This window comes from Nelumbo lutea, chromosome 8 (genome assembly GCF_056320005.1).
Source record: "Nelumbo lutea isolate HS-2025 chromosome 8, American lotus-T2T, whole genome shotgun sequence".
Taxonomy (NCBI): domain Eukaryota; kingdom Viridiplantae; phylum Streptophyta; class Magnoliopsida; order Proteales; family Nelumbonaceae; genus Nelumbo; species Nelumbo lutea.
In genome coordinates, this window is record NC_142691.1 from 46,684,807 (window position 1) to 46,827,730 (window position 142,924).

The window sequence follows — 142,924 nt, forward strand, 5'->3', positions numbered from 1 at the left end:
GGCAAAAATAGTACTTACCATTATACTGTAACATGTTAATATATATATTTCAGATTACATGGATTTTATATGAATGACATATCAGATAGAAAATTAGAAAACATAAAATAAAAAAAAATTGATAATTAAAGTTAGTATTTTTTTTTTAAGTGTTAATGAGATTCATAATGGTTTCATAAAAGCATATATGCATATTTTAATTTTTCCATGGAGTTTCTGGTTTGTATTTTACATAAGCTATTAAAATATTACTTTTATGTGTTTATACCTTATTTATTATATATTATTAAGAACCAGGCTTTTTGACAATGTCATTCTACCATTCTCATTTTTATTAATGGTCATATCATACATATATTTGCATGCACATAAACACATGGCAAACTTCTTCTGCTAGTTTTTAACATGAATCGAGGTATTTGAGAGGGGTAATATCGAAATTTAAAAATCAGGATTTTTGACAAATGGCATTCTACCAATCTCATTTTTATTAATGGGTGTCATAGACAGATTTGAAACTTAAGCTGTGTTTGGTTGCAGTGCAAATTCATTTGCACTGATGCAAAATTATGGTAGTCCAAATGATTTGATTGCAAATTTTGATTTATTTTTGTTTCAAATTTTACCTTGCTTTATTTGGTTGCATTAAAAACGAAGTAAGATAAGACTTAAACATAATAACCTAAATTTCAAAACAAAATTAAAGCGAAATTTACATCTTTTTCATTTGCACTCCCATACATTTGTACTAGTGCAAACAAAATTGCAGCGCAACTTAGGTGCAATATAATATTTGTATGGATTTAATGGAAATTTCCCTGGTGTCTATTCATGCTTATCCTAATCAAGGGGTGCAACTTGGATTGGCCCAAGTTAGCATTTTATACTATTTCAGGACTTGGGGCCCACTCAAATTTTGACCAAGTAACATCTCCCTCACATAGAATGTATCCCTAAAATGTTCCACAGCAAACCCTAACCGTGTACTGGGAACATCTCCCAATGACGAGATGTTCTCAATACCCATTGAGATGTACATGCTAAACACTCTTGGGGTGTACTCTGTGGGGGCAGATGTGAACAAGCTTCACTTATCCTATCAATGCTCTTAATATGCAAAATTTGTGTTTTTTTGAGTGAAACTTTTGTTATGTTTTATTTATTTATTTATTTATTTTTTTAGGGGGGGTGGGGTGGGGCGAGGTTGTTAGTTTGACAAACAAAACCTATTACATTGCATATCAAAGCTTTAGAAAATTGAACTCCTACTACATTACATATCAAAGCTTTAGAAAATTGAAATAATGTGATTCTTTCTTAACTAATGTATCAACCACCCTGAATACAGTTACGTATAGGTTGAACATTGATTATTGAAATCGAAGTTGACTATTGATTGTAAGCCAAGGTCCAAGGAGCAAGTTGTCCAAATCAGTTATTTTAATTCGTCATTGACATGAGTAGGACCAGTGATTTTTTCACAAATTTGGTTTTGGTCAACCTCTAACCCATCTTATTAAAAAATCATTAATTTTTTAACTAGTGTATCAGTGACCCTGAAAACCGTTATGTATGGTTGACATGCAGTTATAAGTTGCATTATTTTGAAGCTTGATTATAAGCCATGGTTGGCAACAATTTGTCAAAAATCAGCATCTATTTTTCTTCTTTGCTATTTGAATCTTTAAGTACAAGTATTTTGTTTTCTATTTTTCCCTTTTCATCTTCAGTTCTTCTTGAGTTCCTGGTATTTTTGTTAGCCATCGAATCTGGACTGCGAAAAATTTTTAGCCACCGGATTCTTTAATTTTTAAGTTCTTTGTTTAAAATTTGTACCTAAATTTTATATGCATTTGCACAAATGCATAGGAAAGATCGAGAGTAGCAAGCGAATTCGATTTTAACCGAATCAACCGAAGTAACCGAAAAAAAAAAAATTCGGTTCGGTTTGTTCGGTTTTTGCAAACTTCGGTTTCGGTTCGGTTTTTCAAATAGGTATATCGGTTTTTGAAAAATCGATTTATTCGGTTTGGTTTTTAACCGAACAAATCGAATGTTCACCCCTACTTGACTTGATTAAAAATACATTTTTAAAAGTAAAAAATAAAAGGGTAAATTTTTTAAACTACGTTTAGTTAATTGATGTACCCTTAGTCAATCTGAATCTCAGTATAGTGATAATCAACGGTCTCAACTTGATCAAGCTTACAAGAAAAATACATACAAATAAGAAAGAGACGGAGAGAGAGAGAGAATATGATGATACTTGGTAGTTCTTCAAGATCCCAGTTTTAGATCCACTTGTAGACCTCGATTTCTGTGATTACATTGAGCTGGATTCGGCGTCGACACATTTTCATCTTTAGATAATAGAGGATCAGTTCCTCATCGGTGGGGTGGAATCGGAACCTAGGACGCCAAGCCTTTGCATCTCCAAAATCATCAGAAGACAGCAGTGTGGAATCAGAACCCAGGAGGCCAAGCCTAATATTTTGCTCTATTGTCGATAGAAGAATGAATCAACAGAAAAATCAGGAAAAAAAACACTCAAAAAATTAAGTCAAAACTGTACGAAAGCCCTCTTTCTATTTTGCATCGAGACTCTCCTGCAAAAAACTCTAGTTGCCTAACCTAATCCAATCCAACGAAAGTGATAATAGAGAAACATAAATAAACGTAGCTTCCTCCAACCAAAACCCGTTGCCTGATGCGGAACTAGTAGGATGGGTGTGCTTTAGAAGAAGCGCCTGAAGGGGTCTCCGATTGAGGAGATGGCTGAACGGGATGTGGTGTTTTAGAAGAGCGCTAGAGAAGAGTGGCGGTTGCAGTGGTTTCAAAGAGAATGAGAGGGATGCCAGCCTCTGCAGTTCCGTAGAAGAATGGCGATTCTGGAGAAGAACGCCTGAGAAGAGTGGCGATTTTGAGAGATCTACAGTTCTAGCCATAAGGAGTCTTGTCCGATCCAAGTTCCAGTGGTTTTGGTAGTTACGGCGAAGAGAATGAGAGGGAGAGGGAGAGATCAAAGTAATCTACCATGGAGGAGGGTAAAATAGTCTTTTTAATATCTATCTTGACAGACGTTAATGACAAAACAGTAAGGGTATTTAACCAAAATAAAAAGTTAAACCATTCGTATCATAAATTGTCCCTCTTCATTCTCTTTTGCGATTTGGCATTATGGATGTGTTGAACGGGTGAACTTTGTTCTCTTCTTTGTCGCCACCAAACAGAACCTTAAACTGAAAAGAAAGCATAAAATGCGTTCTGTCTATTCTTTTCTTTTCTTTCTTTTTTTTTTTTTTTTTGAAAAGCGTTCTGTCATTTATTAAAGAAATATAAGTAGCCATGGGACCATTGCAGTCTCGCTTTTCCTCCTCCAAAACCCATTAAAACCCTTACGGAGATATTAGAGGCTCTGTACACCAGCCTTTGTTTTTGTCGCGGTTGTTCATTCTCTGATATCTTTCGAGGTTTCTGTATTGCCCATGGAAGCACTTTCGAGCTCAGTTTTTTCTTCGAGGCTCATAGAGAGTTACCTGACTGTTCAATCGGCTCCCTTTTCGATCAAAGCCTCGACAAAGCCAAGTGGGTCTATCAGAATCTGCGAGAATTTGGAAACAAGACGGTTTTCTTGGAAGGATCGGGGTGCGGGTAAAGTATTACCATTTGGGCTTCGAGTTCGAGCGCTTACTCGGGAGATTTCAGACGAGGGAGGAGAAGAGGGGACATCGGGAAATGAGATTAGTTTGATTCCTGAAGAAGGTTCGTCTTCATCTTGGTTAGAGGTAATTTTGATGCAAAAATTCTACCTGCTATCTAGTACTTCCTTTGAATGTTTATTATTAGTTTCTTCGTGGAAGTTTGCAATTTTGATAAATGATTATTTGTTTAGATTAAGATGGAGAATGATTATGTCCATTTATTTGTTACTTTTGCATTGCCATTAGCTTTAGTACTCAATGGATTCGTGGTCTAGACTATAATTTGAAGCAAACATGCAGAAGAAAAGAAAAAACAGTATTTCAAGTCTTTATTTTCATGTTTGGTTTTAATATGTTTTTTTAATCGGTCTAAATTGAATAAACAGCTCCAACTTTTTAAATCTCTTTTGGCATCGGTTATAGCACCTTGATTCATAAAGTGGATTCATGGGTTGGAATGAACTGATGAATATAAATAATAAGATTGTGATTATTTTTTTTTTCTATTTTGGCTACTGAGATTATGATTATTTTAGTGCACGAATGATCCCTCCTTTCCTTCTATTCTTGTTGTAGTACGCAGATAGTAGAAATCATAAGATTCATGAATCTGATCTTAGGATTCAAACAGTAATCATAAGATATTTGCGGAAAAAGGATTCATACGTGAGATTTGAATTGGGTCACTTGGATTCATGATTTGGATCATTAATTGTATCATAGGTTGCAAGATTTTGACAACTATGCCCTAAGTCAGAAGACTAGCCATGGATAATGCTGATTTTGTATTCCCACTAGAGAACTAAAAACAAGGATAGAAGGAATGGAGGGAAATGAAGGGGCAAGTGAAGGTGATGAGATCCACTTCAGTGACAAGGAAAGAAGTACTGAAGTCTTGTGGAGCCATGAATCATATTTTCTTGATTTTGATGAGTAACAGAAACTTTGTTTATTATGGGCAACAAATATGTACTAGACTGGAGCTATGAATCATATTTGTGGTGGTATTTGTAGAAACGCCTTTGATTTCTTTCTCTATCACAGATTGAGGAGCTATCAAGTAAGAGCTTTGAACAAGTTTGCCTCCATTTAATGAGGATTCTAGTAAGCAGGAATGGGATTCTTAGGAACCACAATATTGTGAATTGAATAAAAAAACACTTATTTTAGGCCAGGACCACACCAATAAGCACTTATGTGCATTTGGGAAAAAAGCCAAATAAGTGCTTATGTCAGAAAATAAGCCTGTTTTGAAGAAGCCAAATTTTTTTGGCTTATCTTTAAGTACTTTTTTAGTAAGTGCATATTACGTTTCTGGCCTGTCCTGGCCCACCATGTAATTTTCAACATACTTATACTACCCCCATTTGAAAGAAGCACTTTTTTCACCAAGCACTTGTAAGCACTTATTTATCCAATAGGCACTCCTAAATTGGGGCTTACTAATCTTATTGCTTGTTTCGGTGATTTCAAACTGTTGTTGACCCGGGTGGTTGAACTATTCGAACTGTCACCTGGCGTGCGTGAATTCCGATCCAAGTTAATCCCAAACCCAGAACTTGTTCAAAAGCCATTAGCTTGGTAAAAAAACGCTGAAGGCTGGAAATATGGTAGGATTGAGGGATCAACTTTTCTTGATACTTGAAGGTCCTTGGTGTTTTTCATTGGGTTGCCCTGTTTTTTGGAGATGGGTTTGCAAATAAAACTTCCCCCCCTCATTCGAAAGTATGGGATTTGAAGGAATTGGGTCACTATAATTCCTGAGGTGTAATCAAAACCAATTCCATTTTATACTTTTAATTGACCTAAATTGCATAAACAGAAAAATGACAAACATTTAATTTTGATCATTAATAACATCAATAACAGAGGTCCTATTGTATAACTATTGTTATACACTTGTATACTCTTAAACCTTTTGATGAATATTATTTAATACATTGGTTTTGCAAAGAGAAAAAGATTGCCTTTGATGCTAATACACCTACATGGTCCTCCTATGCATCACTCCCATTTCAATTGATGGTCCATGTCATGGGTGGTCAATGAAAAGTTTACCAGTTTAACAAACATAGCTTTCAAATGTAATTGCTTCTTCAACAAAAAAAAGAAAAAACTTCATTTTTTTTTAATTTTTTGAGGCATCTCATCCTCTTTTTATCAATACAATACCGTACTAATAAAAAAAAAGGAATACCATAACTATTTTTAAACCTCTGTCCTATTTATTTTTAGCCAGCCAAAGTCTTCAATATGTTTAGCTAAAGTGGGAAACTGGGCTAAGCTATCAATTCAATCCTTGTTGGAATCTATTTTTGGGTTATTGTCATGTATGCTTTGGTACCAATATTCTTTGTGGCATGCTAGTTACTTATCCAGACAGAGAGGTCTTGGAATGGATTTTATTGCTTTATTTGGTTAGATAGATCGTTTTCTTTGGTACTTTAAAGAGGGGAAGCTTTCTGTTGATTCTTTATTCCCCCAAAACTTAATATTATTTCTTTCTTTTGATTCTTTATTTTTCTGAACACTTTGCTTATTTCATATTTTTTTGATGAGTAATAGAGAATTTTATTAAAGAAATATCAAACAGGACAAACAATACAAACATCATTTAGAGAGGCATGAGGTGCAACCTCTTTACATGACAATATACAAAGTGAATTTAAGTTACAACTGAGCCTAATACAGTTGATTGTTCCCTATTCATCCCTTGCTGGCTAAGGTATCATCCATCCCATTAGCCAACCTTCTAGTCCATTGATTCCTCAAAAACCTGTTTCTTGAACAAATATCACTTAGAGAGGCATGAGGTGCAACCTCTTATATGAAAATATACAAAGTGAATTCAAGTTACAATTGAGCCTAATACAGTTGATTGATCCCTATTCACCTCTTGCTTGGCTAAGGTATCAGCCATGAGCCGTCCCATTAGCCGACCTTCTAGCCCATTGTTTCCTCAAAGTCATGTTTTTTGTTAGCTACTTGAGCTTCTTAATTTCATCCCTGTCCAAATTACAGCCTCCGGTTCCTTTAACCACTCCATGACTAGCTTTGAATCCTCTTCAGAAATCAACTTCTCCAAGTTCATCTCTTTGCTATCTGTACACCTTGTATTACAGCGAGAAGTTCAGCCCTAATGGAGTCCCCTACTCCCACTGGTCCTGAGTACAAAGCAATGACATGCCCTTCTTTATCTCTAAAACCTCCCCTTGTTCCATAGGATCTGGATTGCCTAGGCTGCTCTTGTCAAAATTCAGCTTGATGTATGCAGGAGGCACCTAAACCAAGGTTGCCAACTTCTTAGTAGAAGAGCTTTTTGCCACCTCACTTCAGTTTATCCAAAATTACCCTGTTTTATCTCTAAAAGCTCCTTTGTTTATTTCTCTGTATTTCAATAAGCAATTTACACTATTTGGTATATGGGCAGTTGTACTGAATTAATGGGGCTTCACAATCTTTATCATTCTGCCAGATGGCTGACAGTGTTGTATCTTAGCTTCTAATATGTTTTTAGCACTGTACAGTTTATACCCATCTACCCTCCTCTTTTCTTATAATGTAGTCATTGCATCGATATAGAAAATGGCTACTTCATCATTGTTGTGATGGCATCTGTCATATTCTGAAGGGTAATTCAGTTCAAAATGGAAGTAGTGAAAAAGGTGAAGATGAAAATGCAAAGATAGTATTACCTTTTACAATTACAAGTGGAAGTGGAACAAGTGGAGGTTCAAGGGCTGGCCTTTTCAGAACACCAATTTCTGGTGGTGTTCAGAGTGCAACCTCTGCTCATGGTTTACCTCGACCAGCATTGGCAGTTCGCAATCTGATGGAGCAGGTAAGGGTTGTTATTATTGGTTTTATGTTAAAATTGTTGCTTACAACTGCTTTGCTCATGGTATGCATTAATTTCAGTTCCAACCAATAGAAAATAGTTAAATGATGGCTTTACATCATTAACTGCTCTGATTTCTTATCCTTTTTCTTGTTCTCTTTATGATTCAAGGCGAGATTTGCTCATCTCTGCACTGTAATGTCTCGGATGCACCACCGGCGAATGGGATACCCATTTGGTTCGCTAGTAGATTTTGCAGCAGACTCTATGGGCCGTAAGTCATTCAATTTCAAGATTTTGGTTTTGACATGCAGACCAACAATTTGATAGGTAGATAAATAGATTGTAAATGCCCTCATTAGTTAGAATTTTTCATGGTCTACCAAACATGCATTGGTACTAGGACCTATTTGATGAAGTTCCTTTTAGGAGATTTTTTACTAAGAAAACTCTCTCTCTCTCTCTCTCACTCACTCACACACACACACACACACACACACACACACACACACACACACCAGCTGAGATATTATAACTGGTGATCTGTGATATACTCTTTGCCACAAAAGTAACATTTATCCAGATGGAATTTCATAAAAATGGACTTTATAATCATCTAGTTCTATGGTTTTTTTTTTAATGCTTGTGGTATCCTACATCTGACCTGTTAAGCAGCTGGTCTCTCCTGTGTGCAGTTACCCTACATCAAAAGCATGCTTTTTTTCCTGATTTTCTATTTTCTTTAATATCATCAAACTTTGGACTTATTTACTTTAAATTTCTAATTTTTCCCTTGAAAGATCCAATATTTTCATTTTCACCACTGGCTATCCACACACGGAATCTGTTGGCAGATCCTAGATGTACGCTTGTTGTACAGGTTAGTGCTCTGAGTCTTGGCTCGGTCACTTAGTTCTATCTTCTTTGGGTCAATGGTCGTTCTCCTTCTATGATTTTGTTGACAGTTATATATTGTAGATACCTGGATGGAGTGGGCTATCAAATGCAAGGGTCACAATTTTTGGTGATGTTTTCCCACTTCCTGAACATCAGCAGGTACTTTTAAATTCATTATATTTAAGAATGGACTTGTCTGCAATTTAAATAACAGAATTCCTATGATCCCTCATCCCTTACCCCTATGTTATACGGATGGCAATGGAAATATGGAATGCAAAAAGATTTTGTAGACTCGTTACTGTCTTCTCAGTAGGGGCCTTTTTGGTCATATTCCTCTTTGATTAGCTCACATCTTAGGGGATGTTTGACAATGCAAATGGTTTTGTTTTCTAAAACAAAAACAATTGCCACAATACATTTTTGCTGATGTGGCAGTTTTTGTTTTTCAAAACAAAACCGTTCATATTGTTGAACACACCCTAATGTGATAATTGATATCACTTCTATTGATTGTTAGGAGCGGAATTCAAATTGAATTGATATTCACGTTATAAGATTTCGGGAATACATAAAGATTCCTGAGAATGTTGTAAAGAAAGAGAGACTAGATATTTTAATGCTGCAAGAAACAAAACTCTCAGAGATGGATAGAAGATGGATAAGAAGTATTTGGAGTGGTAAAGGATTGAGCTGGTCTTTTGCCCCCTTCTGGGGGATGCTTCAGGGGGAATTCTTACAGTGGATAAATGAGGTGGAGTGTCGGAGTTGGTTGGACAATTTTTAGTTTCAACAAAAAAAGTGAGTAATGGGAGAGAATGGGTCTTAACAAATGTTTATGGCCCTAACTCATATAGAGATAGGAACCTTTTGTGGGAGGAATTAGTTGCAATTAGGGGTTAGTGGGAGGGATAGGGGAGACTTCAATGGTATAAGATTTACAAGTGAAAATAATCTTTCTCGAGCATGGAATAAACAACACTTAAAAGAGATTATGGAGGAGAAGTTTGTTCCGACGAATCGGTGGAAGAATGGAATAAACAACACAAAAAAAGAGATAATGGAATAAATAACACTTCCTTGCTCTTTTGAAAAAAAATGGCTTGAGAGAAAGATGGATGAAGTGGATCAAAGGGTGCATTAGCTCAGTATATTTCTTGGTTCTAGTAATTGGAGCAGCTAGGGAATTCTTCCCTAGCAAAAAGTGGTTTAAGACAGGGAAACCATATTTCCTCATTTTTGTTTACCTTTGTTGTTGAAGTTCTAAGCAAATTGATTATCAAGGCTGATCTAGACAATTTGATTAGAAGTTAGAGGATTGGCAGGAATGAGGTTGTTGTACTTGTTTGCAATTTGGAAATGACATTTTTTTTTTGTGAGGACTGTGATGAATCTCACATGAGGAACTTAAAGCTTTAGTAGATGGGTTCCGAAGGATCTCAATGTTGAAAGTAAATTGGGGTAAGAGTTGTGTGACAGGAATTAACGTGGGAGAGCAAGATATTCAATTGGTAGTATGAGTACTAGGTTGTGAGGTTAAAATCTGGCCTCTAGTATATCTTGGTATGCCTTTGGGAGGTAATTCGAGATCAGAAAGCTTTTGGAATGTGGTGGTAGCAAGATTTGCAAAAAAATTAGCTGTGGAAAGGAAGCAACATATTTATGGGAGGAGGAGTGGCTTTGATCAAATCCACCTTAGCTAACTACCTAACCACCTTTAGAATACTGGGCAAAATAGCAAGGCAATTAGAAAAGTTTATGAGGGACTTCTTATGGGAACTGAATGAGGGGAAAAAAGACCACTTTGATAAAATGGGAGCAAGTGTGCAAACCAAAAGATCAGGGGGGACTTGGCATTGAGAATCTGATTACAACTTCTTATGGGAATGAATGGGGGGGGGGGGGAAGACCATTTTGATAAAATGGGAGCAAGTGTGCAAACCAAAAGAGCAGGGAGGACTTGACATTGAGAATCTGATTAAGAGAAATACAAATCCCCTAGGAAAATGACTTTGGAGATTTCCTCTAGAAGGAGATAGATTGTGGCATAGGGTCATTGGAAGCATTCATGGTGTGATGGAAAATGGCTGGGATGCAAAGCTGGCTGCTGGCATTGCATACTTCATCAAGATCCCCTTGGAAAGCAATAATAGAGGTATTGCCTACCTTTCTCAATTTAACTCGTTTTGATGTTGGATGTGGGGAGAGAGAGTCTTATTTTGGGAGGAACTTTGGGTTGGGGACCTGCCCCTTAAGATGCAATTTCGTACACTCTACTCTAGGTCCAACTACAAGGCTGAACCTATTTCCAAATTTGGTCACCCTTGGGAACATAGTTTGCACTGGGACTTTGGTTTTAGAAGTGGTCTAGGTTCCCTTGCCTGATGGCCTCTTCACTTGTGTTTATTTTTTTTATTAACCTTGTTCTATCTGAGCCTTTGGGGGTGAACTTCCCGGTAAGAGAAATATGGTGCAAACCTCCTATCCCTCCTAAAGTACAAGCTTTGTTTTGGGAAGTGTTTCTTGGAAAGATCAACACCTGTGACTTGCTACAACAAAGAAGGCCAAATAAGTGCCCATCTCCTCATGTGTGTTTCCTTTACAGGATAGCGGTGAGACCCTTCTCATTTATTAATCTCCTACTCATTTGTGTCTTGCATTTGGGAATTCTTTTGTTCTCTTTTTGGTTGCAGATGGGTTCTCTCGCAGGATGTGGTAGGTTTGTTCAACATTAGTTTCTTGAGGCAACAGAAAAAAGAGAGGAAGGATTATGTGGAGGGTAGTAAGAGCAGTGGTGGTGTGGACTATTTGGGAAGAAAGAAATCAAAGGATCTTTAGTGAGAAGAGTAAATCAGAGGAGGAATTGATTGAAGCCAATAACAATTAGGACATCACATTGGGTAAAGACTTTGGACTTCTTCTGTGAACTCTCAACCAATGATAAAATAAGACCTTGGATTGAAGTGGTACATACAGTTAGGCATGTAGAAAATGTAAGGATGGAATGGAAAACCCCCAGCTTTTAATAAACTGAAATTGAACTTTGGTGGCAGCTCATTGGGCAATCGAAGAAGAGTTGGCATAGGGGGAGTATTTAGAAACAACCAAGGAGAGGTAGTGTTCTTATTTTTGGGACTGATTGGCTTCTAGACTCAGTTCAGGCTGAAATATTGGCTCTATTACAAGGTTGGGACTTGCGGTACAACTTGGAATTAGGGAATTGGAAGTTGAAGGAGATTCACAACTAGTCATCACATGGACCAAGAAAATCAATCCAGCCCTTTGGAAATTGATAGCCTAGCAAAGAGGTTTAATTTTATTGTCATCTAGGTAAGGACTGCCAATGGGATAGCAGATGTGTTAGCAAAACAAGGAGTTGGCAGGCCTCTTTTGTTTTGGGCAAAGTTGTAATATGATGAGTAATTTGGAATAGTTAATTGCTTTAATAACCGTACTGAGATTTTGAATTATTAATGAATCCTTTTTGCTGATAAACAATACATAAAGATTCCTGATGTTGGATAACTTGAATTCTGATAGGCCTCAGAATATAAGGTTTTGTGGCTGCTTGTAGGTTAGAATTCGGACCTTCTAAAGGCCATCTTATAGAAATCTTGTGAGGATCTGTGGCTATGCAATCACAGCATGTTACTATATATCTGTAATAAAGAAGTCAATTAATGTACTTGTCTGGGTCCTTTTGTATTGAGTTTGTTCTATTAATAAATCTTATCTTACCTTCTTCTTCTTCTTCAAAATAAAAGAATTTTGTGTATCTCTGCACAAGGTAGGGTTATGTAATGTGTAGGTCCTGGTTAGAAGAATTGGAAGTTAAGGGGCCTGTGTCACCCAACCCAAGCCTTTTCCTATAAATCAAGTTCATATTTTATGCAAAAAAGGTTCCTCTAAAAAGACATCTTCCTTGATTTTTAGACTGTATTTAATAAATTCATGGAAGTAATTTTCAGATTTTTAGACTATATTTAATAAAATCCATTGGAAGAACATTTTGCTTGATTTTTCTTCCTTGATTTTAAAGATCTCTGGAAGATTTTGCATGCTGAAAATCTTCAAGATTTGGATTGAAATCACTAGTTTTGGGCCCAGATTGAATCTTACACCTGATCAAACATTATATTGAATCCATTCAAGATTTGGATTCTACTTTTCATACTTGAATCATACAATTCAATTGAAATTGTAAGTAGTTGTGACCAGTGTTTTAAAAGGCGTGGGAGGCGTACGCCTGGAGGCGCCTCCAGGCAAGGCACTCCCAAAACTCCCTGAGGCATATGCCAGAGGTGCTGACACCTCTGAGGCGTACGCCTCAGGTGCAAGAGGCGTACACCTCTTGTGCTTTTCTCATGAGGCGTGCTAGAGGTGTACGCCTCTTGCGCTTTTCTCATGAGGCGTGCTAGAGGCGTATGCCTCTTGTGCCTCATGCACATCTGATATGAAAATACAGAAAAAAAAAGAAAAAGAAAAAAAAGGAAAGGAAAGGAAAGGAAAAGAAAAGAAAGGGAAAGAAAAGGAAAGGAAAGAAATGAAAAGTAAGGGAAGGGAAGAAAAGATAAGGGGAAAGAAAATGGTTTGCCCCCTATTCCTTCGACAAGATACCCCCCTTTTGAACTACTGTTATGCATATAAAAGATTTTTATTAAAAATAAAGAAAAAATGAGATCCCCCCCTTCCTTTTCATCCTCCTCATAAACTCCCCCTCCTCTTAAGGAGGCTTACGCCTTCTTGTGTTCGGGAGGTTTACACCTCTTGCGTTCTGAATTACGCCTCACGCTTCTAGGTAGTGGAAAGCCTCATGTCACGTCTCCGCATTTTAAAACACTGGTTGTGACTTAAAAAAATGAAACAAAAGACTTGCATGTGAGTGTTTTGCTGGTGGTTTCAGACCCCTGCATTTATCCTCATATATGCTATATTCAGAAGAGATGGGAATTTGTATGAGAGAAACATGGATATTTGTGAATTTATTGTTTCTGTGGTTGACTGTGTTGACAGGAATGGGCTCATAAGCAGTATATTGCAAAACATCAACAAGGAGCTTCCCAGCAATGGGGAAATTTTTACTATTTCAGGATGCAAAACATAAGGTTCGTCATTTGTGTCTGAATTTATTCTGATTTGACAAGAACATCGTGAACACATTTCATACTCATACTGTTCAAAAACGTAATTTTAGTTTTTTTCCCTTTTTGTGTATTTTGTTTGATAATGAATGTAATATTACTCAGATAAGTAGGACTGCCAACCTGCTCTACTCAACCCAACGCAACAAGGCTTAACCCAACCATGTAGGATTGGCTTTACTCCTGTTTTGACAGTCTATCAAGAGAATGCCAATGTACAGAGAAGGAAAAAATAAATCAGAAATATGGAGAAGAAGAAACACAGTTTATGTGTTTTGTCTTGCAATCCTTCTTCTGAAGGAAAGAGCAAAACAATTTCACTATTTGTAGAGAAATAGAATATCATGCCCTTACTCTCAGTGATTCCCTTCTCACCCCTTGACACAGGTCTAAATTATAAGGAAAACAAGATCAATATACTATGAACAAGAGACACATGTCTAGTGATTTAAAAGGCACGCCTCAGGTGTGCCTAGGCACACAGGCGAGGCACATTTCAGGGTATGCGCCTCGCCTAGGTCCTAGGCGCAGTCCTTTCAAAAGTCCTAGGTCCGAGAACCCCCAACTTGGTAATGTTGTTCATTCATTCATCCTAATAAAATGTCTTATTAAAAAGCAAGTAAAACTATAAAATCATTATTTTTTGTGTGAAAACTAAGAATTTAAGACCTAACATGGACTTGTTTAGGCATGCCTTGATGGGCGTGGCACAAAGGCGGCTTGTAGAATCAGGAATGTGATATGTTTTACATTACATTAGCTACATGAAGGAATGCAATTGAGTGAAATAAGAGATTAGAGGTTTTAAATGCTTAAAAATGTTTTATATGTTTGATTTTATTTTTAAATTCTCATTTCATTATGCTTTACATAATTACATCTTATGTTTATGTATTTTAATTTTAGATAATAGTTTTTTTAAAACATTATTTTAAAATTTAAGTTTATATTTTTATTAATATTATGTTTAGTATTTTTTGATTTTTGACATTTTTTTTCAAAATTTCTGATATTTTTTTGATTATTTAGCATTTTTTTTATAATTTTGCGCCTTGCTTCAAAAAGGCGTGCGCCTAGCCTTACGCCTTGCACCTCATGCGCAAATTGACCCCTGCACCTTGCGCTTTTAAAACATTGATATGCCCAATTTGTAACAAATGGGTTGCCTCTTGAAAAATTGACTAGGTGTATTTAGTTTGTAAGAGAGGCATCTCCCTCAACTCAAAAGAATCCACAAAACGATTGAAGTTTATCAACTCCAAAGCACCATGGACCATCCCAGATTCCTCTAATAGTTGCTAATTCCCCCCACAACCCTTCCCTCTCTCTATAAGATGTAGGGCCATACACATTAGTTAAGAACCCAAACTAAGCCATCTTCCTTCCTTTTTAGTTTGACAAAGACTAAGAAGTTTCCAATTAGTTCCCCTATGCACTCAAAGCTTCTACAGTTACAATTTCCCCCCTGAAGACCCTAAAGGTTGTGAGAAGGCCCAACTTAAACCTCTAGCAGACTATATACTTCTTACCCACCTTCTATCCACTTCAGGAAGCTTTGACTCTTGACACAATACTATAGTTGGCTTTTCTTTCCTCAACATGTCCCTAATTCTTTTCCTTGAGCTATCCAAACCCCTTAAATTCGAACGTATTATTTTCATAAAAGCAAGTTCTAAGTAATCCTTTGAAAGTTTAACTTCCCTTACTATCTTCCCTTCCTAGAGGACCTAAACTCCCTTTATCATAATCCACTTCACACTTCAGTCTCTCCACCTTGCTTAATTTTTTCTTTCTTTTCCTACCTGACTTTCCTGCCTTCTTTGCCTGTTCATTGGGCTTTTGCTGGCCTACTCCATGTTATGCCCCTTCTTTTTCCTCTTTTTTAATCCTTCAATCTCCCCTTCCTCTGTTGGGAAAGGATGTGGAGTGTCACCTTCCTCGTCCTTTTCTTGCTCCACCCACCAACCCACACATACACGCGTGCGTTTATTGACATCAAATTGAAAGAATTTCATGTATTAGAAAAAAGTCGAAAGAATTTCTGGCCAAGATTAATGGCTAAGGACGGTGATTTAAAAGGCACACCTCACCAGTTCGTTGGCTTCACTTGCTCACTGAAGCCTCGAGAACCCCCTATTTGGTAATGATGTTCATTCATTGGTCCTAATAAAATATCTTCTTAAAAAGCAATTAAAATTATAAAATCATTATTTTTTGTGTTAGAATTAAGAATTTAAGACCCTAACATGGACTTGTTTGGGCTTGCTTTGAGGGGCATGGCACAAAGGCGGCTCATAGAATCAGTATGTTTTACATCACATTAGCTACTTGAAGTAATGCAATTGAGAGAAAAAGAGATTGTTGGTTTTACATGCTTGAAAATGTTTTATATGTTTGATTTTATTTTTAAATTCTCATTTGAGTATGCTTTACAAGTTATGTTTATGTATTTTAATTTTAGATAATAGGTTTTAAAACATTTATTTTAAAATTTAAGTTTATGTATTTTATTAATATTATGTTTAATACTTTCTTTTTTATTTTTTTTCCATTTTTGATTTTTTGGCATTTTTTATTTTGAGTTTTATTTTGATTTTTTAGCATTTTTTTTTAATTTTTGTGCCTTGCTTCAAAAAGGCGCACACCTCGCCTTACGCCTAAGGTGCAAATCGACCCCCGTGCCTGTTTTGCTTCTTGTGCTTTTAAAACACTGGCTAAGGAAATAATAAAATGCATTGGTCTAATTTTAGAAGCAGGCCAAATGTTTTAGAATAGTTGATACTATAGGTCTGAATATCTCCTTCTGCTACTAACCTTGATTTTAGACATTGACATCTACCTAGGTAATATAAACCACTATCTTTGTTTCTAGATCCTAATAAGTACAGAAGGATAAAAGTTGGGGAACAATTAATGGATTTGGTCTACTCACAAGACATTAGATCAAGAAGAAACTTGGGAATGCACAAAACAGGAGATAAAGACAAGAAGAATTAGGATGAAAAAATACTAATCTGGACAATTCAGATGTAGTTCCATCTGCCAATAGAGGTAGAAAATTAATTAAATAAACATACCTGAATGTTAGTTATGTGATGTAAAGGTCTTAAACCCATGACCCAAGAAGGCATTTTGAGAAAACTTGGGGAAACAAGACAAACAGTATCTGCTTTGGTAAGAATTACAATATTATTTAATTGGCAAAGCCTAGTGAAGTTTTATATATTCATCTTGAAAGATTTCAACTGCGTGAGTAACCTAACTAGATGTTGGGCCAAGATGATCATAATAAAAATGGGTAGTATGGCAGTGTTTTAAAACGCGGAGGCATGACGTGAGGCGTTTCACTACCTAGAGGCGTGAGGCGTAATTCAGAACACAAGAGGTGTAAGCCTCCTGAACACAAGGAGGCGTAAGCCTCCTGAACACAAGGAGGCGTAAGCCTCCTTAAGAGGAGGGGGGTTATGAGGAGGGTGAAAAGGAAGGGGGGATCTCATTTTTTCTTTATTTTTTAGTAAAAATCTTTTATATTAAGAAGAATAAAGATGCATAACAGTAGTTCAAAGGGGGGGTCTTGTCGAAGCAAAGGCGAGCGAGCGAAGCGAGGGGGCAAACCATTTTCTTTCCCCTTATCTTTTCTTCCCTTCCCTTACTTTTCTTTTATTTCCTTTTCTCTATTTTTCTTATCTTTCCTTTTCTTTCCTTTCCTTTTCTTTCCCTTCCCTTTCTTTCCCTTTCTTTTCTTTTCCTTTCCTTTTCTTTTTTTTTTTTCTGCATTTTCATATCAGATGTGCATGAGGCACAAGAGGCGTATGCCTCTAGCACACCTCATGAGAAAAGCGCAACAGGTGTACGCCTGAGGTGTCAACGCCTCTGGCATATGCCTCAGGGCGTTTTGGGAGCGCCTCGCCTGGAGGCGGGCATACGCCTTCCATGCCTTTTAAAACACTACTATGGCTATACAGGCCGCAATATGTGCACTTCTGAGGAGGTGCATGTCCTTTGTCATGACCTCTCCACCACCGCTACCACCACCTTGACCGCTATGACCAGCACACCACCAGGGACCACCTCTATCACTGTTAGTACCTCCTGACCAACCTGTAATTTCACTACCAATACCTCAATTGCCTTGGTCAATATTTCCTGAGGCTGCCAAGGATAATTAATCTATATAGACTAGGTTTGAAAGTGCTGAACTACATTCTACAAAGATGAGAAAACTTTGAGTCCTAACCAGCTTGTATTTAGTCTCAATCCAAATAAAAGATGAACTCTATGTGTGTGTGATTTGTAATAATTTATGCACTCAATATTTTGTAAATGTAGTGGCTGAATGGGATATCTCTGGCTAACCATTTTGAGTTTTCCTATGTTCTGAGAAGTCAAGACCTTGTGGCATCATAATCATTGACAGCATAAGCATGTGTTGTTTATTCTGCAAGGGAAGTCATTAGCATGAAATCTCTTTCTTAGCATTGTGGGCTTGATTTCTCCTTGTTTCATCCAGTGATATATATTTCATTGGAGGCTTTGGCACTGTTGCTTGGGTAGATGTTGAGGAATATGAGAGTCTTCAACCTGATAAGATTGCAGTTGATGGAGGGGAGCAGAATCTAAAGGTGAATCTCTTTAATGCTTAATTTGGCCAAACAAGCAGCATAATGTACTTTTGCTTATTCTGTTTGCCTAGTTTAGACTGTTTTTGGAAATGAACACTGTTTAAACTCCTAGTTATGCAGACTCCTGTCAATCTTCAAGTTCCTGAAATCAATTTCTTTACAGAATTAGATGTGAAAGGTGGAACCTAGAAACTTGCAGATTCCCCCCCCCCCCCCAAAAAAAAAAAAATAATAATAATAAAATAAAGAATCCATACTTAGTTCTGTTATATCCTGATCCGATACAGCCTTAGGCATGTTCAAGTGCCCCTTGATATTGATGTGAACCAATTTAAAGTATTCTTAAATATTTGATTGGTTTTGTAGGAACTGAACGCAATCTTCTCCAAACCACTTAGAGAGCTCTTGTCAACTGAGACAGAGATAGATGATGCTGCTCTCATATCAATTGACAGTAAAGGCACTGATATCCGTGTTCGTCAAGGTGCACAGGTATATATTGAATTCTGCTTCTTGCACATGCATCATCAGCAAATGCACACACATGCACACACAACTTGTATGAACAACTGTATTTTTGGATAATCTCTCAAACAGTTATTATTATCTGGTATATGATTGGATTGTTGCATTAAGCTTTTTGGTTTCGTTGTTACATTTTTTATTTAACATTGTGATGTCTCCTGCTTTTGTCATAATTGAAAGTCAATACGTATGGTGATTCTGACTCTCAATCTGTGAATTGTCATCATGAACTGCATTTTCCTTTTCTGTCCAAAAATAATGTCACGTATTGAATTTAAATGGTGAGGATTATCTAGTTGGATTATGGTTGACCTAAGAGGTCTCAATTCAGTATCCCATTAATTGGGTTTGCTGATGGATTATAGCACAAAGCATAGAGTAGTTTGTTACAATTTGCATTATGAATTTTGACGGGTATGATACTCAAGATATGTTTCAGATAATTGGAGCATTTCTTTGATCTGTTCTTTGTTTTTCAGTTCAACATTCAGAGGCTGTCTTTTGAAGAAGGACATGCAGTAGAAACATTAGAGGAAGCCAAGGCAGCCCTTCATAAACTAATAGGAAAAGGTTGCAGGTTAAGATTACATGATAAAAGTTGTTAAGTTGTTTAGTAGTATGTTATTCTTCATGACATGATAGCTCTGAAATCCTGCAAAGTGAGATGCATAATTTGGATTAGCGCCTCTATACTTGTCAAAACTAAAGTAGTATGTTTTTCTTGCTCTTTCTGAACTTCACTTGTAATTTTAAATGTGTGGGAGTCCATGTGTGCTTTCCCCTTCTAGTATTTCCTTTAGGAAGACAGAAATAAAAGGCTTGTTCTTTCCATTAAGTATATGAGTTCTCATAATGTAAGGTTCAAAACATTGTTATATATCATATCGAATGCTTGAGGCACATATGGATAGTGGAAAGATATGGATATACTTGGGTACATTGGAGAGTCTTACAAATCTCGTAAATATATTAATAACACTAATATGAATAAGAAATGTGCACTTTAATAGTTTATATTAAGAGAGACATTACAATCAACAACATTGGGAGTCTAGAACTTGTAGATATCATAAAATACATTAAACAATGTTTGAGCTTCCAATCTAAAAAATCCATTACAAGATGCATTAAATTGATGTTATATCAACGGGTTTGATACAATGTTTTAAAAATGGTCCCGGAGGCTGAATTGTTTTTGCCTCTAGGTCGTGGATCACGGTTTGACCATCTAGGTCGAATGGGTCAGATTGTGATATATCGGCATTTTTTATAACAAATATTTTATCAATAAAATGTATAATTATTTTTTAGATTTAATATATGTATATATAAATATTATTCTATGTTTAACTTACGTTGTTTAGTTTAATTTTTTATTTGTAAAAAAATGTTAAAAACTACTTTGGTTCCTTGGAATGCATAAATCTTACCAAGTTACCCAAAATAAAAAAAATAAAAAACCACCTCAATCAGATAATTGAATGCAAAGTCGAGAAAGGATTAACTGAATGCAATAACTGTTTATTGGGCTGTGGAACCAATGATAAAACTCCAGCCAGTGATCAAATACACCATGTATTTTTCACTGGTGTGGGGCATTATCGTTGATTCCACCAAGGTTCAAAGTATCGATATGTATCGGGTCGTATCAGCTAATACGTATCGTTCCGGGACCCCTTCGATACACCCCTATAGTGAGTGTATTTGTGGTCTGATCGGTTCAGGGGTAAAGGAGACCTAAATCGGCCTCCTTGAACCGGTTGCAAAAAAAAAGGCTTAAAAATGTGTATCGATTTGCTTGATACACCCCTTTTGGCGTATCGGGTATATCGATATTTTGAATCTTGGGTTCCACAGTCGGCTGAATAGCCATTGCGTAAGTTTGATCCAATGACTGAGTTAAACAAGTCAACAGTTCAAGGCTGAATGATGGTTTTTAACCAACTCAACATTTTTTGACCAAATTGAGAATTCGTCCTAAAATCAAGGCTGAATGATGGTTGAACAGTTTGACTGACTAGATAAATGGCGGGTTTAAAATGCTAGTTTGATAGATACATCCAATGCATGATAACGAGTGAAGGTGGGATGTTGGCAAGACCCATTATTTTTTGTGTAAACTTCTTAAACTACATTTACTGTTTAGCTAATTAATCAACTCTACCTTATTGTTTAACTATTATCTTAAACTACCTCTACTATATCTAACAATTGCTATTATTTTAAATTACCTCCCTCTCTTTCTCCATTAACACGATAATCTACTATTCACTGTCTTCTCCATTTGGATCCAGTGGTGGTACTGGTGAACACCGAACATCAGGGGCCATCACTCTTCCTCTCCAACACTGAACACCGAACCAACGATGGTGATTCTTCTCTCTTGCTCCTCACCACCACCGACCTCATTCTAATAACTGCCGTTGCAACTCAAACTAGTGGCGATAGTTGTTCTCCCATCCCATCTTTTCTTTTCTCTTCCATTCCTTTCCACCCAAATTTCTCTCATTTTCCTACCTTTTCCTCATCTCTTTTTGTATCCTAGGTTCCTCTTCACTCTTACCGTCCTCCCCTGTCTTGAATGTTCAATATTGAACTAGAGTTGTTCAATATTGAACTGGGGTAATTTAAGAACTTTGCCCTTTTTTTTTTTGATAGGTGCAGATAGTGATACACATCCCCCACAAACCACTCGAACAAATAAAATCTAAATCTAGGGGAGATTGCAAAGATTGAGGGAAACAAAACCATTAGCCAAAGAGAGCCTTATTAGCAAGCCAGTCTGCCACTGGTTAGCTTCCCGAAACACGCGCCTATAACTATGCTATCCAACTTATCCTTCAACTACAAGCAATCCAACACTATATTCCTTAGATTTCAGGGAGGGGTAATCTGACCTTTGAGGCAAAGAGATGACGGGATTCGGCCCCTTCTATTATGATTGAACAATCGTTGAAATTAGCTGCCAAGTTGTGACCTTCCCACGCCACCCATGCTTTTGCTGTGTTTATAGAAGAGGTGCCAAGGGAATAGCCTTTGTAATCTAGAATCTTGCCAAGGTGGTTTCTCGCAATAGCAATCACTGAACACAAGAAGCATCAAAATTAATCTTGATAGTGCAAGGATTCGGGGGTAGCCAATTTTTTTCCTCTCTAAGAATATTCAATTTCTGTATAAGCTCCCAAAATTCTGAGTAGGCCTTATTGAATGTTTTTAGATTCCTATTTTTCCATATATGCCATAGGATGTATACACACTTTTCTTTCAAGTGATTCTTCTCTACCAAATCTCAGCCTACCAATCCAATAAACTGGTATCAGTCCCATTTGCACTGGTAAGGTTCAGATTCACCATATTCCATATTTGGTTTGAAAAGACAATTCTTAACGACATGATTAAGGTCTTCCTCATCTCCACAAATACTGCAACTACCATTGGTATTCAAACATCTCTTCCTAAGGTTTTTCGAGGGAAGCTTATTATTCAAAAGGAGGTAGAGGAATACTTGTAGTTTTGGTGGGCATTTTATTGTAGTTTTGGTGGGCATTTTAGGTTCTAGACTAACAAATTCCAATTCATAGAATTCTCCCCATTGTAAGCTTGCCGCAATTTAACTTGTATGCCGACTTCATAGTGGAAGCACCACTCGAGTTCAAAATCCAAATTAGTTGATCTTCTCTTGGTTGCATAGGAATAAAAATTGACTTGATTTTATTCTAAAAATTTAAGGAACTAAATTTCAAATTTTGTTTTCTAGCCAAACTCCTCTCTCTAGTTTTATGAAATCACTAACAAGAGGATTTTCTTCTTCACATTGGGTTAGGGCTAAGCATTATGCTAAAGATTCTTCACCAAACCATCTTGAAAGAATGGTAAGATCCATCATATAGATGCCAAAAGGGTGCGGAGGGGGGGGGGGGCAAATCTCAAAAATTTCTTATCTTTCTTCCAACTAGGAATCATATTCCCTAAATTTAGAATACAACATTCAAGGATCTGACTTGCACCAAAACCGAACCAGATCTGAACCAAAAGAGAAGGGAAGGGATATACATGACCCGGAGAAACATAATCTCCAAATGTCGGTGTTCACGCCCAAAGAAACTCTCAAGAACCGCTCCCACTGAAGATGACACAGTGATAATGTAGCAGAACCAGTAGTGTTCGTCCCACGAATCAGGTCCTTCTGAAGAACTCGATGGAAGCAATGAGCACCACACACGATCAACCATTCAGCAAAGATTGATATCAAGAACCTTTCTTGATCTTTCCCTCACAGAAAAAATGAACTGGCAGTAGATGATGACGGCTGCTGGAGGAGAGGGCTAGAGCAAAAGGTGGCGAATAGCTTTCTTCTCTCTAGGGTTTTCTTTGAGATCCTATCTCAAGATGTAGTGTGTTCTGCAAATACCCTTAAGGTTCAAATTCTTGTAATTCGAAATTAGGGGTTTCTCGTCTTTTCTTAGTGATTAAGAAACCTCCTAATCTCATTAGGACTTATCCTAATCCAAATCTGTATTTGGATAAGGAGTCTTCTTAATCCTATCTACAGATTAGATTAGTCCACTCCTGATCTTATCAAGAGGTTACTAGATTCAAATCCTAATTTGAATTTGGTCTCCATGAGTGGATAGGGTTAAGACCCAATCCTTTTGGCTTGACCTAACCTCAGATCCGCCCCTTTAAGTGACTGATCAAATCAGCCTAGTTCGAAATGGGCTTTAGGCCTAATATGCATCAAGTGCTCAATAGGCTTCCAAACTGTTGCCCAATTGGACTTCTTTGTATGGCATGGACCCAAGCATTGATCTACACATCAGCCACATGGGTTTGGCCCATCCTCTGTTACAAGGCCTAGCCGAATTCATTGGAAAGCACAGTGAACCCCTTGAGCCCATCACATGGAATCTATGGACCCAACATTTACACTAAGTGGTCCTTGGGCCAAGCCATTTTATAAAAAATCCAAGGACTGTGGGCAGATGCAAGATTAGTCCATCAGGTATAACCCTAAATGGCCTTACACTTAACCTCTCAACCCATAATGATCCAAAACACTGCCCGACAAGAGAGGACCTCTCCCTCAACTGCAAGGCACAATGATGCACTCTCCTCTAGGATGGACCTCGGGGATTAAAACCTTTTTGCAAACGAGTTGAAACCGTACATATATATTATATCATTATAAATATATTTTGCAAAACAAAATTCCAATGGTTGAAATCGACTGCCAGTAGTTTTTGGTTTCCATCAGAGAGACTGCATCCCCGATCATTACCTTTGTCCGACAAAGAAGCTGATCCTGTCACTATGATCACCCACTCAGATGGGTTCATGAACCATCCCAACATACCCAGGTTTTGACCCCCTCTAAGAATCTACTGATTGGCATATCAAAGACAGCCCAATCCCCCACCTAGTGCAGTATCATAATCGAGTCTAGGGGTCAGGTGTAACTTTCCAGTTTTTCCCACTCATCACCAAGGTCCAGGGCAATATTGAAAATCTGGTCTAGTTCAAGGTTTCAAGTTGAACCCTCACTGCATGTACCTCGGGTCTCACCCTGGTGGCTGAGACAAGCCTCCCCAACCAACTTAGTGGCACATCAGTGTCAGCCTTATCAGGATAGTTCTCCCCAGATTGACCCACTGGCTGTGAACATTTTAAATTAACACGAGTCTCATTGAGTGTCCAGTTTAAGGGTCTTAAATAGAAACATACCACGCAACATGAATCGAACATGCACTTTATTCATTTACACTAAATGTCTAAAGTACATCAAAATTGATGGGAGCTAAGGGCATAGAAACTATCTAACAGCTCCCACTTGCACTTAGGTCTAATTTGGTACAAGCCGGAGTCCCATGCTTTCCACGTGTTTCTCAAACACTTTCTATGTGAGTGGCTTAGTCAATGGGTCTTCCACATTATCTGCTGATGCTACCTTCTGAATCAGGACGTCCCCTCTACCAACAATCTCCCGCAGTACAGGTACGTCCTCTCAATGTGCTTTGACTTTGAGTGGGGCTCGAGTCTCCTTAGCCTGGGCGATCGCTCCATTGTTGTCACACAACAACGAGATGGGTGATGTGATAGACGGAACCACTCCTAATTCGTGAATGAACTTTTTCATCCACACAACTTCTTTAGCAACTTCACTTGTAGCAATATACTTGGCTTCGATCGTGGAGTCTGTTGTGGACCCCTGTTTGCTACTTTTCCAACAAACAACACACGATCCTATCATGAAAACACACCCAAATGTAGACTTTCTATTATTTGGGACCGATTGGAAATCGGCATCAGTATACCCTTGGGTTTGTAATGAACTACCATCGAATACCAGACAAAACTTTTTTGTCCTTCAAAGGTATTTGAGTATGTTTTTCACAGCGGTCCAATGCTCCTGCCCTGGGTTGGCCTGGAACCTGCTTACCACACTCACCGCCTGAGCAATGTTAGGGCGAGTGCACAGCATAGCATACATGATGCTCCCTACAGTTGAAGCATAGGGAGCGTCTTTCATGCCCTCAATCTCCTCAGAAGTATTGGGAGATATCTTTTTGGAGAGAGTGACTTCGTGCCTGAAAGGAACGTTTCCTTTCTTGGAGTTCTCCATGTTGTACCTTTTGACAATTTTGTCAATGTAAGCAGCCTGGGATAATCCTATTATCCACTTCGATCTATCTCTATAGAGTCGAAGACCTAGTATATAGGAGGCTTCTCCAAGATCTTTCAAGGAGAATTACTACCAAAGCCACACCTTGACCGAAATCAACATTCCTACATCATTCCCAATGAGTAGGATATCGTCCACATACAACACCAAGAAGGTAACCTTATCCCCACTGGACTTCTTGTAAACACAGGGATCATCCGAATTCTACTCAAAGTCAAATGATTTGATGACATAGTCAAAACGGATGTTCCAACTCCTAGAAGCTTGTTTAAGTCCATAAATGGATCTATTAATTTTGCATACCATGTGTTCCTGACCAACAACAATGAAGCATTGCGACTGCGCATGTAGATATCTTCACCAAGATCTCCATCCAGGAACGCGGTTTTGACATCCATCTGCCAAATCTCCTAGTCATGGTATGCTGCTACAGCTAGCAGGATCCTAATGGATTTAAGCATGACCACAAGCGAAAAGGTTTCCTCATAGTCGATGCCCTCTTTTTGAGTACACCCTTTCGCCACCAAAGGAGCTTTGTGGGTCTCAATCTTGCCATCGGGGCCCTTCTTTCTCTTATAGATCCATTTGCAACCAATTGCTTTTACCCCGGAGGGTGGATCTACTAGAGTCTAGACTCCATTGGCCTCCATCGAGTCCATCTCGGCTCTCATGGCCTCCACCCTCTTCTGGGAATCTATGTCTAACATAGCTTCTGCATAAGTCATGAGATCCTCCTCACTAGTCAAGGCTTCCACCAGGTAACTATCCTGGTCAGAACCATAACGGACTGGTGGCCTGGATACCCGGGTGGATCTTCTAGGTTGGTCACTACCTAGAACTTGTGGGACACCTCCCACTACTCCTGAGCCCTCCTGATCAAGAACTATTTCCTAATGATGGGTGTCCAGGATGTAATCGATCTCTAAGAACTAGGCATTTCGATTGCAGAACACTTTCTGCTCACTTGGGTCATAGAATAGATAACCCACCGAATCCTTTGGGTAGCCTACAAATAGGCAACGATTGGTATATGATTCCAACTTGTTCGCACTCGTTCTTTTAACGTGCGCAGGACAACCCCAAATCTTCAAGTGTCTGACACTTGGTTTCTTTCCGGTCCAAAGTTGATATGGAGTTTTTTGGAACCGATTTGGTTGGAACCCGACACGTAGATAGCAGTCTCTAATGCATATCCCCAAAAGGATGTGGGTAATTCTGAGTGTGTGAGAAGTGACCGGACCATGTCTAACAATGTCCTATTCCTCCTCTCTGAAACACCACTATGTTGTGGTGTAGCAGGAGGAGCTAACTGTGATATTATCCCGTTGGCATTCAAGTAGTCCCTGAATTCATCAGAGAGATACTCGCCACCTCGATCTGATCGAAGGGCCTTAATTTCTCTCCCTAACTGTTTCTTGACTTCTTGTTCGAACTCCTTGAACTTTTCAAAGGATTTAGACTTCTATCTCATTAGGTACATGTAACCATACCGTGAGTAATCATCGATGAAGGTGATGAAATACACGTGTTGGTTACGAGTCCTAACACTCAGGGGACCACATACATCAGTATGTATAAAGTCAAGCGTGCCTGTACATCTTTCAGGCTTACATTAAATGATCGTTTTGTCATCTTACCAAGGAGGCAATGCTTACAAGTGAGAAGATCTTTTACGGTTAGAAAATCCAAAGGACCATCTTTTACTAGCCTTGTGATTCAGTCAATACCGATATGGCCAAGTCGGTAATTTTACAAGCACATGAGACTAACTATATCACGAGTTCTTTTCTTGGGGATTTCGATCGACGTAGTTTCGACTAAGTTAGTTTCTAGAGAAGGACATAGAACATAGAGACCGTTCTTCAATTCCCCACATGTGATGAATTTATTGTTCCTTTTAATAGTAATCATATTACTAAAATAGACAGTATATCCATCAGCACATAGTTTGGAAACAGAAATCAAATTTCTTCTTAAGTTTTGTACATAAAGACAATCCTTAAGTACAAGAATCCTTCTCTAAAGACTAATTCTACAGTTCCTATCGCCGTAGTTGCAACACTTGCAGAAATCCCCAAGTAAAGCGTCACTTCCCTTCACTCACCTTCTGCTTACTTTGAACCTCTGCAGTGAATTACACGCATGAGTTGAAGCCCCGAATTCAACACACTAGGACATAAAAGTAACTAATAGATTAGTCTCTATGACACAAATTTCGAGATTACCTCTCTTAGATTCCAGGTAGGTGGGACAGTTCCTCTTCCAGTGGCCGGCCTGCTTGTAGAAGTGACAGACATAGGATACCTTGTCTTTTCTTTTGTTTCTTAGATTTGGTGGCTTTTTTCTAGGGCTTTCTCTTTGCTCTCCTCTTCTTGCTAGATTTGCCAGCTTCAACAAGCATGGCTATTGGCTCATCCTTTCTAATCAGTTCTTTGGCTTGTTGCAATATATTGCTGAGCTCTTGCAAGCTGACATTCAGCTTGTTCATGTTAAAATTCATGATGAACGGATTGAAGGATGGAGGCATGGAGTTAAGAATGGCGTTTATCTGTGTGACTCGATCTAGCCTGAAGCCAAGGGCCTCCAGCTCGTTTATGTAACCCATCATCCGAAGACAATGGTCATGAACTTATTGCCCCTTGGTCATCTGCGCGGTGATGAACTGCTTTAGGACCTTTTGGCGAGTAGAACGATTCTGCTCTTCGTACATAGTCTTTAGACTATCCAATATGTCTTTGGCGAGTTCGATTTGATCGAACTGCCTCTGTATCAGATTATCTGAAGAGGCTATGATATAGCAATGGGTTAGGGAGTTTTTCTCCTCCCACTCTTGATAGTCCCTCCTGCGGGCTTCTGAAGCCCTATCTCCCGGATGTTCTGGTGTAGGATTCTTTGCCACCTTATCTAACTTTTCTGAAGTCAGGACCAACATAAGATTTCTAAACCAGTCGGCATAGTTTGGGCCCTTAAGCTTATTATCGTTGAGAAGCTTTGCAAATTGACCGTTTGCCATTTTCTGGTAAAACAACAAAACGTTAGTACACAACCGTAGTTTGATTCAAGTAACCTACATAGATATGACTTTTAATCTATGTTCCATTTTCATTTATTCATCTCTGAGATTTCCCTCCCATCTCAGTGACGGAGACGGCGAAATGTCTCTGGAAATGTGGAAAATCACATAAGATGCATGGAGCCAACTATTTCAACTGCATAACCCCACCACCTTTCTGTGAAGGATCACATCCACTCATCGTATGAGTTTTCCCTTTGACCTCTGTCAGACAAGGTCCATAGCCATTTTTGAGTAAACATTTATGTTTAGTGAGTGCTCACCCGTCATATTCGAGTTACGCCAAGGTACCGTGAGAGAGTTCCCATTTTCTGGTGAAGCCCCTCCCACATCGGTCTATGATGCCCCTATCATCTTATGAAACACTTTGACAGATCTAACAACAAATGGATAGCCCAATTTTATGGTGCATTTCCGCTAATGACGGAAGGCCTTTAGAGAGTTCATATGAATCCGGGTAGAACACCTTCTGCCCATTTGCGTAGGTTCAGATATGATTTTATTTGATTCAAGATTCGAACCAGTGGCTCTGATACCACTGAAAGAATGGTAAGATCCATCATATGGACGCCAAAAGGGTGCGAAGTGGGGGGGGGGAAATTTCAAAAATTTCTCATCTTTCTTCTAACTGGGAATCATATTCCCTAAATTTAGAATACAATATTCAAGGATCTGACTTGAACCAAAACCGAACCAGATCTAAAGCAAAAGAGAAGGGAAGGGATATACCTAATCCAAAGAAATAGTATCTCCCAATGTCGGTGTTCACGCCCAAAGAAACTCCCAAGAACCACTCTCACTGAAGATGACATAGTGATAATGTAGCAGAACCAGTAGTGTTCGTCCCACGAACCAGGTCCTTCTGAAGAACTCGATGGAAGCAATGAGCACCACACACGATCAACCTTTCAGCAAAGATTGATTTCAAGAACCTTTCTTGATCTTTCCCTCATAGGGAAAATGAACTGGCAGTAGATGACGACGACTGCTGGAGGAGAGGGCTAGAGTAGAAGGTGGCGAATAGCTTTCTTCTCTCTAGGGTTTTCTCTAAGATCCTATCTCAAGATGTAGTGTGTTCTGCGAATACCCTTAAGGTTCGAATTCTTGTAATTCAAAATTAGGGGTTTCTCGTCTTTTCTTAGTGATTAAGAAACCTCCTAATCTCATTAGGACTTATCCTAATCCAAATCTGTATTTGGATAAGGAGTCTTTTTAATCCTATCTGCAGATTAGATTAGCCAACTCCTGATCTTATCAGGAGGTTACTAGATTCAAATCCTAATTTGAATTTGGTCTCCATGAGTGGATAGGGTTAAGATCCAATCCTTTTGGCTTGACCTAACCTCAGATCTGCCCCTTTAAATGACTGATCAAAACAGCCTAGTTCGAAATGGGCTTTAGGCCCAATATGCATCAAGTGCTCAATAGGCTTCCAATCTGCTGTCCAGTTGGGCTTCTTTGTATGGCGTGGGACCCAAGCATTGATCTACACATCAGCTACATGGGTTCGGCTCAACATCTGTTACAAGGCCTAGCCGAATTCACTAGAAAGCCCAGTTGGACTTCCAAAAATCCTAATTTGAATTTGGTCTCCATGAGTGGATAGGGTTAAGACCCAATCCTTTTGGCTTGACCTAACCTCAGATCCGCCCCTTTAAGTGACTGATCAAATCAGCCTAGTTCGAAATGGGCTTTAGGCCTAATATGCATCAAGTGCTCAATAGGCTTCCAAACTGTTGCCCAATTGGACTTCTTTGTATGGCATGGACCCAAGCATTGATCTACACATCAGCCACATGGGTTTGGCCCATCCTCTGTTACAAGGCCTAGCCAAATTCACTAGAAAGCCCAGTGAACCCCTTGAACCCATCACATGGAATCTATGGACCCAACATTTACACTAAGTGATCCCTGGGCCAAGCCATCTTATAAAAAATCCAAGGACTGTGGGCAGATGCAAGATTAGCCCATCATGTATAACCCTAAATGGCCTTACACTTAACCTCTCAGTCCATAATGATCCAAAACACTACCCGAAAAGAGAGAACCTCTCCCTTGATTGCAAGGCACAATGTTGCACTCTCCTCTAGGATGGACCCCGGGGATTAAAACCTTTTTAAAAACGAGTTGAAACCTTACATTATATTATATCATTATAAATATATTTTGCAAAACAAAATTCCAACGGTTGAAATCAACTGTTGGCAGTTTTTGGTTTCCATCAGAGAGACTGCATCCCCGATCATTACCTTTGTCCGACAAAAGGGCTAACCCTGTCACTATGATCACCCACTCAGATGGGTTAATGAATCATCCCAACATACCCAAGTTTTGACCCCCTCTAAGGATCTCACTGATTGGCATATCAAAGACAGCCCAATCCACCACCTAGTGCAATATAATAATCGAGTCTAGGGGTCAGGTGTAACTTTATAGTTTTGCCCACTCATCACCAAGGTCCAAGGCAATACTAGAAATCTGGTCCGGTTCAAGGTTTCAAGTTGAACCCTCACTGCATGTACCTCGGGACTCACCTTGGCGACTGAGATAAGCCTCCCCAACCAACTTGGCGGCACATCAGTGTCAACCTTATCAGGATAGGTCTCCCCAGACTGACCCACTGGCTGTGAACATTTTAAACTAACATGAGTCTCATTAAGTGTCCAGTTTAAGGGTCTTACACAGAAACATACCATACAACATGAATCAAACATGCACTTTATTCATTTACACTAAATGTCTAAAGTACATCAAAGCTGATTGGAGCTAAGGGCATACAAACTGTCTAACACATCTATCTGCCCAAAACTCGATAGACTTCACGTTTTCTACTTCCCATTTTAAGCCCATTTTCAATAGTTATCTCGCACTTAAAATACCCCTCCAAGCATATGGAATTCCTTTCTTATTCTTTGCATCCCACAGGTTTTCCTTTCTCAATTACTTTTCCCTAACAACTTTGACCCGAAGATTTTTCTTTTCAAATGAGATCTTCCACCCTAACTTTGCAAGACTAGTTTCACTGACCCATTTAAGTTTCCTCAATCCAAGACCCCCCTAGATTTTGGGAATAAACTTTTTCCTAGCCAAGCAAATGAATGGACTTTTTTTCATTTGAGTAATTCCACAAGAAGTTTCTTTGGGCTCTATCTATATCCTCAATAATGTTATGAGGCATTTTAAGGGATCTCATTATGAACTGGGGCATCATATTGGTTACTGCATTCAATAGAGTTAATCTCTTAGTTAATGATTTTTTTTCTTTCCACTCAGCAACTTTCTTATAGACTCTTTCCTTAACATATTGATATGCATTTTTTTTTTGTAACCCTTGAATTAATAATTGGGGCTCTCAAATAAAAATTTGAGTCAGCTTGAATCGGAATCTTAAGGATTCAAGCCAAGATTTTCTACAATCTATTAGGAGTGTTTTGGAGAACTGGATGGTTGATTTATTAAAGTTTAGGTTTTGATCAGAAGCCCTTGCAAAATCCATTAGAATTTCTCTAATTCCCAAACAAGCAAATATTGTAGGATCAACAAAAATAATACAATCATATGCAAGCTGGAGGATTGGGATTTTTGGGGTTTCTTTTGCTACTATAGTCCCAATCAGGTTGCTAGGAATTAAGGACTCTTTCTCAAGCTTTTTAGTTAAAGATTCAATACATAGTACAAAAAAATAAGGAGAGAGTGGGTGTCCTTGTCTTATTCCTCTTGAGGGAGTGAATTCTTTGAACAAAGTACCATTAATTAAAATTTGAAAAGACACAATTTCATTCAATACATTCCATGACCCATCCAATCCATTTTCATGGAAGCCAAACTTCTTAAGAACCGTTGTGATGAACTCTCATTCCAGTTTACCGTAGGACTTTTCCATATCAATTTTATAGGCCATGATTCCTTTCTTTCCTTTCTTCTTTTTCATGGAGTGTATCATCTCATAGGCGACCAAAATATTATTGTTTATTTGTCTATTTGGAACAAATGCACTCTAAAAATGAGAAATTAAATTTTCTAGGAAAGGTTTGATTCTATTTACTAGAATTTTGGTAATCACCTTATATATAGCATTACATAAGCTGATGGGTCTGTAATTATTTACAGTTTTTGGATTCTTAGTTTTTGGAATTAATGCAATAAAGGTTTTGTTTAATGTAGGGCACAATTTCCCAGTATGAAAAAGTGTCTTAATAGTCCCATAAAAGTCTTTTTTAACAATATTCTAGAATTTATTGAAAAAAATGTTTTCAAACTCACATTGACCTAGATGGTTGAAGTGTTTGAACCATTTGAACTAGATAATTATACTCATTTTTGGTAAAAATGTTGATTTAGGGTTGTTCGTTCGCTTTAATGATTGACATCTAAAAGTGCAATAATTACATTAAGAGGTATATTGGTATCGATGAACTTTTCTTTCCTCTAAACTCTAAATACAAAGAGTGTTGTTCTTAATTCTGAATTCTGAACTTTGAAAATTGTCAAATGTCCATTTTAACCCCATATATGAGATCTTTTGCTTGTGTTTTGGGGGTATCATTAGAAACCAAAAATTTGTAAGATTCCTCTTTAAGAGATAAGAGGAAACGAACACCCATTTTTTTTCTTAAAGCTATAAGATTTCTCTTAAAAGATAAGAGTTAAGAGGAATCAAACACCCATTTTTTTCTCTTAAATTTATAAGATTTCTCTTTATAGATAAGAGTTAAAAGAAAACAAACATGTCCTTAGTGAAAGACCAATCAAAGGCCAATTGTGTTGAGTGGTTGAACCATTGACCCATTGTTCAGCCCTAATCTAAATGTTCAGGTTAGGTTCCAGAACCAACTCGAATCCATACCCAATCCGATTGCTAGGTCAATTTGCAATATCATTCCAGTGACTCGTTGCACTAATTAAATTGACCGTGGAGTGGGACTGGATCTAGCTAATAGGCACAACATAGTAAACATGTTCAATAAGCACTTAAAAAATATTCTGACATTAAAAGTTGTTTTAAATCTTTTTTCAAGGATAGAGTGGGGTTATTTTAAAGGACATTGGATACAAACCTATAGTGGTTAGCCAGGTTCTATTGACATTATTGACACTATAGTGGTGCTGCTACGGCACCCTTGGAAAGCACGCATCTGGTTGGTTTTTGAGAACAAAACCACTTCGCTAATCAAGTTATTCCTGTTGCCATGAGCCAACTTCATGAATTTCATTCCATAAGCGATGATTTCGGAGAGTATCTGTTACTTGGGTAATTGAAAGCTAAAATACACTCCCTCCCTCTAGCCTTTCCCTTTATCCAAGTATCATACTATCATGTATCCTGGAATCTATCTTATCTGCCATCTCAGAAACTCATACCGGAATAGGAGTGGTTTGTTGTACTGATAAGGTTTTCCACATGATATCCTCAGCCAAATGCATCCCACTTACCTCTCCAAAAAATGGGCTGGGAAGCTATTGCCATGCTTAAAGGATTTTTATTTACTAAGTCTATGCATGAATTGGAGCGCCATTGTTATTGGAGGAGGCTGGAACTAATCCACCTTGGTTCATTCTTCTTTTTGTGACCGATTGTAGGTAGGCTTTCATTTCATTATCTTCAGTCTTGTTACTCATGTCCACCGATCTGGTAATCAAGCCAAATAACTCTTCCTGTGACCAATTCTTATACTTGGTGGTGGAATCCCCTTGGATGTATTTCTGATGCTTTGTTTACAGGGATTACTCCCTCCTTTGAATGATTGTGACCGAGCTTTCACTACAAGAGAAACAGGTTAACGCGGCGGTTTAGAGCCGGTGCTCTTTACGACCGCCGCCTTAGAGAGTGCTAAACTAAATTAACACCTGGGCGGCGGTCTTTGGCACCTGGCACGACGTTTTATTTGTTTGAACCGGATTTGAGCCGGTCTAAAACCTAAAATGCCAAAACTTTGCATTCCCGCGTTTCATCTTCTTTTTATTTCCACACCTCACGTCCTCTATCTCGTTTCCCTCGTCTTTCTACTCTATTGCTGATTCTGATAATAGTCGACCTGTTACCACAGTGACAACCAATCGGCACCCAATGACGACGCCGGTGTTATGTAATCTCATTTCTTTATCTCTTTATTCCCTTTGTCTCTTTTGCTCTCTCAGTCTCAATCTCTGAAACTTTCCTGAATAGGGTTTCAATATTGGCTCGAACATTGAGTTCTCTCCCTACCCTCTCTCTCTCTTGCGCTCACTCTCTCTCTTTCAGACCTTTCACCACTGGATGGCATCCAACAACGACATCGGAGTCAATAGGTAATCTCCCTACTGTCCATAACCGGTTGAGTTTCTCTCATCTTTCCATCGAACAACACCAACCAGTTGAGTTTCTCTCTTCTACTGTTCTGTCAGCCTTTGTTTTTCCCCTTCTCTATTCTTTCCTTTTTTTTTTTAGTCCCTTTTCTATATTTTTGTGGGGTTTCAATGAAACAAGATTAACGTTTGTTTCAATCTTATGTTGCCTTTGATCAAGTTGTTCTTTTTTCCGGTGTTTTCGATCTCTCATCTTCTTTTGATTTTCATTAGAGAAGATTAGGTTTTAATGGTCATTCGCATCTTCTCCAGTGTTTTTTGGATCAAGTATACCTTCTATTGTGAGAAACATACCAATTTTGACAATATTTTGTATGGTTATTTCATGTGAGAGAGTTATTTTTTTTAGCTTCTTTCTCTCAAATTAACGAATTTAGTGATTTTTCCATTGAATTTTTTGAAAGCCATTTTTCCATTGAAATGAAAGTTTATATTTTTAAGATAAATTAATCTTCTGACCTTTTATCTAGGATTTGCCTCTTTTCTTTTTTCTTAATCTTAGGAATTCATTAGTTTTGTTTTACCCAATTGGAGTGGGACGTTGTTAATGTTTTATATAGATTTTAATTGGAATTTCTGGTTATGTTTAGGGCACCCATATTCCTGGTTGTGTGTTTTTAGTAATTGGAATTTCATATTGCATTAGGGACATTTATGTCCAATTTCTAGATTTTGTTCTGTCCTTCTGATGCTATTCTAGGCTTCTGTTCGATGTGTTGCAGTTTCTATGGTTTTGGTTGAGTATCACGGCTTTACTGTACTTTTTGGATATAAGAACTTTCCTTTTTTGCTAGGTATTTGAGGTCACCATTGTTGGGATATGTGGTGAATATGTTTCATGATTGGCAGAAAATGGATTAATGAAAGAAATTGTTTTTTTTTTCTGCGTTTGGTATTTGGGATGGTTGGAATATTGCTGATATCTTCTATTTGGTTGTCCAAATGTCCCTTGCATGGAATCTTACCAACTTGGCTACCCAGACTGGTGAAGCATATTACTTGAAAATTTTCTGATTCGGTGTACTTAAATCTCATGTCGTATTCATTGCTATCAAAGATTAAGCATTGTGTTAATTGTCGAAAAGGGGAGCTTGTAACTACTTTATATTCATTTATCAATAAAAAAGGGAAAGAAGTAAAAGAGAGAATATTGTTAAACAGAAAAGAAAGAATGAAGAAAAGAAAATTCATTTTGCATGACTTCGTTTGGATTTAATTAGATTATCTTGGTTTTGGGGATTTTGAAAAATTTTCCCCTTGTTTATGATCATTAAATATGTACATTTTTGAACCCATAACGTGCTTAAAGATAACTTTTGTAGAAGTTTTTTTTTTTCTTTTTTTTTTTTTTATAATTGATAACGTTTGTAGAAGTTGATGTTTAATGTCATCAAAAGTTTTATTTCCTTCTTGATGACTACACCATTTGATCATTCTTTTCATGGGGCTGGAAACTTCCATCTAAGCACTAAGCATGTTTTGTTTTGAGATGGAAGGGGCTCAATTTAAAAGTTCAGTTTCTTTCTTTTTGAGGTTTTTCATTTTGTTTACTTAACCTTCTTGCTTTTATTGGTGCCCAAGACTTTGAGTTGCTTTTTTCCTTTTTTTTTTTTTAATTTTAACCATGAAAACTAGTAGCATTACTACAATTGGCATGTTTTACATTGATTATGAAAGAAAAGATTTTTGTATGTGCTTTTGATCCTCAGCCCTCTCTTTGTGTATGTGCTTTTGATTATATTTATTTCTTTCTAATTGCCAGTTATATCTCATTTTTCTAGACTTTCCATTTTTCTTTATATTTATAGATTTGTTTTTATCACAGTTATCTCTCAGCTTATTGGAATTGAGAACCCCCCAAGGGCTAGAAAAGCTAAGGAAAAATAGGGAGCAAGTAATGAAAATTACCTCGTGATGCCTTGTATATATTCTGAGGACAGAGGACCGGCCCATAGATAGATTTGAGCCCCCATAATGTGCCACCTATCCCTTCTTTTGAGCAGAGGAACCAGCATCATATGTTTATTCTTTAAATTCTAACAGATCGTATTATTGGAAGGATAGATTTGGAAAAGGACTTATACTTAGCTAGGATTGGATGGTAACAGGAAGTAACTTCTTCATAATTCAATACTTGAGTTCTTAGAATTTTATATACCATATTGATCTTTCTAAGATAATTTCTCTTTGCAGGGTTTACATTTACATTTGGACAACATTCTTGTTGTTTTTTCTTTCCATATTCAATGCTTGCATTTCCATCACTAAATTTGGAAGGATTGCATGGGGCGTTTTGTCATGTTCATATTATAGTTCTTTTAATCCAAGAGGTCATCAAGGATTGTATTATATTTTGCATAGGTAAATATTTATTTTTATACATATTTTTATCAGTATCTCATTTACTTCACATTGGAAGATGTGCTACATTATTTGACAAATTGAATGCTTCTGAAGTCCTTGTATTTTTTTTTATATGTCAGTTGGATATTGTATTTGAACAATTTATTCTGGATATTATAGTAATTAATTTTGTAAAATAATAGATTTTGCTTTTAATTGCATTTTTTATTTAAGTTGTTTATAATATATCAATTGTCATGAGATTTGTATTAAACATGTATTAAAGTGATGAATGTTTTTAAAGTGTAGGTACAAAAAAATGATGCAATTAACCTAGTACAAAAATAATAAAAAAAAGAAATATCAAAGCCAACGGTCATCCAACCGCCGGTTTAGCCATAAATAAGACCTAAGGCGGCGGTCATATGAGATCTAAGCCAGTGGTTTAGACCGCCTCTTTAAAACCCAAGTGGCATTTGACAAAACCTAAGGCGGCGGTCACATGAGATCTAAGCTGGCAGTTTAGACCGTCACCAAAAGATGTAATTTATGTTTGACAAAACCTAAGGCGGCGGTCACATGAGATCTAAGCTGGCGGTTTAGACCGCCACCAAAAGATGTAATTTATGTTTGACAACCTAAGGCAGCGGTTCAAACCGTTGACTTTATTGATGCTGCGCTGACAATTCTCATTGAGCGCCGCATTAGCGCATTTCGAACTGCCTCAGACCTGCCATCAAAAGCGACAGTCTTTTTCATCTCAGTCGGCGGTCCTGATCTAAGGCGGCAGAGGCTTAGGGGGCGGATGTCTGACCGCTGCCTTAGATCAAAGGCGACGGTCTAAAGGCCTAAGCCAGCGGTCTTGAGACTGTCGACTTTGACCATTTTTCTTGTAATGTTTTATTATTGAATGAAATTGCCCTTAGGGTCTTATTAAAAAATGAATATTCTTAGAATACCCCTAGTGGTACAGGACTAGGCGTTTGGATATTGATATAATACCCCCTGTATCGGGTGCATCTTGTCAGTATTTTGAACCTTGTTTACACTGGGACATCATCCACACCCTCCACACAATGCCTATCCTTAATATAGATGTTAGTGTTAAATTTAACCCACTGCCTCTATCTTGTGATCATTCATCCTAATGAATAAATGAATCAATAATAAAGTGAAACATTGTAATGACAAGTATTTGTGAAGCGTAAACAAATGAAAAGTAAGTAGATCAACAAAATTTTTTCATGATCTTTCACTTATTCAGATCAAATTTTGTTTTGACTATCTAGCTGAGCAACAAGTAGGTGGCCAATCATGTGCAAGTGGATTACAAATTGGCATGGGTCAAATGAAACCTGACTGATGTAACCTTAGTTTGGGCTCAATTAGGTTGGGTTTTTTGGAACATCATCAGATACAACACTCGTACGAAGTGATCAATTACAAGATGGAAGGGGCTACACAAGCTGAGGACAGACCAAAAGGAACACAGGTTAATGATTGAAGAGTTCATAATTGATTAATATATGTCATTGGTAGAAGGAAAGGTGAAGCAGGACTCATGTGACTGACCCCATGTAGTGGGTGTTGGATTTTACTCTCGTTACATATTAAATTCACAGGGTACTTGTAGGGGTGTCAATCAGATGGTTTTGGATTGCATTCAATCTGATCCAAATCTTATCAAATCGTATTTGGATGGTTCGTTATAATTATTGGATTGGTCCAACCCAAAATAAATTGGTCCATATTCTTATTGGTCTGAATTGGACCTAAACCAAATTTCCAATAATCCGATCATGGGGCCAAATCCTTGTCCAATTTGAATCCAATCAGAACTGAACCCGGCATAAAATCAATTTTATGAAAGTATTTTTATAAAGCACTTTTATAAAAACACTTTTATAAAAGTAATTTTATGAAAAGTACTTTTATGAAAGCACTTTTACAAAAATACTTTTAAGAAAACATTTTCACAAAAGTGTTTTTATGAAAGCACTTTTACAAAAGTAGTTTTATAAAAACACTTTTACGAAAGCACTTTAATAAAAGCATTTTTACATACAAAAGCACTTTTATAAAAATACTTTTACATGAAAGCACTTATACAAAAGAACTTTTATAGAAGTACTTTTATAAAAGTACTTTTGTGAAAGCACTTTTATGAAAGTATTTTTATAAAAGCACGTTTACAAAATCACTTTTATGAAAGAACTTTTATGAAAGCACTTTTATGAAAGTACTTTTATAAAGGCACTTCTATAAAAGTATTTTTATAAAAGTACTTTTATGAAAGCATTTTTATGGAAGTACTTTTATATAAGCACTTTTGTGAAAGCACATTTATGAAAATATTTTTATAAAAGCACTTTTACAAAATCACTTTTATGAAAGAACTTTTATGAAATCACTTTTGTTAAAGTACTTTTACAAAAAAATTTTTACAAAAGCACTTCTATGAAAGCACTTTAAAAGCACTTCTACGAAAGTACTTCTATAAAAGTACTTTTACAAAAGTACTTACAAAAGCGCTTATATGGAAGTGCTTTTATAAAAGCACCTCTATGGAAGTACTTTTATAAAGTATTTTTACGAAATTACTTTCATTAAAGTGCTTTTACAAAAGCACTTTTATCAAAATACTTTTATGAAAAAAGTGCTTTCTCAATTCCAAAAGGGTATATTTTTGTAATTTTTTTATATAAGATTTGATATTTCATTCGGTTTGGATAGGATCCAATCTAGTCCATTTACATTTTAATGGATTGGATTGAATTTGGACTGGATTTGGTCCAGTCCGTTTGTAAGTTGACTCATATTGGACTGGATCGGGTTGGACCAAATCTAGTCCAATTGACACCTCTAGGTATTTGATTGATTAATTACATAATAAATCACTTCTGCACATGCACTTTGAAAATGGTTTTAAAGTTCCCACAAAAAAACTCTTTTTTTTTTCACTTGTTTTCTTTCTTTTAAGGCTTATCCCACATTGGAAAATTATTGAACTTGACTTGGGTTTTTAAATAAAATCTTGCTTACACTCCATAGAAGTATAAAGAGGAGATTATAGAGACTTGCTACCTTGCAATGTGTGGACACGCCACACGCATGAGCACATGTGTATGTAGTGAAATGAGGCACTTTAGAGGTGCACTTTGCTCACACTGCACAAAACCATAGACTACAATTTTCCAAAATTACAAAGTAAAAATTTATGCAAAAATCGTAGACCACAATTCCTAAGTCATTTGCGAAATATCAAAAATTGAAAGTTGTTATTCGCAAATAGCTAATAAAAAAATTGTGTTTGATCTCAATCGCACATAAGGGTGTGTTTGAGTCTTGTAAGACAAACCATGACCTTTGACGTTTTAAATTATTCCAATGGCTAATGTTAACAATCATTAATTGTTAACTAATTATGAATTGTAGTAGAGTTTGAATTTGTGACTGTAAAAAGAGCCTCTTTAGATGAATATACCCTTCTTCATGATGACTCCCTAGAACTTATAAAATGGTGTAAGTCAAGCGAATTTTAATCACAAGTTTTCACTCACTTCTCACTGCAAAGCACACTTGTCTCTCTTAATCTAATATGCTATTATCTCATAGAAGGTTTCTTCAAAGAATCTTCAACTTTGCTAGTTATAGTTTCTAACCCGAGGCTCTATTGTATCCCAGGAATGAACTTGTCATTAACCCAACAACAAACTTAGTAAAATTGAGTAGGGGCAAATAATGTTCTAAAGGAAGTGTCTTTAGATACACCATAGAGCTTCTCCTCCAAATTTATGTAATCCTATTTTTCCAATAGTGGAGACGAAGCTTAGATGATGATTAGATCATATCATCATGTATAAACTATTGTGTTCCTATTGATATTTTTTTGATCAATTATTATGTTACTATTAATATTTTAAGTATAAGTATAATTATTTATTTAATTTTAGCTTCAATGAATACAAAGACATCTCACAAAAAAAAAATATTGAAATGCATTTACCAAGCCAATTTGACCGGATTCAATCCAATTATGACAGTCAAATTAATCAAGTTGGGTTGGATCATGTATCCTAAGGTCGGGTCAGGTTAGGGTTGACATCAACCTAACTCGGCCCGAGTTGCATTCGTAATGTACAATGAATTCATTTTGGCCTACTGTCCATTTCTTTAGTTAAGGGTTTCTTGCTTAGACATTCATCATTGGATGCGTGATAGCATAAGCTTAGTACAATTAGATTAATGTGTAGGATATAACATTGACAACATAATATTTTTGCTCGATCCCTTTGCCCCACCTCTTTATACCCTCTTTTAAGATCCAAAGGCCAAAACTTGAAAACATAACCAGACCAACTTGAGAATTGTTGAAGCCCAAAGTTTCCTCTTTTGATGTAATCCACATAACAAATGAGAACATTGAGATCAACATAAAAAGTTTGATTAGAGATGATACCTAGACTTTGGAAACTGAAGCTTAGTTGTGCATTAAATTTTAATGGCCAAATCCTAAAGATCCACCATTCATCATATGGACCACCTCTTTAATGGTTCTGATTTATGTGATATTAAAACTTTGACTCTAGAAATCCAAATTCAACACATTCATTGCCTCAAGGACATTAAGATATGATCGATCCCCAAATCCTACTTCGAATCTACGACAATCAACCATAAAAATGCCAATATGCCATTTTAACAAACTTAGATGAAATTAGACAACCAAGATTAAACAATTCTCTCTTAGATCGGAACCATCCACCTGATTCCTCATCTTCATCCATGTCCACATGCCAAATTTTAACTCAAAATTCTCTTGTTTAGCTGTTCGATAAATAAAGGTTCCAATTTTATGTTAACGATTAAATTGCACAAGAAGACGTAGCCCAAGAAACCAAGCACCTCTCATTAAGTCCAAAAAACCCTCATGTCCAATCTCAACCTTAAAATCCTCCAATTCCTTCTAAAACGAACAAGATTCCAATTCAAGTCTTCTTATTAGTTGATAAATCATTATCTACACCAAATCCTTGCGTCCACATCTCTAATCACAAATTTATCTCTTTCATCAAATTTGGGGTGCTCAAAAATACTTATCCACCAAATTTAATCTTGGAATTCTCTTATTTAACCCACCATCAAGCTAAGATTTTGTATTAACAAATCTCATTGATTAGAGCATACCATTCGTAAATCTGCACACTATAAGAAAATGGTGCTATAGCTATTAAACTTTAGCTATAGATATAAAAACCGTAGCTAGAACATTGGATACAACTACAGATGATTTCATGTCCGTAGCTATAAACTGAACTTTAGCTATGGATAGTTTGTTTGTGGTTAAAAGCTCATGGTCCATGGCTAAAAGACACCTATAGCCACAATTTTTAGGTATCTGTGGCCATATGTTAGAAAACTAGAAGATAACCTAGGTCATTTTGTTGGTGTCTAAACATCTTTTTGCCTAGGTTTACATTATTTATAACTATAGCCATGAATTTTATTTATCTTATAACTATGAATTTAATGACTAAAAACTATTTATAATTATGGAACAATTTATATTGCCCAAAAGATATGATATTAAAAAGGCTTTAACCAATCACAAACCTCGAAGAATTTTGATAAAAGTTCACTTGATTTGTTATTACTTTTGTGATATGACAGTTGATCGGATTGTATTATTATTGTTTTTTTTTTGTATCAAGCATTTCCAACATCATATATATAGTCAAACCCTATAATTATAGCCACAGATTTTAGTTATTGGTAGCTATAAATTGATTTTAAAATATTATAAAATAATAAATATGATGAAATATTTACTAAAATGATTAGAAATTCATGTAATGCATGGAAATTAATAATTAAGAAATATGTATTATTTATTAATTATTATTAATAGAAAATTAATAATTAAGAATTTATTAAAATAAATAAATATGATTAATAATAAATAATTCATTCATTACTAAAGAATAACAATAAAAATTAATGATTAAATTATTAATAATTTCATATTACATGAATAAAAAGATAATAATCTCTAAAATATAAATAAATAAATATTAACTATTATTTAATTAATTAAAACTAGTCATAAAAAATTAATTTAATTATTTAAATAAATTTATAGTTAATAGCAAATATGGTCAGACCATCTTAGTTGCAAAACATTGGTGCCTGGTCGATTAACCCGTAGGAAAATTTTCACTCTCAATAGTCAAGAATCGATTGTTCGATCCTTGAAGATCTCTCGATCTCACTCGAACGAATGCCTAGTATTCGATTTTCTCCATCGTCCCCATCTCTCTTACTTTGTCAAGAATCGATTGATCGAGCCTGCAACATCTCACCCGCTCTCACTCAAACGAACTCTAGCTTTCTGGAACCACTACCTCTCTCTCTCTATCTTGCTATTTGGAATTGAGTGTGTTTTTGGGAAAACCCTAGTGGCATTACCGCATCATTGCCACCGGAAGAGTTGTGTCACTCTCAGTAGTCGAATGTTCTCCTTCCACTTCTTTCTCACTATTTCAAGAATCGATTGATCAAGCATGCAACATCTCCCCTGCAATAGGATTTATCAAGAATCGATTTATCGATCTTTAGAGGTTGAAAAGTGGATTTATCTATCTACGATATTCGGAAAGACAAGGTAATTTGATCCTATTAGTTTAATTGATTTTTTTGTATGATTTCATGCTTTAGCTTAATTGGTTTTAGATAGGATTTACTTATTACTGCTTTACTTCTCACCTCTATGAAGGATGCTTTAGCATTTGGTTGCTGTCATTATTGCCATTGGGAGCATGCATTAGTTTGCGGTTTAGCAGTCTGTTGAAGAAAACAAAAGAAAATTGCTAAGTATAGAAAATAATCCTCTTCCTTTAGAAAGAAAGTTTTCCTTGCTACCTTAGCATATGCATCTTGAATATAGTTGTCTTTCAAAGGCACACAAATTTAGAGAATCCTTTCAATGAATATCTGAAATAAGTTTGAAAATTGTATTTGCATTTTTATTTTAGAAATTAAAAGTACCATTTTAATGGTCTCTGTATAGTCGGTTTCTAACTTATACAGGAGGAAAGATTCTAACTTTGAATGCAATCATGAAGTGGTCAGTTTCTTCAAATTGGAAAGTTGGAGAAAATACATATTTATTGCTTTTATTCGGGTTGGAAAATTGAATCTTATGAATCCTTGAAATCTATTTTATTTCAGAATATTTGCTCTATTGAAATTATTCCCGTCTTTAGAATAATTGCAAGGCAGATTTTATCAAAATAATAATAATTATAATTATGAGGCAGATCATTGATGTTATCATGCTTTGCATGTAAGGCTGCATTTGGTAAGAGGGCAAATGATGAACTGAAGTGAATTTGCACTCCTATCCAGTTTTACAAGCATTTAGTATGAGTATGATTTTGTATTGAAAATGAAAGTAAATTTGGTTATAAGGATGTATAAGTGACTTTTCTAACTTTGTCTTAAACATGCTCTGACTTTCCAATATCTCCAAAGACTCTCCTATCGGACATTTTCTAAAACTTTTAGCAAGATTAGAATGACTATCTCTATTCGTCTCCATCCTTTAAGCCAAAATTCCATAAATAAGTTCATCCATTCACCGGGGTTTAAGTAGTTAGTTAATGGAACCAATGTTGGATTGTGAGATGAGTGAACATGAAATAGGGAATGAAACAGGGGAGAGAAATAAACTAATGGTATCTTGTCATATAAAAATTAGTCAATAGGGTAGACTGGATTATCAAGGTTAGAAGTGTTGAACAGGGAGCTCTCTAAAAGTATTTGGACACATTTTGGCTCATCTCTAATGTCATATATTCATCATATTAAGCAAAAACAAGTGTTATAAATGAGAATTATTTTTATATAACTTCCCAAAAGATCTTCTACAAAAAGATCCATAATTGTGCTTGAAGGGAAGAATTGAAGTAGAAGTTATTCATCCCATGATCCATCCAAACAAAATAAAATTTTTTATATTTGTTATAGTGGAGTTGTGGGTAGTAGAATCTGACCTTTGTGGATATCCCCCATAAAGAGAAGAGACCAAAGGGTCCTCAAATAAAACAATTTGAACTCCATCTTTGATTTTCCATATGAATTAAATTTTAAAAATTTTGCTATTTTAAAACCATTTGCCTCCACTAATGTGAGTGTCCAGGCTTTGGAGTTTGATTGAAAATGGATCCATGTCTTAGGTACTTTGCTTTTATTGCTTGAACCAATAATCTATTTGGTTCATTTAAGAGCCACCAAACCTATTTTGCAAATAGGGTTTAATTCATTTGAAATAATTTTCAAATTGTCTATATTTGATACTCTCTCTCTCTCTCTCTTTTTTTTTTTGATAAAATAAGGTAAACTTTTATAAGAAAAGATAATAGTACACCAAGACACCTAGCCAAGCTCCAAGCTAAGGAGCACTACAAAAAAACTGATTTTTAATATATTTTAATTCCTTCTTACATGTTACAATATAAGGTTACCTATTGTCTAAAATTTGGCATAAAAAGGATGTAACTGCAACTACTCACATTTTCTGTAAAAATTGTGTATTTTCTATTTTAGTATAATGTGGAAGCCATGTGATTTTTGAACCATATAGTGGTACAATATATTACTATTTGACTAATGATTTAGGGTTACATTCTCCCTACTAGTTTATTTGATTATGTATGGAAATCTAGTAAGTTAATGCCGGCCTTGAATTCTCAAGCTAAACATGGATTCATGAACCTTCTTGTAATAGTGTTAGTCTTTTTTGTAGAATCAAAAGGGAATTTTATTAAAACTGAAAAAGAAAGCAATACGTCTTAGAAGAATGGTTGTCTAGATGACAAACCAACTACTTGACAAAAAACGCTGAAAATGACTCGAGATTATAGAGTACCCTATCATATCTAACTTGTTCTCTTGGTCAAACTCTAGGAGATTGAGAACTCAGGCTACAGTCGAATTGCTCACCCCAACTAACAAATATTCAGCATTCCAATTTTGTTTCTTGAAGTATTACCGTCTCTGGTTTGATTCTTCTAATAAAATTTCTTACTAACTCCCTTCTTCTTCCTTCCCTCACTCCCCTCATGTTCCAGCTATGGGTCCTTAACTTCCCCCCTCCTTCCCTTGTCTACCCCTGACCCCTAAATTTCACTCAGTCTCGTCCAGCCCCTACTCCTCTCCCCCTAGGAACTAAATAGTATCCCTTGAATAGATTATGAACTCCCAACTTAGAATAACATTAGGCTTGAAGTCTAATGATCAACAAATCTTTAGTCTCTCTTTTGTTATAAAAAATCAAAGAGTTCCTTTCAGTCCAAAGGCAATTGGAGCTATATTTCAAATAGTAGGCCCTTCTTTAGATACTTATCCAAAGGTCACAAAGTTTATATAAAGAAATGGGGTAATAAAAATGTTTTAGCCATTTTAGCCTCCTAAAATTTACTCCTGAGCTTGCTTCCTACCTTTGATTAAGAGTAGTTTATAGAAAGATTTTAAGAAAAGTAAAGACATAAAGAACTAGAGAAAGTGTTCTTGGATTAAATTTACAAACTGCATATAATAAAAGAAGATATATGTTTGTGCCATCTCATTCTCAGCGTAATAAAGCTTGTAGATTGGCATATATCTTACACATGTTTAACTACGCTTTTGAGATCTTTGACTAACCAAATTAGCTTGGTGATGCATTATGATGATTTATTTGAATATTTTTATTGAGATGTGTTTAGTCTTTGAACGTCTTCTAGTTAGTGATTTCTTTAGTAATGTTTCAACTTTCAAGTACTCTTTGTTGGAAATAGAGGCAATTAAGCATGGCGGATAGGAATTGGATGTATATGCCAAGGTATAGTTACTATAAATTAGTACTCTCAAATATTTAAGTCAAGTATAAGAGTTGTAACACAATTCTTATTTTGTTTTTACATAATGTAGGGTTACAGATGAATTTATAAAAGAAGTAGTTGAATTTGTCAAACAGGCTATGGTTAATGCATCCCGAGATGGAAAAATTGCTTGTCCATGCAAACATTATCTCAATTTGATTTTTAGAACATAGGATGAGGTAGAAGCACATCTTATAGCTAAAGGCTTTGTGAAAGATTATGTGTTGGGAGTATCATGGTGAAGAACCATTGTCTAATGTGCATATCCAAGAGCCAAGAGTAGAAGAAGATAAGAGTTTACATGAAGGCATTCATGACATTTTATTTGATACATTTTCAATTAGAAATGGTAAATGATGAGGTGATCGAGGTAGCAATCGAAGGTAAAGGGAATGATAATATAAATTCTCAAACATTTCATAGATTGTTGAAGGGTGCAGAACAAGAATTGTATCTAAGATATAAAAAGCAATCAAAGTTATCGTTCATTGTCAAGTTATTCTAGATAAAATGTATGAGTGGTTGGATTGACAAATCATTTGACTTGTTGATTGAATTACTAAGGGATAGTTTTCTTGATAATGCTAAGTTACCAAAGATTTTTTATGAAGAAAAAAAATTATAAATTTGGGTTTTGTGTATAATGAAGGGATGGGAGATCTATCATATAGATGACTGAACCCTGCAGGAAGGTTGGGTGAAATTTCAAAAATTTCTCTCTCATCTGAGAATCGCATTCCCTAATTTATAAAACTGCATTTTCAATGATCGTTTTTGAATCAAAACCGGACTGGATTTGAAACCAAAAGGGAAGAGAGGGATATGCTTGATGCGAAGTAATAGTAACTCCCAATGTAGATATTCACGCCCAAGGAGAAGACCAAAACCCGCCTCCACTGAAGATGACATAGTGTATGGTGAAGTAGGATCAGCAGGATAGTTCTTCATCAAGAACCTGAATTCTTTAGTAAGAATCGAACAAGGGCTAGTGAACACGACTTCAGATTGTTTTTTCTAGCAAGAAACGATATCAAGAACCTTTTTGATCAATTCCACAGGTAAAAGTCGAACTAGGGGGAATTCTACAGGTTGCTGAGTGTGTTTAAACTAAGGAATTCACCCCCTATTTATAGCCTTCTTTGGATTAACCTCCTAATCCAATTAGGAGAGTGTTTCTTGATCGAAATCTGATATTTGGATCTAGACTCTTAAATGGATAAGACTTATTTTATCCTTCAGCTAATCCTAATCAAGTTATAAATTAGATTTTGCCCATTTTTAATTAACAAACTTAAATCCAATTCGAAATGGACTTTAGGCCCATTACATAGCTCACTTGCCCTTTAATCTACTGGCTAACTTGGTTCTCTTTGTATGGTGTGAGACCCTAACATCTATCTACATATTATTCACATGGGTTCAGCCCTGCCTCTGTATAAGGCTTGGCCGAATTCACTATAGGACACAGTGAACCCCTAAGTCCATCACCATGGATTCTTAATGGGCCCAACATTTACACTAAATGGTCATTGGGTTCAGCCACCTTATGAAAACCCAAGGCCTGTGGGCAGATGCAAGATTAGTCCATCAAGTATTACATTCAATGGTCTTACACTTAACCTCTCAACCCTTAATGATCAAACACTGACCGACAAGAGATGACATCTCCCTCGGCTGCAAGGTACAGTACTGCACTCTCTACTCACATGTATCTTGGGAATTAAAACCTTTTTGCAAACAATTTTAAACCATAATATATAAGTATATCTCTATATAAATATATTTTGCAAAACCAAATTTCAAACACAATTGAAATCCCCAAGTAAAGAACCACTTCTCCGTCACTCAGTCTTCTGCTTGTCTTGAACCCCTGCAATGTATTACATGCATGAGTAGAATCCTTGAAGTTAATACACCAAGAAGCAGAAGTGACCAATTGGTTAGTCTCTATGATGATGGAATTGAACATACCTTGTTTATTAGCCTCTAGGTATTAAGGACAATTTTTCTTTTGGTGGTCAGTCTGCTTGCAGAAGTGACAGGCATCCGATGCATTGTCTTTTTTCCGTTTTTGGTTTTGCTACCCTTCTTCTGGGCCTTCCTTTTAGCCTTCCACTTTTTCTTATTCAATTTGCCATTTCAACAAGCATGACTACCGGTTTATCATTCTTAATCATTTTTTTAGCCCTCTACAACATATTGTTGAGTTTCTGAAGGCTAACATTTAACTTATTCATGTTGTAATTCATGATAAACTAATTGAAGGACGGAGGCAAGGAATTGATAACAATATCAATTTTGGTGTCATGGTCTAGCCCTAACCCGAGAGCCTTCAGTTCATTGATATAGCCCATCATCTTTAGACAATGGTCATAAACCTGTCGGTTCTCGGTCATTTGTGCGGTCATAAATAAGTTTAAGACCTTCTATTGAGTAGAACGGTTCTGTTCTTCGTACATAGTCTTCAGACTATCTAATATATCATTGGACACTTCGATCTTATCGAATTGTCTCTGTATCGGATTGTCTAAAGAGGCTATAATATAACACCGGGCAAGAGAAATTTTCTCTTCCCATTCTTGATACTCTTTTCTTTGGGCCTTAGAAGCCTTATCACCCGGACGATCTAGAGTAGGGTTCTTAGCAATTTTGTCCAATTTCTTAGATGTCATAACCAACATAAAGTTTCAGAACCATTCAACATAATTAGGGCCATTGAGTTTGTTATTATCCAACAACTTGGCGAAGTTTCCGTTTGCCATTTCTGGTAAAGGCAAAGCAGATTTATAAGTCCACAACCTAATTGATTCATGTCATCATATAGAAAAGGCTTTTAATCTGTATTCCATTTTCATTTTGGGCATCTCTGAGATTTCCTCCAATCCCAGTGATGGAGACAATTATGCCTCTAGAAATGTGGAAAATCACATGGGGTGCATAGAGCTTTCCCTTTGGCCTCTGTTAGACATGGTTCATAGCCATTTTAAGTTAAACATTTATGTCCAGTAAGTGTTCACCCATCATGTTCGTGAACGCCAAGGTACTGTGAGAGAGTCTTCCATTTTAGGATAGGCCCCTCCCACATCGGTCTATGATGCCCCTATTATCTTATGAAGCAATCCAGCCAACTGCATTAGTAGATGGATAACCCAATTTTATGGTGCATCTCCACCCACCAATACATTCAACTTTCATACTAATGATGGAAGGCGTTTAGAGAATTCATCATATGAAATTCCCTATCACATGCACTTATATTTACTAGAGGTAACCCTTAGATCTGATTTAGGTCAAACCAAAGTGGCTCCCATTGACTTTCTTAAAGTTAGATTCAAAGTGGGCCTAAAACGACTAGGGTTCCGGGGTGTTCCTCTTGGGGAGAAATTGAAGTAGGCCCCATTGAGAAGGGAGATCATCCAATGATCTTTAAAGGCACCATGGCAATGATGTGCATTCAACCATGGTGTTTGAAAGAGCAAGTATCAAATTGACATGGGCCAAGTGCTTATGGCCCATGTACATAGCACATCGCATCACATACATCACATGTATGAACATCCACAATTGATCCAATCAATTTAATAATTGTAAAACCCATAATTAAAATTTAAAACCTTTTCATCCCATTTAAAGTCCATAATATTATCAAACAATATCATCTTAGGTATATGGGCCGAACTGGAAAGAGCAGTTCGACCCACATATCATTTATGCTGAATTGGGCTAAAGTAGTTTTAACAAATTAAAATTGGGTTTTACAGAGGTGAACCGAATTGTATTTTGCAATTAGCCATAAAACCCTCGGCGCCCATATGTGAAATTTCAAGGCTATGAATAGCCCATATTGAGCCATAGGTTTGGTCCAATCTAGGTCAAATGGGTTTAGGGTTTGGTATTTAATTCAAGATTCAATTCAAGAAAACGATCTGAAAATGAATCATGGTTGATGGCTGTAAATGACAATCAATAATCAACAAATAAGCATATCAGTGGGTTGTTCGTGTGGATCCAAACCTGCAAGAAAAAGGTTAGTTGCAACTTGCATATTTGATTTCTACAAATCACAGATTGTAGATTTCTCATCTACGCAAGTGTCTTCTTCTCCACGCGAACCAGCTTCTTTTTCCAATGAAATAAAAGCCTAATTTCTCTATTAATTTACATCATAATCAAATCTTATACATCCCATCTAAAAATAAAAAATAATTACTTATAGACCAAGAATGAATAAAATTTAGCAGTCGCACAGATTCATTGTGCCAATAAAAGATTTCAATTTGCACCATATGAACAACCCAAAATTCAAGAAATATAAATAGAACAATTCTAAATATATTGCAGAATAATAAAGATTTAATTTTCAGATCATTCGCCCAAAATTGGGAACCGATTTCCCAGTGAAAATCCCTAATTTGTGCAAACCAAGTAGAACTGATTCTACCTATTTGCGCAGGTTCAAATCAGGTCTGATTTTGGTTCAAGAATGTGAACCTGACTTTGATACCACTGAAGGTATGGGAGATCCATCATATGGATGGCCGAACCCTGTAGGAAGGTTGGGCAAAATTTAAAAAATTTCTTTCTCTCTCATCTGGGATTCGTATTCCCTAATTTAGAAAACTGCATTTTCAATGATCATTCTTGAATCAAAATTGGATCAGATCTGAAACCAAAATGGAAGAGGGATATATCTGATACGAAGTAATAGTAACTCCCAATGTAGGTGTTCACGCCCAAGGAGAAGACCAAAACACGCTTCCACTGAAGATGACATAGTGTATGGTGAAGTAGGATCAGTCGGATAATTCTTCAGCAAAAACCTGAATTCTTTAGTAAGAATCGAACAAGGGCTGGTGAGCACGATTTTAAATTGTTTTCTTCTAGCAAGAAACAATATCAAGAACTTTTTAGTTCAACAGGTGGAAATCGAACTAGGTAGGGGTGGCAAGAACTGGGGATAATTCTACAGGTTGCTGAGTGTGTTTAAACTAGCATTCTTTGGATCAACTTCCTAATCCAATTAGGAGAGAGTTTCTTGACCCAAATCTGATATTTGTATTTGGACTTTTAAATGGATAAGACTTATCTTATCATTCAGCTAATCCTAATCAGGTTATTTGCCCCCTTTTAATTAACGAACTTAAGCCCAGTTCGAAATGGGCTTTAGGCCCATTAATTCACATAGCACACTTACCCTTTAATCTGCTGGTTAAGTTGGCTCTCTTTGTATGGCGTGGGACCCTGACATCTATCTACACATCATCCACATGGGTTCATTCCAGCCTCTGTGACAAGGCCTGGCCGAATTCACTGTAGGACACAGTGAACCCCTGAGTCCATCACCATGGGCTCTTAATGGGCCCAACATTTACACTAAATGGTTTTTGATCCAGCCACCTTATGAAAATCCAAGGACTGTGGGCAAATGCAAGATTAGCCCATCAGGTATTACCTTTAATGGTCTTACACTTAACCTCTCAACCCTTAATGATCAAATACTGTTTGACAAGAGATGACCTTTCCCTTGGCTGTAAGGTACAGTGCTGCACTCTCTACTCACATGGATCCTGTGAATTAAAACTTTTTTGCAAACAATTTGAAATCATAATATATAAGTATATCTCTATATAAATATATTTTGCAAAACCAAATTTCAAACACATTTGGAATCCAATATCGGTAGTTTAGGTTTCCATTGGAGAGTGCATTCCCCAATCATTTAGTTTATCCGACAAAGGGGCTGATCCTATCACTATGATCACCCACTCAGATGAATTCTCGAACTGTCCCAACATACCCAAGTTTTAACCCCCTCTAAGGATCTCATTGATTGGTATATCAAAGACTGTCCAATCCGACACCTAGTGCAGTACCATAATTGAGTCTAGGGATTAGGTGTAACATTCTAGTTTTGCCCATCTATTTCCAATGTCCAAGGCAATACTGGAATTTGGTCCATTCAGGGTTTCAAGAAAACCCACATTGCATGTACCTCAGGTCTCACATTGGAAGTTGAGACAAGCCATCTCAACTAATTTGGCAGCACATCTGTGTCAACCTTGGTAGGATAATTCTCTCAAGATCTATCTAACGACTATGAAAGGGTCAAAAAATTGTTGAAGTTTTTCAACATTTTCCTTTAAAACCAAGATTGCAATGACTATTCATGTCTTCAAAGATGGCATCTGAAATGAGGTGGCACTATGAAAAGCAGGTTGAAGATGAAGTTTCACGACACCCTACTCATTCACCAACATTGAAAAATTTTGATGAATTACATGTTAACTTTGTTTCAGAACCTTTCAATGTTCGACTAGGGTTATGTAGTGATGGATTCAATCCATTTGAAAACATGAGTATTACTTATAGGATGTGGCCTATGCTATTGTTTTTATACAATTTGCCACTGGAAGCGTATGAAGAAGCCATTTATAATTATGTCACTACGTATTCCTGATCCATTTGGACTCGGAATGAATATGGTTGTATATATTTACAACCATTGATTAAGAATTAAAGGAATTATGGTTGAAAGGGATAGAAACTTTTCGAATGCGAGTGGCGTTATTATGGTTTATCAGTTATTTTCCAGCATATGCATACTAATCAAAATGGAGCACTAAAGGGGAGTTAGCATGTCCCACATACAATCAAGAAACTTGTTCCAAATGGTTAGATAGTGGAAAAAAAGTATTTGCTATGTGGGACATAAACGTTTCCTTAATCCAGATCATAGATTTCAATCCGATAAATATCATTTTTCCATATCATCTCTTTTCGGTATCATAGTTGAATCCTATAATAGATAAATTAGATAGATTATGTAAATTATTTTATAGGTTAGCTAAAAACCAAATCAGTACTTTTGGTTCTTAAAAATTCTGGACCTATCAGTTCAATTAATTGGTTTTTTGGTTCAATTTCTTTGGTTATGTTCGTATTTTTTTGGTTTTATTTTGCACCCCTGATAAGATATATATGATTAAATTGACTCCTCCCTCTTCCGGTTGGGTTGAGCTCAACGTGGAAAGAGCAACAAAGGGACAACCTGGCATTGCATCATGAGGAGGTTTGTTTTGAGATTATATTTTTATTAGCATAAAAGGACGTGCTATGCATGTATGCAAGTGAAGCATGATACAACTAATAACAATTAAAGTGGCTCAAGTTACAGAGTCATACATATGTCTAACTCTATTCTTTACATCTGTCAAACTCTATACTATCCTAACTTACTGTATACTTATCATATATATACCTATACACCAATATAATGAAGACCTTTGTACATGTAGAACTCTTAAGATTAACAATATAAAGACAAGTCTAAGCTCACTAATACTTCCAACGTGAGATTAGTAATTTTGGCATTCTATTTTATGGTATCAGAGCATAGGTCGGACTCTTCAACAAACTCAATCATGTCAATTGTATTTGAAAAATCAGGCGCTACTAAAGTCGGTGTTACAACCACCGTTAATCTGAATCTACTAGCAACAACAAGCCACTTAATCTCCATCAAACTAGATTGCATGGACTACTTACTATGGTGATCTTAGTTTGTGGCTACTCTCAAAGGTTTCAAAGCTATAGACTATGTGGATGGTACTATCCAATGCCCACATAAGACAATTGAGAAGGATGGTACTTCTACTATGAATCCTAATTTTTCTTTATGGGAACAATATGACCAATTGCTCCTTAGTTGGATCATTGCTTTTCTCCTAGGAGTTTTGGCCCAGGTTATTGGGTATACAACCTCAAAAGGCATGTGGGATGCCTTGTCAAGATTGTTTCCTTCAAAATCTAGAGCTCGTGTGATGCAACTCAAATTTGAATTAACCCATTTGGAAAAAATGAATCAATCAATGGTTGATTATCTAGAAAAGGCTCATATGATCTTTGACAACCTTATCTCTGTTGGTGAAATAATCGTGGACTCTAAACTGATTTAGTTTGTGCTGGAAAAAATTGGCCCAGACTATGAATCTCTTGTTACTATACTTTTTCTAAAGGGAGAAGATTTATCATTTGATGACATACATGACATTCTTCCCAATCATGAGATTCAAATGCAGCACACCAATATTTTGTTTGATTCCATGTCTCATAGGCTAATGTTGTAGTCCAGAAGCAGCCACAATCAGCCTCAATCATTCAAAATTGATGACTACAAGTCTAAGCCAATGCCACGTGAGCAAAAATGTAAGAAACCTAATCCTTATCAAGGGGTTAAGTGCTAGATATATCAAAAGTTAAATCATACAACTTACAACTTATAGCTTACAACTTACAATTGGTACCCAGATTCTGGTGCAAGCCACCACATTATTGTAGACTTGGCAAATCTCCATCTTCAATCTGAATATATCGGACCAGATCAAATAACTATTGGCAATGGAGAAGGTCTATCTATTTCCCATGGAGTAATGTATGAGGATCTTCTCCTGTGGATTCAATTAATGGATTTAGGTACTATATTGTTTTCGTTGATGGCTTTAGCAAATATCAGTGGATTTTTCCTCTTGTTCACAGATTAGATGCTCTTCCTACGTTCATCAAATTTAAACAACAAGTTGAAAATCTCTTCAATGCTAAAATTAATTGTCTTCAAACTGATGGTGGGGAGAATTCAAAAAGTTTCATTCTTACCTTGAGTTATGTGACATTTCTCATCGACTCTTATGTCCACATATGCAAGAGCAAAATGGGATGGCTAAAAGATGCCATTGCCAAATTGTTGAAACAAGATTGACATTATTAGCAAAGTTCTCAATGCCTCAGGATTACTAGTGGGAGGCCTTTCATGCAGTAACATTTTTCGCTAATAGACTTCCAACACCAATGCTCAACATGTATTCACCATTTGAATTGTTGTTCAAATGTAAGCCTGATTATGAGTTCTTAAAGGTTTTTGGGTGCTTATGCTTTTCATTTCTTTGTCCCTATGTTCGTAATAAACTTGACTTTCGTTGATTGGCTTGTGTGTTCTTGGGATACTATAATAACTATAAAAGATATCGATGCTTACATTTTCCCTCTCAACGTGTATTTACATCCTGGCATATCCTATTTGATGAAAATGTGTTTTCATTTGAAGCTTATGAGCCCAAACAACAATCTTCACCTCCACAGTTTTCTCTTGGACCGCCTCCTATGATTAGTTGTATCTCTTCAATGTCGTGTTCAACTGCTACTACTGCTACTCCTATTACACATTCTGTTGATCCACCAGCATCTTCATCACCCTCATCGGCATCACATGACTTGGTTCAACCATGCAAAACTCCTACAGATTTTATTTTACCTCCTTCAACTAAACAAGAAACCAACACTAGTGAGTTGTTTTCTCCCTCTACTAATGATGCTCAGGTGTTTCCCTCCTCTTCTCCTCTAAACTGTCATCCTATGGCAAGCAACTATGTAGTCTGAACTTGATGCCTTGCAACGCAACCAGACTTGGATGTTGGTACCACCTCCACCTAACATTAATTTGGTTGGATGGAATTGGGTTTCTTGCATTAAGCAAAACTTAGATGGCAGCATTAGTCGCTATAAAGTGAGGCTAGTTGCTTAGGGATTTCATCAATGTCTTGGCATCGACTATATAGAGACACTTAGCCCTGTTATCAAGCCTACGACCATATGCACTGTTCTAAGTATTGCTCCCTCGAGATGATGGATTCTTAAGTAGTTAGATGTACATAATACATTTCTCCATGGAGATCTTGAGGAGGATGCATATATGAAGCAACCTCTCAGTTTTGTGGACCCAATTCATCCTACCCATGTGTGTCATTTGTGCAAGTCACTATATGGCCTAAAACAAGCCCTTCAAGCTTTGTATCCTAAGCTAAGTACTTTTTTACTTAATGCTGATTTCAAGATGTCACTCTTTGATTCATCTCTCTTCATAAGGCATTCACTTGAAGGTACCGTCTTTATTTTGATATATGTTGACGACATCATTGTGACTGGATCATCTATTGAGGTTGTACAACTTATCATATTCATCGTATGAACAGTGCCTTTGTAGTTAAAGACTTCGGTCCACTACACTTTTTCCTTGGTGTTGATGTCACTCCTAACAAAACAGATTTGATATTATCACAACGTCAATACATCATTGACTTCCTACGTTGCACTTCACTAGACGGGGTGAAACCTATGTCCATACCAATGGCTTCCACCACCAAGCTATCCAAACATTCTGGAGAGTCTCTCTCTAATCCTGCCACTTTTCATAGTATTGTTGGTGCTTTATAGTATTTGACTTTAACTAGACATTTGCCTTCTCTATCAACAAAGTCTGGCAATTCCTTCATTGGACCACTTTGGATTGTGGTTGTCTCCTTCTACATCACTTGACCTCCATGCCTTTTCCAACACAAATTGGGCCAGATGTCCTGATGATAGATGATCCCATGGTGGTTTTTGTGTCTTTATGGGTTTCGATCTTATTTATTGGTCTTCTTGAAAGCATGCTATAGTCTTTCGCTCTAGCACTTAATTGGAATACAAAAGCCTTGCTTGCGTTACATCAGAACTGATTTGGATGCAAACACTTCTTCATGAATTGGGTTCTTTATCCACTCCCTCTCCCACCTTATGGTGTGATAATCTTAGTGTGACCTATCTTATAGAAAATCCAACTTTCCATGCTCGCACCAAACATATTGAAATTGATTATCATTTTGTGAGAGAGCGGGTTGCTAAAAAAGAGCTCAATGCTCATTTAATTTCCAGTCATGACCAGGTGGCTCGCATCTTTACTAAGCCCCTCTCTCTTGATCGATTCAGCATGCTATGTGACAAGTTGAATGTTGTTTCCACCCCCATCAACTTGAGGGGGGATGATTATCAGTTGAAGTGGTTCAAGTGACAGGGTCATAATTTTGTCCAATTCTATCCTATACATCTTTCAAACTCTATTTTGTCCTAACTTATTGTATACTTATCCTATACATACATGTACACCAATATAATGAAGACCGTTGTACACGTAGAACTCTTAAGATTCACAATATAAATACAAGTCTAAACTCACCAATATTATCAATGTGAGATTATTAATTTTGGTGTTCTATTTTAAATCAAAGGGTAAAAAGAGGAAAAAGACATTTACATTTTTCTTTTTTTTTTTCCTTTAAGGCTGCATTTGGAAACAATGCAAATAAGTGTGAATGCAAATATGTAGAGTGTAAAACAGTTCATATAAATTGCAAAATTGGGTTAGTTTTGCACTAACAAACTTACCTTCTTACTAAATAGGCTTTTATTTGTAATGGATGCAAACATGAATTCCAATAAAGCATATGCTTTTTTGTTTTTTGTTTTTTTATAAAAAACCCCACTTGAATGCAAATTTACTTATTTTTTATTGATGTACTTTTACATCTTATTATCAATGTAAATATGCATTGGTCTGTCATTTGTCAATACATAAATATAATGTTGACAAACACAGACAAAAGTGAACTAGAGTGCAAATTTACCCTAAACCGGGATTTACACTCCATTTGCATTGTTTCCAAATGCAGCCTAAATGCCTGTATGTTAAGATTGAAGAATTAAAATATTTGGATTACCATCGTTTACAAGCATTAACATAAGCATTAACAGGATAGTACTAAAATATTCTGGTTGAACTCATACGGTATACTCGTGAAGCAAAAGCAAGTATTTGATAAATATAAATATATTGATTCTAATTGATATTAGGTTACATTTAATTTGCAAGAATAAGGGTCTGAAATCAGAAGTGGAATGGCCCATTTAGCTACCAACTATTCAGTTGGTTGTAATCTGAATCTGATTCTCATTCCTGCTGGAATGGCATTTCATGATCCCCCATCTGAGGGAATTGTCATTCCCTACCCCTCTCTTGGGAATGAAAATCCATTTCAACTGATTATAATTCCAATTTCAATTCCCATCTGAACCAAATAAGTGGGAGAATAGACCATTCATATTCTAATTACCACTTGATTCCAACTACGAACCAAATGGACCCTGAATTAATCTTTTATAATTTTCAGGAAAAAATTATACTGCTGATAAATATGATACTAGAAGAGTTTTGACCCATCAAACTGCCCCATGAATTTTGATTAATCCCACCTGATTGCTAGCATTTTAATGATATTGGTTGATTGGTTACAATATCATATTCGCATCCTTATTTTTATTTATTGCTTATCAAACTTTCCACATTCTCATTAATATAACGATTTTAAGAACTTTCCTTTTCAGAAAGAAGCTACAATTAAAGAGAAATGGCAAAATGTATATTATTAGGTATGAAAAGATCAACACTGACAACTGTATACTCAATTTTGTTGGTACATATGAGGTGTTGAGAGTAAGAGGTTCAAGTGATAAATGCTCAATCAGATGAAGTTAGAATATGGATTAATATTTTTAAAAAATGACCTGAAAATGAAATTATTTTTTTCCCTCTGGGTGGATCAATAGTTCAACATTACCGATCAAATGGATCAATACGTGAGATGATAAATCAAATAAGAAAATGTAAAAGATTAGATAAAATGCAGAAAAAATTAGCACTGTGGTCTAGTTAGGCCAGGTGGTGGATCGACCAGTCCATCTGGTCAAGTCAACCCTAAGTTGAAAGCATTGTATGAATCTTTCCACATGGAAAAATCTACAATGCCGAAAGATATGATACCGGAAAGTTTTTGACCAATCACAATTCTCGTGAATTTTGATGAAAATCCAATTGATTAGTTATCACTTTTATGATGTTGAATAGTTAGTTGGAAATTTTTTTATCACATCTTTTCGACATCATAATCAAACTCTTTTTTGATATAGAAATCATTTATTGGTTTCTATATTAAGCACCAATCTCTTGCCCTTTGCATGCCCATCTTTTATTTATTTTTGGTTGGGTGGGGGTGGGGGTATTACATGAGGTCACCTTGCATCATATGTTTGAACATGGAGGATCAAGTGGCTGTTCGGCAAGTTTTTTAAGTAGATCATTTGACAGCTCAACAAACCAAAAGACTTACTGAGCTTTTGAGGTTATCTTTAAAGATCAAGACTGTTTGGCAAGTATATTGGTAGGCTATTAAAAACAAATGAAAAGAGATAAAAAAATATATATATATCATCCGTTTCAGCCTTCTTATCTTCTGGTCTACTTGTTTCTCTATTATCAAACGAAAAGAGATAAAAATTTGATATTCCCATCTTTCAAAATAGGGAAAATTCCCGACCAGTACTCTATACTCTCGCTTGAGTGACAATTTGGTAGCCGAACTTTAAAATGTGACAATCTAGTATCCAAACTTTCAAAATGTGACAATCAGTACCTGAACTTTCAAAATGTGACAATCTAGCACCTGTCGTTAACTAATTCGTTAATCAGCCGTTAAGTGACATTTGAAAAGTCAAAATTGCCCTTTGAATGTCATTTAATTCTCTTTATCAACCATCCAAACATTGACAAAAAACTGAACAATCCCAAATACTAGCCTCTTCTATTCAGAAAAGTTGGTGACTATTTAAAAGAATCTAGAATTTGGGACGACTCATTTTATTGTCAATGTTTGGATGGCTGATAAAGAGAATTCAATGGCATTCTTAGGGAATTTTTGACTTTTCAAGTGTCACTTAACAGTTGATTGACAAACTGGTTAACGACAGATATTGGATTGTCACATTTTGAAAGTTTGGGTACTGGATTGTCACATTTTGAAAATTCGAATACTAGATTGTTGCATTTTAAAGTTCGGGGACCAAATTGTCACTCAAAGCAAAGTATAGAATACTGATAAGGAATTTTCCCTTCAAAGTATCAAAAGACCACATGAAAAGACTTGCTAAACAGCACCTTTTAACCTTCATTATTACATCATATAATTTATTACTACTCCTTTTCTAGAACATAAAGTTGGGGGTAGTTTTTCTCTTTTGAAAAATTCTGAAGTGACTATTGTGGAGATCGGCTTCAGTCAGAGAAAAATCGGTTCGAACAGTTTTTATAGCCTTGCATCGGAAATATCTCCATACTTCTATACTTTATTTCATGGAGAGATATTCCCAATGCAAGTTTATGATGGCTGTTCGAATGGACTTTGCTTGACCGAATCCTGTTTAACTCTTGGGAGCATACTGAGCCAAGGGTGGCCATGGACATGATAACCTTTGTTTTGAATTCAAAATGTGAGGATCTATTTTTTATTTCATTGCTAACGTGTTTGTGTTTCATTAGAAGTTGGCTCGAGACCACCATGCCCACAACAGATGTGAGGTTCAAAAGATGGTTTGATACAGCCAGTCATGACGTTTTTCGTCGTCTTATTCCTCTCAAGACAACGTTGGTTGGTTACTTGTCCATAGGGCGAACTCAATTCGATTTGATTAGGAAATATGCAATTTCCAAATCTATCCGGATCCTATATTGCGTTTTTACACATTTTGAAAGCCCTAAAAGTCATTGATTTTAGTTGGAAGTTGGTTTATAAGTTGTAAGGTATTATTTTTTCCATTAGTATAAAAGAAGGAAAACAAAACCAAAATTTACATGAAAAGAAAATTTAAATTACAAAAAATACCTATAAGGGCATCATGATCCAAACCCAAACCCGACTTATGTTAAAGAATCAAAACTCTATCAAGGAAAAGAAAATTTGCATTGTTTGGAAGGTCAGAAATGACATCCGCGAACTAGACAAGCTAAGAATTGTGTCTGGATCTCTTTATCTGTCCTCATCATGCTCTTTCGTCTCCTGGCTTGTGATATCAGCCTCGCCTTGAAAAGTCATATTCGCTTTAGAACTTAAAGAGGAAATTATGGATTGTTATCTGCTAGATGAGAAAAGTAATACACAAAATATTTGGGAAGAGAGAGGAGAGAGATAACATTCATATAACTCGACTCATCTAGAATGTTTTCATTAGAATATGGTTAAGAGCTCTCTCATTGAGTGAACCATGAGAATCCCTAAGGCCCATTTTGTTTGTAGTGCAAATTTCATTAGGCAGAGTGTAAATTCTTGTTTATTTTTGCTTTAGATTTGACTTATTTGTTTGTGAGAAATAAAATAAGAAAAAAATAGATGTAATCCCACCTTATACCTTATATGAAAGAGAATGGAGGTAGAATGAGGATTATTTGTTTGGAAGGAGGTAGGAAATACAATAATGTGATCCTAATTTTACCTAAGAGAGAATTGAGGTAGTGGGAAGGCGGCACAAATTTTGTACCACCAACAATGCAAATAAGATAATATATAAACTTTGTATGAGATAAGAATGTAAACCATAATTACAAATAAATGGGTACAAAGTTTGTATTTGGTTCAAATTTGTACTACAAACAAATAGAGCCCACCTGTTCACCACTAATTGGTTATCTGAATTCTTGAGCCAATACCCAATAATTGATGAACAGATGGGAACTCAATGGTCTTACCCATGAGAGCGTGCCCATGAGCTCACCACGGTCCACGAGGAAGAGTGTTATCTCGAAAGAGGAATCGTCAAATTGACAACGTGAGCATGACCCCCACTCTCTCTCTCTCATTATCTCTTTTATTCGCTAATTCTCAGCAATCTGGATAAGGCTTAGAAGACGATGATGTCCGTCTAAGTGGTGATGGCGGTGGTGCTTAATTAGTAGTCCTGGAGATGGTGACGGTTTTTCAACTGAGCATTTTGTTTTATACTATCTAGGGATTGGCTGGATTAGGTCGGTTTAGGTTGGGCTCGAGTGATTTTGGTTGATCTAACTTATCTTATCTTTTTTTTTTTTTTTTGTTAAATGTATTTATTTCCCAGATTTTAAGGATTCATGTTAATTCAACTAGTATATGGGCACGTTACACGTGCTATTAAGCACATGTGCAAATAAAGGTAAAAATCAAATTTAACTTTTTATGACTCCACCAAAACTATAACAAATATCTACTTTAATTATATAGTATAAATATTAAGGCGGGTCTGTTTAGTTTGCAAGAATAGAAGTTTGGAATCTAAATTTCATTCTCATTTAAAATAAAATCTCATTCCAGTTGATTCCGATTCTTTTCTGAATGGGAATAGTCCATTTTAATTCCGATTCCGATTCTGATTCCAACTATGAATCAAAAGGACCCTAACATTAATATGCACAAAAGAACATAATTATCATGTTTTAGAAAATATGTCTTTAAATTAAATCTTTTGGCATACAATATTATGCATAGTTGCATATAGATAAATATAGATAAATAAGTACGCAGTATATCCATAAAAATATAAATATTTGGAACAAAAAATACATAAATACATAAATATATGCATTTATGATATATAGATGAATTGTTGTATATGCATACATGCATAAATAATTAAGTACTTAATTACATGTGCAAATACATATTTATATAATATATATTTATATATGCAAATATGAAGTTGAGTTGGATTTGGTTGGGTCAGCTGGTTGGTCAAGGTTCAACCCTAACCCAATCAAAAATCAAGTTGGATTCATGCTTTTTAACCCTAACCCCAACCCCAAATTCAACCCAACCCTAATTTTTCGAGCTGGGTTCAGATTGGATTTAGGCTAACCTGGCTCAAATTGCAACCTTGTTTATCAATGGCATCTAGTTATCCAGATCCAAATTTAAATTTTGATTTAGTTAGATGGGCTATGGTTTCGTTTGTAATCGGGTTAGATCTAGATTCACCTTATCCAATCCAATTGGCATCTGCATCCAATCGATAGGTATTAGTTTTTAGGGCCACCAAAATGGTAAATGCTGAGAGTCACGGTCGTATCAAGGTTGAAAATCTGGCTATAAGATTTTGGGTTTGATTATGATACCAGAAAGACATGATATCAAAAAAGTTTACATCCAATCAAAGTGACTGATCAGGTGGTATTAATCAAAATTCATGGTGGTGCTTTGATTGGTTAAAACTTTTCTAGTATCATGTGTTCTTCTGGTATCATAAACTTTCCCCTTTTCTGGATTGAAATGTTTTTAGAGTTCATTTACGATGCATTTACTAATATCAGTTGATTGTTGAATCCAAATCTCAACCAATCACATTAAAGTCTGTTTACATTTCGCTAGCACGTCTAATAATGCATACTTACCATTATATTCAAGCAATTATATCTTTTATTGCACAGTACAACGCATGCACCATAAATTTTGCCATGTTTTTATTATATTGATTTAAAGATAAAACTTCATTTTCCTTGTCATTTACATCAAAACAAATTAGAAGAGACAAAAAACAAAGCTTTCATTGTAAAAAGGCAAAATATTCTCTAGGCTGTGTTTGATTTCACAAAAACAAGAGAGACAGAAAATTGAAAGAAAGTTCTTCCTCAACCTCCCATTTCTCTCTTATTTTCTATCAAACCAAGCAGTCTAAAATAGGAGTTGAGATCTTCGAAAGCAAAAACTTTCAGAGCACGGCATCCAGCTGCACATTGGAAAAAGAATTCTTAAATTTTTGCTTCAAGAATAGGATTACTTCTTGGCACTGTGAATCTTCTATCCACAAACTCTTCCCACATCCCTACCCATTAAATACTACAAGCCCAACCGACAAGGCACAATCCCATGTAATGTATTGAGAACATTTCCCCATAATTAACAAATGGAGATAATCCCAATTTGTGCCTACAATGTCCTGTTAATGTGGTAGGGACGTGGGAAGTTTGGATAAAGATATTCTCAATCTTCTATCTACATAGGCTTGTTCATGGGATGGATAACCCAATAGACTGGCCCGGTCCATCTTAATCAGGTTTGGATAAAATTTTAGGCCCGTGGATTCAAGTTTAAGCTTTTCTAAATAAGCCTGGCCTGAACCCAAACCTAGCCCGATAATATTAAATATATAAAATAATACATGATTAATAATAAGTTATTATATATATATATTAAATATATAAAATATTATATAATATAATATATAATTTATATGTTATAAAATACCTATCAAAGTTAGGTTTGGACTCAAAATCTAATTCGACAGTTGGGTGAACGGTTATTGCGTTCAGCACTTCACCTAATCCTTACTCTCTTGTACGGTGTGTTGTTGCAAACCTGCCTAACACAAAGCGACATTTTATAGTGCCCGATCTTCCGGTAAAATAATACTCGATGCCCATTGTTGCTAACATTATATGGTGCCGCCATCTGTCCCCAACACAAGGAACATCTCCACATGTCTAAGAACTAATTGTACTGTTTTATTTATTTATTTTGGAGAAAATGATGTTGGGTGAGCTACTTCACCATGATACATCAATTTCATTCAGTCCCCTGATTTCCCTTTTGTCGAAAGAATATCGAGTGTAATTCACACACCCACAGTATAACGTGCCTTTCTCAGAAACGGTTTTTTTTTTTTTGGCAGTGGTTCGGAGAAAATGGTGTGTGGGTGATTGGCGGTTCGCCCACTCAAGTCTGTAGGTTGCTGGCCAAGGCAATAGTTTTTGGTATGGTTTTCGAACCGCCGTTGACTTGGATGGTCGGATTGTTTGGCCTGAGAATTATCCAGGAAATCGGTTATATTTTACTCCAAACCCAGTTTCTGGTAAAAACTATTGAATTAGTTAACAACCTATTGACCTGAGCAATCAAATTGTCGACCTGTTCAATGTTTTTTTACCATTTTTTATTTTTAATTATTTTTTTATTTTTAATTTTTTGTCAGAATGGGCCATCCATTCAAATCGAATAATAAAACCGTCAACCCAAAAACTGGTGGCCAGAACGATTCCATTTCCAGGTCGTTTTTTAAAACCATGGTTTTGGATGACAAAAAAGCCAGATTTAGTTTAAGTGAATGACATTAGATTTGTTGATGCAAAATGTTCAGAGAAGACAGATAATACAAGGAAATATTTCTTAACCACATACATCAATATCCTTAAATCTTCTTGCAGACTTTTCTTTTGGAATATATCTATTGGGGTTTCCTCTAGAAATCCCAAACTAAATAAATAGATAATAATTCGTTCTTTGTTTTTATAATGGAACAATATAGATTGATAGATGGGTAATGTTTCAGATTGTAAGCTTGTAATTTGTTAGTTAAATGGCATACTTAGGTCAGAAGAGAGAAATTGAATAATGTTTTAAGACGGTCAACATGAACGATGAGGCTCCTTTGTTTGTATTAGTACAAATCTATATTATTTAAAAAAGCACGAATAGTCTCAAGGATATTTCTGAAATTTTTACAGGACAAAATTTACTACTTCATATTTAAATTTATTGATAAAAAAATGAGAGTAAATAGGGTAATTGGTTATTGATATTAAATGAGTTGAAAATATGTAATTTTAAGATATTCGATGCATTCAATTCCCTCTCATTAAACCCAACATTTAAGGTATTAACTTGCATTCACCTTCATTAAATCATATGTTTAAGCCATTTTTGTTTCTTCTCATCATTAAATTTTATTAATTAAATCCATACATAATAAATTAATAATTCTAATAACAAGTTTTCATCTAGGTGATGCTAAAAAGTTAAACCATTTTAGGTCAAATGGATTAATTCATGTTGCCATAATCAAATAATAAAATGAAAAATAATATATATAGAAATTAAAAAATTGGGAACATTTTTAGCATCATATATTTGGCATATTAAATAATAATAAGTATGATAAATAAGAAATGTTATTATTAATGGTGGAAATGGAATGTAAAATTTAAAATCAATTGAAAATAAACTATTTTCCTATTATCTCTCATTAAATCTATTAATTAAATCCACAACATTAATTTTAATAGTATAAAAACAAATATTTTGAAAAATAATTTAAAAACAAAATCATTTTCTTCTCTCCCGGTGGTGGATAAGCAATTCAACCATTTGGAATCAAATGGTTTAATAAATAAATCCATAATTGAATAATAAAAAATTAAAATAAATAAAATATATAATACAAAAAATAAAAAGAATTGGGCATATCTCTAATACTGTATATTCGTTATACTAAGCAAAAATAAGTATGAAATATAAGAAGTTTTTTTATTAATGATGAAAATGGAATGCTAAATTTAAAATCAACCTAGAAATGAAATGATATCATAGTCAAATAATATTTTTTTAAAAATAGAAAAAAAATTAAAAATTAAAAAATAGAAAAAAATTTTGGCGCATATCTAATGTTATATATTTATAAAAAATAAAAATTGGATACATCTCTAATATTATACATTCATTATATTGACTAAAAATAAGTATTATACATAAGAAATAACTTTATCAATGATGAAAATGTAATACAAAATTTAATGTCAACCTAAAAATCAAATTGTTTTCCTTTTTAGGTGGTGGGTTAGTGGATTAATTGATGATATGATAATTAAATAATAAATCTTTAAAATATAAAAAAAAAGTACAAGTAATCAAAACAATATATAGAAAATTATATATTAATTATGTCAAACAAAACTTAAGTGATGATAAGTAAAAATCATTTATATAATATGGATGAACTATATAATTTAAAATTGATCCAAAAGCAAAACTATTTTCTTATATAAATGGTGGGTCAATCATCTAACTTTTCAAAGGTCATGATGTCATAATCGAATAATAAATATTTAAAAAAGATATAACATAAAACCAATGAAAAAAAATAGAGAATTTTGTCAAAAACATTGCAAACATTTCCAATGTTATATATTTATCACACTAAATAAAAATAATTGTTAAAATATATGACAAAAATGGAATACAAAATTTAATTGTTAAAAATAATAATTGTTGTTATTGTAATTTAAAGTTTCTCGAGCAATACACATGCACATTTACTACAAGCATTTAAGTTTATTTTTAATCATATTATTACTTTTACTAATTTTCAATTTCTATTTTAATTATAATATATCTAAAGTTCAAGTAATTAATATGAAAAAAAAAATCTCCCATGCTATTACTAATGCATGGAAGTGAAAATAAGAGTCTACATTTGTGGCCCACGTTTGCTTCGAATGTTACTTCACTTTGCTTTGGGTTCCTGATAATTTATGTGCATTTTAAAAAAATAGAACAAAGTGAAACCCAGAACCAAGGTAAACCAGAAGTTACAATCAATTTACTCATATCCTCGTACTTTTGAACCAGTGTAAATAAATTTGCAACTGGACTATGCCATATAACCTAAACCTAGTAGTTCCAACCAGAACAGCTCTGGGATTTAGGAGGTTACTGCACAACATTTACCAGACCAGACTTCACCATTTAAGGAGGTGTTTGGTACAGTGGTGTTGCATTGTTGTTATAGTTTGGGTTGATCAATATAAATTCGTAAGAAATATATGTTGAAACACATTTATGGTTGATTATAAAAATGCATGTGGTTGAATAATCATTACCATTTATGATTGAAACGCCAGATTTAACATTTTAGGTAAAAACAGCATTTTGTATTGATCAATTCAAAATGTTTCCAAAACATTTCAGATAGAAAAATCTCACACAAATTTGTATTGATCATTCCATAACACAACAGTAACACAACACCACTGTGCCCTAATTCATTCACTCGTCTTGAATCAAACTCGAGACCAGTTGCATTAAGAGTAGGAAACAAAAATGAAATTAAATACAAGACAGTTGGGCTTCTGCAAACCTCTTACACTCTTTTAGTGGATTGTCATAATTCCATTATTGTCGGATGCATTTGTCATATTAGCAGAAAACAAGAACCTGAGAATAGAGGTTGGACCCACCTCAAAAATTCTGACTGATGGGGAAGAAATACTTCAACATGAATGTAGATTAAGTAACAGAACTCTACTAATTCTGAATATTTCAATTCTCAAGTCCTGGAAGATTCGATATGCCATGAAGAGTACCAAGTGGACTGCGGGTACATCATTGAAGTGAGATCCTTTACAAAAGATTACACTATAGAAAGCCTTTAAAAAAGGCCAGTTCATCTACTGTACATAATCTAGGGTCAGACCCATCTCAGGCTCAACATGTTCATGGACAAAATCTAAATCATCAGGACTCTGATCTGAAAAATGATCCAGAAACGATGGCCTTAATCCTATCATCAACAACACAATAGATCTATTATTCACAGAAGACTTTGAAAACAGGGATAGCCTTTATGTTCAATTCATCTTCAGTAAATAACCTTCTAGAAATGAAGCACAATTTCCACAAGATAAAGCTCCCCATCAAATCTCAACCCAGACGCTTCAGCAGGCTGAAGCAACCCATCCACCATTCCACCAAACATAAATACATAGCGCCCAGAACGATCTGCACAGGCACGATGGAATGATCTGGAATTCAGTTGACGACCCTCAGCCTTCAACCTCTTCCACATTTTCCTTGATGATATCTTAGAGTTCAGTGTAAAGGAACACATTTCTATAGAAGGTATAGCACAAATGTCTAATACCCAAAAGTCGTCTTTCCTATGCCTATATGAATCTTCTCCTCCAAAAATAAGTACTTTACCCCCTAAGATGAGGGTAGCTGAATGACCCACCCGTGGAAGGGGCACACCTTGTGGTATGTTAAATGATTCATATATTAACTGAACCCACCTTGGATGCTCCTCTGCAATATCTAATAGCCAAATATCATTGAGAACCTCATAACCAGTACCCCTTCCTCCAAACAGAACCATGCGAGTCCCTCCAACACAGGTTAGCGTGTGCCCCGAGCGAGCTGGTGGTGACATATGGGCTATGACCTCATGCCATGTTGCAGATCTTGCCCCATCAGATATATCCAACAGCCACATATCACTCAATCTTAGACCATCTAGCCCAATACCTCCATGGATGACCATCTTCTTGTCATCAATACAGCATTCAGCATGTGCTCCACGAGGGGGAGGTGCGAGAGGACCTACATCAAGAAGTCTCCATGACAATTTGATTCCATCTATTTCATTGCACATGATTTGCCCCATCCATGTGTCATTCTGACGGATCCCATGATCATTGATCCCACCAAAGAGGACAAGATAATCGCCAACAACAGAACATGTCTGTCCAAAACGTCCACTTGGAGTGCCTGAATTGATCTTCTGCCACCTTGGGATCCTCCTGAAGTCACTGCCTATGTATGCCACCCATGTGTCATCAAGATGGCGTCCTACGTAACAAGATAGTACTAAGGTTAAAGAAATAAAAAGAAGGTGGAAAAGCAATCATCACAAACAGTTCACAAATAGGTTTAAGCAATAGACAAAAATAGAAATATCTTACTGCTCTGGAAATGTCTCAAATATACAATTCACCTAGTTCAAGTTCTTTGATTGTCTAGCACGGTTTTGTGTGTAGAGATGCAAAAGAAGTGAGCCTAGAACATTTGATCAAGCTGAATTTGTTCACAGCTTCGCCTTATTTGGAATTGTAGCAAGGCTTCCGCAATTACAATTCATCAACAAATCGGGACTTTGCAACTCAATTAATTTGTGCAAACAATTTGAAAATTTTTGAAAAGCTTGGAAGTGTTAGACAACCAAGGAACAAGAGAGAAAATCCAGAAATTGATTTTAGAAAGTTGAATCACTTCTCTAGCAGTATACAATCATGCAAGAAATGGTGAAAAGACTCCATATATATGGTAGTGGTTATTGTATCAAATTACAGAAGTACCAAAGTAAAACCTTTGAGTGGATTTGAAGACAGTTAATAAAAGACTTGATGTATTTCTATGTAATGATATAAACACTTGTTGAAATACCTTTAAATGGAATGAATCTGTGATATAATTTAGACAGCTTATATTTCAGTTTATAGAAAAATAGTGAGAATGGGGACTTATTTTGGAGGGGGCGGTGCTCTGATATGGAAAAACATTCAACAAATGCTCAACCTTGGAAAAAGTTTAAATTTCCCATGCTTCAACCACAAAACTAGCTACTTGAGCCAATTAACCTGACTACATCAAACCAATTGTTTAATGGTAAGAGTTCCCTGTGCTCAATTTGCTCAATAATGCCACAAAATTTTCCATCACAGGGTTGTTCTTGTTGATATTGGCTACATTTCGGCTGATTTAATTTCTAAAAGAATAAAGAATAACTAGGAAATTGGAAATCCTTCCCAAAAACTGTCAATAGAACCCAAGGAAATTTTACAATTCTGCACAGCCTGGCTCTGTCATACTAATATAATTGCTAGAAAGACTAACTAGGAAATTCAAAAGACTTCTCAACGCCTCCCATTATCACCCAAGGAACCTTAAAAATTCTATATGTTTTTTTTTTTTAATTCTACATGTACCCCAAAAGCTAGCTCCCAAAGCCTGCCATTGTTATACTTATATATGTTTTTACAGGGATTTCTGCAATTAAGTATGCCAATCTAAGATTCCATTTTTATGTAAAAATTCAATCTGCAGCAAGTGATGTAAATGGAAAAGGAGAAAAACTAATATAAATATGGACACAGGAACAAAAAAGAACATTGAGGAATATTTGCATGTTGCATCAATTTTCCCCCTTTTCTTTTCCCTCTTTTTTCAAGGACATTATCATCTGCATAATGCAAAAAAACAAAAAAAATTAATGGTTGGGGAGCTCTTTGCTAATATCTAGAACTATGACACTGGTGACTGAATCCACCAAAATACAACTTTCAAGTTTTCAAATCAGAGATAGGCCCATTCTCACATATAACCTCTTCCAAGAGTGTTATAGAGACATTAACCAAAATCTGATGTTGTCCAAAAGTTCATGAGTATACATGGAAATTGACAAAAGGAGAACCACTTACACTACAAAAAGCAAGGGCTAGGAACAATAACTGTAATAAACAATTTAGAATAATAGTTCAAGCAGCTGAAATAAACTACAAGAAATTAAAAACCACTAAAGGGCCAATGAATATGCAATCAGGTTACCATATATAATATAATAAATCACATAAAATCCAAGAGATGAACATTCAAAAAACAAGGATTCAAATCCAAAATGTCCAACTCTTAAGATGGGTATCCCAGAAATGGGGTTTAATTTGGTCCAAATATCTTGGATGGCTATCTACCATAACATAAGTATAGAAGTAGTTGCAATAATAGCTGGGAAAATATTAAGCAGATAACCAAACTCATAAGGAGGAGATATTCATAGAGATAGAGAAAAAACATTAAAAAACACAAAATAAATGTTGGCTCCCTAGAGATAATTAACTAAAAGGACCCACAGAAAAAACCCGAAGCAAAAAAAACCAGTGAAAACCCAAAAACCTAAAACCAGGAGTATTAAGAAGAAATATGACCTCCCTCACAACCTCCACCAAACAGAACCAAGCAATCTGAGACGAAATTGAGCGAGTGAGAAGCTCTTGGGCTTGGAAACATCCCATCATCTGAACCAGACAATCTACGACAAGAGATAGAACTCGATTGAGAGACCTGCTGATAGATCTTTCTCCATGGGAACTGCTTTATCTCTGCAGAAGCCAAGAGGGCATCAACATGGCTGTTGCCCCAGTCTCTCCTGCAGATGGACTCCCAGAGAGTGTCAGAGGAGGCCAGAGACTTGAATCTTTTGCAAGTCATGGCGAAGGAGAGGATCGAATCTATGGGGAGAAGAAGAAGAATTGAGATGAGATGGTCATGGGCTATGTGGGTTATGAAGGATTTGTTGTTATTGTTGCTGCTGCGGCTGGTGTTGTCGTTTTGGTTACTGTCCTTGCTGCAGTTATCTGCCATTGAAGAAGCTACCTCTGCTGATTGCAAATTTGCAATCATCTAAGACCAGGTTTCCCTATTATTTGTTTTTTCTTTTATGACGATGGTTGTGGTGTGGTGATAGTCTGATAGAACCAGTGATGATGGAGAAGAGAAGAAATGGAGAGAGAGAGAGGACGAGAGCAAGGGTGGGTTGTTTGGTCCTTGAGTTTGGATGTTCTCAGGGTGGCCAATTGGATGCGCAATGAAAATAGAATCTAGTAGCCGAAAGGGCCCATGGTTGTACTGCTGGAATGCGTCTATCTATTCATGGGCAAACAATATGCCCTTCTCTTCTGCGAATTTCATAAAAAGTCCTAGACATTGCCAACTGAGCCAGATCATTTTGAGTCCAGCATATAAATTATTGTTGAATTATATACATAGCCATTTCGATTGCCCTCCAGAAGTTGAACCTTTGGTGAAAGTGATCAATTTTACAAAATTTTTACTTTTATTAATTAACTTTTAATTTTTATTAATAGATAAGTAAATGAATAATTTTAATGTTTTCATTTTTTTGTTAAAATTTTAGCTTTTAATTGTTAATATAAAAATAATTATATCCATATACAAATTCTACTTTCATTTTATGAATTAATTGCAACATTTTTATTTTAATTATATAATTTTAAAGTTAACTAATACTAAAATGGGATTTGTAGTCATTTTAATTAGTTACTGTTTTACAACTTTGTATTAATATTTATTATTTTTAAATGGGATTTAAATGGGTTTGAAATTAATATTATTTAATTTTAAAAATTCATTTTCTTTACTGTAGAGAGGAGAGGATAGTATTAAGGGTTCATTTGGTTTGTAGTCGGAATTGGAATTGGAATCAGAATGGTCCATTCTTTGGTTCATTCAGGAGTGGGAATTAAAATCAGCAGAAATGAGATTTCATTCCCATGGAAGGGGCAGGGAATGGCCATTCTCTCAAATGGGGAATGCCATTCCAGCAGGAAGGAATGGGAATGGCATTCCGATTCAACCAAACAGTTTGAATTGGAATAGTCCATTTCCAATTCTGATTCTAAAACCCTATTACCGTGAACCAAACGGGGCCTAAGATCATGGGACAAAGATAGTATTAAAATTTCTGATTTGGTTTTGTATTGTTGATTAGAAGATTAATGATGTGATACCGGGAAGGATAATGAACAGGTGATGACTTTAGGCTTTGTTTGGTTTGAAGGAAAAAGTAGAAAAAGGAAAGGAAAGGTAGAGAAACCTTTACAAATTTTGTATGAATTTTCTTACCTTTTCCTTCAAAACAAACATAGCCTTAGTGTTCTGGTTTCAAGTGTTGCCATTGGTACTTTTGATGGCAATGTTATGAAAGGGAAGGTATTGTAGCCGGTAATGAATCGAGAGTCTATTGTATTTTTTTTTTTTAATTATCGTTCTGAGTTAGTTACATTGTATAGTAGACTAATGGAGGAAACGAATGCAAAAAAATAGGGGGTTGCGACAATTTATTGAAGTCACTGTTTGGGGAGGAGTAAGGTCATGTTTGATAAATTTGAAAGCTGAAAGCTGAAAAGTTAAAAAGATATTAAAAGTGTGAAATCTGAAAAGAAACAGTTGTTTTTGACTTTTTAAAGGCTCTGAATAAAGAAGGTTGTTTGTGTTGGATTAAACGTTCAGTATCTGAAATTCACTAATTTTACTATTTTATCCCTAAATTAGACTACTCAGCTGCAATGACGAGAGAAGAAAAAAAAGAAGAAGAAGAAGGAGAGAGAGAGAGAGAGAGAGAGAAGGCTAGAGCTTGCCGCCGCTAGTTCGTCAAAGGAGTCACTTGCCGCCGCTGGTTCGCCGTTGCGTCAAGTGGAGAAGATGAACGGTGAGAGGGAGAAATGCAAGCATCATTTTCAAGGGTATTTTTGGACTTTCAGCCAAGTCTGAAATGCATCTGAATGCATTCAGCGCATGGCCCATGTCTTATTATTTTAGATTTAAAAATAATTTTCAGACCCAAATTCAAAAGCACTTCTAAACACCTTTGACATTTCAAAAGCAACATCTTTAGAGGTTTGAAAAGTGCTATCAAACGCCACCTTAGTGTTTTCGCTATGATGTTTACTGAAATTTAGTGTCCTATGAATTGTCTCCCCGAGTTAATGTTTGAGTCAAACTGCTCGTCGGTATTTGTGTGATACACGGGCATCATTAAGAGAAGTAAAAGCAAAATAAATCTTATTACATTCCTAAATCCTAATTGGGCCAAGTTGGACCCAACAATGTTTTAAAACATGACCCGGTAACGAAACTACTTTTCCCAAGTCATAAATTAGTGGTTCAACCATCTGGGTGAACAATTTGATATTTGATATGATAATAAAATGGATTCGACTATGATACAGGAAAACATAATATCCAAAAAATTTATGACCAATCAATCAATTTATGCTATATATAAAAAGTGTGAATGTAGTGTGAAACTTTTTTTGGAGTAAAATCACCCTCTATTTCTTTGTTAGAGAAAGAGTATAAAAGACATTTTATTATAACTTTAATGTCAGATTTAATGGTACTAAAATGGCCTTATTTGCATATTTAATCCATCTTTAATTATAAGGGTTGAAAGGATATAAAAACCCATATGGACAAAGTGGGGCAAGGCTGAGCCCCACATGGACGGGTCAATTGCTATCTCTACACCCCTAGGTTGAGCCCTATGTTTTTTTTTTATGAAATTAAATTTTACTATTCCAACAAAAGAGAGTATAACAAGGTTCTTAGAAGAGAGAAGAACAACCCACCCATCATTCCTCCTCAACAAAAGATGTAGTCCCACAGGCTACCTCATGGACTAACAGAGTTTTGTGAAACTCCTAATTGAGAGCAAACAAAACAATAACTCCAAAACAAAAGATTTCACCTGGCATCTCCCTCTTGCAGCAGCCACAAAAAGAACCATCATTAATCAGATAAATAAAAGCATAGGAGGCCAAGGAGCTCCCACTTAAACCACCATCACAAAAAAAAGACATGATCCACATATTTAGCATAATCAACACTCTAACTACAAGGGGAAGAGAAAAGGGTGCCGCATCGATAGGTCAATTACACTCTAACAATTTTTAATGGCTCTACCAATAGGCCAATTACACCTTGAAACAACCAATCATTACAGATAGACCAAATATGATACAGAATAACAACAACTCAACATAAAAAGAAAGTTTTATCTTCGTTAGGGGCCGTTTGGCAAGTCTTTTTGTGAATATTTTTTGTTAGTTCTGACAGTCAAAAGACACATTGAGTTTTAATATGAAGATCTGAGCAGCCCGAAGCTAGTTTGGCTACTATGCATCTTTCTGCATAAGAATAAAGCGAGAAAGACACAAAAAGTTCTATTTAGAGCTTCCCAAAATCAGCCCAAAATGGATTATTGTGTCTTTTTGGCACACTGACTTTTGGCAGCTAGATATATTACAAACCAAACGGAAAAGGACTATAACACTGTCTGCCTGTCTTGTAAGCAGCCGAAAAACACGCTAAATGGGGCCTATTAAGCGCATCTAAAATCAAAATTTCTACTAAAAATGCCTAATATCCATGAGCCTTACCATACAAACCAAATGACTCTAGAAAAATTACAATAAAAATAAATAAATACATCGCTTCCTCCAAACCAGAACCACAAGAAGAAAAAACAGACGAAGTAACAACAAAATTTCTAATAACCTTCCATAAAAATAATTTATATTTGGGTAAAAAAGAAAGATTCCAAAATTTCCTAACGAGATTCAATTGATTTCCTGAAAGCCTAGAAGCCCATTGCTCCTAAAAATAAGAAAGCCTTGAGGGAAATTTTCCCATTTTTACTTGGAGTCCAGTAGAACAAATCCCTACAAGGAGATCTAATTAAAAACATGAGTATTCATAATCTTGCCAATCCAGGTTTCACTAAACACATTTCTCAAAATATTGGATTCCAATTTCCATACTCGTCCAGAATGCCTGAAAAAGTTAAATGATTTCCATTTTGAGGACAAGGTCCCATAGGAGCAGTAAAATCTTTAGAATCTTTAGTCCATGGGAATAGATCAAATACTAGTCTTAATTAGGGGTGTTAATTGGACTGGATTTAGTCCAATCCGGTCCAGTCCAATGTTATTCCATTACAAATGGACCAGGTCCAATCCAGTCCAATGTATATTTTGAACTATTTTGGACCAGTTCAGAAACTGTCCAATCTGTTCAAATTCTTGTTAATATAGATTATTTCAACTTAAACGTGGTTCATTGACACTTATGTTCTTTTCTTCTATCAGTGGACAAGATATTGGTTCAATTCAATATAAATTCATTATGGATGGACTAGGTCCAATCTGATATGTCATATTAGTCCGTCCAGTCCATCCAAATTCAATATGTCTTATTGGTCCATCCAATCCGTCCAAATAGATTTTGATTTAGACGGAATCCAACCCAAAACTGGTCCATTGACACCCCTAGTCTTAATTTCCCCACACACCCTCGTTCCCAAAAATGAATAAATAATGGATAAATTTCCATTAAGGCTTTCGATAGATTTTTCCTAAATTTTGATAGAAAGAGCTCATTATTAATGAAATGCCGCGATTAATGAAATGCCAAACCACTTTCCATTGGAAAGCTTTAATTTCTTGATATTTCTAGCTCTTATTAATCCTAATCCTAATTATTTCTTAATTTATCCAGAAAAAGACCTATTATATATTTCCAAAATTTTCTTTGAATTTTATCAATCTTATTATTAATATTATCCGGAAGCTGAAATATCGACATAACATGATTAGGGATTGTCTGAAGAACAAAATTCGCTAAATCAATTAGAAGCCTTCGGCTAATAGATTATCCAACACAAAACCAATAGACTCAGCCTTGCTCATTTTCCAAAAAAGGGGAACACCCAGATATCTAGAACTATAGTTAAGATTTCCCATTCTCAATTGCCTCTTGATTAGTTTCTCCGCTTTCTGACTCACTGTTTTACTATAAAAGATATTAGATTTACTACAATTAATCAATTGCCCACATATATTCTAAAATTATATCGAATGTCTAAGAGATTAACAATCATCTCTCTAGAAAAAAAAAAAAAACATACATCATCAACAAAAAATAAGTGAGAAATTGAGGGAGCCAACCTACTAATTTTAACTCTAATTAGATTTTAATCTTTTGTACAAGAAAGGAACCTAGATAAACCTTCCATTCCCAAAATAAAAAGGGTAAGGGGATAAAGGTTCAACCTTTCTTAACCCCTGGGAAGGATGAAAAATGTCCTTAAGAACTCCATTAACTAAAACAGAAAAAGAAACAAAGGAAATACAAAAATATACAACATCACACCAAAACTTAGACAAACCAAGAGCTTTCAAAATATGTATACTCTAATCCAATTCAATCCATTAATAAACTACCTGATACGGAATTCATACAAGAATGCTCCTCCCAATGTAGGTGTTTACGCTCAAAGAGTGTACCAAATCCTCCCTCCACTGAAAATGTCACAGCTTAGGATGAGATACGATCAGCAGGTAGTTTTTCACCAAGAACTTTTAATTCTTCAGCAAGAATCGAATGGTATAGTGAGCACAACTTCTAAATTGTTTCTTCTGGCATGAAACAATATCAATATCAAATTTTGATCAAATCCAAGAACTGTAGATCGAACAGGGTCAGGCGGCAAGAATAGGAAGAAAAAGAGTTGAAGGCAAGATCAGTCTAATTGAGTTGTCTTCTCTCTGTATTGAGTGAGTGTGTTTTCAAGGTTTTCCCTGCTCTCTTATTTATAGCCTTAAAGAGACAACTTCCTAATCTCATTAGGAGTTTCTTGATCCAAATCTTTATTTGGATCTGGACTCTTTAAGTGATAAGGATAATCCATTATCTTATCTACAGATAAACATCAGTCTTCCTAATCAAATTAGGAGTTCCTTAATCCAAATCTTTATTTGGATCTGGACTCTTTAAGTGGATAAGAGCAACTCTCTTATCCTTATCTGCTGACCCAAATCCTAGATCCGCCCCTATTTAATTAATCTAATTAACCTAGTTCGAAATGGACTTTTAGGCCCATTAAGCTATTAGGCTCACTTCCTCTTTAATGTTGGCTAGCTTAGCTCTCTTTGTATGGCATGGGGCCCTATCATTGATCTACACATCAGCCACATGGGTTCAGTCTGGCCTCTGTTACAAGGCCTGGCCGAATTCACTACTGAATACAGTGAACCCCTAAGTCCATCACTATGGGCTCTTAATGGGCCCAATATTTACATTAAATGGTCCTTGGGTCCAGCCATCTTATGAAGGCCCAAGGACTGTGGGCAGATGCAAGATTATCTCATCAGATATAACCCTCAATGGTCTTATACTTAGCCTCTTAGCCCATAATGATCAAACACTACCCGATAAGAGAGGACCTCTCCCTCGGCTGCAAGGTGCAGTGTTGCACTCTCTACTCACATGGATCATAGGAATTAAAACCTTTTGCAAACATTTTAAAACCATAATATATATACATATATATTACCTTCTTTCTTGGTCTCGAGATACTAAGGACAGTTCCTCTTCCAGTGGTCGGTCTGTTTGCAAAAGTGACAGGCATCTGATGCCTTGTCCTTCCTCTGCTTTTTAGGCTTGCTAGTTTTCTTTAGGTTTCTTCTTTGCCTTCTTCTTCTTCTTGCCCGATTTTCCACCTTCAACAAGCATGGCAATGGGCTCATCCTTCTTTATTAGTTCTTCGGCCCTCTACAACATATTGTTGAGTTCCTGAAGGCTAACATCAAGTTTGTTCATATTGTAATTCATTATGAACTGATTGAATGAAGGAGGCAAAGAGTTCAGGATGGCATCAACTTTGGTGACACGATCTAGCCCAGATCCAAGAGCCTCCAATTCATTGATATATCCCATCATCTTAAGACAATGGTCATGAACTAGCTGGTTCTTGGACATTTTGCAGTCATAAACTGTTTAGGACCTTCTAACGAGTAGAACGATTCTACTCTTCATACATTGTCCTTAGACTATCCAAGATATCGTTGGACACTTCGATTTGATCAAATTGTCGCTATATCTGATTGTCTAAGGAGGCTATGATATAGCACCGGGCAAGAGAGTTTTTCTCTTCCCATTGTTGATATTCCCTCCTACGGACCTAAGAAGCCCTATCACCTGGACGATCGGGAGCATGGCAACTTTGTCCAATTTCTCAGACGTCAGAACCAGCATAAAGTTACGATACCAGTCAGTGTAATTTGAGCCCTTAATCTTATTATCGTCTAACAGTTTGGTGAATTGTCCGTTTGCCATTTCTGATAAAAGGCAAAGCAAATATTAGTCCACAACCTGATTTGATTCATGTTATCTACATAGATGACTTTTAATCAAGGTTCCATTTCCATTTATTCATCTCTGAGATTTTCCTCCATTCTCAGTGACGGAGGCTGCGAACTATGTCTCTGGAAATGTGGAAAACCACATTGAGTGCATGGAGACAACTATTTCAACTACATAACCCCACCACCTTCTATAAAGGATCACATCCACTCATCTCATGAGCTTTCCCATTGACCTCCGTCAGACAAGGTTCATTGCCATTTTAGGTTAAACCTTTTTGTCTAGTGAGTGTTTACACATCATATTTGCGAACACCAAGGTACCATGAGAGAATCTCCCATTTTAGGATAGGCCCCTCCCACATCGGTGTATGATGCCCCTATCATCTTATGAAAAAATCAAACAAATCCAGCAACAAATGGATAACCCAATTTTATGGTGCATTTATCATTACTGAAGGACCCATCTTCATGTTAATGATGGAAGGCTTTTAGAGAGTTCATCATATGAATCTCCCTATCACATGCACTCATATTTCAGCGGAGGGAACGAAATATTATGCCCTAGTTTTATTTAGGTCAAACCAAAGTGGTTCCCACTGACTTTCTCAAAGCCAAATTTAAATGGGCCCTAAACGGCTAAGGTTCCACACAGTTCTTCTTCAGGAGGAAGTTGATATGGGGCCCACCAAACAGGGAGATCACCCAATGATCTTATAGACACCATGGCAAAGATGTGCATTCAGCCATGGTGTACGAAACAACAACTATCGAAATAATCATGGGTCAAGTACTTATGGCCCATGTACGTAGCACATCATACATCCATACATCACATGCATGAAACAAATTGATCCAATAAAAAAATATCTGTAAAACCCTTAATTAATTAGATTAATTCAGTATAAGCCCAACGGAGCCCATAATGTTATCATATAACATTATTTTGCTACATGGGCCGAACTATCATATTAAAGTTAGGTTTTTACAGATGTGGGCCGAATTAAAGCTTGAAGTGGGCCATCAACCCCTGGCCTAAATCGAATTAGGGTCAGAAAAACCAACCGCATCGAACCAACAATTTGGTCCAACCAGTTTGGACCAAATCTGGTACAAATTGGCCCAAGTTTTGGTGTCCAATTCAAGATTTAATTCAAGAATAATGATCTAAAAAATAAATTATTTCACGATAATCAAATTATCAAAAAACTAAAATCAAAGGGCTGCATTGTGATTTTCTTGGATATCCTACAGACATGTAAAGAATAGTTAATCGTAGAACTTGTTTCTGCAAAATCTTCTTCTCCTCTGTTGCGCACTCCAGCAATCTCCAGATGGAAATAAAATAGAAGAACCTAATTTTTCTATTATTACATCACATCGAATTCCTATACTATTTGTCTAAAAATAAAAATAAAAAAATTATTTACAGAACAAAATTGAATAGAAAAGAAATCGCAGGGTGCGCCAATCTTGGCACCAAAAGGATTCGATCTCCATCACATGTGCAGCCCAAAAATTCAAGAAACATTCACAAAACAATTTTATAAATATGACAGAAAAATAAAGAATTATTTTCCAGATCATCTGCCCAAAATCTGGAAACCAATTTCCAAAAAAAAATGCCAACTGTAGAATGCCTTCTGCCCATTTGCGCTGATTTAGATTTGTTCTAATTTGGTTCAAGACTTGAACCTGGGTCCACTGAAGGGATGGGAGATCCATCATATGGATAGCCAAACCGTATAGAAAGGTTGGGCGAAATATAAAAAATTTCATTACTCCCATCCGGGAATCCTATTCCCAATTTAGAAAACTTCATTTTCAAGGTTCGTTCTTGTAACCAAATCGGACCAAATCTGAAACCAAAATTAGGGAGGGATTTACCTGATACGGAATGCACGCAAGAATGCCCCTCCCAACGTAGGTATTCACGCTCAAAAAGTGTACCAAATCCTCCCTCCACTGAAGATGACACAGATTAGGATGAGGCAGGATTAGCAGGTAGTTCTTCACCAAGAACTTGTGATTCTTCAGCAAGAATCGAATGGTATAGTGAGCACAACTTCTAAATTGTTTCTTTCGGCAAGAAACAATATCAAGATCAAATCTTGATCAAATCAAAGAACTGGAGATCGAATAGGGTCGGGAGGCAAGAGTAGGAAGAAAACGAGCTGAAGGCAAGATCAGTCTAACTGAGTTGTCTTCTCTTTGTATTAAGTTAGTGTGTTTTCAAGGTTCGCCCTGCTCTTTTATTTAGAGCCTTAAAAAGGAAACTTCCTAATCTCATTAGGAGTTTCTTGATCCAAATCTTTATTTGGATATGGACTCTTTAAGTGATAAGGATAATCCCTTATCTTATCTACATATAAAGCTCAGGCTTCCTAATCAAATTAGGAGTTCATTGATCCAAATCTTTATTTGAATCTATATTCTTTAAGTGGATAAGAGCAACCCTCTTTTCCTTATCTGCTAACTTAAATCCCAGATCCACCCCTATTTAATTAATCTAATTAACCCAGTTTGAAATGGGCTTTTAGGCCCATTAAGCTATTAGGCTCACTTCCTCTTTAATGATGGCTAGTTTAGCTCTCTTTGTATGGCGTGGGACCCTATCATTGATCTACACATCAGCCACATGGTTTCAGCCTGGCCTCTATTACAAGGCTTGGCCGAATTCATTTCTGAATACAGTGAACCCCTGAGTCCATCACTATGGGCTCTTAATGGGCCCAACATTTACACTAAATGGTATTTGGGTTCAGCCATCTTATGAAGGCCCAAAGACTGTGGGAAGATGCAAGATTAGGCCATCAGGTATAACCCTCAATGGTCTTACACTTAACCTCTCAGCCCATAATGTTCAAGCACTGCTCGACAAGAGAGGACCTCTCCCTCGGCTGCACGGTACAGTGCTGCACTCTCTACTCACATGGATCCCGTGAATTACGATCTTTTGCAAACATTTTGAAACTATATATATATATATATATATATATATATATTTCAAAAACAAATTTCAATAGTTGAAATCAAATGTCGGCAATTTAGGTTTCCATCAGAGATAGTGCATCCCCGATCATTCACTTTGTCCAACAAAAGGGCTAATCCTATCACTATGATCTCCCACTTAGATGAATTCTCGGACTGTCCCAACATACCTAGGTTTTGACCCCTTCTAAGGATCTCACTGATTGGCATATCAAAGACAACCCAATCCGACACCTAGTGTAGTATCATAATTGAGTTTAGGGGTCAGGTGTAACATTCCAGTTTTTCCCATCTAGCTCCAAGGTCCATGACAATACTGGAATTTTGGTCTGGTTCAGGGTTTCAAGAAAACCCACGCTGCATGTACCTCAGGTCTCACTGTGGCAGCTATGACAAACTACCCCAACCAACTTGGTGGTACATTAGTGTTAGCCTTAGCAGGATAAATCTCCCCAGATCTATCCAACGACTGTGAAGATTCTAAACTAACACGAGTCACATGTGCCTAATTTAAGGGTATTACACAAAAACACACCATAATAACATGTATCAAATATGTACTTTATTCATTTACAATAAATGTCATAATGTACATCATGTTGATTGGAGCTAAGGGCATGCACTGTCTAACATCTCCTCATGTTTGTAGGTGACATTGCAACCTACTTCAGCTCTAAGTATTCCTGCTTACGCTCATTATTAAATTTGTTGAAAACAATAATATATAAAATATAAAATATGTGATATATATATTATATAATATGAATATAATTATACATACATATATTATTAGATTGAATCAGATTTTGGCAAATCAAATGAAAGTTTATTTGAATTTGATCGAATAACTTAATGGGTCATAAATTCTAATCTAATTCAATCTAATGATTTGTTAAGGGTTATTCGAATTTGGTATAATTAGATTGGATTTGAATTTGAATTAGATCATGATCTGGTTCATTTTCACCTTTAGCTATGGATGGGAATTTCTACCTACCTAATGGGTACCTATTCCTATCTACCTTGCTAGGGCTGTTTTTTTTTTATCCTTTGCTTGAAAAACCAATTTTGGGGTGGGGAAAGGGTTTTGGGATTTTACAAACCGTGAAAGTATGGGTAGGGTACGCTATTAGGCTAAACACAACCCTTCTCGACCTACATATTGTTGGAAGGGACATGAACTTATTTAATAGGCGTTGAGTTTAATAATATTTTGATTTTTTTTGTTAAGTATAATAGATAGTTTATGTATTTTTTATATGTTTTAATCAAATAATTGGAAATATTGATGTTTGTTCATGTTATTAGTGTTTATATGTATTATAAAACAAATACTTGCCTTGATTTTGATACAGGTCATAAAAGTTAAATGTTTTTTGGTAGGTGAGGATACAAATTAGACCCAATGAGGGAAAGACCTTCCCCACACATCACTGAAACAAACAAGCAAGAAATCACTTGGGCTATGTTTGGTTTGAAGGAAAAGGTAGGGAAGTGTAGGGAAACCTAGATTTGTAAAGGTTTTCCTACATTCCCTTTCTTTCCCTACTTTTTCCTTCAAACCAAACATTGTCTTAATTGAAGTGATTCGCTTAGGACCCCAGTTGAGTGTCCTAAATTAGCCAACCACCAATCAACAACAATGTTGGTTTTCCTAAATACGTGTGCAAATGAAACTAACAACTCGAATATCCTAGAGATGTTGTAGCATTCTCCAACAATGGGTTTTACGACCCAAGGGAGTTTTCTATGTCCTCGCCAGCCATCCATGATAAATTTGGAGTCACCTTTGGTAAGTGTTCAAGCTCGGGTTGGCTGAGGTCAACACTGTAAATTCGTTCCTAAGTTCAGGTGTCCAGCTAAGGTGTTTGAGGTGCCCGAAGCCCAAGGTGTTTGAGGTGGCTGACGGCGGGTAGATAGATCTTGCGAGGTGAGAGAACACATCTGAGGCCATGGGTTGACACCCAAGGCAAAGACTCCGATGGTCAAGTTAGTATGTCTATATGAAGTGGTCGAGGCCTGAGGAACGAGGGCTCAGACAAGGCCACAAAGGAAGATAAGAGATCTCAAGGAGAGCTCAAGAGTCTTAAGTTTTGGATCCAATGGCCCGGATGTGAGCCGTACGCGAGCAGCACGACCATCTGAGGTCCATAGGTGACCTCGTGATTTTTGCTCCGCGAGGCCCGCCGAGCTCTATTCTGCGTGCACCCTGATTGGGTACGCTCTGTACCGCACCACCTAACGCGTGTAGGCTTCTGATGGGATGGGACCATATGTGCCTACATCATTTGCCCCCCACTCCAAAGGTCGTGGCAGAGGTCCGAGCTGAGGGCCTCGGCTTTGGTCAAAGGGAGTGTGTTGATTGCATTAAGAGGCGTTGATGGGCCTACCCGATGTGTTGAGAGTTGCGGTGGTGTCGGCTTGCTATTTGCTTGTGAAGGTTTCTTCTATAGGGAGGCCTTGGCCTCGGCTTTGGGCAAGGAGAGGCCTTTCCCCCTGCCTTGTCTTCATGCTAGTTTGGAGGCGAGTCCCCAGAGGCCTCGGCCTCGGTTGTGAGCGTCGAGGGAAGGTGCCTGGGTGCCTAGGTAGGTAACTTAGTCATTTGCATGGTGGAGCACTTTCCTTTGGTGTCACGGGTCGCAAGGGAGATAGATCTTGGAATTGGGTCCAGACCACGCACAATGAGGATCTCCATATCGATGAGTCGGGGTTGCGCCCGCGATGGGTTGTAGTGTCGCTGCCGTAGGGGAGACGGGATGCAAGCGAATTGGGCTATGTGTTAGTTGGTTAGCTCGGATAGGAGGACCTACGAGTCACGATGAGGAGACCTATTGGTTCTCTCGATGTCGCTTTGCCTTCTCAAGGTGAGTGACACATGTCGGACGGTGCACGGAGCCACAGAGCTGGTCGTCGCGTAACCATTGGATTAGGCGTGAGCTGAGTTGTTCGTTATTTTTTAACTAGGGGACTTAGTCGCTTGTTTTTCTCGTCATTTTCCTTCGAGTGCTTTCGCTTTCAAGAGCCTTTTGCTTCCAAAGCCCTCAGTTAAATCACCCTTCTTAGGACTTCCCAAAAGCCCTCGTCTTCTTCTTCTTAGGTAAACACCTCGGCGATGTCTTATTCCAACTCCGGCCCGGAGTGCTATGAGCTCCCAGATCTCTCAACGGTGAGCTTTTATCAAATCTCATCACCTGTTAGCTCCGAGCAAGGCTCCTCGATTGCTGAGGTCCCTGCCCCATGGCAGGAGGTCGAGGTGCTAAGGGAGAGGTATGCCCCCGGAGGTGCCGAGTGTAGCTAACGGGGTGGAGAGTCTCCTTGTGAGAGCGTCGCATCTGTGACTTCGAGGGAGGCCGAGGGGTCCCCCTTAGTGGTAGAGGGGCAAGAGGTCCCCGAGCCCAGCCTGAGGACGGTGGCTGAGTACGCTGCCCGAGGGGTTAATATAGAGCATCTTCTGCACTTAGAGCATGACAACATCTTAAACTATAGCCAAGTTAAGTTCTTGGATAGGTGGTACTATATCCTTCGGTCCTATAGACTTAGGACCCCCAACATCGGTGATCGGCTGTGGACCATCATCTGCTGATCTGTGTCTACCAGCACTTCCTGGAGTTTGGTCTCAGGTTTCCCCTTCATCTATTGATCACCGAGCTGTTGAAGTGGTATGGGATCACGCTTAGCCAGCTAGCCCCCATTGTCCTTAGGACCATCATTACCCTACTGGTAGTGGCTTGGCTTAGGAACGTGGACTAAACGTTGAAGGTGTTTCATGCCATGTTCATACCAAGGTCACATCCTATTGAAGGTTGGGTGTATTACTTCTAGCCTTGGAGAGGCCGAGGGTTGGTCATTCAAGTCGGGCTAGGGGGAGATGTACCTATCCGCCAAGAAGACCATGCCTCTTTTTCGGGACGATGAAGCTGTAGTGATGACCCACATCATGGTGTTGGGGACGATCCTGGCCAAGCCCCTTATACCAGAGGATTTTTCCTTGGTTTTCGCCGGGTTCAGACTTGCCCGCCTCGGTAGGAGAAGTCCTACTATTGACTTCTACCTCCATTTGGGGTACTAATTGCTTTTTCTTTTTTTGTAGAGATGTCACTGGACACAAAGAGGATGCTATTGGAGAGCACATTGGTGAAAAAGAAGGTTGTGGGCACGTTTAGGGAACAAACCCCAGGGATGCCCCTCGAGGGGGCACTTACACCGGCCGAGAGGATGCATCGGCCTTAGGTTCCTATTGGTGGAGGGGACCGAGGAAAGAGGCCGGCCGAGGGGGGTCAACAGCGGGAGACCGGCTGAAGGGTCTCATCCCCCTTCGGGGAAGAACCTTGCACACAAGGACTGCCCTCTGGAGGGTAGTGAGAGAGGGTGGGAGGTCATCGCTACTCCGAGGCGGCCTTCAATGAAGAGGCCCGTGTCTGGTCCTTTATCTACTCCACCACACCCTACTTCAGAGCCTATAGAGGAGGGAAAGATCATTGCTAGGTGAGTGTTCTACCCTCGGTTGGGTATCCGAGAAGGGGATTCCATTGATGCCAATGGTGTCAGCCGAGCACTGATAAAGGGGAAGATACCTCAGAGGGATCGTCTCGCCATAATGAATGGCGACCCTCTCATCGTCCGGGAACAGGGTCTAGACTTCTTGGACGAGGTGACTTTTTGACTAGCCTCTGGTTTGCTATTTATTTGTTTTTGTTTACTTTGTTGATGGAGGTGAGTTTGCTACCTATCGACATTACGTCGGCCTGGGGGACCGGGTCGGCCTCATTCTCGATCGCCTGGACCGTGTTGTGAAGAAAAATGAGGAGCTTGCGGTGTGGGCTACTTCGGGTAAGAGCAACCAAGCTGTAGTCATCTCGGCCTTGGAAGAGAAGAAACAGCTCTGGCAGACACTAGAGGATGATGTGAAGGCCGAGCAGGCTTGGCACACCAGACTTCAAGAACAACTAAAGAAGTCTGAGCTGGAACATGCCCGTCTCAACGGCATCGCATTGGAGGTGCAGAAGCGATTTGCGGAGGCTGAGACTCGAGCAGCTGAGGCCGAGGCCAAATTTTGGGATGCCATTCTTGTCTGGAAATGGATGGCGGAGTACCAGAAGTGCTTAGACAATTATGCATCCGACGCCATTCTTGCTCAAGCTTATGCTTGACTTTCTGTTGGATGAGCTGAGGGTGCTCCCAGACTCCCTTCCTCCCGAGGTCTCTTTCGAGATGCCTGTCGACGTTGCCACTGCTGAAGATTTTTTGTTTATATTTTTGTAAAGGGGGCTCGGCCTCCTCATCACTGATGTGAAGGCCGAGTAGGCTTGGCACACCAAACTTCAAGAACAACTAAAGAAGTCTGAGTTGGAACGTGCCCATCTCAACGGCATCGCGTTGAAGGCACAGAAGCGATTTGCGGAGGTTGAGACTCGAGCAGCTGAGGCCGAGGCCAAATTTTGGAATGCCATTCTTGTTTGGAAATGGATGGCGGAGTACCAGAAGTGCTCAGCCAATTATGCATCCGACGCCATTCTTGCTCAAGCTTATGCCTGACTTTCTGTTGGATGAGCTGAGGGTGCTCCCAGACTCCCTTCCTCCCAAGGTCTCTTTTGAGGTGCCTGTCAACGTTGCCACCGTTGAGGATTTTTTGTTTATATTTTTGTAAAGGGGGCTCGGCCTCCCCATCGTCGAGGCTTTTTGTAACTATTGAACATTGAATAGTTAATGAAACGTCTTTTGCATACCTTGCACCTTAGTGAATCTCTATATTTTTCTCTCTTTTTTTCCTGAAGGGCCTATGCCCCCCCCCCACCCTTTCAAGAGGTCACAGGTAGCAAAATTCGTTGCTCGAAGTGGCTCATTACTTGGTTGCTCACTTTAGGAAGTTTAAAGGGCATTGACCGAGGCCGAGCTGATAGGAGCCCCTCTCCTCATCGAAGGGGGGGCTGCCATCATATCTCTTGGCTTTGTTCCTACGAGGACCGTTTGGGCAAGGTCGAGGTGAACCGCCAAGGTAATCGGGGTTGCTTCTCCTTTGGATTATTGTGCTAAGTATAGGGTAGCTGAGGTGGCCATCAATTGTCGAGGTGTTCGGGGTGAAGTTCGAGGTGGCCTGATGCCGCGAAGGTGCTCGGGGTGTTGGGTCGAGGTGGCTTGGCGCCATCGAATGCTCGAGGCAAGGGTAAAATATTAAGGTTCCATGTGGATGGTCCTTCGGGCGGCAATCGTTACCGAGGTGCACTTGACTGAGGACACTGTCTTTCCTGTTTGGCGAGGTACTTTAGTGTTTGTTCGTTATGGGCCGAGGATGCTTGCCGACGTGTCCTGTTTGGTGAGGATGTTATCTTTCTTGTTACGTGGACGTCTAGTTCGTTAAGAACTGTGTGTCCCACCCACCATCTAGTTCAAGCGTGGGACCTCAAGGGAGGTTGTACGCATTGGCTGGCCATGTGGCCGAGGGGTCCTAGCCACTTAAGAACTTTCACAACAAAAGATTAAGCTGAGGTGAAAACCTTTGCACTATTACTCACTATTCAACTAATAGGAGTTACATTCATTGGTAGTACATTCGGAGATTCTCTGACTTCCATGTCTCGGGAACTGGTCTTCCATGTAAGTGCTCGAGCCAAAAGGTGTCAGGGTCGACAACTTGTTTAACCTTGTAGGGACCTTCCCAGTTGGGGCTGAGCTTGCCTACGCCAAGCTCAAGCACCATAACTTTTCTAAGGACAAGGTCTCCTTCTAGATAATGTCTCTCCTTTACCCTTGAGTTGTAGCAGCAAGCTACCCTCTGTTGGTAGGCTGCTACTCTTATATGTTCCTACTCACGGACTTCTTTCAACAGGTCCAAGTTTGTTCTGAGTTCTTCACTATACTCGGACTCATTGCATGCCTCGGTTCAAAGTGTTGGCTAGCCGATCTCTGCAAGAATGATAGCCTTAGTGTCATATGATATCCTTAATTTGTCAGCCCAAATACCTTTTGCTCTATCGAGTTTGGTCTTCAGTCTATCTAGTATAGTTTGGTTGGTGACCTCGGCCAGGCTATTTGTCGGAGGGTAGCTTACTGAGGTATACTACTGCTTGATGCTGAGGGAGGCACACCATTCTTGGAACCTTTGTTGTCAAACTGTTTTCTGTTGTCAGTGTAGTGGCAAATAATGTTCTTCCAGAAGAAACTTTGAATCACTCGAAATATGATGGTGGCTAGGGGCTCAACTTCAACGGCTTGACCCACTTGGTGAAATAATCGATGGTAACAACGAGGTACTTTCTGCTTCCTATAGCTTGGGGAAAGGGGCTGAGGAGATCCATGCCCCATTTGGCAAAGGGCCAAGGGTTGCTGAGGGCTGATAGGTTTGTGGTCAGTCGATGGGAGATGTTTGAGTGTCTTTGGCACTCGTCACATTTTCGCACAAATTTGGTTGTGTCTTTCTGAACCATTGGCCAAAAGTACCCTTGCTTGAGTGCCTTTTGGGCCAAGGCTCTACCTCTGAGGTGGTTGCTGCATTTGCCTTTGTGGATCTCTTGAAGCACGTACTCGCCCTCCTCCTAGCGGAGGCATCGGGGGTAGGGTAACTGCTTGGTAATGAGGAAGTTGATGATGAAACCCATCCACAACGGCTTAGCATGGACTAGGAGGACTTGAGCTTCCTCTATGGAGTTCCAAGCTAACTTCTCCACAAGAATCGTGCAGCCGAGGGTTGCACCGGAGGTGCTCGCCAACTTGGATAGAGCGTCAGCTCTCATGTTCTCGAACCATGGGACTTGCTACAGGCATAAGTGTTGGAAGTGGTAGGCTAGTTCTTGCATTTTGGTGAGGTACTTAGCCATGCTTTGTTCTCTAGCCTTATACTTGTCGTTCACTTAGTTCACCACCAGTTGGGAGTTGCTAAAGACATCAATGTGTTTTAAGCTGAGGTCCTTCGCAAGTGGCAGTCCGGCAAGGAGGGCTTCGTATTCGACTTCATTGTTGGATGTCGATAATTCAACCTCAATGCATATTCCACTTTGGTTTTTTCTGGGGTGAGGAGGATCAGGCCAGCTCCACTTCCCATGGAATTGGATCATCCATCAATGAAAAGCTTCCAAGTGGTCCAAGCTTCCTCGGCCAGCCAAGGTGGTCTCTCTTCATCTTCTAGGGTCGGCTAAGGGTGCATTTTGTCACGATGTCCACCAAGGCTTGGGCTTTGATCGCGGGCCTTGGCTAGTACTGGAGGTCGAACTCAGACAACTCGACAGCCCACTTGGTTAGTCATCCTGAGGTCTCGAGCTTAGTTATGATGGCCTTGAAGGGTTGATTGGTCAGGACCGTGATTGTGTGGGCTTGAAAATATGGCCTGAGCTTCCTGGCCGAGACTACCAAGGTGAATGCCAATTTCTCCACCTCGGGGTATCTGGTCTCGGAATCGCAAAGAACCTTGCTGACATAGTAGATCAATCTCTGCACTCCATCATCTTTGATCAGTACTGAGCTGATGGCTTGTCCCCGACTGACAGCTGACAAATATTGGTACAAGATGTCTCTTGGAACGGAAGGCGAGGCAAGGTATGACTTCAGTTCTGCGAAGGCGTACTAACAGTCTTTCATCCACTAGAAATCCTTTTGCTTCTTGATGGCTCAGAAGAATGGTAGGCAGCGGTCTGCCGACTTTGACATGAGGTGGTTGAGGCAGCCACTCAACCGGTCAGCTTTTGGGTCTCCTTGACCAACCAAGTTGGTACCATATCTAATATGGCCTAGATCTTCTTTGGGTTAGCCTCTATGCCTCATTGGGTGACGATGAAGCCCAAGAACTTGCCTGATGTGATTATGAAGGCACAGTTGTTGGGCTCGAGCTTCATGTTGTACCTCCACAAGGTGTCAAAGGTCTCGGCCAAGTCTGAGGTGTGTGCTTCGGACTTCAGGCTTTTTACTACTGATAGCTATGATTATAACCCTAGCAAGTGCACTAGTTATCAAATAGTATAAAAATATCATTCCCATTAGGATTTAACAAAATAAGTATTAGAACTACAACCTTCCTTAATTATTTGGACAATCAAATTTCAGATTTGAAGATAAAAACTAGTGAAAAGCAGAAAAAGAAAACAAGACCAGAAGTAACCAATGTTGAAGTATGTAACGATTGATTGAATTCGCTAGGACTTTTGGTCCACCTAACCATTCCAATGAATATTAATGTATGAGATTACCCAAGATAATTTGTCATTCTCATAACCTGAAGTTTTTCCAATTTTATTTAATATTCTCCCTCAAGATATACTAAAATTACTCCTATTAGGCAACCCTTCGATCTCTCGACTAGAGTTCTCAAGGTAGAAGTGCATTAAGTTCAAGGAAAAACTATTACATTCAGATGAATCATGTGTATATACCCCTATATACCATTCAATTCACACCATGAATTATGTGGTCTACTATATGAATTCCTCTCTCGATTCATTCACATAAACCTAATCAATTAAGAGATGGTCACTCCTAATAGCATTAAGCAAGATAACTCATAGACTATATGGAAATCACGATCTTGGATAAATCAAAATAAAAATGTATTCATTGTTATGATTAGGCTTTCCATAGTCCTAGCTACAAATAAATCAATTCATACAAGAGGAAATAAAATAAACAATAGGAAAGAAAGAACTCATGGTGTTGCCCTTAGAGCTAAGGTCTCCTCTTCTACTTGCTGCCACCTTCTTGCAGTCTTCTTGCTTTCTTGACTAATTGCTCATTTGCTTCTTGATGCCTAAAGCTGATCTGTCCCCCCCCCCCCCACCTAGGAGGAGGGGCTCTCTCCAACTCCTCTTAGGAGTTTATCCTCAAAATTAGAAAGTCCTAATCTAATTCTATTCTTCTCTCTTTATCTAGTGAATTCAATCTCTTTATCTTTCTAAGATTACATCACAAATTTAAATCTGGTAGGACTCTTCTCAGTTTCTTGTTCTTGTATTCGTATTAGGCTTCCTCTGCGAATTGGGCTGCTGCAAGTTGGACTTTTACTGCGAATTGGGCCTTCCTACGAATTTTCCCCGATGTTGGGCCCAGATTTGACTTAGATGCAGATCGAATCTGCGAAAGCCCAAAACATGAAAGTTGTAGCTTTCTCTTTTATATTTCAAGTGAGTCTTGAATCAGCCCAATCGGATCTTGGATACGAGAGTTAGGCTCAAATTACTAAATGGTGCCGAAACTATGAAAAATCATCCAATTTGCCTTGCTTTTCTTCTAATGCCTTCTTTCATGCCCTGAACCGAAATACAAAAATATGAGTCCAAATAAGTACTAATTCAGTATAAAAGTGAATATTTGGGGATAAAAATATGATAAATTTTATTCTCATCAACTACCATGTCGTCTACATAGGATTCGACGTTTCTCCCCATCTGATTCATGAATACCTTATTCACAAGACGCTAGTAGGCGTCCCCGACATTCTTGAGGCTAAAAGACATGACTTTGTAATAGTATGTGTCATGCTTGGTGATCAATGAGGTCTTCTCCTCGTCATCAGGGTGCATCTTGATCTGTTTATACCCGAAAAAGGCATCCATGAAGCTGAATAGCTCGTACCCTGTGGTGGCATCGGCGAGGTGATCTATCCTCGGCAAAGGAAAACAATCCTTGGGATAGGCTCAGTTGAGGTCTGTCAAATCAATATGGATCCCCCATTTCCCATTAGCTTTCTTAATCATAACCACATTTGACAACCAGTTAAGGTAGTGCACCTCTCGGATGAAGCTGGCGTCGAGTAACTTGTCAACTTCCTCTCCTATGGCCTTCCAACACTCCGGTGCAAAGTTCCTCTTTCTTTGTCGAACTAGCCTAGAGCTCAGGTCCACGTTCAACCTATGAATAATGACCGAAGGGTTAATTCTGGGCATGTCAGTGGCAGACCAAGCAAAGACATTGGCATTGGTTCTTAGGAAACTTACCAATTTAGACAGGCTTTTCGGGGGAAGGTTGGACTGGACGTGGACTTTTTTCTCGGGCTTGGGCTCATCGAGGGGAACCTAGACGAGGTTCTCGGCTGGCTATCCTCGGCTCTCTGGCTCCTCCCTGAGGTCGAGACCCTCGAGTGGCAGTGCTTCTTTGTTCTTTTCCTTTAGTGTTGCCACATAACACAAGCGAGCTGCTTGCTGATCTCCACGAATGACATCGATGTCGTGCTCGGTGGTAGGAGGAGATGGTGGAGGGTCATTCTCCTGATAATGGCATTGTAAGGGGAGCCGATCCTCATGACCAGGAAGTCATTCATCCTCGTCACTTGCCAAGACTCTGTCCTTACCATGACAGGTAGGGTAATTCTTCCTTTCAGCCTAACTACATTGGCAGAGAAGCTGATGAGTGGGACGGCAGCGGGTTGTAGGCACTCAGATGTCAGCTTCATCTTCTCAAATTCTTTGTAGAAGAAGATGTCATCCAAGGAGCTGATGTCTACTAAGATCCTCTTCACCATGAAATTTGCGACGACGGCCGAGATCTCTAGCTCGACATCATGGGGGACTGTGACCCCCTTTAAGTACTTGTTTGTGAATGTGAGGGCTTCTTATTGCTTTGACTTCTTGGGGGTCGGCCCCTAGATGTTCAACTGCCTAGCATAGGCCTTGCGGGCTGAGGCTGAGGCTTCACCCAAGGCTGATCACCCGACTTTGACGTCGATGACGTCAGCTAGTTCTTGGTGCTACTACTGCTGCTATTGGTGGTGGAAGGACGAGGCCCTAGCCTCACCTCCAACGTACTACTTGAGATGGCCACGGTGGCTGAGGGACTCTATCTCATTCTTCAACTTGTAGCAGTCCTCGGTATCGTGACCGATGTCGCGGTGGTACTTGTAGTACTTTTTTGGGTTTCCCCTCTTGTGGTTCCCCTTCATTTTCTCCAGCCACTTCATATATTCCTCCTTCCCAACCTACATTAGGATCTAAGTCCAGGTGGAGTTGAGTGGCATGTACTGATTGTAAGCCAGGGTTGAGGCTAGTGGCTTCTTGTTGTCTTTATTGTTGTTGTTCCACTGGTCCCCACTTCTCTTCTCTGGACCTCCATGTTGGTGGTCAGCCTCTATCTCTTGACGGTCGTCGGCCGAGGCCTCCTCAGTTGCGATGTACTTCTGAGCTTTCTTGAGAAATTATGCCTTAGACTTCGGTAGGTTCTTAGTTATCGAGCACTTGAGGGTCGAGCTGGGCAGGAGGTCATTGATGGCAGTGTGCATGGAGACCATGCGGTCAAGGTTGCGGACCTTGAGTTCTTCTTTCTTGAAGTGGTCGATGTAGGACCACAGGCTTTCACTGCACTTCTGCTTGACTAACATCAAGGTGACGACACTCTTTCGGAACCGCTTACCACTGATGAAGTGGGCGAGGAAGACACTAGCAAATTGCTCCCATGAACTGATAAAACGAGGTGAGAGTCTGGAGAACCAGCGCCTGGCCACCCCCTTGAAGGTGGCGTGGAAAGTCCATCACATCAGGGCGTCGGAGTATTCATAAAGGAGCATGAATGCCTTGAAACTTTCCAGTGAACATCAGGGTCGGTCATCCCGTCGTACATCTCCAGCGTGGTTGCTTTCAAGTGTGGGGGGAAAGGCTCGAAGATGATGTTTGAGGTGAAGGTGTCCATCCTTCTGGTCAGATGGCTCTGGTTGGCCAAGCCTTTAGGGTGGCTTTCTTTGACCTGGCGAAGCTCATCCTTGATAGCTCCGAGCTAGGCTTGTAGGTCTACGATTCGCTAGTTAAGGGGGCCTATGCTCCGTTATGGCCTATGCTGGGCCATGTCCGTCCCTTCTGGCTTAGTAGTTGTTCAGGAGGTCTCGAAGGTCTGAGACCTATGAGGGAAAGGTGTGGCATCGGCCCTCGGCTTTCAAGAGAGGGCTGCGATGGTTGGGGCACCTTCATCCCGGGAATTCCCTCTTCTTCAGCAGCGGTGATGCTATTCGGAGTCTTGAGGTTCTCAGCGGCTGGCTGGCGTGCTGGTTGCTGTTGAATTCTGAAGGATTGGCCTGATGGGAATCAGTGAGGCCGAGGGCTAGCAGGTCTATGGACTCACCTTGAGGACGGCCTCTTGTCTGAGGGTATGCCTCATCAACCCGTCGGGTGAGGTGGTTCAGCCGGTCGAGGACTGCTTGAAGTTGTTTGGCTGTGACCAAGTTCTAGGTGTTCCGACCGTTCCTCACCATGTTGGCTGAGGCTTAGGAGTTTGTTCTTTTAGTTTTAAGTTGAGTGGAGGGAAGTCTTAGTGACATTACCATAGACGATGCCAATTGTTGAAACTCGGGTTGGCCGAGGTCAACACTGTCAATTCATTCCTAAGCTGAGTTGTCTCTCACCCAAATTTATTACCCTTGGCTAAGCGGTCGTTGAAGCCTAGCTTTAGGTGTCAAATCCATAGAGAAGTTGATTAAACCAACAAAAGGAGTTATCACTAAGAGTGAATAACCTAGAAAAAATGATTTTCTAAAAATAAAAAGAAGTGCAAAAATATTTGAATAAAAGTAACTATGACTAAAGGATAAAAAGTACTTTGTGATGAACAAGGCTTCAAGATTCACTTGATCGATTTGCTTAACTGGTGCCGACTTTGATTCCTATTTATTACTCAATTGCAAGTTTTACATCCCAAACAAACAATTGGAAAATATAACTTTGAAATCAATGACAAGAACAAAAGTATTTGTTCTGAGAGAATTAATTTTCGATGGAGAACAGAATGATCTATTCTTACAAGCTACCCAAGAACAACAATATATTAGATTGACAGTATTGCAGTCAAGGATCAACCCATAAAATAAATCTACCTAATCAATTATTTTCTAACAAATTGCACATAAAAAGAGCTCTTATATGAAAATTGAAGAATATAACTTCAGGGTTTATCAAAATAATAAAAGAAATATCTCAAGAACAAAATTAAACTTTGAGATCCCTCAAGGAATCAAAGTAAAATAACAAGTAAAATTCATCGATCAAAATCCTCCCTAGCCTTGTTGAAGCTTTAGCTGCATTTGGACGTCATTCTCCCATCTTCTCCTATGTGAAAGGTTGAGAAAATAATGCCCAATATCCTCTTAAAGTCGTCCCCCTTTTTGGTCAAATTTTTCCTTTTTATTGTGCTGCCAGGCTCCTCAATTTTCTCAGCCCAGATGCCCGTCTTATCCCCCAATTTTTGCCTAAATATATATTCATTTAGAGAAAGCTATCAACATATGAATTGTAGCTCTATCTCTTAGCTATACATAGTCTCAAGAATCACTGAATTTTGACATTTTTAAAGAAAGATATGCTCAAAATACCGGACCCTATTCTAAGTAAAACGGGAAACGAGTCAGCACTCATACTTGGGCCATGGAACTTGGGTTTGGGTTTCTTGGACCTATGTTTGGGCTTTCCTCCATTCAATTATTAATTTTTTCAGCATAAAATTTGACATTTATAAAATTATTATGGAAAAATATTACTTTTAAGCTCTTTATTTTGCTTTAGATATGCATTTTCATGCTTTCATCAAGGTATTCGAGGTGCGAGGTGCCCGATGCCTGAGGTGTCTGAAGTGGCAAAGGGTGGGTAGATAGATCCTACGAGGTGAGAGAATACGTCAGAGGCCCCGGGTTGACATCTGAGGCGAAGACTCCGATGGTCAAATTAGTACGTCTGTACGAGGTGGCCGAGGACTGAGGTACGAAGGCTCAGATGAGGTCATAAAGGAGGATAAGGGATCTCAAGCAGAGCTTGAGAGTCTTAAGTTTTAGATTCTATACCTTGAGGGGGTCACCCCGTATTTATACTTGATATCATCTGGAAGTAGGTGAGGTTGGACAGCTCGGATGTGAACCGTACGCGAGGAGCGCAACCATCCGAGGTCACCAAGTGACCCCGCGCTATTGGCACCGCGAGGCCCACCAAGCTCTGTTCTACGCACGCCCTGATTGGGTCTGCTCTAAACCATTATACCATTTACATGCATCAAAATTAATCTTGATCTCTTCTGCTGATCGCAATATCCATCGGCTTGCACACATTTCGATTCCTCTCTCAACACCAAAGAATTTAACCTCACCACCTGATGAAACTGTAATTGGCACGGTCTAGCTTTCTCAACCAATAAGTGGGGAGGGTAATTTTTATTATTAAAAGAAGTACTATTTCGATTTTTCTAAAGATTCCATAGAATCATACTACCATTCTCCACGGTACAAGCTTCCTTATTCTACTTATTTATCATTCTTAGTCTCTATCACCAATCCATTATTCTTTCTCCAGTTTTAGTTTAGGAATGCATTTTCCACTAAGGTTGCGTTTGGAAACAATGCAAATTGAGTGTAAATCCCAGTTTGGGGTAAATTTGCACTAGGGATGTTCATGGGTTGGGTTGGGTTGGTTTGAGTCATTTTCTTCAACCGATTCAATCTAGCCAGTTTACTTACTAACTAAACCGAAATTGACCGACCCTGAAGCAAAACCAACACAAACATGGAGGATCGGTTTGGGTCGCTTAATCAGTTTAGTCGATTTTTATATATATTTTAAACTAAAATATCTATTTATATTTAAGTTTATTTCTTTTTAGTTTTTATGCAAAATCAAAATATATTGTAGAGAACACTGATGTGGTCCATTTTATTTTTTTTCCACGTAAGCAATAAGGGTAGTTCAGCCCTTTTACTTTTATTTGAGAATTAATATAAATGGTAAGAGAGGGGCGGCAGTTAGTTGATCCTCCCCTTTTCTAAATCACTCCTTTGAATTCTTCTTCTCCTCTTCTCTTCTCTTATCCCCTTCTCCTTTCTCAATCTTTCTTTCTTGTTTATTGAACACTAAAATCTAGGAATGATTGTAGTCCTATTCGACTACATATATATTTAAATCAATTAATTTTTATGCAAAACAGATTTTTTTTGTCAATATATATTTAAATTTATACATAACTGAAATAAATATTGTACCATTGTATTATATTTGTATTGGTTTCATATTTTTAGTTTTTATCATAAATAACCATTTTTTCAAAGTTCAAACAAAACACAAATAAAATATATCAACATTTAATATATAGGGTAGGGACTAATTAATAATTACTTAAACATATAGGATCGGTTCGGTATGGTTTAGTTATGGTTTTCATGTATGAAAACCAAAACCAGACCGAGTTATCGATTTATTTTCTTATGCAAACTTAAACTGATCGGTGGTTTTGAAAAACTAGCCAACTCAGGTTGGGTTGGGCCAGTTTGGTTGGTTTAGTCGGTTTGACATTTAATGTGAAGACCCCTAATTTGCACTCTGGTTCACTTTTGCCTATGTTTGGCAACATTACATTTATGCATTGACAAATAACAAATGAATGCATATTTACATTGATAATAAGATGTAAAAGTACATCAATAAAAAAGAAGTAAATTTGCACTCAAGTGGGCTTTTGATAAAAAAAAAAAAAGCATATGCTTTATTGAAATTCATGTTTGCATGTAGGTACATAGTGCTCACTCAGTCCCTCAGTGTAGAAAAAACACAAAATTGATACCATATGGGCACTTTCGATCAGTCTATAGCCTATATTTCCTCTATAGTGAAGTCATAGTACATTGTAGGTTTGCAATGAACTTGCGGTTCATCACACGTTTGCGACAAACTTGTGCTTAGCGCAAGCCCAAAACAGACTCGAACTGAACTTGCGAAAAGGCTTTACATACATTTGACCCTGCAATAAACCTTGGATCGCTATGGGATCCCAGTTCGTTAAGAACCGGGCTTGGACATTAGCCACACGTGTAATATCAAAGTGACGACCGTGACAAGCAGCCACAACAGTCTAATAAGACGTATTCCGCCAAGCAGTGACATCACTAGCGCCACGTCGGTTAAGTAAGGGTGCAAAAGATAGTAGCACACATGGATTATGAGGATCTTCGAGTGAAAGGAAAGTCAATCCTCAAAGAGATCCCCATAGGAACATGTGGAGAAACCCTAGCAATGCACCTTACGACTATCACCGCACGTGTGAGGCCTCGAGAACCAAAGCGACATTCTTAACAAGCAACGGTAAAGGCATTAAATACAGCAGTCTGCCCTGAAGCGCCGGTCCAACCAAATCTACGGCTCTCTGCGGTCCGCCCAAGACCACCGGTCCAATCAATCCCTCGAGCCTCCTTAAGACACCCAATGACGAACCCCGACCAAAAGAGCCCGCGCTACATCCCAACCGGGCACTCCACTCTTCTACTACAAAAATGGGAGAGTGGTATTCGGATTCCGAAATTTCGAGTACAAGTTCCTCAACTGAAGAACAAAGAGCCCTTCCATGACACAGCACACCAGAGCATCATGGACGCCCAAACGACTACGCAATGCCTCGACCGAGCACTCCCTCTCCTCGACTCCGGAACTAGGGGAGTGGTCTTTGGATTCTGAAGCTAGAATTCTCAAAGTTCCGTAGCCGACGATTGAAGAACTCCTTAGTGACAACCCACATTGCGCTCCACCAAGTGCCAAGGAATACGAAATAGACACTCAACCAGGACTTAACTTGGAGTTCCTCAGCCAAGAAACTAAGCACCCTATTGCACTATACCTCGGTCGAGCACTTCATTCCTCAACTTCAGAACTGGGGGAGTGGTGTTCAGGTCATGGTTGAGCTGGCCTTAAATGACACATGGCCTCCCAGTCATCGCCCGATCACCCTAGCCACATCAGCACGGCCCAGCCAGCTCCCCGGCATACACCAACTCCACGGACGCAACCGCGCCACGCTATTACCGTAGTCCCCCATCTTATCCACTCAGCCACGTCAGCTACATGTCACACTAATAAGCATGACCAAGGATAGGAGGGATGAGGACAACTCCGCTAGGGAATAGGACTCTATCCCAAAGACCTCAGTGGCTAATGTCATCCCGACAACCCCGGAAGCCCAATCCGATCAGGATACGGTTCTTCCACTATAAAAAAGTATCTCCTACTCAAGGTAAGGGATTCCAACTTAACATCCTTATTGCTCGGCCCAACCATCCATCACTTGTTACTACTTGAGTGTCGGAGTATCTACCTAGGGATAATTCCTCGGGCCTCTAACATCCTCTCTTGATTACAGGTCTTGAACTGTGGCTCCATCCTACCACCTCGGCTCCGCCCTGTTGGTAAAGACTATCTGATTGCCTTCCACGGTTCATACACCACCTCGGATCGAGTAGCATCAAGTTCCAAGGTAGTTTGTTTGTCATGCTTTAAGTTCCAAGGAGTTGGAATGAATCTTATAATGCTTCCCTTGGGACTTTTTGTTTTTTTTTTTGTTTTTGTTTTACACTAAGATTTTCTTCTCCCGTGGGGGAGTTATTGTCTCTCCTATCGAATGGTCACCAACCCATTTGTCTCTCTTGGCTCAGTTTGAAAGCAGTATAAATGCAAATATGTACAACATAAATATATACAAAATAATACAAAATATAAGACTTTGCACTGAACATATTTGCATTTGTATTCCTTCCAAATTCAGCCTCTAAAATATAGTCAACTTTCCATTTCTAATGTTCCACCTTAGTCCTTTTCTTAGTAGATATCTTTGCTTGAGAATTCATCTCGACGTCTATGAGTTAAGCTTCTTTTTTTTTTTAATCTCAACTTACTAAAGCTTTTTCTTTTCCAAGTATTTATCTTTAATGACTTGAACCCATAAATTTTCCGGTTGGGTAAGGATCTTCTATGCTAGTTTTTCTACACTTGCTTCATTTATCGACTGAAGCATTTTTGTTTTTATCATTTTTCCCACAAAGGAATTGTTTTTGTTTTTTTATCCAAATCTTTTAAATTTTTTTGAGAAAATGAAAATTCTCGTTAAAAATTCTAACATATTGTAAAAATCTTTCCTAAAGTTTCTGACAATCATAAAAATTTTTCCTCTATTTTTTTATTAAATTAACGAATACCTCCATCATCAAGACAGAAAACGTTAAATAGATTTTTTTTCAAAATATCTATTTTACCTTTTTAGAACATCATTCATCTTCTTTTTCATTCGAACCTAGAAGAAGAGGTAGTGACGGGTAAGTGAGAACATTCAAACTGTAATACAGGGATTGAAATCGTGTATTTTACTATTAATTAAACAAAGGTTAAAAATATTTTATTTTACTATTTTTTATGAAAATTTGAGAACAGTTTTATTGAAGAAAGAGGAACAATTGTCAAGAACAAATTTTCTGAGTATAATGAATGAATTCATTTGGTACCCCTAAAAGAATTTCGAATCTCGTGTAAATTTACAGAATATACAGCAAGACTGTTTATTTATTTAATCATGTACCTCAATCACAAAATTTTTAAATTTTAATGGACCAGAAGTCTTGAATGGTTATCGAGGAGCCAATGAAAACGTGATGTCGGTCAGAATTTGCATCTTCTCCGACCAAGTCTTCGAATCTAAATAAAGCTTCGAGATCTTGCCAGCCGCTATATTCATGTCAGGTCGTTTATCGAGTTCCACCTGTATGCAGTCTACGGTGATGCGTGTTATTTTCTCTGCCACGTCCACCGGGAACGAATCCTTAAGTCTCTTATCGATCCATTTCCGTATCCTTCCCTTCCCGTCTGTGCCGCACTCCACCGCCACCGCTTCCGTTGCCGTCTCGATCACGGAGATTCTCTTGTAATCACCCCTTTCCCTATCCACCATGTACTTGAGAGGCTTTGATCTCGACAGAAGCTCCAGCAACACCACTCCGAATGCGAACACGTCGGATTTTTGCATCGGGATCCCCGTCGTTTGGAATTCCGGCGCCATGTACCCTCTCGTCCCATCAATTTTCATCATCCAGCTATTTGATCTTTTGTATTTTGACGATGGTTTCTCCACCGTAATCTACCCGCTCTGCTCTTCTTTTGGCTCGTCTTCGGGGATTTCTCCCATAGTTCAGCGGTACCGAAGTGGCAGATTCTAGCATTGAGTGAAGGCTCCGTGACGATTACATTACTACTAGATATAGGCTTAGCAGAAAATACATTAGTTATGGATTATCTAATATTTTGTCCAAAGTCTTGAAAATTAGTAACAAGCCGTGGGTGTGGATTGGTTTGTTTTGTAATTTTCTTTTTTTCTATTTACTTTATTGTTTTTAATTCTAAATGCACCAACTTTATGATATGCATTTTTAAACAAAACATAGCAATTATGAATTATGAATTATGACTTTCCATGTTAGTGGAGTCTCATATGATGAGACATAAAACCGGAAAAAGGAGAAAAATGAGAGATTAGTATTTGGGGGATTAGGATAGGGTATTTTCAATTGGCCATTTTTTCTTCTATTTTGTTGTTAATACTAACATAATTAGTAGGTTATGGCTAGTAGTGAAGGGAGAAATGAGGGGAGTTTTTGGGTTACATGGCGGTGTGGATGAAGAGACCAAAATTCAACATCTGTCTGAAACAAATTGTGAAGATTTCGATGAGGTTGCTATTGGTAGTGTGGATCAATAACAAGAAATGTTCTTGCTTAGGCAACAACTCGCAGATGTAATATATGCTGACCATACTCGGCCACCATTGAGGAGGCATAGGTCAACATAACCAATGTTGGTGGTCTTTGTTTTTGTTTTCTCTGGCTTTGATAAACATTATGCATCGAATGTTGATATATTTGACTTTATTGTATATTGGATCTTTGTGTTTTAGATACTTTATGTTAATCTCATAGTTGATAGTATATATTCTCTTATTATAGGTCATTAATGACTGGTAGGAAATGCTATGTAGTGTTCATTGGTCGTCGCCTAAGTATATACGATACCTGGGCCGAATGCAACTTGTAGGTCCACCGGTACAGTGGTGTAGTGTTTTGCTCATATAAAACATACGAAGAAGCAGATTGTCAATTCCGTCATTTTATAGCTTTACATGATTCTTCAACTGATGGGCTGTCTAATAGGAATGATGCATCTAGATTAACCTATGTGTAATGGGCATTCACGTATGCTCTGCCATTTGGACTTATTACACTAGGCATGTTGTACATGTCCAAATGAGATGTAATTTTACAAATGTTCGCGTTTTTATGTTACTTTATGGCACATTGAACAAATATGGACATGGAATTTGTTTGTGAAAATTGATCTTTAACTACATCTTCTATAAATATTTTGTGAAAACTACGCCTTAAAAGCACTTTATGGAAGTATTTTGCAAAACCTATGCCTTAAAAGCACTTTCTAGTGGACCTGTCGTTTGGCCACTATTTACTATTTTTTGAAGTTTTTTTTTTCATTTAATCTTTTTGTTTTTTTGGTTTTTTTTCTAACTTGAACTCCCTGTTCTTTATAGATCTACATTTGAACTCTTCTATTTGAATGGCAGCAGATTCATCATTCAGCCACCGGCGACAAGAGGTTTTTTTTTTTTCTCATTTAATCTTAGTGCGCCTTAAAAGCACTTTCTGAAAGCATTTTGTGAAAACTGCACTTTAAAAGCATTTTCTAGAAGTATTTTGTGAAAATTGCGCCTTAAAAGTACTTTCTGAAAATATTTTGTGAAAACTACGTCTTTAAAGTGCTTTGTAGAAGTAATTTGTGAAAACTGCGCATTAAAAGCACTTCCTTGTAGTAAATTGTTATTTATCAATATTATTCATTATTTGTCAATATTAGTTGTTATTATTATTTGTTATTTATTATTATTATTATTATTATTATTATTATTATTATTATTATTATTATTATTATTAATTGGGTCCACATGGCAATTCACGTGTGGGTCCACGTGAGATCTTAGTTAAAATGTATAGTATAACATGTGAAAAGCACTGCATATATGTATGAGTGAAGTGACGACTAAAATTGTTATTTGTGTCAATATAAGCACTTATGGGAAATTAGCTTACCAAACATTCCCACCCCAATAAGTGCTTAGAAACATAGTAAGTGATTTGAAAAGTGGGTTACTAAACAACCTTAAGTGGTTGTTAAAATAACTACTTCTATAAATTTAACAAGTACTTAATCATTAAAAATGTCCTAAATTCATTCAATTACCTCTCATTAAGTCTCACATTTAAGTCATTAAATAAATCACATCCTCTCTTATTGAATCCAACATTAATACTTTTCTTTCTCACTATTAAATTCTACTAATAAATTTATACACAATAATTATTAATACAATGAAATTTGATATTTTTAAAATAAACATAGAAATGAAATCATATTTTTCCATCTAGGTAGTAGGTAAGTAGTTCAACCATTTGGGTCAAATGGATAATTTCATGATGTCATACATAAATAATAAAAATTTAGAAATACAAAAAATATATATATAAAAATATAGAAAATAAAGAAATTTTGAAATTTTTGGACATAGTTATATTATTATATATTTGCCATATTAAAAAAATAAGTATGATAGTATAGACATAATTTTTTTAATGATTGACACTGAATTTACAACTTAAAACCGATGGGAAATTAAACAAATTTTCTATCTATGGGGTGGGTTAGTGGTTCAACCTTTAAGGTCAAATGGGTTAATTCATGATGTATAATTAAAATTATATATTTTTTAAATAGAATAATACAAAAAATACAAAACAATTTTGGGCACATATATTATAGGGGTGATCATAATTTGGTTTGTTTTCTTAGGACTTTGGTTAATTCGGTTTTTAGAATAAAAAATTTGGTAAACCGAATAAATTGAACTTTGTATATCATATGCAATATATAATATACAATATTATTTATATATTTATATATAATATAATGAAATTTCCTTTCATAATATATATTATATATTATATGTTATAATGTACATAATATAGTATATACATTATTAAAATTTGGTTTTAATCGAAATAACTAAAAGCCAAATCAAAATTTTCTATTATTCGGTTTCGATTTGGTTTTAAAAATTTTCAATTTATTTGGCTTGGTTTTTAACCGAATAAACTGACTATTCACCCCTACATCTATAATATTATATCTTAATCATATAAACGAAAAAATTAAGTATGATGAATAATAATTATTTTATTAGTGATATAAATTGAATGCAAATTTTATAACCAGCTTGAAAATGAAACCATTTTCATATTTAGATGGTAGGTCAATGATCTAATCTTCTAGGTAAAATAAGTCAACCTATGATGTCATAACTAAGTAATAAATCTTAAAAAATATTTAGAATCTTAGAGAAAAATATAAACTTTGTATAAAGCATTTTAATATAGTTCTGATGTTATATATTCATAATATTAAATATAAAAATAAGAATTACTTTTATTAATGATGAAAATGGAATACAAGATTTAAGTAGAAAATGCAATTAAAATAATACTATTAAGTGCATTCAATTATCACCTCTCATCAAGTCTCACATTTAAGTCATTAAATGAATTATATTCTCTCTCTCTCTCTCTCTCTCTCTCTCTCTCTCTCTCTCTCTCTCTCTCAATCCAACATTTATACTTTTGTTTCTCATCATTAAATTTCAATAATAAATCAATACACAATAGCTATTAATGAAATTTTATATTTTTAAAATAAACCTAGGAATAAAATAATACTTTTCCATCTATGTGGTGAGTAAGCAGTTCAACCATTTGGGTCAAATGGATAATTCCATGATGTCGTAAATAAATAATAAATAAAAATATAAAAATATAGAAAATAAAGAAATTTTAAAAATTTTGGATACATTTCTATTATTATATATTTGCCATATTAAAAAATAAAGTATGATAAAATAGACATAATTTTATTAAAGATGGACACAGAATATAGAACTTAAAACCTCTTGGAAATGAAACAATTTTCCTATCTAGTGAGCAAATTAGTGGTTCAACCTTTCAGATCAAATGGGTTAACTCATGATATATAATTAAAAATAAAATTTTTAAAATAGAACAATACAAAAAATGAAACAATTTTGGGCACATCTATAATATTATATATTAATTATATAAATAAAAATAAGTATGATGAATAATAATTATTTTATTAGTGATATAAATTAAATGCAAAATTAAAAACCAGTTTAAAAATGAAACCAATTCCAAATCTAGATGGTAGGTTAACGATCTAATCTTGTAGGTCAAATGGGTCAATCTATGATGTCATAACTAAGAAATAAATATTAAAAAAACATATAGAAACTCAAAGAAATATAAGCTTTGTATAAAGTATTTTGATATAATTATAATGTTATATATTTATAATATTAAACAAAAATAAATATGAAAATAATAATTACTTTTATTAATAATGAAAATGGAATACATGATTTAAAATCAACCAAAAAAGCAAAATGGATTTTTCCATCCATGTGGTGGATTAGTGGTTCAATTGTCCATATCAAATGGATCAACACATGATGTTATAATTAAATAATAAAATACACAAAATTATAGAAAAAAGTAAATAAATTTGGATGCATCCTATGATATTATATATTCATCATATAAAAAAAGTGTGATAAATGATAATTATTTTCATTAATGATGGGAATGGGATAAAAATTAGGAACAAAAATAAAGCATTAATGTCTAACACATGGCTCCACTAACCATGTCAAATGGTTCCATGATTTAATTAGTTAGGCCACCATAGGCAAGTGGTTTGGTGGTAAATGAACCTACAATGTTGAATTGGGTGGTCAGCTAATTAATCTAATAAATTGATTTGATCCCAATATTAAAAACGAATATCAAACAATATATTGGAATTCCATTTCCTCTTGTCAAATAAGTAATTTTTATTATGCCATAAATTAACTAATAAATTATAAAAATATAGATTTTTTTTATAAATTTTATGGAAAATTTTGTACATGTATTAATATTATATATTCTTCATAAACAAAAATATATTTGAAAAAATGAGAATTATTGTTAGTAAAAATACAAATAGCTAAAATACAAAAAATACAAATTAATGAATTAACCATAGCTCATTTTCGTGGTTAAATAGGTTAGTGGTTCTACAGATAAGGACCACATTTGGATTCTTGGCCAAGTCAATGTTTTTTTTTTTTGCAATAAATTGGTTTATGTTAAAACATACTAAAAAAATGTGTCCAATTGACAAACAAATAAATGTGTACTTTTTTGCAATAAATTGGTTTAGTATGTTAAAACATACTAAAAAAATGTTAAAACATACTAAAAAAATGATGCCCTCAATGCCATTTTTTCTGTTTCATGGTGTTCAATATTTCATGTGCAATGAGTATGTTGTCTATGATTTGCCTACCTAGTACAAAGACACTCTAAAAATGTGTAATTAATTCATTAACAGTTTCATTCTATTAACCAGAATTTTACTAATTATTTATAAATTACATTACAGAGCTTCTCACATTTTGGGATTAGAGCTAAAAAGGTTTTATTGATTTCTCTAATCATTTTTCCAAAGTGAAAGAATGCTTTAATAGTTTTGTAAAGATGGTCCTATTTCATCCCAATACCGACCTAGTGGCTTTTAAGTCTCCCATGGACTTTACTACTTCCCAAATTGCGTGATTTGAGATCTCTTTAGTTAATTCCATATTTTGCTCTTCATTGACTTTTTTTTTGCTCAAGAATTTCTAAAAAATCAAGCGAATTATTCTCTTCATCACTAAATCTTTCCTCAAAAAATCTGACAAACACCTCTTTGGTTTCTTCTCAATCTTTTATCCACTCCCCATTTTCCTTTTTGAGTTTTACTATTCTATTTATGTTTTTTCTAATAATTGTACATGTTTGGAAGAATCTATTATTATTATTTTTTGTTTTACCCAATTTTAGTCGGGTCAATTGAGGCTACTTGCACATGTGTATAGTACATATCCTTACACTAATATTAAAAAAAATAGGAAATTAGATAAAGTTCTGGTCCAAATTACTAACTTAATACCCCACCCTAAATTCGAGACCTACTCTAAAAATTCAAAAAATACGAAATTGATTTTTAATTTTTTTTTCCAAATTATATATATATTTCCACCCTCCCACCTGATAAAGAAAATCCAAACGTTGAAATCTCAGGGTGAGAGAGAGAGATAGAGCGCGCGGAGGGAAAGGAAAGATACTCAACAAGCGGGGAGACCTTCAGCCCTTAGCCAGTTACAGAGCTAGTTACGCTCGTCTGCTACAGAACGGAGAAACTCAAGAAAGCTCAAACTTCCAAGGACCAGGAGAAAGAGAAGATGAACGTACAAGAAAGGGTTCTGCATCTTCCTCTTCCTTCTGGTTTCTAATCTCTTCCTCTTCACTGTTTTTTCCTCTTTTTGTTTGTTTGTTTGTGATAATGTGTTTCTGCTTTACTTCCATCAGAATTTAAAACCTATTTCATCTTCTTGCACTGTATAATCCTTCCTTCTTTGCTTTCTGGAATTGTTTAGTTTGTGCAGTAGTTTCTCCTTTCTAACGCCACTACAACTAAGCCTAAACCAGTGAGAGAGAGAGAGAGAGAGAGAGAGAGAGAGAGAGAGGCTCTGTTAGTTCCTCCATTTCACAAGTTCCAGAACTCCTTTTCTTGATAGCCTTGCCACTATGATGTCCTCCTCCTCTCTGAAATGTTATCCTTCTTGTCTCCCTCCTCCAAAATCGCATTGCCCATCTCTATCTCTCTCACGTAGATCCACCAGCTTCATCTCCTCGGCGTCCCTGAAACCTCCCAATGAGCTAACAACAACTTTATCATCCGATAGGAGTCCGGTCTCTGCATCTTCTTCCTCTGCAATCCATCAACTTCCTCCAAATTTCACCCCAAAAGACCTCCTCGGTGTCCTCCGTCGCCAGAATGATGCTGAATCTGCACTCCGTGTCTTCGATTGGGCATCAAAGCAGCCAAATTTCGTCCCCACTCCATCAACATACCAAGAGATCCTTCAACAACTCGGTAAGGTGGGATCTTTCGAGTCAATGAATCATCTCCTGAAGGAGATGAATCTCTCTGGATGTGAGATAGATAAAGGTACCTTCCTCATCTTCATTGAAAGCTACGCGAGATTTAATTTCTTTGATGAAGCTATTGATACGCTTAGAATAATGGAACAAGAGTTTGGCTTGAAACCTGATACGCATACTTATAATTTCTTGTTGAATATTCTTGTCGAGGGGAACAAGTTAAAACTGGTTGAGTCCCTGCATTCTTCCATGTGTAGTAGGGGGATCGAACCAGATGTTTCAACTTTCAATATATTGATCAAGGCGTTGTGTAGAGCCCACCAGATAAGGCCTGCAGTTTCAATGATGGAGGAGATGTCTAGTTATGGTTTGGTTCCAGATGAGAAAACCTTCACAACTCTCATGCAAGGTTTTATAGAAGAAGGAAATATGGAAGGAGCATTGAGGATGAAAGAAAAAATGGTGGAAACTGGATGCACTTTGAGCAATGTAACAGTTAATGTTCTTGTCCATGGATTCTGCAAAGAGGGGAAGGTAGAAGAAGCTTTGAACCTCATACAGGAAATGTCCCTTGAGGGATTTTGTCCTGATAAATTCACTTTTAATACTTTGGTGAATGGTTTGTGCAAAGCTGGGCATGTTAAGCATGCCTTAGAGATATTGGATGTGATGCTTCAGGAGGGATTTGATCCAGATATCTTCACTTACAACACCTTGATATCTGGACTGTGCAAATCTGGTGAAGTTAAAGATGCCATTGATGTCCTTAATCTGATGGTATGCAGGGGTTGTTTCCCAAATACTGTCACCTACAACACCCTTATCAGCACCATGTGTAAGGAGAACAGGGTTGAAGAAGCCACTGAACTTGCTCGTGGCCTTTCAACCAAAGGACTTTTACCTGATGTATGTACATTTAATTCTCTAATGCATGGTCTCTGCATCTCTGGTGACCATAGCATAGCAATGGAACTGTTTGAGGAAATGAAGAATCATGGGTGCCCTCCAGATGAGTTTACCTACAATGTGCTGATTGACAGTCTCTGTTCTAAAGGGAGGCTAGAGGAAGCACTAGGGCTTCTGAAAGAAATGGAGTCAAAAGGCTGTGCACGCAATGTAGTTACATATAATACTTTGATAGATGGGTTCTGTAAAAATCAACGAATTGAAGAAGCGGAAGAGGTCTTTGATCAGATGGAATTGCAAGGAGTTTCAAGGAACATGGTGACTTATAACACTCTCATCGATGGCCTGTGTAAGAACAAGAGGGTGGACGAAGCTGCTCAGCTTATGGACCAAATGCTAATGGAAGGGTTGAAACCTGACAAATTCACCTACAACTCATTGCTCACACATTTCTGCAGGGCAGGAGATATAAAGAAGGCAGCTGATATTGTCCAAACTATGACTTCAAATGGGTGTGAGCCAGATGCAGTCACATATGGTACCCTGATTGGTGGATTGTGTAAAGCTGGTAGAGTTGAACTTGCCAGCAGACTCCTCAGAACTGTGCAGATGAAAGGAATGGTTCCAGCCCCACAGGCCTATAACCCTGTAATTCAAGCACTATTTAAACGACAGAGAACAAGAGAAGCAATGAGGCTTTTCAGAGAAATGATTGAAAAGGGTGATCCTCCAGATGCCATCACTTATAAGATTGTTTTCCGTGGCCTTTGCTGTGGAGGAGGTCCAATTGGAGAAGCTGTTGATTTTGTGGTTGAGATGACAGAGAAAGGATATCTACCAGAACCCTCCTCGTTCTCCATGCTGACTGAAGGTCTTTGTGCTTTATCAATGGAGGACACTCTGATCAAGCTTGTTGATTTGGTCATGAAGAAGGCAGAATTCACAGAAAATGAAGTTTCCATGGTAATGGGTTTCCTCAAAATCCGTAAATTTCATGACGCATTGGCCACCTTTGGCCGTCTCCTTAAAAGTCGAAGAACCAGAAATGTTTACAGGTAGAGAAACATAAAGGATATGTGCTTAAAGAACTGGTGGCAGTAAATTTCATATTTGCCTGCTATTGTATATTGAATTGAAACCAGAAAAGCTATTCTGGAATTTTGTCATTTACCAATCTTGTTGAATAAACTTGGGACGCATGGCAAAATTTTCAAGGCCTGGAGGCTACCTTGGCTATACCAAGGTCAGGAAAACTATGTTGTTGTACAGTTTGTGTACCTTGGCAGCTTCTGGTATTTTAAATGGAAGAAAAAAAAATTATTTAGAAACAAATACTGACAAATTAATTTTTTCTTTTTGTAAACTAATAAGAAATGTGACCCCACATTTCCACTAAAAGGTATATATCCAAGCTTTTCATTTCCTTTAAGCCTTTTGCTTTTACCATTTCCAACTCTTATCTCGCTTCTCCCCATAAATCTTCTCTTTATATGAATTTAGTGTGGCACCGCATTTTGTCACTCCTTATCTTTTTCCTTTTCGGATCACAATCTGAGATGGGTTCTTAATTCCAAGCTTTGTTCTCTGTGATTTCCTTAATGTTTTGTTCCTAAAACAAGCAAGAAAAAAAGCAGTTTAAAGCATGTGAGCAGCTTGAGGGTTAGAAAACTAGCAGGTAGCTGCAATTTGTTTCAAAGGAGTTGGATCTATGATGCTTTATATCCTATCTATGATTCTTTGAGGTGTCCCTTTAGAGATTCCAGAGTTTGTTTGTGAAAGGTACAGTAGACCTGAAAAGCTGTACCTCAAATACAGGTGGAATCTTAACTACTGTGAATTGCCAAGGTATGTAAGAATTGTTTGGTATCTCCTTTTTTTTTATCAATAACAACAATTTCATTAATCAACCAGAAGTCTGGTATCTCCTCCTTAGCACTTGCTTTTTGTTTTAAATTTTGTATTATGGAAGAAAGAGCATTGATCATCCGGTAGCAACAGTGGGTAAACTAGCTTCAGATTGGGTTCTTCATCTTCCAGATTTCGATCAAGTGAACAGAACTGATCTGTTAGAGAACTTCTGGAGTACACTAGACCTTGTAACGATGAATTTGAGTTTGTCTGGAATTCGGTGGGTATGTCAGCTTGACAACCAACTGTCTTGCATTGTGCCTCTTTTTTTCTGTTTTTAATGAAATTCTCTTTTATCCTTAAAAAATGAAGTTATATAGCCCGAATCTTCAGTATTGTTTTATTTATCACCTGTGTCTATTATTTAGGCAGAATGTTGTCGCCGTTTGTTAGAAACTGAAAGAAACCTTAGAAACAGATGAAATGGAGGAAATGAGGAAGAAACAGATATAGAAATGGAAACAATTTCTGAAATGAAGGGGACTAAGCAGGAACAAATGGGATTCATTGAAGAAGACCCTTGCCATTTGTGGAGCATAAATCTTCTTGTGGGTTTCTTTTCAGTTGAAGAAGTGTAAATGTAATGGCCAATGTTATTTTGAGGAAGGCTCCAATACAAGGTTGGAGCCAATGATTGGTGAAGGGAATACATTCCCTTGATTGACGGTCTCGATTACTGTATCATCCCTGTATCTGAAAAAAAAGGTTGGTCATCTTTTTAGAAATGAGGTCTATCCATCCTTATAAGGCTACATTGGTTAACCTCAGGGTCTGGCTCCTCGAATTCTGCACCCTTTGAATTGGGAGGACCGATGAAAGACATGTCCAATTTTGTATTTTAGTGTTTTTCATATGTCCCAAGATCTGTTCACGGGCCGGGCTACGGGCCCAACTTTTCACTGTCTCGGGCATGGGATTGACTGTTGAGAACATTAAATCACAGTTTGATCCAAAAGACAGTAAATACCCTTTGTTAGTACTGTAATGACTTCTGGAGAAAAGCCAAAAAAGAATAGCAAAATGGGAAAGAGAAAAGTTGAACTAGAAGGGGCTTTGGATATTGTTTTCAAGTTTAATTTTCCCTTGATTCTTTCTGTTTCAAGTCAAGATCATCAATTTTTCTTCACCTTGTTTCTTCAGCAATTTCCTCTACATTGAGGGTCATATGGTTAATCTCTTTCCTGTTGGCTTAGCCTACTTTTCTCCTTTCTTTCCTTTGTTGCTTGCCTGATCTCTAACCTTCCATTGGTTACCAATAAACTAAGAAAATATTCTATTTGCACTCTCTTAGAGGTGTAAATTAGGCCAGGTCGCTTGTGGCTCGGCATGAAATTGGACTGGCCCGGTACAACATGATGGCCCATGGGTCGTGCTAGGCCTGGCATGAATGTCTGTGCCATGCTGGGCCGGGGGTTCGAGATCCACAGTACGGCACAACCCACGGGGCTCGTAGCGGGCCCAGGCGCGGCCCGTCCAAAATATAGCCGTTGCGCCCCCCCCCCCCCCCAACGGCTAGTTTCAGCTTTTTGCCCCCCCCCAACAGTTATAAACGACCACAGTAGGGGGGTATTTGTGTATTTTGCTTAGGGGGGTTGAAAAAATGACATAAATGCCCCCAACAACTATATAACAACTAGTTTAGGGGGGCTTTTAGGGTAAAGTTATAAATAACTTTATAATGACCAAAATACCCCTCCCAACAACTAAATAACAACTAGTTTTTTTTTTTTTTGTATTTTGGATAATTGAATTATGTTCAATTCCTATAAATAGCCCTATCATCCACCATTATCATCACACCAATTCACAATTCTCTTAATCTCTTCTCTGTCTCTCATACTCATACATTTTCAATTCTCTGCAATCCAAGTAATTCTGATTAGATGATTGTCTGATTCTGCATTCTCCAATTCTCAAGTCCCAACTTCATTGAAGTTTCAACTTTCAACAAGAAGAAGGCTTGCTCAACCAGCTCAAGTATCTCAATTTGGGAGGCTTGGAAGGCTTCAAACGTTGAAATCAAGTTGAGATTTTGAACCGACAATTCGGTAAGTCAAATTAGATTAATTTTTATCTTTTTAGAATTAAAAAAAAATGGTCGGCTCTTCTAAAAACCAACTCCCCAACATGTTCACCATTGATGATATTCAATCGCATCATAATATTGTTAGCACTGATGCGATTGATATCGATGGAAGTGGAAAACTTTCACCCCCATACTGATACTAAGGGAAAAAGGAGGGCCTCTAAGTTGAGTAGCCCTGTTTGGAAAACTTTTAAAGTAGAGGATATTGAGAGGAAGGGGAAAAGGGCAGTTTGCCAAAAATGTAGGAAGGACTTTAGTTATTGTAGCAAGGGTAGGACGGGTCATTTGAGCAAACGTCTACTCAGATGAGAAGGAAGAAGATGAAGGGAAGGAAACAACTCAAACACAAATTGGGAGGGGGAGTAGTTTTGGTACTTTTAAATATTCACAAGAAAAAATGAGACAAAAATTAGCTAAGTATATTTTACATGCAGAACAACCATTTATATTAACTGAAGATCCAAAGCTTGAAAAATGGTTCCGTAATTCTGTAAGCCTACAATATAAAAAAGTTTCTAGGAATACTATTAGGTCGGGTGCTTTAAAAATTTTTTATTCATATAAACAAAATTTAATTTCTTTGTTATCAAATCTTAATTCTAAAGTTGTAATTACTTCGGATGTTTGGACATCCAAATTTAATATAAGTTATATTTGTGTTATCGGCCATTTCATTGATGAAAATTGGCTTTTGATTAAAAGAATTTTAAGTTTTACTAGGCTTGAATGGCCACATACTGGCCGAGTTATTGCTGCAAGTATTTTAAATACTTTGCATGCTTATAGAATATAAAATAAATAATTTTCTATTAGTTTTGATAGTGCCAGCAATAATGATTCTACAATAAATATTTTAGAATCTCAATTAAGACCATGCTTAAATGGTAAATTATTTCATATTAGATGTGCATATCACATCTTAAATTTATGTATTCAAGATGCCTTGAATATTATTTCTACTCATATTTCTAAAATTAGAAATTGTATTATATATATTAAAAGTTCAGGGGCAAGAAAACAAGAATTTAAATATTTATGTCAAAATTATGGTTTAAAATATTAACATTTTATATTAGATGTGAAGCAAAGGTGGAATTCTACATATGCTATGTTAGAAAGTTGTATTTCTCATAAACAAATTTTTATTGATTTTTATAATTCAAAAATGTCTAATGATATGATATTTGAGGAAGACTGGGAAATGACAGTCTGTATAAGAGATTTTTTAAAACATTTTTATGATGCAACAAATGAATTATTAGGAATTTATTATCCAACTAGTTGTAATTTACCTTATAGTTAATGGTAATTAGTGATTTTTTTGCAAAATATAGAAACAATCCACAATGTCAATGTGTTGTTGAAATAATGGAAAATAAATTTTAAAAATATTGGGAGAACATTTCTCCCATTTATTGTTTACCTACAACATTAGACCTTGGGATTAGAAAATATGGTTTAGATATTTTACTTGAATCATATTGTGAAAATATGAATATTGATATAGGAAATAAAAAAAGAAAAAATTAACAATTTATTATTTAAAATTTACAATTTATATGAAAATGAAGTTGTAGAAAATATTCCTACAACTTGTACAAGAATTTGTACTTCTGACCTTGAGCCTAGTAGTAGAAGAGAAAAACTTTTTATTTCATAAGTAGAAGGAAAAAATCTGTTATTTCTACAATAAGTTCATTTATTGAACTTAATTTTTATTTACAAGCAAAATTTTCTAATTTAGGTGAATGATCAAATAATTTTGATATTTTAGCCTATTGGATGAACATTTGAAAAATTATCCAATTCTCGCCACCATGGCACGTGATCTACTACCCCTCCGGTATCTACAGTTTCATTAGAGTCTTATTTTTGTACAGTACCAAGTGTTGGATGACAAAAGAAGTTGCATGAACGATGAAAGCATAGAGATGTGCATCTACTTCAAGGATTGGCTAGATGTACAAGATAGATTACAAGACAAAGGAGGGCATGATACTACACCGGATATTTCACCCGACGCAGATGATGAAAGTCATGAATCATGATTCATGAATTTGACTACATGTATAGAATTTTTATTTTTTCAAATTATTGTAATTTTTTTAATTTTATTCAATTTATTTAATATTTTTTTAACACTATAATTTTTGTATTTTCAATTTGTAACTATATTGTATTTTTTTTATTTTATTAATTTATTCTATTTTCATATTTTATTCATCCAAGTATCCAATGATCCAATCATTGTATTTGTAATTTGTACCATTCAAATTTAAAAGAAATAAAATTCCTATTTTTCTTCCAATTTGTTATTCCATCATTCTTATTTCAATTTGGTTAAGTATTTTCTGTTCATTTATGTGTTAACTTAGATTTCTCATTTCTTAATTTTTTAAATAGTTCCTAATTCCCAAAGTTCAAAGGAAAGTTAAATATTTTAGTTTTACAATTTTACTTAGAAAAGAAATCAAAATTTTCAAAAAAAAAAAATTGTAGCTTGATTCGGCCCAGGCCCAAGGCCCGCCCTGTGGCCCAGCTCGACATAGCCCGTGATAGCCCGCGGGCCAGCATGGCACGACCCACTTTACACCTCTACTCTCTCTTCACTTTTGAATTGACCAAGAAGCTACCTATTTTTTAGTCGAATTGAAGGTTAAGATTGAAGATGCTCTTTATTGAGTTTAAGAGAATTTTCAACCAGATCCCATGCTAATAATTTCAACCAGATCTCAAGCCAACAACAGGAGAAGACCTATCACATTATGCTTGGTAGCACCACTAAAAAGCTACCAAGAAATAAGTCGAGCCTTGAGGTAAAGAGAACACAGGGCGGACCTCTGCGAAATAACACACACACAACATCTTCGAGGGACACGTACACACACATATGACATAGCCATTGCACGGTTTGAGTAACCCAAATATGGTGGTCAAAGTACAGGTAGGCCAACATGGTGAAATGGTTATATCCCCTTACATGGACACCAACATAGGCAAGACTCGGGTTAACTAGGCAGTCCTAACTGTAAAGTGAGTAGCCAAACTAAAACAGACGTGGATGGTGTGGGACACAAATGCCCATTCACTAAGGAGCCATTGTCGAGACAACAATGGATTGAGTAGTGTGGGAGCTTGTTACGGTGATACAAGCTTAGCCTTACCTATGCTCGGTGGGCTTACATTGAGTGGTATTATTGTAAATATTGCCAGTATGATTTTTTGGAAAAGTGATGTATATTTTTGGAAGACCTCCAAAAGCTTAACATACTCTTTGAGGGGTGGTTGACCTCTTTGGGGGCCTACCCTTGGCATTTCGTATACCAATGTCCCTTATGGGCCAACTTTGGTTAATGGCTAGCATGGCTACCAGGGTTCCTCATGGGCATACAATTGCTCATGGGGACAATGCATGGACCAACACTGCACAACACACAAGAAGGGGAGGTTTTACATGTGGGCTTGGACAAAGCATGCCCCTACACCTCGCTAGCCCCGTATCTAAACTAATCAAGCTAACCCGTTGCCCACAATGCACAGGTGTGTTCACGGCCCAACAATTACTGATGTGGCACGATCCGGGCACTCCTAGCTGGCTGCTGACTGGCTCCTACCTGGCAACGGACGGCACCTGAGAAGAAGAAGATGAAGGACTCCCGGGGGATTTACTCGGCGGGAATACTCCGAATCTTAAGTTAGAACACTAGGGGAGAAAGCAAAGAGTGTAGAGAGGCTAAGAGTGTAGGTTGCGCTAGATCACTGAGTTATCAAGATTAGCTCAAGAGCAAGTAAGTTTAGATAAGATCTCTGATCTTCTAGAGAGAGAGAGTTTCCCTTTAATTAGGGAGTTCTTATATAGGCGTTCTTGTCAAGTCGGGCGTAACCGCCATTGGGCTTCTGTCGCAACCATTACCTGCTATGGCTGCGCAGGTGACCATTGTAGGGTACTACCCAATTGGATGGGTGACACGTTCCGGGAGGACAGTCATGCCACCATCTATCGAGAGACGTGGGTACAGTTTGTCAAGTGGGCGTGGACTGCACCATTGGCCAGGAGACATGGCGCAGTCTAACAGATATGGTCTTGTCAGATAGAAGCTTCCTGAAAGCATCGCGTCCCTCAGTCGCAAGCTATCCTATCGCGTAGCGAGCTATCTTATCGTGAGCTACTTTGTAGCGAGCTCCCAGGGGTACTTCAAGGTGACCCTTCTCTAGGTTGTCTTTGGGGCAGTTTTTCTACCTAAGTGTAGGAGCGAGTTGGGATAGTCTTGGAGTATTCCCTTTCGGTAGCTCGGGGGACTTCCAGCTCGCGTTGTAGCGAGCTCCCCCTATAGCAAGCTATGATGTAGCAAGTTGTGCTACAGGCTCGTTACTTAGTCACAGTCAGGCTGTGGTGCTGAGTTGTCGCTCGTGCTGAGTCAGGTCCACGTGTCATTGTCTCAAGGAGTTGGGTCAAATCATCCTCCATCAATTGCCCCCCACTCCTCGGGCTAAAACTACTACCTTAGCATGAGGAGTTCATGAAGTGGGATAGGTGGATTTGACCGAAGTTCAAACTTGATTGACTACTCGCATTAAATGCATGTGCAAAAGTCAGGAGATTTCTTACGTTTCGAATGCCGAGAAACAGGCCGAAGCGGCTCTTAACTTTGGATGTTGTGTAGCCGTCATTACCTCAATCATGGAAGACATGCAACCAGTCACATTTTGGTTTTAGAAGACATGCGGTCAGCTTGACTACGAACTGTCAGATCTGTTTCAATCTAGACCGTTGATCTAGGGGCATAGTGGCTATAAATAAGAGGGCCCCCAGACCTCATTTTCTTTCATGCTATCTTGTTGTGTTCGGATTCTGAAGTCGCGCATCCATCTAGTCTGCCCGAGCTCTTCTTGTTCACACTGTTTCATCTTTTTGGTGAGTCTTATTCATCCTGTCAATCATGGCTGGGTATCCGCACCACGTTTATCCCCAGGCCCGTAACCAACACGACGACACCCCCTTGAGCCCGAGGGGAGCTTGGGAGCAGGCTCCGGAGGCTCAGGAGGCCTCCGGCGATGTGGCTTCAACCTCTTAGGGCAGAGAGCTCGACACCTTCAATCCCTCCTCTATGACGATGAGGAGACTCAGATCTCTAGTCCGCCATTTTTACCCTCATAGGGACCTTATCTACGGTCTCCCCTCTAGTAACTTTCCTTGGGAACATGGTCCCAATGATATAGTAATTTTCCAAGAACAGCTGGAGGATGGCCTGCGTCTTCCCCTACACCCCCTGATAGTGGAGGTGTTGAATCATTTTAACGTCACCATTGACCAGCTTCATCCCAACGCCATCCGTAATATACTTGGGACTATTTCCCTGTGCTATGAGTATTGTCTCCCCCTTGATCTCAATATCTTTTCTTCCATTCTTTGCATTAAGAATGCCACTCCAAGAGCATCGTGGCTTTAAGCTTCTGCACGACCTGCCAAATAGGGTTCCCGCCTAGATGCGGGACTATTTTGTGGTCTGTAACCCCGAGGGGGGGCCCTTCCCGACCTCTTGGAGGGGTTCCATCTAGGACCCCGGGGTTGAGTTGGACCCTGAAACTCGGAAAACGCTATTGTCCTGGGCAGCTGTAGGCCTTCTCTGTTTAGATTACTTGACCGAGGAGAAGCTCGCGCAGGCTGGCCTGAGTCCGGGTAGGTTGCCTTTTAGGTTGCATAGTGCCCTGTAAATATATCATTTGTGTATACGTATATTTTCTCTTTTACTGGACTAATACCTTGTAGTTTTTTGGAAGCCATCATGTCTAGTGTTGACGCACACTGCCTTCTCTCCAGCAACCATAAGCGTAAGGCAAAGAGGTCGCGTCCCAATCGAACTCTCACTTCTGGGGGCACTAAGTTCGAGTCTGCTGAGCCAGCCTTTGTTTCTCCACCTCTTGAAGTTCCACCAACCCCATCTGAAGGAGGCACCAGAGAGGGTGGCCTCGAGGAGGGCGAGCTCGTGAGTCAAGGGGTGATTCCTCTTGGTCCTTCCCGCCCATTCCCCTACCCGCAGTTCCCGATAGGGAACTGGAAGGGGATCAATGACTACATCGTGGCTGGGCGGAAGAGCCGAAGGACAATCTTCCACGAGGAGGTCACTAGGTGGGGGGAGATGGAGCCCAAGGCGCTCGTCGCGTTTGCCACCTCCCACTGTATGGTGGTAAGTGCTCCTTCTTTTCTTCTCATTCTTTCCTTTGTTTTGTTGTTTTCTGACCTTAGTCCCTTGTTTGGTAGGTGAACACCACCATCCACGCCATGGCCCTCAAAACTACCTTCCACTCTGGTGACGCTTGTAATTAGAGGGCCCTCGTTCAGAAACTCCAGGGCGAGCTCGACCAGGACCGGGGTGAGCTCATTCACACTCACAAGGGGAGCATGGCTCCGGAGCTGCTCGTCCATGACCAAGAGGCGTAGATCGCCAGGCTTTTCAAGGAGAGAGTGCGCTACAAGGAGGAGGAGTCGAGGGTGGCAGCGGAGAGGGAGCTCCTTCGCCAACAGGTTTGGGACTTGGAGTCTACACTTCTAGACCGAACTCGGAACTTCGACACCATGGTGGAGGCCGAGCAGGAGAAGGCAGTCTGGGACTTCAAGGACTACCAGGAGTATCACGACCTCCAAGTGGTGTATGGCTCGAGCTTGTACCGCTCCAGATTCAAGCTCTGCCGCTGGTTGGTCCGAAAGAAGTTCTCTAGGCTCAACCTTGACGGCATCACCATGAAGGGCCTGACTCCCGAGACGACGGACCAGGCGGAGGAGGAAGAGCCTGACTCTCCGGAGGACGAGGACGAGGACGAGGTGGAGGAGGTGGGAGGTGGACCCCTGAGGCTGGTAGCTCTATTTTTCTGTTCTTCTGACTGATCACTGGTGGTTCCCAGGTACCAGAACCCGGTCTTCAAAGATCTTCTTGGGCGGTTGTGCCCTTTTTTATCTCTTGTTGAACTTTCTCAAGCTGTTTAACTCCTTTTTTTTTTTTGAAATGACAATGAAATTTCTCTTTTTCTTCTAAATATGGTGTGCTCTTTACTTTTTTGCCAAAGCGATCTCATCACTTGAGCTATTAGAGCAGCATACCCGAAGGAGGATTTTTCGGTAATCGTTACCCAGGCTATCCCTCAGCGCTTAAGTCATCTCTATGGTATACCGCGAAGCAATTACCATGTATGCTCGAGCTATATGTTTGTAGGTTATTCCTTAGTTCTACCAACGTACTGAGACGAGCTATGCTTCGTAGGATTCAAACCCGAGCTACTTACGCCTCTAATAATTCATACTTTACCTTCACCACTTGAAGTGGTTGTTTTTCTTGATGCCGACGTCTTAGTTAGCTCAGTCTGTTAGCCCTTAGGCTGAGGGGGTGACTTATAGTCTGCCCTTGAAGTTTGCCAATGCCATAGAGGCAACTAGGTCTTATTGCACCGAGGTCGTGTTAGCTCAGCATTTTGGCCCTTGGACTCTGGGAGTGACTCATGGTCTACTCAGTAGCTTGCCCATGCCATAGAGGCGACTGAGCATTATTGTGACGAGGTCGTGTTAGCACGACATTTTGACCCTTAGACTCTGGGAGTGACTCATGGTCTACTCAGTAGTTATAGGTAATACTGCCTTAAGTTGACAATATTCCATGCCCGAGCCCTTCAAAGGTTTTGAGCTCGTGCGTTCGTTCCCCGAGCACCTGTTTCACTTGGTAGGGTTCTTCCCAATTCGGTTCGAGCTTGCCAGCGTCGGGCTTAGGTACCATAACTTTACGAAGGACCAAGTCACCGACGCGGAGGTTTTGCTTCTTGACCCTAGCGTTATAGTACTGAGCTGCTCTTTGCTGGTAAGTTGTGGTCCTGATATATGCGAGGTCCCTTACTTCGTCGAGTAGGTCGAGATTGGTATGTAGCTCGTCTTCATTTGCCTTGTCGTCATATGCTTCTAGTCGTAGCGAGGGAACCTTGATCTCAGCTGGGATGATTGCCTCGGTGTCGTAGGTGAGGTTGAAGGGAGTCTCTCTTATGGCGGTCTTATCTGTGGTTCGGTAAGCCCATAGAACACTGGGTAGCTCATTTTCCCATAACCCTTTAGTTCAGTCCAACCGTGCCTTCAGTCCGCGGAGGATAGCTCTGTTTGTGACCTCTGCTTGACCGTTTGTTTGAGGGTGTGCGACCGAAGTGAAGTTCTATCGGATCCCCATGTCTTGGCACCAGTTCTGGAATTTGATGTCCTCGAACTGCATACCGTTCTCATAAATCTATACCCGAGGTAACCCAAAGCGGCACACTATGTTCTTCCAAAAGAGGTTCTAGACGTTTCGGGCTATGATCGTTACAAGAGGTTCAGCTTCTACCAACTTGGTGAAATAATCCACTACTACCACTAAAAACTTCCCCTGGCCTGTTGCTGGTGGAAACGGTCCAAGTATATCGATGCCCCATTGCGCGAAAGGCCTCGGGCTGGTGAGATACTTGTGATCGGCAGCGGGCTAATGGTGGATATTGGCATGCTTCTGGCACTTATCTCACTTTCTGACGAGGTCAATAGCGTCTGCTTTCATTGTTGGCCAGTAGTATCCCTGTCGTAGTGCTTTTTGGGCGAGGGCCCTACCCCCCGTGTCTGCCGCACAAGCCCTCATGAGTGTCGTAGAGTACGAGCTCGGCTTTGGAAGGTCGCAAGCAGCGCAGGTAGGGGAGCGTGTAGGATCTTTGGTACAACCATTCGTCTATCATGACGTATTTGGCTGCATGGCGCTCTACCCTTCTGGTGGCATTGCGATTTGCAGGGAGGGTCCAGTGTAGCAGGAAGCTCGTGAGCAGGTCAATCCAGCTCGGCTCTGCTTGAACGACCGAAGCGACCTCCTCTGTCCCCCACCCGACATGCTAGGCCAAGGCAGGTTCTCTATTTACATGGTTCTCATGGTATTATCACCAGTGCTGGCTAACCGAGAAAGGGTGTCGGCCTCAGCATTCTCCGACCTCGGGACTTGCCTGATGAAGTGTGACTGGAAGTTGAGTAGATTCTCTTACTTTGGCTAAGCAGGCAATCATAGTCGGTTCGCAAGCTTCATATTCATCTGTTACCTGATTAACCACGAGCTGGGAATCGCTGCAGATGACGATATGCTTGGCTTTCACTTCTTTGGCAAGAGCTATCCCAGCTATCAACGCTTCGTACTCCTCTTCATTGTTGGATGTCGCGAACTTAAAGCGCAGTGCGTACTCCAATTTTGTGCCACTTGGGCCGTGCAGAACTATTTCTGCTCTATTGCCCTGCTGGTCCGAGAAGCCATCTACATGAAGGATCCAGGGCTCCTCATCCTAGTTCGTGCTTGGTCTAACTAGGAGAGATGCCACACTGGCTGCTATCTCATTATTCTCGGACTCAACCAGCCTGGGAGCTTCGGGCTCGCCCGAACTGAGGGCCTCGTGCTTGACCAGCCTAGGGACTTCGGAGCTGAAAGTGCACTCCGCGATGAAGTCTGCTAAGGCTTGGGCCTTAATAGCACTTAGTGGCTTATATTGGAGGTCGTACTCGCTGAGCTCAATGGCCCACTTCGTCAGTCGACCAAAGACCTCAGGCTTGAGTAGGACTTGCCTCAGAGGTTTGTTGGTGAGGATGATAACAGTACGAGCTTGAAAGTACGGACAGAGCTTTCGGGATGCAATAACCAGTGCATAGGCCAACTTTTCTATCTCTGGATATCTTATCTCTGCTCCCTACAACACTTTACTAGCATGGTAGATAGGTCGTTGGACCCGATCTACTTCTCTTATTAGTACCGAGCTGATCACTTCGTCACTTGCCGAGAGGTACAACTTTAAAACATCGCCCTCTTCGGGCCGGGTTAAAACCAGTATGCTGGTGAGGTACTTTTTGAGCTCGGCAAATGCGAGCTGACAATCTTGGGTCCATTCAAACCCTTTGCTTTTAATTGCTCTGAAGAAAGGTAGGCAGTGATCTGCTGACTTGGACAAGAAGCGGCTCAGAGCGGCTATTCAGCCATTCAGTCTCTAAACCTCCTTCATTTTTTGGGGTGGTCTCATATCTAGGATGGCCTTTATTTTGTCTAGGTTGGCTTCAATGCCGTGCCGACTTACGATGTATCCCAGGCATTTACCCAAGGTGACACCAAAGACACACTTATTCGGGACTAGCTTCATCTTAAATCTACGTAGGATTTCAAAAACTAAATTCAAGTCTTTTATTAAGTCACACGAAACTAGGTTTTGACGACCACGTTGTCTACATAATATTCCACTTTTTGGCCAATCAATGGCTCAAACAGTTTATTTACAAGTCTTTCAAAAGTCGCCCCGGCATTTTTTAGCCCAAAGGGCATGACCTTGTCGCAGTAGAGGCCAAACTCGGTTATGAAGGAAGTCTTTTCCTCATCTGTCGGGTCCATCCTAATCTGATTGTAGCCCGAATAAGCATCTATAAAGCTCAGCAACTCGTGCCCCGAGGTCGCATCGATCTTGGGGAGTGGGAAGCAGTCCTTTGGGCAAGCTCGAATCAGGTTGGTGTAGTTGACGCACATGCGCCATTTGCCGTTAGCCTTTTTCACCAGAACGGGATTGGACACCCAGCTCGGGTAATGGACTTCCTTAATAAAATTGGCTACAAGGAGCTTCCCAACCTCCTCGTTGACTACACTCCATCGTTCTGGGGCTAAGTTGCATTTCTTCTGTCTAACGGGCCTAACAGACTAGATCGCAGAGGCTCCTTGATTGAAGCACCAATCTGTAGTGTTCGGGTTGGGTCCTCCACCGAGGTTGGGATGGAGATGGTCTCTTCTGTGGGCACAGCTCACTCCTCACTCTGTTCTATAGGTCGCTCCAGCTCGAGTGCATCGACCACCTTGGTTTTTCCCTTGAGGGCGGCGACATAGCATTTGCGAGACTCAAGCTGGTCACCTCACGCTATCCCGATTCCGAAGTCTGTGGGAAACTTCATGGCCAAGTAGTAGGTGGACACCACAACCCGTAAGGCATGGGTAATCGGCCGACCTACAATGACGTTATATGGGCAGGGGTGGTGACCACTAAGAAATCGTGGTTGAGCCTCACTATGCTAGGCCAAGAGCCGACTTCCACGGGTACTGTAATCCTTCCCAAGGGCCTGACTTCCTCTCTGCTGAAGCCTACTAGGGGAGTGTTCGCAGGCTTTAGGTCGCTCTCCTGGAGCTGCGGTTGGTGGAATGCTGCTTTGAAAAGGACACGCTTGACTTCGAAGTCGTTGATTCTACGGCTGAGTTGACGAGGACACGCTTGACTTCGAAGTCGTTGATCTTCACCTTTATGACGAGCACGTCATCATGGGGGTAGTGGACCCCGCACGCATCATCTTCTGTGAAGAAGATGGGGTCTTCCAACCTTGGCCGCTTTGGGGGGTTCTACTCTTCCCTGGTGGCTTCGCGAGCTGATGCGCGAGCTGCAGCTGAAGTACAACCCGCCACAATCGAGCCACCAACTATGAGGTGGATGGTCCCCCGAACTGGTCTCTCTTTGGGGAGTTGCTTCTACGGCTGAGCATCTCTACTCTACTCCCATTGCCCACCTGCTTTATTATTTTTATTATTACTTTGTACAAAATTTCTCAAATATCTGCGACGGATGAGTTCTTCCATCTCACTGCGGAGATTTTTACAACTTTCGGTGCTATGACCGTGATCTTTATGAAAGCTACAGTACATATTTTTATTTCTAACATTAGGGTTCGCCATCAATCGTGGTGGCCACTTCACGTACGGAGCATCCTTGATCGCCATGAGGATTTCGGCCCACTTCGCGTTGAGGGGTATATAGTCCCTTTCTACTGTTAGAGCTCGGAAAGGCTGATTTGGCTTTGCCCCCAAGCTTGGTCCTTCTTCTTCCTGTTGTCTCCTTGAGATGGGGGCTCTGGTTCCCTCTTCCTTTTCTCAAAGGTCTGCTCACCCTTCTGGTTGATTTCCTCCTCCGTCCCTATGAACTGATCCGTGAGTTTGAGGAACTCGGTCACGGTCTTGGATTGATTGACAACTATGTGTCACTTGAACTCTTTGTGGGTGATACCTCGTTTGGCTGCGGTGAGGCGAACTACAGGATCCAGGTCGGGTATCTGTAAACAAGCGTCGTTGAACCGCTTGACGTAACTCCGAATGGACTCCCCTTCCTTTTGAACTATGCCAAGGAGGCATTCTTGAGTTCTCGGGCACCTTTTGCTGGTGATGAAGTGGGAGGTGAAAACTTGCACGAACTGCGCCCAGCTTCTTATCGAACTAGGTGCGAGGTTACGGTACCATGTGCGGGCTACCCCTTTGAAGGTGGTGGAAAAGGCCACGCACATGCAGGATTCACTAGCTCTTGTCGGGTGCATCTGGGACTGGAAGGCGTCCACATGATCATTTGGATCAAAGGATCCGTCATACTTGTCCAGTGGAGGGAGCTTGAAGTCCCTTGGCATGGGGACAACAAGGAGTTCTGGGGATAATGGGGAAGGAACTGAGAGGAAAGGGGTAGCTTTCACTTCACCTGAGCATACCTCCTCTTTTCCTTTGAGCTCGGGAGAGACTCGGGTAGAACTTTGGCGAGCTCGCCGGCATCTTCACTGCTGCTTTACTGGCTTGGCGTTTATGCTTGATGCTTCAGTGTCACCAAGCTCGACAAGCTCAGACTATTGGCGGTGGCTCTGAACCAAAGGGCCCTGCCTATAATCTACGGCCAGAACCTCAAATGGATTCTGTACAAGCGGGAGCTCGAACCGTGAAGGTCGGGGCGGTACGGGCTTGGTTGGCTGGGAGGACCCCGACCTGCCCACAGGTTGCGAGGCGAGGGTAGCTGGCCTCTCCTTCTAGCTATGGGAAGAGGGTAGGCTCTTGGCGGGATCTTGGGCCTGGGAGGCCTCTCCCCGACGAGGTCATTCACTCTGGTAGGAGGGCTTGGTCTGCTTCGTGGCTGGATGCCGAGGGGGAAGCGACGGCTGGGCTTGAGGCAAAGAAGGAAACTGCTGCTGATAGTGGTATTGGGAAACCTGGTGCAGCACTTGTTGTTGATAGAGTTGGAATTGTTGAAATTGTTGCATTTGAGCTTGCATGGCTCGCATGCACTGCATTAAGTCCTCCAATTGGTTTGGGTTGGCCGCTGGGGGCACATCTGAGGGTTCAGCAAAGGTTGCTTCAACTGTGGTAGGGAGTGGAGCGACTGCGGGTGCCACTGTGAGAGGCACGTTCAAACTGGGAACTCCATCCACAAAGAGGGGGACGGTGAACTGCCCAATGCAGACAGTAGGAAGTTGGGGCTGCTCCCCAGGAGCGTTCTGGCTGGCACTACATCCGGCGTTGCTGGAGGAAGCCATGAATGCTGAGTTTTTAGAAAAGGAACCTGTAAAAGCTTAGAAAAAGACTTCTTGAAGCATTTCCCACAGTCGACGCCAAATGATGCGGTACGATCCGAGCACTCCTAGTTGGCTGCTGACTAACTCCTAGCTGGCAATGGACGACACCTAAGAAGAAGAAGATGAAGGATTCCCGGGGGATTTGCCAGGCAGGAATACTCCGAAGCTTAAGTTAGAATGCTGGGGGAGAAAGAAAAGAGTGTAAAGAGGCTAAGAGTGTAGGTCGCGCTAGATCACTGAGTTCTCAAGATTAAATCGAGAGCAAGTTTCAAATAGGATCCCTGATGTTCCAGAGAGAGAACTTCCCTTCAACTAGGGAGCTCTTATATAGATGTTCTTGTCAAATCGGGCGTAACCGCCACTGGGCTTCTGTCGTAGTCGTTACCTAGGGCTGCACAAGAGACCATTGTAGGGTACTACCCAATTGGATGGGTGACACATCCTGGGAGGACAGTCATGCCACCATCTGCCGAGAGACGTGGGTAAAATCTATCAAGTGGGCAGAGACTGCACCGTTGGTCAAGAGACGTGGCGCAGTCTGACAGATACGGCATTGTCAGATAGTAGCTTCCTAAAAGCATCGCGCCGCTCAGTCGCGAGCTATTCTATCGCGTAGCGAGCTATCTTGTCGCGAGCTCCCATGGGTACTTCGAGGTGACCCTTCTCTAGGTTATCTTTGGGGCAGTTTTTCTGCCTAAGTGTTGGAGCGAGCTGGTTACCCTAGCTCGCGAGTTGGGATAGTCTTGGAGTGTTCCCTTTCGGTAGCTCGGGGGACCTCCAGCTCACGTTGTAGCGAGCTCCCCCTATAGCGAGCTATGGCATAGCTAGCTGTCCTGCATGCTAGTTACTTAGTCACAGTCAGGCTACGGTGCTGAGCTGTCACTCGTGCTGAGTCAAGCCCACGTGTCATTGTCTCAAGGGGTTGGGTCAAACCATCCTCCATCAGTTGCCTACATACATCATCAGTAGACATGTTCCCCCTTAATTTGGTACGTAAGAAGCACCTTTCATGAACCGTCAAGAGTCAACACAAAGCCCCGGCCTTGTGTCGTGAGGTCATGATATAGTGTCATTGGCTTTGGTGAAACCTTTAATGGGTCAACACATGACCCTTACAACACAAAAGGCTTATCCTTGGCCGCACATGGCCTGGAGGCCTCACGGGTTTCTTCCGCTACCAAACCAAACCCCATGACAATGTCAAGATTCTTTCTTCACCAAGAAACAATATCATGAATAGTTATTGATCACTACAAGAGGTGGAGATCAAACTAAGTAGGGCGACAAGAGCAGAGGAAGAAAAAGATTGCAGAGAAGAAGTGATCTCTTTGTAGAATTCACCCCCTTATCTATAACCTTCTTTGGATCAGCTTCCTAATCCAATTAAGAATGAGTTTCTTTATCCAATCTAATATTTGGATCTGGACTCTCAAGATGGATAAAACTTATCTTATCCAACTACTAATCCTAATTAGGTTATAAACTCAAATTCGCCCATTTAATTAAATCACTTAAGTCTAGTTGAAAATGGGCCTTAGGCCCATTAAGTCACAGTGCTCACTTTACCTTTAAAATGCTGGCTAGTTTGGATCTCTTTGTATGGCATGGGACCCATGGGTTCATCAGTATGGGCTCTTAATGGGCCCAACATTTACACTTAATGGTCCTTGGGTCCAGCCACCTTATGAAGGCACAAGGACTGTGGGCAGATGCAAGATTATCCCATCAGGTATAGCCCTCGATGGTCTTACACTTAACCTTTCAGCCCATAATGATCAAACACTGCCCGACAGGAGAGGACCTCTCCCTCGGCTGCAAGGTATTGTATTGCACTCTACTCACATAGATCCCAGGAATTAAAACATTTTTGCAAACATTTTGTGAAACTATAATATATGTATATTTCTATATAAATATATTTTGCAAAAAACAAATCTCAACAATTTGAAATCAACTGTCGACAGTTTAGGTTTCCATCAATGAGAGTGCATTCCTCAATCATTCACTTTGTCCGACAAAGGGGCTAATACAATCACTATGATCACTCACTCAGGTGAATTCCTAGACTGCTCCAGCATACCCAAGTTTTGATCTGGCTAAGAATCTCACTGAATGGCATATCAAAGACAGTTCAATCTGACACCTAGTGTAGTACCATAATTTAGTCTAGGGATTAGGTGTAGCTTTTCAGTTTTGCCCATCTGTCTCTGAGGTCCAGGGCATAATGAAAAAATGGTCCAATTCAGGGTTTCAAAGAAACCCACCCTACAAGAAAGTTGGGCGAAATTTCAAAAATTTTTTTTCTCTGCCATCTGGTAATCGTATTCCCTAATTTAGAAATTTGCATTTTCAAGGTTTGTTCTTGAAACAAAACCAGACCAAATCTGAATCCAAAAGGGAAGGAAGGGATATACCTGATACGAAGTAACAGTAACTCCCACGTAGGTGTTCACGCCCAAAGAGAAGACCAAAACCCGCCTCTACTGAAGATGACCCAATGTATGGTGAAACAGGATCAACAGGATGGTTCTTCAGCAAGAACCTGAATTCTTTGGTAAAAATCGAACAAGGGCTGATGAGCACGACTTCAGATTGTTTATTTTAGTAAGAAACAATATCAAGAACCTTTCTTCATCAGCTCCACAAGTGGAAATCAAACTGGGTAAGGCCGACAAGAACTGGGGAGAATTATGCAAGTTGCTGAGTGTGTATAAACTGAGGAATTCACCCCCTATATATAGCTTACTTTGGATCAGCCTCCTAATCCAATTAGGAGAGAGTTTCTTGATCCAAATCTGATATTTGGATATAGACTCTTAAATGGATAAGACTTATCTTATCCTTCAGCTAATCCTGATTAAGTTATAAATCAGATTCCGCCCCCTTTTAATTAACTAACTTAAGCCTAGTTCAAAATGGGCTTTAGGCCCATTAAGTCATAGAGCTCACTTACCCTTTAATATGCTGGCTAACTTGGATCTCTTTGTATGGCATAGGACCCTAGCATTGATCTACACATCAGCCACATGGGTTCAGCCTAGCCTTTGTTACATGGCCTGGCCGAATTCACTATAGGACACAGTGAACCCCTGAATCCATCATCATGGGCTCTTAATGGGCCCAACATTTACACTAAATGGTCCTTGAGTCCAACCATCTTAGGAAGACCCAAGGACTGTGGGTAGATGCAAGATTAGCCCATCAGGTATAACCCTTAATGGTCTTACACTTAACCTCTCAGCCCATAATGATCAAACATTGCCCGACAAGAGAGGACCTCTCCCTCGGCTGCAAGGTACAGTGTTGTACTCTCTACTCACATGGATCCCAGGAATTAAAACCTTTTGCAAACAATTTGTGAAACCATAAAAATTCTCAGACTATCCCAGCATACCCAGATTTTGACCCCCTCTAAGGATATCACTAATTGGCATATCAAAGACAATCCAATTCGACACCTAATGCAGTACCATAATCGAGTTTAGGGGTCAGGGGTAACATTCTAGTTTTTCCCATCTATCTCCAAGATCCAGGGTAATACTGGAATTTGGTCTGGTTCAGTGTTTCAAGCAAACCCACAATGCATGTACCTCAAGTCTCACCTTGGCAACTGAGACAATCCACCCCAACCAACTTGGCGGCACATCAATGTCAGCATTGGCAAGATAAATCTCCCCAAATCTATCCAATGGCTGTGAAGTTTCTAAACTAACACGAGTCTCATTACTGTCCGGTTTAAGGGTATTACACAAAAGCACACCAAAATAACATGAATCAATTATGCAATTTATTCATTTAAAATAAATGTCAATAAGTACAACAATCAGATTAAAGCATAGCATGGTATACATGATGCTCCCTACGGCTGAAGCATAGGAAGTCTCTCTCATGCCTTCAATCTCTTCAGGATTCTTGGGAGACATGCCCTTGGAGAGAGTGACTCCATGCCTGAAAGGAGAATTTCCTTTCTTGGAGTTCTCCATACTATATCTTTTGACAATCTTGTCAATGTAAGTAGACTTGGATAATCCTATTATTCTCTTCGATTTAGCTTTATAGAGTCGAAGTTCCATGATGTAGGAGGCTTCTCCAAGATCTTTCATAGAGAGTTGCTGTGAAATTCATACTTTCACCATAATTAATATTCTCACATCATTCCCAATGAGTAGAATGTCATTTACATACAGAACCAAGAACATAACCTTATCTCCCACTGTCTTCCTGTAAACACAGGGTTCATCCGTATTTTGCTAAAAGTCAAACTGTTTGACGGTATAGTCAAACTGGATGCTCTATCTCCTAGAAGCTTGCTTAAGTCCATATATGGATCGATTAAGTTTACACACCATGTGTTCCTAACCTGCAGCAATGAACCTTTGTGGTTGTTGCATGTAGATATCTTCAGTAAAATCTCCATTCAAGAACGTGGTTTTGACATCCATTTGCCATATCTCATAATCATGGTATGCTGCTACCTAGTAGGATCCTAATAGACTTAAGCATGGCCACTAGCAAAAAGGTTTCCTCATAGTCGATTCTCTCTTTATGAGTGTACCATTTCGCCACAAAACGAGCTTTATAAGTCTTAACATTACCATCTGGGCCCTTCTTTATCTTGTAAATCCACTTGCAACCAATTACTTTCACACCAGGGAGTGGGTCTACAAGAGTCCTGGTCATGTTGGTCTCCATCGAGTCCATCTCGACTTTCATGGTGTCTACCCACTTCAATGAATCTATGTTCAACATAGCTTCTGTATAAGTCACATGATCTTCCTCATTGGTTGTGTCTTCTACCAAATAACTTTCTTGGTCATAGTTTTAATGAACTAGAGGCCAAGATACCCGAGTAGTCCTTCTAGATGGCTATTATCTGGAGATTGTGGGACATCTCCCACTACCCCTGGGCTCTCCTCATCAAGAACAACTTCCTGATGATGATTGTCCAGGATGTAATCTTCCTCAATGTAGTAGGCAGTTTGACTGCAAAACACATTTTGCTCTTTTGGGTCATAAAATAAATATCATACAGAGCCTTTGTGGTAGCCTACAAATAGGCAACGACTGGTCTTGGATTCCAATTTGTCAGCACTTGTTCTTCTAACATGTGCTGGATAATCCCAAATCTTCAAGTGTCTCACACTTGGTTTCTTACTGGTCCATAGCTCATATGGAGTCTTAGGAACGAATTTGGTTGGAACTTGGTTCATCACGAAAATCGCAGTGTCTAATGTGTAACTCCGAAAGGATATAGGCAACTCTGAGTAGACGAGAAGTGAACGGACCATATCCAATAGATTCTGATTTGCCCTCTTCGATACACCGTTTAATTGTGGTATTGTAGGATGAGCTAGTTGTGATACAATCCCATTATCCTTCAAGTAGTCCATGAATTCGTCGGAGAGAGATTCGCTTCATCGATTTGATCGAACAGTCTTAATTTGTCTCCCCAACTGTTTCTCGATCTTTTGTCTGAACTCTTTGAACTTTTCAAATGATTTAGACTTGTGTCTAAGTACACGTAACCATACCGTGAGAAGTCATCGGTGAATGTTATAAAATAAACGTGCTGATTATGTGTCTTAACATTCATAGAACGACATACATCAGTATGTATAAGGTCAATCATGCTTGTAAATCTTTTAAGCTTACCTGTAAATGGTCATTTCGTCATTTTACCCTGAAGGCAAGGTTCACAGGTTGGGAGATCTTTTATAGTTAGAAAATCCAAAGGACCATCCTTTACCAACCTTGTGATATGATCTATGTTGATGTGGCCAAGTCGATAATGCCACAGGCACATGGGATTAACTATATCATGAGTTCTCTTCTTGGGGATTAGTTCTGATTTAGTTTTGGTTAAGTTTGTTTCCAAATAAGGATGAAGAACATAGAGACCATTCTCAATTTCTCCGCATGCGAGGAATTTGTTATTCCTTTTAATAGTAATTACATTAGTGAACAAAATAGAATAACCATTCATGCACAATTTTGAAACTAAAATCAAATTTCTTCTAAGTGTAGATACATAAAGACAATCTTTAAGTACAATAATTCATTCTCTGAAAACTAATTCTACAGTTCCTATGGCTATAGTTGCAATTGTTGCAGAAATCCCCAAGTAGAGTGTAACTTCTCCATCACTCAGTTTTCTACTTGTCTTGAACCCCTGCAATGTGTTGTTACATGCATGAGTAGAAGCCCCAGAGTCAATACACCAGGAAGCAGAAGTGACCAACAAATTGGTCTCTATGACAAAATATTCGAAATTACCTTGCTTCTTAGTCTCCAGATACTGAGAACAATTCCTCTTTCAGTGGTCGGTTTACTCGCATAAGAGGCAGACATCCGATGTCTTGTCCTTTTTTGTCTTTTAGGTTTGCTAACTTTTTTCTGAGGTTTCTTCTTTGCCCTCCTCTTTTTCTTACCCGAATTGCCACCTTCAACAAGTATGGCTATCGGTTTGTCCTTCTTAATCAGTTCTTCAGCCCTCTATAACCTATTGCTAAGTTCCTGAAGGCTAATATTTAACTTATTCATGTTATAGTTCATGATAAACTGATTGGAGGAGGGAGGCAAGGAGTTTAGGATGGCATCAATCTTGGTGACATGATCAAGCCCGGACCCGAGAGCCTCTAGTTCATTGATGTAGTCCATCATCTTTAGACAATGGTCATGAACCATTTGGCTCTTAGTCATTTTAATGGTCATAAATAGCTTTAGGACCTTCTGTCGAGTAGAATGATTATGCTCTTCATACATCATCCTCTGACTATCCAGGATATCCTTGGACACTTTGATCTGATCGAACTATCTCTGTATTGGATTATTGAGGGAGGCTATGATGTAGCACCGGGCAAGAGAGTTCTTCTCTTCTCATTTTTGATATTCCTTCCTATGGGCCTTAGAAGCCCTATCACTCAAACGATCCAGAGTAGGGTTTTTAGCAACCTTGTCCAATTTCTCGGACATTAATACTAGCATAAGGTTATAGAACCAGTCAGCATAGTTTGGGCCCTTAAGCTTGTTGTTGTCCAACAATTTGGCGAACTATCCATTTGCCATTTCTGATAAAGGCAAAGCAGCTTATTAGTCCACAACCTAAATTGATTCATGTTAACTACATAGAAATGACTTTTAATCTATGTTCCATTTTCATTTATTCATCTCTAAGGTTTCCCTCCTATCTCAGTGACAGAGACTGCAATGTATGTCTCTAGAAATGTGTTAAACCATATACAGTGCATGGAGCCAACTATTTCAGCTATATAACCCCACCACCTTCTGTGGAGGATCATATCCACTCATATATGAGCTTTCCCTTTGGCCTCAATCAAACAAGTTTCATTGTCATTTTAGGTTAAACCTTTCTGTTTAATAGGCGCTGACCCATTATATTTGTGAATGCCAAGGTACCATGAGAGAGTCTTCCATTTTAGGATAGGCCCCTCTTACATTGATGTATGACGCTCCTATCATCTTATGAAACAATCAAACAGACTCACCAGCAAATGGATAGCCCAATTTTATGGTGCATCTCCTCGTTATTGATAAGCCCATCTTCATGCTAATGATGAAAGGCCTTTAGAAGGTTCATTATATGAATCTCCCTATCACATGCACTTATATTTTGTTGGAGGGAATGAGTAATTATGCCCTAATTCTTATTTAAGTCAAACCAAAGTGGCTCCCACTGACTTTTTCAAAGTCAGATTTAGATGGGCCTTGAACGGGCTAGGGTTCCGCACGGTTCCTCTTGGGAGAAAGCTGATGTGAGGCCCTTCAATAAGGGAGATCATCCAATGATCTTATGGACATCATGGCAATGATGTGCATTCAGCCATGATGTGCGTAGGGAACCACTAATCGAATAAACATGGGCAAAGTACTTATTGTCCATGTACGTAGCACATCACACATACATACATCACATGCATCACATAAATGATCCAATCAAATAAATCAATTGAAAAACCCTAATTAATTCAAGCTAAATCAATATCAGCCCATTAAAGCCCATAATATTATCTAATAACATTATCTAGGTATATGGGCTAAACTACAAAAGGCAATTCGGCCCATATAGCAATTATGCTGAAAATGGGCTAATGTAATTTTAACTTGTCAAAACTAGGTTTTATAGGGTGGGCCAAATTGCATCTTGTAATGGGCCATCAGACCCCTGGCCCAAATCAAATTTTTGGGACTGAGAACAGACCTTATTGAACAACAAATTTGGCCCAACCAGTTTGCACCAATCTGGGTCAAATCGGCCTGGGATTTGGTGTCCATTACTAGATCCAATTCAAGATTATCATATGAAAAATAAAAGAAACTAAGCAAGACAATCAAGATCAGCAAGAAACGAAATCAGAGGGTTGTCGTGTGATAGTCTTGGATAATCTATAAACCTGCAAGAAACAAATTAATTGCAAAAAGCAAAATTGATTTCTGCAAACCGCAGATAGAAGATCTTGTATCTATGAAAAGTCTTCTTCTCCTCCACGCACTTCAACAATTCTTCGGATGTAAAAAAAATTAGAAAAAAAACATAATTTTTTTCTATTATTACATCACATCAAATCCTATACAATTTGTCTAAAAAATAAAATGAATTATTTACAGACCAAATCGAATAGAATAAAATAAATATGGTGCACAACACTTGGCGCTATAAAGATTTTGATCTTCACCACACGTGCAACCCAAAATTCATGAAACATCCATAGAACAATTCCACATATATATTAGAATAATAAAGAATTTATCTTTTAGATCATATGCCCAAAACTAGGATCCAATTCCCAATAAAAAATTGGAAATTGCGCAAATCGGATAAAACATCTTCTATCCATTTGTGCAAATCTAGATCTGGTCTAAATTTGGTTCAAGACTTGAACCTGACTTTGATACCATTGAAGGGATGGGAGATCCATCATATGGATGGCCGAACCATGCAGGGTGGTTGGGCGAAATTTCAATGTAAAACTCCCAACGTAGGTGTTCATGCCCAAAGGGGTTACCAAATCCATTTCCACTGAAGATGACATAGCGAATGTTGAGGCATGACCAGCAAGAATGGTTCTTCAGTAAGAACTTGTAATTCTTTAGCAAGAATCATGTAGGATTGTGTGAACACGACTTCAGATTGTTTTTTCACCAAGAAACAATATCAAGAACAATTCTTGATCACTCCAAGAGGTGGAGATCAAAACAAGCAGGGCCGCAAGAGCAGAGGAAGAAAAAGATTGCAGAGAAGAAGTGATCTCTTTGTAGAATTCGCTCCTTATTTCTAACCTTCTCTAGATCAGCTTCCTAATCCAATTAAGAATGAATTTCCTGGAGTCTTAAGTTGGATAAGACTTATCTTATCCAGTTATTAATCCTAATCAGGTAATAAACCCAAATTTGCCCATTTAATTAAATATCTTATGTCTAGTTCATAATGGGCCTTAGGCCCATTAAGTCACAATGCTCACTTTACCCTTTAAATATTGGCTAGTTTAGCTCTCTTTGTATGGTGTGGGACCCTAACATTGATCTACACATAAGCCACATGGGTTTAGCCCAGCCTTTGTTATAAGGCTTAGCCAAATTCACTATAGAAAACAGTGAACCCCTAAGTCCATCAGTATGGGCTCTTAATGGGCCCAACATTTACACTAATTGGTCCTTGGGTCTAGCCACCTTATGAAGGCCCAAGAACTGTGGGCAGACGCAAGGTTTTCCCATCAGGTATAACCCTCAATGGTTTTACACTTAACCTTTCAGCCCAAACACTACCCGACAAGAGAAGACCTCTCCCTCGGCTGCAAGGTACGGTGTTGCACTCTCTACTTACATGGATCCCGGGAATTAAAACTTTTTTGCAAATATTTTGTGAAACAATAATATATATGTATATCTCTATATAAATATACTTTGCAAAAATAAATCTCGACAAGTTTGAAATCAACTACCGGTAGTTTAGGTTTCCATCAAAGAAAATGCATTCCCCAATCATTCACTTTGTCCGACAAATGGGCTGATCCTTTCACTATGATCACTCACCTAGGTGAATTCTTGGATTGCCCCAACATACCCAGATTTTGACCTGGCTAAGGATCTCACTGATTGGCATATCAAAGACAATTCAATCCAACACCTAGTGTAGTACCATAATTGAGTCTAGGTGTTAGGTGTAACTTTCTAGTTTTGCCCATCTATCTCAAAGGTCCAGGGCATAACTGGAAAATGGTCCGGTTCAAGCTTTCAAGAAAAATCCACACTACATGTTTTTTTGGTCTTACCTTGGTAGCTTGAGACCAGTCACCCCAACCTTCTTGGTAGCACATTAGTGTTAGCCTTGGTAGGATAAACCTCCCTAGGTCTATCCAACGGCTGTGAAGATTCTAAACTAACACAAGTCTCATTTGTGTCCAGTTTAAGGGTATTACACAGAAACACACCAAAATAACATTAATCAGTTATGCACTTTATTCATTTACAATAAATGTCAATAAGTACATGAATCTGATTAGAGCTAAGGGCATAACTGTCTAACATAAGCTACCTATTTCTTTAGTTGAATTGAAGGTTAAGATTGAATATCCTCTTTGTGGAGTTTTAGAGAATTTTCAACCAGATCTTAGACTAACAATTTCAACAAAACTGTAATGAAACAACATAGCAAATCATGAGAAACCAAGATGAGAAACTTACCTCATTACGAGGATAGAAAAGTTACATCATTATGAGATAAAAGATAAGAATTTTATGTATGAATTCTTTGTGTATAAAAGTTAAGGTAGATGATATAGGTAATGTGAACAATTTATTGCCCATGTATTTTCCCAAAGGATAGAAAAGAGCAGGGTATATGACATTAAAGAGCTTTCCCAGATAATGCATCTTTCTAAATCAAACTATTTGTTCATTAACAGTAGGTATCCTAGCCCATGGTTTTCAAATGATCGTTGACTCAGTTGGTCTGACCATTCTTCCCAAAAATTGTCCAAGCAACTGGTTCCATTTCATCCCTGACCTGGTCTTTTACCAAAAACCATTGATTTGGTCTGTAACCCACTCATTAGGTGACAACCTGTCAACCCATTTGACCCAAATAATGGTTTTTGGCTTTTTTTATTTTAATTATTTTTTAATGTTTAAATTGGAACAAGCTACCCATTCAGACTAGACAGTCGAACCGCTAACCCGAAAACCGGTGGCCAAAGTGGTTCCTGTTCCAAATTGATTTTTAAAACATTACCCTCGCCAATGACAATCAAGTCTATGGTTCGGTTTAGACATTGGAAGCAATCTAATGGAGATTCACATCAAGACTGTGTGTTTGTAGAGTTTTAGTACTATTTTTATATATGTCTTGACAGCATATCAAGGGACCATTTTTACAAGTTCATATTGGCGCCTCACATGCACATGTCATGTGCATTGGGAATATCTCCCGTATTTGTCATGGGGAGATGTTCCCAATACACAGTTGGAATGCATTGTGGGGCATGTGCGCTCTATGGGGCCACATTGGCACCCCATATACACATGTAATGTGCATTGGGAACATCTCCCATATTTGTCGTGGGGAGATGTTCCTAATACACAGTTGGAATGCGTTGTGGGGCATGTGTGCTCTATGGGGCGCCGGTGTGAATTCCATTTTTGCTTTCTTTCTTGAACTTCATTTTTTGAATTTATTTTTTTCTCGAAGTTAATAACATGTAAATTCCATTTGTATGTTGGAAATCTCTCTTCTCACACATACAGACACATACCAAACACGGAGTGAATTTGAAGTAAATGTATCTTATTTTCTAGTTCGAATTTGTTACAATGATGCCTAGTGGCAACTTCACCAAAAAATTCCTTCTAAACTTCCATGGCTCCAGGATCATGGAATGAACTTATATGTTATAATAGGAAAAAGATACGCCCTGAAACACTTTGGAACCCCACCTTTTTTAATAAAAAAAAAAACTATTTTTAGCTTCCTAAAAACCAAAATTTGAAAAAAAAAAAACTAATAAAAAGGCATTCCGTGTGTTTCTAAGTACCGTTACGATACTACCGATACACAATAACATATCGATACTTTAAACCATGGTATATGATTTGAAAATTGAAGCCAATGAGATGTGTTTAACTGTTTTTATCCCCATCAACCATCAAATAATAGGAATGGTGCTTTATAGAAGCATAGGGCTCTGGTTTTGTAACCCAACGAGTAAAGAAAATCAAATTGAATTTTTGGTCAGCTCAAGTCCTGTTCATTTCTATTGGTGGTTGCCGAATGATGTGGCAACCATGGTAGTCGCAGATGTGAACTCAAATTGGACTAACTTATCTAAATATCCAGCTCAATATTCCCTTATGGAAATAAAGATAGAGAATTGAAATGTAAAGGCAATCCACCATGAAAGTGAGAGACTATGTTCTTCTAATTAATAATATCACACATAATAAATGCCATTAAAAATTTTAATTATCAAGAAATGAAGATAGAGATGTAAAAATGTGCAATAGTTAGCCGATTGTGATGGTTGTGTTAAAGGACTTTGTAACCAATAATAACACCCTATGCCAACAATAAAATGTATATGACTCACAATCACTCAATCCAACTATCCTAAAAGAAGAAAAAGGAAAACCTAGCACTATAACACCTTCCTCAATGTCATTTATAAACCAACTATCCAACAATTACATTTCAATACACAATATCCTCTAAGCAAGAAGTCAGATCTATATCCCATTGATGAAATAGCAATTAGAAAAATAAATTTTCTAGATTGATTTTGATTTAATATAGAATTATTATATTTTCAAAAGTAAAGTGTGAAGAAAAGACCAATGCTTCAAAAATTTTGCATTGTTAAGGAGTGAAGACAGAATAAGTTGGTATTGTCAAGTAGTGAAGATGCAATAAACAAGATAGAGATGCCATTATGCTTTTACAAAGTCAAAAAAATAATTTCACTATTTTGTAAAATACATGCATACTAACACCACCATATATTATCATAAAGGTGGTGAAGCCAAATGGAAATTTTAATAGTGTAAAGCTCCTAAAAAATGAAAAAAAAATCAACCTATGTAAACCAATAAAAGATATTTTTAAAACAACTTAATTATCACAATAAAATAATATTTTTATTATCTTATGTAAGTGATTTATGAAATTAAACATCAATTGTTATTGAATATAAAGTAAAAAAACAAAAAATTTATCAAGAAGAATATCATATTTTACAACTACCAATCTATGTAAATGCATGTCTATGCATAAATATATAAAAATAAAGAAAACTTTAATTCAACAGCTCCATTAAAAATTAAGTTCATAAATATATTTGATCTTCCACCATTGACCATCACCAATGTTTCTTCCATTACATATATTTGATCTCACTCATAAATTCCATTCTGCGTTCTTTACTATTTCTCAACATGTTTACTATTAGACATTATGATACAATTTCTTTTTTTTTTTTGGTTTCTTTATATTTCATACTAGGGATGGCAATTTTCCCCATCCCCGACCCGATGATTGTTTTCACTGGGCGGGGACGGGGATGGGGATTAATAGGAATCCCTAATCGGAGTCGAGGTCGAGGTCGGGGATGGTGATTTAGGTCCCCGCCCTGCCCTGACCTAGATTATATATTATTATATTATTTATATTATATATTAAATATATGTTATTATATTATTTATATAATATATATATATATATATATCAAAACATATTTAAAAAATTATTTATAATTAAAGTTATTTATTTATTTTTCAAATAATTACTGTTATCTAAAAAAAATTTGGCAATTCGGGTCCCTACGAGGAATCCATCCCTGTTGGGGATCAGAGATGGAGGACAAATTTTATCCCCAGCGGGGATCGGGGATGGGGATGGGGTTACTTTTATAATCGGGGTCGGGGACGGGAAATATGATCCCCACCCCGTTGCCATTCCTATTTTAGACGTTATGTATTCTCAAGGATTGAGTAATGGAGAAAAAGGTTTTCTCATTCATTTACAAGTAATATTAACCTATTGTTGTTTTCTTTTTTATATTTTAACAATGGATTCTCCACCCTTCAGTCATTTTATTAGTTTTTCTTTTCTTTAATTTTTTTTTCTGTATTTTATACGTTATGTACAACCCAATGATTGAACAATAGATTAAAAAGGACTTTTTATTCATTTGAAAGTAATATTTTCATCTGTTTATTTTGTGCCTAATGTATTTTGAGTTTTACGTATTTATTTTTATTTTAGGAAAGCATTAATTCAAGAATCCCTTAAGTAACACCCTTTAAATAACCCATTTTATTGTTCTCATTTCACAAATTGAACATAAACATGGAATCTTGAGGCGAGTCATTTGAGTTACAAAAACCATTGCCGATATATATATATATATATATATATATATATATATATATATACGTTTTTGCTTTTTATTTTAGTGTCCTACCAATTAACAGCCCAATTATTGTTAAAAGTCGATGGGTGTATTTTAAGGGATAGGTGTCAAAAAAATTTCTAAGTGCTCATTGGTCGTGCTTACAATGATGTGCCTACCTGATGGGAAATGGGTTGGTTCATTCTCTCTCTATAAAAATTAAATTGCCATTTATTCTCTTACTAATGAAATTGCAGTTAGATTCATTTATTTTCTCTGAATTCCTTTCA

The 142,924-nt window shown here is 38.1% G+C and overlaps 3 protein-coding genes and 2 long non-coding RNA genes across 6 annotated transcripts; 4 read left to right on the forward strand and 1 right to left on the reverse strand.

Annotated features, from left to right (window-relative positions):
* The first annotated feature begins 2,239 nt into the window (after positions 1–2,239).
* On the forward strand, positions 2,240–19,624 carry LOC148843998 (uncharacterized). 2 transcript variants are annotated; one of them, XM_088957016.1, is made up of 9 exons: positions 2,240–3,785; positions 7,333–7,542; positions 7,711–7,813; positions 8,340–8,419; positions 8,518–8,595; positions 13,450–13,541; positions 18,088–18,199; positions 18,566–18,691; positions 19,204–19,624. In XM_088957016.1, exons 1-9 carry the CDS (start codon positions 3,486–3,488, stop codon positions 19,327–19,329), a joined length of 1,227 nt encoding a protein of 408 aa, XP_088813142.1. In that variant the 5' UTR covers positions 2,240–3,485; the 3' UTR covers positions 19,330–19,624. The 2 variants fall into 2 exon arrangements, with proteins under 2 accessions (XP_088813142.1, XP_088813141.1); XM_088957015.1 differs by having other exon boundaries at positions 3,172–3,785; positions 7,267–7,542.
* A 14,841-nt stretch (positions 19,625–34,465) lies between these two features.
* Positions 34,466–37,390, forward strand: LOC148843999 (uncharacterized). Its single transcript, XR_016103779.1, has 3 exons — positions 34,466–34,562; positions 34,718–34,764; positions 36,647–37,390. It is a non-coding gene; the product is annotated as an uncharacterized LOC148843999 (long non-coding RNA).
* A 5,941-nt stretch (positions 37,391–43,331) lies between these two features.
* LOC148844000 (uncharacterized) lies at positions 43,332–47,666 on the forward strand. Its single transcript, XR_016103628.1, has 2 exons — positions 43,332–43,825; positions 47,134–47,666. It is a non-coding gene; the product is annotated as an uncharacterized LOC148844000 (long non-coding RNA).
* Positions 47,667–68,859: 21,193 nt separating this feature from the next.
* On the reverse strand, positions 68,860–73,067 carry LOC148844001 (Kelch repeat-containing F-box family protein). The gene is made up of 2 exons (XM_088956484.1): positions 72,334–73,067; positions 68,860–70,201 (listed from the first exon to the last, which is right to left on the reverse strand). Exons 1-2 carry the CDS (start codon positions 72,806–72,808, stop codon positions 69,231–69,233), a joined length of 1,446 nt encoding a protein of 481 aa, XP_088812610.1. The 5' UTR covers positions 72,809–73,067; the 3' UTR covers positions 68,860–69,230.
* Positions 73,068–109,074: 36,007 nt separating this feature from the next.
* On the forward strand, positions 109,075–112,198 carry LOC148844002 (uncharacterized). The gene has a single exon (XM_088956786.1). The coding sequence runs from the start codon at positions 109,604–109,606 to the stop codon at positions 111,923–111,925; it is 2,322 nt and encodes a 773-aa protein (XP_088812912.1). The 5' UTR covers positions 109,075–109,603; the 3' UTR covers positions 111,926–112,198.
* Positions 112,199–142,924: the final 30,726 nt, after the last annotated feature.

Bases quoted from the DNA above. Each gene is read 5' to 3' on its own strand.
- LOC148843998 (XM_088957015.1), top strand. From the start codon at position 3,486: ATGGAAGCACTTTCGAGCTCAGTTTTTTCTTCGAGGCTCATAGAGAGT. The intron at 3,786-7,266 runs GTAATTTTGATG...CTTATAATGTAG, and splicing joins CGTCTTCATCTTGGTTAGAG to TCATTGCATCGATATAGAAA. The intron at 8,420-8,517 runs GTTAGTGCTCTG...TATATATTGTAG, and splicing joins GATGTACGCTTGTTGTACAG to ATACCTGGATGGAGTGGGCT.
- LOC148844001 (XM_088956484.1), bottom strand. From the start codon at position 72,808: ATGATTGCAAATTTGCAATCAGCAGAGGTAGCTTCTTCAATGGCAGAT. The intron at 70,202-72,333 runs GTCATATTTCTT...CTTGTTACGTAG, and splicing joins TGGTGGAGGTTGTGAGGGAG to GACGCCATCTTGATGACACA.
- LOC148844002 (XM_088956786.1), top strand. From the start codon at position 109,604: ATGATGTCCTCCTCCTCTCTGAAATGTTATCCTTCTTGTCTCCCTCCT.